Source organism: Bos mutus, chromosome 3, assembly GCF_027580195.1.
Source record: "Bos mutus isolate GX-2022 chromosome 3, NWIPB_WYAK_1.1, whole genome shotgun sequence".
Classification (NCBI taxonomy): Eukaryota; Metazoa; Chordata; class Mammalia; order Artiodactyla; family Bovidae; genus Bos; species Bos mutus.
In genome coordinates this window covers 91,401,610-91,545,788 of record NC_091619.1, presented here as the reverse complement: position 1 = coordinate 91,545,788, position 144,179 = coordinate 91,401,610, and the positions used below count along the sequence as shown (strand labels likewise).

The window sequence follows — 144,179 nt, the reverse complement described above, 5'->3', positions numbered from 1 at the left end:
AAGCACTCAGGTGAGGTTACCTGCCAGTATTATGATTATATTTTTAACAGTTTCATTGAGCTATGCTTTACGTATCAGGGTTACATTTTGACTATTAGAAAAGCCTTTCTCACACTGAGCTGAAATCCCCCTCAGATCAAGCTCCTTCTCTGTGGGTTCCTGTTGTACCTCCAGAACCTCCTTAGAGGCTGTCTTTCCCTTGCTGGGTTACCGCCTCTTAGAGATTTGCAGTCTCAGGTTAGACCTGTTATGGTAGGACTTGATCTGGCTTCTTTCCTGTCTGTTGGTGACTCAGTCATTGGCCCATGGGATTGACAAGCCTCTGACAAGTCCCAGAACCACCACAGGTCAGGCCTGGCTGCCTCCCACCCCAGAGCACAGCATCTACATAAACTACAAAGTGTGTAGCGTCCAGTGGAATGAAAATGAAAAGGCAGGACCCCTTGTGCAAAAATCATTAAGAATCTCAAGGCGGTGATGGCAGAGCATTAGACTGAGCGTGGGTCCCTGTGCAGTCACTCAGCTGGGATAGCCATGAAACTGGCATTGCACAGCACCCTGCGTCTTCAGCTGTTCATCACCTCACCCCATCCTCAGCCCATCCTACCGTGCGCCCACATGGAGGTAAGACCTGGGACACTCCTGCCACACCTGAGAAACAGGAAGCATTTGACATCAAGAGCATTAAAGCCCACTTGGGCTCTAGAGTCTATCAGTTAGCTTCAAGCCTACCTGAAACCTCAGTAGCTGTAAGATTCAGTCCTCTTCCCTATCTCCTTGGCTCCCTTTGTCAGAAACAGCCCTCTGGGTTTAGTGGATGTTGGTGCAAACACCAGACTAGGAGTTGGGAACTTAGCATTGCCTTGCTAGACAACTGGAGGCATTGCATGCCCTCTCTGGTGTCAGTTCCTTTACCTCTTAAATTAAATGGTTAAATTTAGTATCAAACAAAATGTTTTTTCACTGAGCACTGACCAGGCAGGTTCACATTATAGTAATCAGATCATTAAATGAACTACTTATTATTTGCCAGACGTCATTATGTTACCAGACATATCACACCACTGTATGTTCCCCCATTTAATCCCTGTAACAATCCTATGCGTTATTTTCCAGAACTCTAAAATAAAGACTTGACAGGGGTAGTGATTTTTGTCTGATTTTTTTCACTGCTAGAACAATGCCTGGCACACAGTAGGTGCTCAAAAAGCTATTTGTGGAACAGATAAATGAGGAAACAGGCTGAGAGAGGCTGCGATGTGATTTGTCCAAGGTCTTATCATTAGGAAATGCCAGGGTCAGGATTTTAATCCTGCCTAGCTCCAAAATCCATGCTTATGCTTATTCACCTGCCATGTGGGTGTGATTCACATTTTATACGTGAGGAAACAGGCTCAAGTGAATGGGGATCTCTGCTGGCTCTTAAATCCTATGTTTCTTAGCAGATGGTCTGCACTTTGCAGGAATAACATCACTTTGAAAGTTGATGTCATTTGTCTCCTCTGCCCAGGATGATTCTGGGGTCTCAAGAGGACTCTTCTCTTCTCACAGAAGCAGGGTCACTAGCAAAGGCACTCCAGGCTCAGATCCTGCTCTGCTACATACTCACTGTGACCTTGGACAAGTTCTTAGTATTTCTGAACCCCAATTTCTTCATCTGTAAAATGGATCCTATACTTCCTAGACCTCCCTCCAAGGACGTCCCCTCCTCCAGAAGGTGCCCTGCACACAGGGGACCCTTAATAAACCTTATTACTCCACCCCAGAGCAGCGTCAAGGTCAAAGATTGCTGCCGCTGAGGCCAGAGTCTGCTGGGGCCTCCTGGAACCTGATCGGAGGCCACCGGCCTGGGGAGAGCAGGGTCAGCTGCTATTCCTGGAGCTGATGGAACCCAGCCAGGTTTCAAGTTCCCTCAGGGAGCCCTGACCCAGGCAGCTTGGCTGGTCATGTGAGCAGTGAGCTCTGACCTCAGCATATTCTCCCGGGCCCTCCACATAGCCCAAGCTGGAAAGAACCCTGATGCACAGAGCGTGCTGCAGGGAGACCATGTCCTCCTGAAGCTGACCTCAGCCTTTTAACTATGTTCATTAGCATCAGCTTGGTGCCCAGAAGGGTGCTATTTGGGAAATCTCCCAGAGATTTCAAGGAATTTTTAACATCTGCATGACAGCCTTAGAGAAAGAGGGACTAAATTTTAACCCCAGATGCATACTTGCAGAATCTGTGAGTCTTTTTGCAAGTTATTTTGTCTACCTGGGCTTTAATTTGGCTGAAAAATGGTGAGAATAAAGCTTCCTTAGAGGACTTTTGAGAGGATGAGAGTATCTGGTACATAGTAGATGCTCAGTAAATGATCGTTATTTAGACTGTGAGCTCCTAAATGATAGTGAACTTGTCAGATTCAGCTATGTCTCCAGTGCCCAGCCTAGGGTCCAGCCAAGGAGACAATCTCAGTGTTGGTTGAATGAATAATGAGTTACGGAGGCACTGAAAAGAAATCCCTCATGGAGCTCCCATCTTTCACCACTCCAAACCCCATGTAGGTTCAGTCACCTCTTCATCAGCCCTGACAGGTGAGCATCCATCCTCGGCTTGCATGCTCCTGTGATAGAACGTTCACTTACTCCCATGTCTTTCCATTCTGTTGAGTACAACGTTCTTCCTTCTACTCAGACCTCTATGAACTGAAGTCTTCCTCCTTGCAGACTCCATCCATTGGGCCTGATTTCACTCTCCAGAGCTGTACAGAGTAAGCCTAGCTCCAGTTCCAGAAGAGAGTCCCTCAGTGACTTATTACACAATTTGGAATGTGTCAGGCATTAAGCTAAGCACCTCACTTACTTTATCTCATTTTACCCTTTAGCCCATATGTTAACCCTGAAAAGTAAATACTACTCCTAGATCAGAGATGAGGAAAATGAGGCTCAGAGAGGTAATGTAGCACATGTGAATGTGGCAGAGAAATGATTTAAATCCAGATTCTTCTCCAAAACACTACATTTTCAACATCCTATGGACCACTGGAAGATAAGATTTATTCCCAGAGTTCTTTCCCTTCCTTTTCCTTCAATAAAGATTTATTTAGTACCTTATTTGTGAGGTTCTGAGCTAGGCCCTGGGGATAGATGAGTCAGACATAATCCATGTGCTTAACACACTTACAGCCTGTTCTAAACCATGTGAAAAGAACTAGAGTGAGAAGCACAAGGACTGTCATACCACCACAGACCTGGGGGTCCAGAAGGGCTTCCTAGACACCTGAGCTGAGATTTGAAGGGCTGTTAGGAGTTGGCTGGGCTTGTGCCAACCAGGACAAGATGTTTTGATGGAACTATTATGCAAAGAGCTGAAGCAGTGGAGCTCAGACTGCATGGGGGTCTTGATGCCAAGGAACTCAAGACTATATACCATTTGAGTGGGTGCATAAGAATCTCCTGTGATTTGCTTATTTAAAAATCCTGATTTAGCAGAATTCCCTGATAGCCAAGTTGTTAGGGCTCTGCTTCCACTGTAGGAAGTGGGTCCAAGCCTTGATCAGGGAACTGAGATCCCGCAAGCCACGGGCATGGCCAAAAAAGAAAAAAATCCCAATTTTCTCTTAGTACATCTGGGTAGACCCAAGAATCTCTATTTTAAGTAGATGCCCCAAGAGACTGAGGAATAGAAGTCAACACCGCTATAACGGAAAAGAGGTCTTTGAAGGATTTCACAGAAGATAGAATTCTTGATCCCTGTCTTAAGAACCTCTTAGGTTAACTTGGAAACAAACAAGAAAAAAAGTAATTGTAATGAAGGGCAATGACCATTAATTCTTAGAAGTTCAAGAAAGATATTCTTAGTATTCTAAGAAAAAGGTGTGGCATATTTGTACTTGTGATTCTTTAGCCATGAGGATGTTAATATTGGTTTGTTGGCATTAAGTTATTGAGCATGTTATTTAAGGTATCAGGGTGGCCTGTATTGGGGCATTTTGTTTCAAAAACATTGTTTTTGTAAAAGTCACCTTTCTGACTAGAATTGAAGAAAGAGTACTGATCCATTCATGTGCTAGCTCCAGCTTAGACAGGAGCTTTTCTATTTCCTATTTATTTATTTTTGGCTGTGCTGGGTCTTCACTGCTGCATGGGCTTTTCTCTAGCTGGCCATGGACTGGCTTCTCATTGCAGTGGCTTCTTTTGTTGGGCAGCGCAGGCTCTAGAGCATGAGGGCTTCAGTAGCTGCAGTTCATGGGCTCAGCAGTTGTGGCTTCTGGGCTCTGGAGTACACTCTCAGTAGCTGTGGTGCACAGGCTTAGTTGCTGCTCAGCATGTGGGATCTTCCTGGACCAGGGATTGAACCTGCATCTCCTGTTTTAGCCAACAGAGGAGCCCCAGGAGCTTTTCTTGATGAGCAGTTAGTTTCAAAACCAGTACAGCCCTACAGCTAACACAGATTCTTGGATGTGCAGAGGAGCCTGGGCCTGATTTGTCTTGGGGTGGTTGGGAGGCTAAGATGCTACTCTGTGCTGTTCATCTCAATTAGGCCACTGATGACCTAATATGTGCCCAGGCTCAAGTCCTCGTGCGTGAGGAACTCAGAGTCTTATGGGATGTGGAGAAGATAAATACACAAATAACACAGTGTGATCAGCACTGGTAAGTGGATACTTGGGCCACTAGTGGGCAGAGAAAGCCTCTATCCTGACCTGGGGGATGAAGGAAATGCTACCAGAACCTTAAAAGATGAAGGGTATTCTACTTGAAAGGTAGAAGGGCATTACAGAAGAACCAGCAAAACAAAGAGCTCGGCTGAAAAAAAAAAGAAACAAAAAACCAGCCTGGGTGTTTTTTGTTATTTCTTATTTTGAGGGAGGATGGGTGGAGAAGGGGTGGGGAGTACAGAAACTACAGGCAGTTCCCTTTTGTAGAAGCCTGTTAGGAGCAAGATGGGGCTAAATACCGAGGCGGGACTGTGGGGGTAGGGAGACTTATATGTTGGGGAAGGAATTTTGGCCTTTCCCCTTTAGACAGTGGGGAGGCCTGATTTATAAACTGTAACACAATCACCATTCCTCAAGCCTGGGGAGGGGCACCAGCTGGGAATAGTTTCCACTCTGGGCCCCCAGCAGGTGCAAGTCTTCTCAGTGACTCTGTCTCCACTGGGGCAGAGAGGAGGGAGGAGGAAGGAGGCAAGCCCACCCCCACACCCACACCAGGCCTGCCTCCTGCAGCTGTTTTATGCCCTGTACACCCCTAGAGAGCTGAGGCCCATCAGCTCCCTGGATGGGAAAAGAATGGCAGCAGAGGCAGCCTGTTTTAAAAGCTAGACTACCTCACAAGCCCATGTTGCCACGTGGAGAGAAAACAATTCTCTAACTGTAAAATCAGGTCCCATAAACATCTTTTTAAAGAAAAAGTTATCATACTATAAGAGCTAACCTTCCTAACCACCTTAGTAGAAGGTATTGTTATCCCCGTGTGAGAGGTGACAAAATTGAGACCCAGAAGGTCAGGTAACTTGCCCAAGGTCACACAGACAATAAAAGGCAAAACCCATACTGAAACCCAGGTTAAGACCTTTAGACCTAAGAATTGGAAAGAGTCTGGTACCCCCAACCTTAATGCAGAATTCAAAATAAGAGATCTAAATTGCAAAATAAATGTCAGGAAGTCAAAGCAGTTTTGACCTTTTTTTCCCCAAAGCGATTCCTTGATGTTTTCTAAAAACATATATTATTTTTTAATTTGTATTTTCTCATTCTTTAACACGCACACTTAGTAATTCTTTAACTAAGTTAGAGTTTCTCACATCCGTAGGGGCTAAAGTCTAGAAATTGTCCCTCTGCCAAGCTGCCTTTCACAAAATTTTTCAAGCAGTTTCATAAAACTTTGACATACTAAAATGTAAAGCATTTTTAAATAAAAACAAACAAACCAGCAAACAGCTCAAAACTGTTTTTTGTCACCATTTCGATCTCATGAGTTCCAAATCAATATGAATGGCTCTTGGGTCCATCCATGTACCCAGGCTGGAAATTTTTTTTTTTTTAACCCCATGCTTAACTCCAGTCTCCTCCTACTCCCATGAGGCTCTTTAATCCATTTTCCACACCATAGTGATCTGGTTTCCAAATGTGCTTTCATTCTCCCGCTCAAAACTCATCGGTGACTCTGCATGACACACAAGATAAAATCTCAATCTTGAGGACCACCCCCCGCCCCCCAGCCTCCCCCTCCCCCTCCCTCTCTGGGACTCCTACTTCCCTTTCTTTCTCACAGCAATGAGCACTACACTGTGAGATTTTAGTGAGAGCACTAAATGAAAACACAAATCACCAATTATGAAACTTCTTCTCCATTAGACCACCTAGCCCAAACCTGGGATGGAAGGAAAATGTTGGAAATAGTAGCCTGCTGGCCAGAAGACGGAGTAATGATCTTGCTTGCTTAGACCAGAGCATGAAAACCCCTTTTCAAACCTTGCCTCAGAGGTTGCACAAAAGTGAGAAACCCAACAATGCTTTTATCACCCTATCGCTTACCATAGCAACGCGGGTATGCAATGGCCTTGGACCCTGCTGGACAATATGTTATGATTTGCATTCAATAACCATTGTGAAACATAGCATTTGGATACTGTTAATTCTACTCCATTGTTCCCGGCCCCATCTCAGTATCTGATCCAAAGAAGACTGGCATCATGGGTCCCATGCAGGAACTGGTCCATAAAAAATAACCCAGCATATCTGACACCAAAAATCAAGTTAACCCAATTTTTCAAGATTACAAAACACTATTCAATTGAAAAGATGTGATTCTTAAAAAATAGTTAAACAATAATGCTATTGGGCTGAAGGAAGTATGCTGGTAGGTGATAAAGGATAATGAGGGATAATTGTTTCTTCTACTCTGCTCCAAACTGCATTTCATGAGAACATAAAACTTCAAATCCCGCATTAAAAAAAAAATTAAATGTTTAGTTTTTAAAAAATTGTGGTTGTTTAGTCTCTAAGTTGTGTCCGACTCTTTTGCAACCCCATGGATCATAGCCTGCCAGGCTCCTCTGTCCTTGGGGTTTCCCAGGCAAGAATACTGGAGTGGGTTGCCATTTCCTCCTTCAGAGGAATCTTCCCAACCCAGGGATGGAACCTGTGTCTCCTGCATTGCAGGCAGATTCTTTACCACTGAGCCACCAAGGAAGCCCAAAATTGTGGTAAAATACACACTAACATAATTTAGCCACATTAAAATATACAGTTCCGTAGTGTTAAGTATATTCACATTTTTGCTCAGGTTTATATCCAGAACATTTCATCTTCAAAATCTAAACAGTATTACTCATTAAACAACTCCCTTCTTCCCCCACCTCCTAACAGGTGGCAACCACCCTTCTACTTTCAGTTTATGAGTTAAGGTATTTATAAGATTAAAATACCTCATCTAAGTGGAATCATACAATACTTCTTTTTGTGATGGGCTTATTTTACTTAGCATAATGTCAAAGTTCACCAGTCTTATAGCATGTCAGAATTCCCTTCAAGGCTGAATAACATTCCATTGCATGTATATTCATTTTGCCTATCTATTCACCCATTTATAAACGTTGGGTTGCTTCTGACTTCTGGCTTTTGTGAATGCTGCTATAAACATGGGTGTACAAGTATTTCTTGGAGACCCGGCTATCAATATTTCCAGATATATATGCAGAAGTGGAATTACTGGACCATATGGTAATTTTATGTTTAATTTTTTGAGAAACTGCCATATTGTTTTCAATATGCAGTAGTGGTTGCACTATTTTATATTCCCACTAACAAAGTATGAGGCTTTCCATTTCTCCACATATTCTCCAATACACGTTTTTTCTTTTTTTTTGGTAAGAGCCATCCTGACAGGTACGAGGTAATTATCTCATTGTGGTTTTGATTTGCATTTCCCAGACTTCAATAAAATTAGACATACCAAGGGAACATTTCATGCAAAGATGGGCTCGATAAAGGACAGAAATGGTATGGACCTAACAGAAGCAGAAGATATTAAGAAGAGATGGCAAGAATACACAGAAGAACTGTACAAAAAAGATCTTCACAACCCAGATAATCATGATGGTGTGATCACTGACCTAGAGACAGACATCCTGCAATGTGAAGTCAAGTGGGCCTTAGAAAGCATCACTACAAACAAAGCTAGTGGAGGTGATGGAATTCCAGTTGAGCTATTTCAAATCCTGAAAGATGATGCTGTGAAAGTGATGCACTCAATATGCCAGCACATTTGGAAAACTTAGCAGTTTTCCAAGCCACAGGACTGGAAAAGGTCAGTTTTCATTCCAATCCCAAAGGCTATGCCAAAGAATGCTCAAACTACCGCACAACTGCACTCATCTCACATGCTAGTAATGCTCAAAATTCTCCAAGCCAGGCTTCAGCAGTATGTGAACCATGAACTTCCAGATGTTCAAGCTGGTTTTAGAAAAGGCAGAGGAACCAGAGATCAAATTGCCAACATCTGCTGGATCATTGAAAAAGCAAGAGAGTTCCAGAAAAACATCTATTTCTGCTTTATTGACTATGCCAAAGCCTATGACTGTGTGGATCACAATAAACTAGAAAATTCTGAAAGAGATGGGAATACCAGATCACCTGACCTGCCTCTTGAGAAACCTATATGCAGGTCAGGAAGCAACAGTTAGAACTGGACATGGAACAGACTGGTTCCAAATAGGAAAAGGAGTACGTCAAGGCTGTATATCGTCACCCTGCCTATTTAACTTATATGCAGAGTACATCATGAGAAATGCTGGGCTGGAAGAAGCACAAGCTGGAATCAAGATTGCTGGGAGAAATATCAATAACCTCAGATATGCAGAGGACACCACCCTTATGGCACAAAGTGAAGAGGAGCTAAAGAGTCTCTTGATGAAAGTGAAAGAGGAGAGTGATAAGGTTGGCTTAAAGCTCAACATTCAGAAAATGAAGATCATGGCATCTGGTCCCATCACTTCATGGGAAATAGATGGGGAAACAGTGGAAACAGTGTCAGACTTTATTTTTGGGGGCTCCAAAATCACTGCAGCTGGTGATTGCAGCCATGAAATTAAAAGACGCTTACTCCTTGGAAAGAAAGTTATGACCAGCCTAGATAGCATATTCAAAAGCAGAGACATTACTTTGTCAACAAAGTTCTGTCTAGTCAAGGCTATGGTTTTTCCAGTGGTCATGTACGGATGTGAAAGTTGGACTGTGAAGAAAAGCTGAGCGCCGAAGAATTGATGCTTTTGAATTGTGGTGTTGGAGAAGACTCTTGAGAGTCCCCTGGACTGCAAAGAGATCCAAGCAGCCCATTCTAAAAGAGATCAGTCCTGGGTGTTCTTTGGAAGGACTGATGGTAAAGCTGAAACTCCAATACTTTGGCCACCTGATGCAAAGAGTTGACTCATTGGAAAAGACTCTGATGCTGGGAGGGATTGCGGGCAGGAGGAGAAGGGGACGACAGAGTTTGAGATGGCTGGATGGCATCACCGATTCGATGGACTTGAGTTTGAGTGAACTCTGGGAGTTGGTGATGGACAGGGAGGCCTGGCGTGCTGCAGTTCATGGGGTTGGAAAGAGTCGAACACGACTGAGTGACTGAACTGACTGAACTGAATGACCGTTGATGTTGAGAACTCTTTATATGCTTGTTCGTCTACACCATTTATCTTAACCACAACAAAAATTACTTTATATTTTAAAACTAAAGTCATTCTTTAAAGCTTCTCTGCTCTTGGGAAGTCTCTCTCTTATATCAACTTGAGAAGCAAGCAGGCTGTGCTTACAAGTACCTTCATATAGCCTGCCTTCCTTCTAAAACAGCTGCAAAACAGAAAGCCCTAAAACCTTGCTGCTGCTGCTAAGTCGCGTCAGTCATGTCTGACTCTGTGCGACCCCATAGACGGCAGCCCACCAGGCTCCTCCGTCCATGGGATTCTCCAGGCAAGAGTACTGGAGTGGGTTGCCATTGCCTTCTCCGCCTAAAACCTTAAGTGATGACAAAAATAAGGATCATGTCATCTGCAGAAAAATGACAAGCTCGCCCCCTAGTGTCAAGTAAGGAAGATAACAGAAAAAGCAAATATTCTTAAAAGGCACAACCACTGCAAAGAAAATCATTTCTACCCTACCAAGAATCTGGAGAGAATAGGACAAACTACTAATCAATCAGGGCTTACCACGTGGAGCTAGTGGTAAAGAGCCCAACTGCCAGTGCAGGAGACATAAGAGACTCAGGTTCAATCCCTGGGTCAGGAGGATGCCCCAGTAGGGCATGGCAACCCACTCCAGTATTCTTGCCCAGAGAATCGCTATGGACAGAGAAGCCTAGGGGGCTACAGCTCCTAGGGTAATAAAGAGTTGGACACGACTGAAGCGACTTAGCAGGCACACACTAACCAATCAAGATAGTTTATTCACAAGAACAGTGAAAAAGGTTCAGTTCTGAGAGACAAAACGTATCATAAATCCCTTGCTTACAGATTTCTGGGGTAAGTAAGTTACTTTACTAACAGTACCAAATGAGTGGCCTGAGGATGTTATTTTTAACATGTGAATGTCTCCACTAACGGAAGTTTTCTGTTATACCCTCTTGAGCAACTCAGAAGCATAATGACCTTTATCTTTACATCACACATAACTCCCAATCTCTGAATTTATTGAAAAATCTGACTCTAAAAACAAAAAAGCAGCCCACACCAATGACTGCATAAGTCAGCAGGTGGCAGTCCTGACTATTTAACTGTTCTTAGCTCCTTAAACCCGCTATTATGTAAATCAAGATACTTTGATTTTTTTAAGCTCTCCCAACTAAAAATAATGATGATGATGGTGATTCCTTCAGGCCTGTGGCTACTAATTTTTCCAGTTTCCTGCTCTCTCTTTCCCACCCCCACAATCTTTATGGCTCACTAGTCTGCTGTTTTTCACGGAAAAGGAAAAGAGTTTGAGAACCAAGATCTTATAAATGTGGATCACACCAGATAAACAAATATTGACCAAAATAAACATTTTAGACTACATCTGAGCAGGTGACACTGGGGAGCAATGGGTCTATGTAATCAGAGTTACTAATATTAAACACCAAGTCTTTCTTCTCTAGCAAGTCGACCTTCAAGGGCTGCATCAGAAATAGGAGGTGCCAGCATCAAGCTGTCTGTAGCATGGGAGGGTGGGCCACCCTAGCCAAACGTTAAAGGCTGGACACTTTTCTGCTGTTCTTTGTGCAGCTGCCGGGCCCGATTTTTTAGTTCCTCAGCCTTCGCTTCGTCCTTATCGACACCATCCCCAAGCTTGTACATGCGGCTGGCATTAGCACAGGCCCAGACATGGCCCAAGTCACAGGCTTTCATTGCGTATTTGCATGCCAGGCCCATGTCCTTGGGAAAGCTGGGGGCACCCTGCAGGAACATGGCACTGAGGTTGAAACAGCTAGCAGCATAGTTGCCATCACAGGCCCTTGTGTAGTAGTCTCTGGCCCTCTCCAGATTGGGCTGGCCATCCTCATTGACCTGTCCATCATGTGCCAGGAGACCAACATTGTGGCATGCTTCGGTGGACTTCTTTCCCGGCTTCTCACATGCCATCAGAAAGCAGTTGGAAGCAGCTTTCAGATCCTGGGATAGTCCACCTGGGAAGAAAGAAAAAAAGTCAATCCAAGCCAGGACAGAACCTGAATGTCTCAGGTCAAAGTCAGGAAGCAATTCCCAAATAAAGTTCATAAACTTTGAGCTAAAGCAGCATGAAAAGAAGATGGCCTGTCATAGTACACAGAACTTACAGCTTTTTCAGCCACGGAATCTTCTGCTCAAATGGTATCTTATAAGGAAGCCCAAACAGGTAAAAAGGGTGAAATGACTAGCTTCTCAGCCTTAGCTTCGTCCTTATTGGTAAATGATATTTACCTCTGGGATAACAGCAAGATCACGGCATCTTATAAGCACTTCGCCAAATGTTTGTTAATTTAAATATATACTGAATATATATTAATTGCCAATTACTATGCTAGGTTCTAAGGAATAAAAAGATAATGACCCTGCCCTTGTGGATTTTGTGGTCTAATAAAACAGACATTAAACACCACACAAGTAAATGTATGATTCTAAGTGTGACAAGCATATGGAGAAAGAGTACAGGATGCTATGAGAATGATCAAGGCTCTGAACTAAGAGGTGACGTAAAGGAAAATTTCTCCAAAGAAGTGACATTTGAGCTGTGAAATAATGGAAAAAAGAATGAAAAGAAAAATATGGAGTGGGGAAAAAAAAAAGGCAAAGAAAACTGTTCCCAGCAGCAGGAACAGAATACAGAGAGAAAAGGAGCCCATGTGCTAGAACTCAGAAATCACTAAGGAAGGGCGGTGAGGCAGGCAGGGGCTAGCTCACGCAGGGTCTGATGGGTCTTCTTAAGGACCCTGTACTTTAACCTCGGAGCAATGGAAAACTGCTAATGGATCATTTTAAGCAGAGGTGGTGACAGGGCCTGCTTTTTTCTTTAGTTTTTGTTTGTTTGTTTGTTTTAACAGAACATTTCAAATCCCCTATTCTCAAAATCCCTCATTCCTAAAAAAAAGAGAAACATATCTCAACATTAGTTTTTAAAGAAGTCATCCCAAATACACCACCTAGGAAAAAAACATCATTAAGAGAACACCATTCCAGTCATCTTTGTAGTATGTGTTTGAATTAAATGTTGGCTGGCTGAATGGATAGCTAGATAGAAGTACAGTTGACTCTTGAAAGCTGTGAGGGACACCCACTCTCCATGCAGCCAAAAATCTGAAAATCCGAGACTAGCTTAAGAGTCAGCCTTCCCTAAATGTGCTCCTGTGCACCCAGACTGAACCAACAGGGGATGGAAATCACGGAGCATTACTATTGTATTTATTGTTGAAAAAATCCCCATGGAAGTGAACCTGCATCATTCAAACCTGTGTTGTTTGAAGGTCAACTGCACTTTGGAAAACCAGATTACACATGCTACTTGTAAATAAAAAATTTAACTTTGATTTTACTTGCATTTATTAAGACAAACTGCTAACTTCAAATGAGTATTTCTTCAACAGAGATATTTCCTAAATGAGGCCCTGGAGTTATAAATTATTAAAAACATTTAAATGTTAAAGTTACCGGGTTTTTGGCCGGAGGCAAGGGGCTGGGGCCGGGGGGTGTTTCATGGTGGTGCAGCAGAAGCACAGAGTCCTAACCACTGGACTGCCAGGGGATTCCACTTTTATTTTGTTTTAACCAAATTTCAGACAGTATTGACTCACAACTATAAAAGGGGAATTCTCCTACTTCTCCCCACCTCTCTTCTCCTGCCTTCTACTTTTTGTTAGATACATTATTTCAACTCAGAGAGATACAGGAAACAAGGTTAATGAAGCCTGAGCTCTGCAGGCAGAAAACTGAGGCTCCAGTCCTGGCTCCATCATTTGGAAAATTTATACTATCATTTCTTCAAAAATTTTTTTTCTGTCCCAATCTATTTTCTTTCTGGGCTCCAACACACGCTGTGTTAGATTAAGGGACACTGAACCCTATGGGCTGAGACTCTGACGGTTGGGGAAGTTTTCTGCTTTTTTTGTCTCAGTGCTTCAGTTTAAGAGAAAATCTACAATCCTCTAAGTTCACTGATCTTTCAGATTCACTGTTTATTTGCTTTTGAAGTGTTCTATTTGTTGTTAAGCCTATCCAGTGAATTTTTCATTTCAAATATTATATTTTTCAATCACAGGAGTTCATTTGATTCTTAATAGTTTCAGTTTCTCTGATGCGATTGCCCATCTGTTCATTCATTGTGTCCATTTTTTGTTTAAATTCTTTAACATACTTATTTCCCTGTTTTAAAAGTATTTTGACAGTTAATTCCAACATTCCTGTCACATCTGGGTCTGTTTCTATTGACTGATTTTTTTTTTTTTTTAATGTTTAGTAATTCCTTATTCCTGCACATTGTAGATGATACTTTATTCAGTCTGGGTTTTGTTGTATTCCCTTACAAACTACTATACTCTGGTTTCTCTTCATATCACATAAATCTCTCACCTTTTACCAAAGACTGCTGAGTTTTGTTCTGGCAGGTAACTATTCATTCACTGGTGAATCAGCCTGATCCTTCTGAGGCTTGACCTTCTGAGGCCTGATCTTCCCTCAGTGGCCAGAAACTCTGACCTATGCCTCATCCATTCAGCAAGAGTATCACAATCTACTTGGCTTCTACCTTTCTTCCTAGTCTGAAAAGTACCTCCAGGCAGAAAGCCAAAGCGTGGGGCTCATCCTGTGTGTTCCCCTTTTCTCAGGGATCACACTACTGCACTGAGTTATCTCCCAATGTCTAAAAGCAGTTGCTTCATATATTTTGTGGAATCCATGGTTTATATCCTTAAAAGTTCATTTCAGTTGCTTAATGGAAAGATGATTAGAGACCCGAATTAATGATGCAGGAAAGAAAGGTGGCTTGAATAACTATAGTAGCAGGAAAAGAAGAGAGGATAGATTTGAAACATATTTTAAAGACAAACTGGTCATGAGCTACTCAGTAGGGAGAGACACCACTTGCTAAACTGAAAGACAACAGGGGCATAATAATTTGAGAGAAAACAATTAAGAATTTCATGGAAGAATAAGATGGTGGAAGAGTAGTGGACGTGGAGTACATCTCTCTCCACAGATACATCGGGAATACACTTTCAGACACAGAAATGCATACAGAACAGCAGCTGAGAGTGGACCGGAGTACCTGACCGGAGGAAAATAATATATAGAACCACGCAAAACTTGGTAGGAGAAGGAACTAGGGGGAAGAACAGGAGTGTCAGGAGGACTGGACCTGCCCTTGGCAGGTGGGGAAACTGAAGCAGGGGTCCAAGCCCCACGTCGGGTCACTTGTCTGAGCCAGAGGAGAAACATTTAAGGCTGAAAGTGAAACAGCTGATCTGTGGCAGCCTAAATGGAATGAGAATCAGATAGTCCTGCTGCAGCCATACATACTCCAGACAGGGATGCAGGTGCCCTGGAAGGGGCAGTGGCGGGGAGCTGGAGTTTAGGGATTGTGGAGCAACCCGAGGGCAAGGGCTGCTGTTGACTGCGGAGAGATGGATTGAGAGGATGTGAGGGAGGAGACTGTGGTGGGAAATGCCTGTAGAAGAAAGCTGGACAGCCATGGATGCATGGAATACTGCTGAGTCGTGCCTACGGGGTGGAGCCATCACCATAGCTTCTCTCCACAAGCCAGCATCGGCAGCTGAACAATACAGAGGCTGGCCCATCAAATGCCTGAATCACTACAGGGCAGGGCCCCACCCAGGGTGCCCCTTTAAGTGACTGATGCACCTGAACTACAGAGTAGGACCCCATCGAGGATGCCCCTTTAAGTGCCTGATGCATGGAATAACAGAGAAGGACCCCAGGCAAGGGAGCCCTCTAAGCACCTGAATGGGCAGAGCTACGGAGAAAGACTGGCCAAAGAGGGCTTCTGATTGCCAGCTACAAGAGGCTCACAAAAAAATTCTGATAAGGTGATAACTCCTGCAGCTGAGGCAGTCCATGTCCCTGCACACTTGGCGCCACCAGGGTACCCGCAAGCCAAGCACCACCTTCATGCTCAACTCTCATTGGGGCAGAGCTGCTACAGGCAAAAAAAGTCTTGCATCTATGCACGCAGAGTTGCTTCAGTTATGTCTGACTCTTTCAGACCCTATAAACTGTGGCCTGCCAGGCTTCTCTGTCAGGGAGGGGGGTTCTCCAGGCAAGAATTCTGGAGCGTATTGGCCAATACTGGTAGCCATATCCTTCTAAAGCACTGTATTTCCTGCTGCCCTAGCTGCCAACTCCCCTGAGTACCTGGTGCTGCCAGAACCCCTGAGACCCAAAAAGCTGCACCAACCTCCACACCTTGCCCTCAGAGGGACAAACCCAAATCCTCCAGGGCAGCCTCAGAAGCAAATCCCAGTGGACGACCCACATGCAGAGGTGGAAATAAAACCACAGTTGAAACCCAGGAGCAGTATGGATAAGGAAGAACACCCAAAACCCTCCCATCAGCTGTACAAGCTGCAGATTAAATCCACACGATCAACTAGGCAGATTCTGTGTCTATGGAATATATAAAAGGTCACTGAGAGCTCCCACAAAAGAAAACGTACTAGTTTTGATAGCTGTGGACATTGGAGGCAAGAACACACAGGAGTAGGACCAGATTAGAATCTGAGCTGCCCCACAGCACGTCCAGAGATCAGCACAGTGTTGGAGGGCATCCTAGCGAGGTGAGGTGGACTGTGACTCCCAGCGAGGGAAAGGACTCTGACAATAGTGACTCAAGAAAAACTATTATTCTTATGCTTTGACTTGTTCTGTAGATTCTTTGGATTTAAAATTTTTTTTTTTCTTTTTTCCTCCCTCTGTGGTCAGTTCAGTCAGTTAGTTCAGTAGCTCAGTTGTGTTCGACTCTTTGCGACCCCATGAATTGCAGCACGTCAGGCCTCCCTATCCATCACCAACTCCTGGAGTTTACTCAAACTCATATCCATCGAGTCGGTGACGCCATCCAGCCATCTCATCCTCTGTCGTCCCCTTCTCCTCCTGCCCCCAATCCCTCCCAGCATCAGAGTCTTTTCCAATGAGTCAACTCTGCAAGAGATGGCCAAAGTATTGGAGTTTCAGCTTTACCATCAGTCCTTCCAATGAACACTCAGGACTGATCTTCTTTAGAACAGACTAGTTGGATCTCCTTGCAGACCAAGGGACTCTCAAGAGTCTTCTCCAACACCACAGTTCAAAAGCATCAATTCTTCGGCACTCAGCTTTCTTCACAGTCCAACTCTCACATCCATACATGACCACTGGAAAAACCACACCCTTGACTAGACAGAACTTTGTTGGCAAAGTAATGTCTCTGCTTTTGAATATGCTATCTAGGCTGGTCGTAATTTTCCTTCCAAGGAGTAAGCGTCTCTTAATGTCATGGCTGCAATCACCAGCTGCAGTCATTTTGGAGCCCAAAAAAATAAAGTCTGACACTGTTTCCACTGTTTCCCCATCTGTTTCCCATGAAGTGATGGGACCAGATGCCATGATCTTCGTTTTCTGAATGTTGAGCTTTAAGCCAACTTTTTCACTCTCCTCTTTTACTTTCATCAAGAGACTCTTTAGCTCCTCCTCACTTTCTGCCATAAGGGTGGTGTCATCTGCATTTCTGAGGTTATTGGTATTTCTCCCGGCAGTCTTGATTCCAGCTTGTGCCTCTTCCAGCCCAGCGTTTCTCATGATGTACTCTGTATATAAGTTACATAAGCAGGGTGACAGTATACAGCCTTGACGTACTCCTTTTCCTATATGGAACCAGTCTGTTGTTCCATGTCCAGTTCTAACTGTTGCTTCCTGACCTGCATATAGGTTTCAAGAGGCAGGTCAGGTGGTCTGGTATTCCCATCTCTTTCAGAATTTTCCACAGTTTATTGTGATCTACACAGTCAAAGGCTTTGGCATAGTCAATAAAGCAGAAATAGATGTTTTTCTGGAACTCTCTTGCTTTTTCCATGATCCAGCAGATGTTGGTAATTTGATCTCTGGTTCCTCTGCCTTTTCTAAAACCAGCTTGAGCATCACGGAGTTCACGGTTCATGTATTGCTGAAGCCTGGCTTGGAGAATTTTGAGCATTACTTTACTAGCATGTGAGATGAGTGCAATTGTGTGGTAGTTTGAGCATTCTTCGGAGAAGGCAATGGCACCCCACTCCAGTACCCTTGCCTGAAAAATCCCATGGATGGAGGAGCCTGGTAGGCTGCAGTCCATGGGGTCGCTAAGAGTCGGACACGACTGTGTGACTTCACTTTCACTTTTCACTTTCATGGAGAATCCCAGGGACGGGGGAGCCTGGTGGGCTGCCATCTATGGGGTCGCACAGAGTTGGACACGACTGAAGTAACTTAGCAGTTGAGCATTCTTTGGCATTGCCTTTGGGATTGGAATGAAAACTGACCTTTTCCAGTCCTGTGGCCACTGCTGAGTTTTCCAAATTTGCTGGCATATTGAGTGCAGCACTTTCACAGCATCATCTTTCAGGATTTGAAATAGCTCAACTGGAATTCCATCACCTCCACCAGCTTTGTTCATAGTGATGCTTTCTAAGGCCCACCTGACTTCACATTCCAGGATGTCTGGCTCTAGATGAGTGATCACACCATCGTGATTATCTGGGTCGTGAAGATCACTTTTGTACAGTTTTGTGTGTTCTTGCCAGCTCTTCTTAATATCTTCTGCTTCTGTTAGGTCCATACCATTTCTGTCCTTTATTGAGCCCATCTTTGCATGAAATGTTCCCTTGGTATCTCTAATTCTCTTGAAGAGATCTCTAGTCTTTCCCATTCTATTGTTTTCCTCTATTTCTTTGCATTGATCGCTGAGGAAGGCTTTCTTATCTCTCCTTGCTTTTGGAACTCTGCATTTAGATGCTTATATCTTTCCTTTTCTCCTTTGGCACTATGAAATCTAATTAAGTTTTTGAGATTTTTCTCTGTCACATTTTTTATTGTTGTTATAAACCTCTGCCTCTACATTGAAAGTGAAAGTGAAGTTGCTCAGTCATGTCCGACTCTTTGCTACCCATGGACACCAGGCTTCTCTGTCCGTGGGATTTTCTAGGCAAGAGTACTGGAGTGAGTTGCCTTTTCCTTCTCCAGGGAACTTCCCGACCCAGGGATCGAACCCACGTCTCCCGCATTGTAGACAGACGGTTTACCGTCTGAACCACCAGGGAAGTCAGTTCTGTGTCTTCCTTTTTTTCTTTTCTTTTTTTAATTTTAATTTTTTAAACCTATTATTATTTTTTCTAAGTTTATCCCTTTGTTTGCTTTTCCTACTGTTCTTTTCCTCTTGCAGTTAATCTTTAATGTATATAAATCTTCTTTATCTACCTCTTTTTGACTTCGCATATGTATTCTTTCTTTCCTCTCAACATATTTGTTAGTTTTGTTTTCACTGCTTTATTCCCCACTTGGCACCTTGCTTTAGTTTTGTTTTCCAGTTTGTGCTTTAGTTAAATTTGTTCTTAACTGGTAAATATAATTTATTACTTCCTTTGTTCGCCAAGTCAATCAACTGTACTTTATTTCTGTTGGACTGTTTTGACTTTGCTCAGCGGTATATATGTGTACGTGTATATTCCATTATTTTAATTATTATTTGCCTGATTTTGTAATTGCCATTTGTTTGGTTTCTGATTACTGGATATCTGTTTTAATCTCACTTAATGCCATAACCATTTGTAGAATCTTCGTTCCTCACCGGAGATCAAGCTCTGAGCCTTTGGAGTGGGAGCACTGATTCCAAGACCCTAGACTACCAGAGAACTAACCCTGCTGCTACTGCTGCTAAGTCACTTCAGTCGTGTCCAACTCTGTGTGACCCCATAGACGGCAGCCCACCAGGCTCCCCCGTCCCTGGGATTCTCCAGGCAAGAACACTGGAGTGGGTTGCCATTTCCTTCTCCAATGCACGAAACTGAAAAGTAAAAGTGAAGTCGCTCAGTCATGTCCGACTCCTAGCGACCCCATGGACTGCAGCCTACCAGGCTCCTCCATCCATGGGATTTTCCAGGCAAGAGTACTGGAGTGGGGTGCCATCGCCTTCTCCCTAGGAGGCATCAAACGGTGAGAACTCACACAAAGGAAACCACTTGAATACAAGACCCGGCATCACCCAACCACCAGTAGCACCCTGTGCAGGACGCTTCATCTAAACAACAAAAGAAAAATACAAACCTAATCATCAGCAGACAGGACTACCACCTCACACAGCCTTGCCTATCAGAGAGGAAAAAAAAAACTCAGCATAAATCTCACCCTATATGAAGCTTACGCAAATCTCTGGACCAACCTGAGGAGGGAAGAAACCAAAAAGAAGAAAGAATTCAACCCTGAAGCCTGGGAAAAGGAGACCTCAAACAGTAAGTTTAAAAAAAAAAAGGAAAAGGCAGAGAAATACTACATAGATGAAGGAACAAACTAGAAACACAGAAGTCCAAATAAATGAAAGGAAACAGGCAAACTATCTGAAAAAGAATTCAGAATAATGACAGTCAAGATGATCAAAAACCTTGAAAACAAAATGGAGAAAATGCAAGAATCAATTAACAAAGATCTAGAAGAATTAAAGAATAAACATACAGAGACAAACAACACAATTACTGAAATTAAAAATACTCTAGAAGGAATCAATAGCAGAATATCTGAAGCAGAAGAACAAATCAGTGAGCTGGAAGATAAAATGGTGGAAATAACTTCTGAAGATCAGAATGAAAAAAAGTAAAGGAATGAAAAGAACTGAGGATAGTCTCAGAGACCTCTGGGACAATATCAAATGCACCAATAATTGAATTATAGAGGTCCCAGAAGAAGAAGAGAAAAAGAAAGGGTATGAGAAAAGTTTTGAATAGATTATAGTTGAAAATTTCCCCAACATGGAAAAGGAAATAGTCAATCAAGTCCAACAGGTGCAAAGAGTCCCATACAGGATAAACCCAAGGAGAAACGCTCCAAGACACATACTAATCAAAATAACAAAGACTAAACACAAAGAAAGAATATTAAAAGCAGCAAGGGAAAAGCAACAAGTAACATTCAAGGGAAACCCCATATGTTTAACAGCTGATCTTTCAATAGAAACTCTGCAGGCCAGAAGGCAATGGCAGGATATATTTAAAGTACTGAAAGGGAAAAATCTACAACCAAGATTACTGTACCCAGCAAGGATCTCATTCAAAATTGATGGAGAAATAAAAAGCTTTTCAGACAAGCAAAAGTTAAAAGAATTCAGTACCACCAAACCAGCTTTACAACAAATGTTAAAGGAACTTATATAGTCAAGAAATACAAGAGAAGAAAAAGATCTACAAACTCAACCCCAAACAATTAAGAAAATGGCAATAGGAACATATATATCAATAATTACTTTAAATGTAAATGGATTAAATGCTCCAACCAAAAGACACAGACTGGCTGAATGGATACAAAAACAAGACCCATATATACACTGTCTGCAAGAAACCCACTTCAGACCTAAAGACACATACAGACTGAAAGTGAGAGGATGGAAAAATATATTCTGAGGACGGCTTTGTTATCTCTCCTTGCTCTTCTTTGGAACTCTGCATTTAAATGGGTATCTCTTTCCTTTTCTCCTTTGCCTTTGGCTTCTCTGCTCAGCTATTTGTAAGGCCTCCTTAGACAATCATTTTGCTTTATGCAGAGTACATCATGCAAAATGCATGGGTGAAGCACAAGCATATGAAGATGAAGCATATGCAGGCAGGCAGATGAATCATATGTAGACGAAGTACAATCATGTGCAGAGTACATCATGTGAAATGCCAAACTGGATGAAGCACAAGCTGAAATCAAGACTGCTAGAAATATCAATAACCTCAGATATGCAGATGACACAACCCTATGACAGAAAGCAAAGAGGAACTAAAGAGCCTCTTTACGAAGGTAAAAGAGGAGTGTGAAAAAGCTGGCTTAAAACTCAACATACAAAAAACGAAGATCATGGCATCCAGTCCCATCACTTCACAGCAAACAGATGGGGAAGCAATGGAAACAGTGACAGACTTTATCTTCTTGGGCTCCAAAATCACTGCATATGGTGACTTCAGCCATGAAATTAAAAGATGCTTGCTCCTTAGAAGAGAAGCTATGACCAACCTAGACAACATATTAAAAAGCAGAGATATTACTTTGCCAACAAAGGTCCATCTAGTCAAAGCTATGGTTTTTCCAGTAGTCATGTCTGGAAGTGGGAGTTGGACCATAAAGAAGGCTGAACGCTGAAGAACTGAAGTTTTTGACTGTGGTGTTGGAGAAGACTCTTGAGAGTCCTTCGGACTGCAAGGAGATCAAACCTGTCAATCCTAAAGGATATCAATTCTGAATATTCATTGGAGGCTGACTGATGCTGATGCTGAAGCTCCAACACTTTGGCCACTTTTTGCGAAAAGCTGACTCACTGGAAAAGACCCTGATGCTGGGAAAGGTTGAAGGCAGGAGGAGAAAAGAGGACAAGATGGTTGGATGGCATCACCGACTCAATGGACATGAGTTCGAGCAAGCTCTGGGAGATAGTGAAAGACAGGGAAGCCTGGCATACTGCAGTCCATGGGGTCACAAAGAGTCAGAGATGACTGAGTGACTGAACAACAACAAAAGTCCTTATGAAAAATATAATAAAATATGATATAAAGATAAGACATATATTCAGAAACTAACATCTAGGAACATTTTTATTTTTCCATGCTATATTGTACAGCTGAGTTCACACATAATTTTCTGTTCAGCTTTCTTCATTGAATATTATATTATAAACTCTTCCTGACATCAACAAAAACTATTTAGAAACATTATTTTTTAATGGGTTAAATAACATTCTAGTTGATGGAAGTAACATTATTTAACTAAACTGCTACTATTGGCACACAGATTTTTAAAAAATAATAATGCAGCTATATATTACTTACAAACCATAAATTAATGAAAATGGGCTAAAGAAATGCCCCTCTGCTTAAGCAAGGGAACTTTATATTCCTGTTAATGCTAAACTTTCTTCAAATTTGAGACTACCACAGACCGTATGTTCCATGTGAAGGCAGAAATAGTCCACAGAGTTCCAGAGATTTAAAAAAGGCATCCTCTTCAGCAAACTTTTACTGATCGTCCTTCTAACCAGGCTTCACTGGGCACTAGGAACAAGCGATGAATGAATTATATCATCCTCAAAAAGCTTATGAACTAGTCAGCAAAAAAAAGAGCTGCCTGTCTTAGGTTATATTCCCAACTTGTGGTGGTTTTCAAACAAGCCCATAAATTCTTGATAGTCCTTCTTTCAAGAGGTAGAATTTTAGTTCTCTCTAATTAGTGCAGGCTAAACTTACTGACTCACTTCAAATAAGCAGAATGGGATAGTAATGAAAAGCATGTGACTTCCAAGAGTAGGTTATAAAAGACCCTGTGGATTCCATCTTGATCCTTCTTTTGGATCACTCACTCTGGAGGAAGCCAAATGCCATGTCACAAGGACATACAAGTAGCCCATGAAGAGATCCATGTCACAAGGAACCAAGGTCTCTTGACAACATCTGGCAAAGAATGGAAGCCTTCACAGCCAAGTGAGTGAGCCTGCTTAGGATTGAAGAATCTAGTTCCAGTCAAGCCTTCAAAAGACTACATACAGCCTGGCTCCCTGGCTAGTGTCTTGACTGCAGCCTAATTGAGAGACCCTGAGGCACACAGCTCACCACTCCCAAATTCCTGATCCAAAGAAACTATGTGAAATGATAGGTTTGTTGGGATAATTTATTATTTAGCAATAGGTAATTCCTAGGAGGCACAGAATAAAGAATCTGCCTGCCAATACAGGAGACACCAGAGATGTGAGTTCAATCCCTGGGTCAGGAAGATCCCTTAGATTAGGAAACAGCAACCCACTCCAATATTCTTGTCTCGAAAAATCGCATGGACAGGGGAGCCTGGTAGACTATAGTCCATGGGGCTATAAAGAGTCGGACATGATGAGCAGCACGCAACACAAGGCAACTTAAACACTACTCAATATCAACTGCAATTAAGGCATGAGGAGAAAAGACAGATGGAAAGGAACTGATTACTAGTCCCTTCTTCTGTGCCAGGCACATGCTGATACCTTTACCTACATTACCCTATTTAATCTTCACAAAGACCTATGAAGAAAGTATTGTTTTTTCTCCATTTTACAGGTGATATAACTGATACACAGAGTTAACATTCCCTAAGGTCTGCAACCCCACATCCAAGGAGCAGTGGCTGCGCTGGTGCAGGAAGGCCGAGAGGAGCTACTCCATGTTCAAGGTCAGGAGGGGCGGCGGTGAGGAGATACCCCTCGTCCAAGGTAAGGAGCAGCGGCTGCACTTTGCTGGAGCAGCCCTGAAGAGATACCCCACGTCCAAGGTAAGAGAAACCCAAGTAAGACGGTAGGTGTTGCGAGAGGCATCAGAGGGCAGACACACAAACCATAATCACAGAAAACTAGCCAATCTAATCACACGGACCACAGCCTTGTCTAACTCAATGAAACTAAGCCATGCCGTGTGGGGCCACCCAAGACAGGCGGGTCACGGTGGAGAGGTCTGACAGAATGTGGTCCACTGGAGAAGGGAATGGCAAACCACTTCAGTGTTCTTGCCTTGAGAACCCCATGAACAGTATGAAAAGGCAAAATGATAGGATACTGAAAGAGGAACTCCCCAGGTCAGTAGGTGCCCAATTTGCTACAGAAGATCAGTGGAGAAACAACTCCAGAAAGAATGAAGGGATGGAGCCAAAGCAAAAGCAATACCCAGTTGTGGATGTGACTGGTGATAGGAGCAAGGTCCGATGCTGTAAACAGCAATATTGCACAGGAACCTGGAATGTCAGGTCCATGAATCAAGGCAAACTGGAAGTGGTAAAACAGGAGATGGCAAGAGTGAACGTCGACATTCTAGGAATCAGTGAACTAAAATGGACTGGAATGGTGAATTTAACTCAAATGACCATTATATCTACTACTGCGGGCAGGAATCCCTTAGAATAAATGGAGTAGCCATCATGGTCAACAAGAGAGTCCAAAATGCAGTACTTGGATGCAATCTCAAAAACGATAGAATGATCTCTGTTCATTTCCAAGGCAAACCATTCAATATCACAGTAATCCAAGTCTATGCCCCAACCAGTAACACTGAAGAAGCTGAAGTTGAACAGTTCTATGAAGACCTACAAGACCTTTTAGAACACCCTAAAAAGATGTCCTTTTCATTATAGGGGATTGGAATGCAAAAGTAGGAAGTCAAGAAACACCTGGAGTAACAGGCAAATTTGGCCTTGGAATATGGAATGAAGCAGGGGAAAGGTTAATAGAGTTTTGTCAAGAGAACGCAATGGTCATAACAAACACCCTCTTCCAACAACACAAGAGAAGACTCTACACATGGACATCACCAGATGGTCAACACCAAAATCAGATTGATTATATTCTTTGCAGCCAAAGACGGAGAAGCTCTATACTTCATCAAAAACAAGACTGGGAGCTGACTGTGGCTCAGATCATGAACTCCTTATTGCCAAATTCAGACTTAAATTGAAGAAAGTAGGGAAAACCACTAGACCATTCAGGTGTGACCTAAATCAAATCTCTTATGATTATACAGTGGAAGTGAGAAATAGATTTAAGGGACTAGATCTGATGGATAGAGTGCCTGATGAACTATGGACAGAGGTTCATGACATGTACAGGACACAGGGATCAAGACCATCCCTATAGAAAAGAAATGCAAAAAAGCAAAATGGCTGTCTGAGGAGGCCTTACAAATAGCTCTGAAAAGAAGAGAAGCCAAAAGCAAAGGAGAAAAGGAAAGATACAAGCATCTGAATGCAGAGTTCCAAATAGCAAGGAGAGATAAGAAAGCCTTCCTCAGCGATCAATGCAAAGAAATAGAGGAAAACAATAGAATGGGAAAGACTAGAGATTTCTTCAAGAAAATTAGAGCTACCAAGGGGACATTTCATGCAAAGATGGGCTCAATAAAGGACAGAAATGGTATGGACCTAACAGAAGCAGAAGATATTAAGAAGAGGTGGCAAGAATACACAAAACTGTACAAAAAATGATCTTCACGACCCAGATAATCACGATGGTGTGATCACTCATCTAGAGCCAGACATCCTGGAATGTGAAGTCAAGTGGGCCTTAGAAAGCATCACTACGAACAAAGCTAGTGGAGGTAATGGAATTCCAGTTGAGCTATTCAAATCCTGAAAGATGATGCTGTGAAAATGCTGCACTCAATATGTCAGCACATTTGGAAAACTCAGCAGTGGCCACAGGACTGGAAAAGGTCAGTTTTCATTCCAATCCCAAAGAAAGGCAATGCCAAAGAATGCTCAAACTACCGCACAATTGCACTCATCTCACACGCTAGTAAAGTAATGCTCAAAATTCTCCAAGCCAGGCTTCAGCAATATGTGAACCGTGAACTTTCAGATGTTCAAGCTGGTTTTAGAAATGGCAGAGGAACCAGAGATCAAATTACCAACATCTGCTGGATCATGGAAAAAAGAAGAGAGTTCCAGAAAAACATCTATTTCTGCTTTATTGACTATGCCAAAGCCTTTGACTGTGTGGATCACAATAAACTGTGGAAAATTCTGAAAGAGATGGGAATACCAGACCACCTGACCTGCCTCTTGAGAAACCTATATGCAGGTCAGGAAGCAACAGTTAGAACTGGACATGGAACAACAGACTGGTTCCAAATAGGAAAAGGAGTACATCAAGGCTGTATATCGTCACCCTGCCTATTTAACTCATATGCAGAGTACATCATGAGAAACGCTAGGCTGGAAGAAGCACAAGCTGGAATCAAGATTGCTGGGAGAAATATCAATCACCTCAGATATGCAGATGACACCACCCTTATGGCAGAAAGTGAAGAGGCGCTAAAGAGTCTCTTGATGAAAGTGAAAGAAGAGAGTGAAAAGGTTGGCTTAAAGCTCAACATTCAGAAAACGAAGATCATGGCATCTGGTCCCATTACTTCATGGGAAGTAGATGGGGAAACAGTGGAAGCAGTGTCAAACTTTATTTTTTTGGGCTCCAAAATCACTGCAGATGGTGATTGCAGCCATGAAATTAAAAGACACTTACTCCTTGGAAGGAAAGTTATGACCAACCTACATAGCATATTCAAAAGCAGAGACATTAGTTTGCCAACAAAGGTCCGTCTAGTCAAGGCTATGGTTTTTCCAGTGGTCATGTATGGATGTGAGAGTTGCACTGTGAAGAAAGCTGAGGGCTGCAGAATTGATGCTTTTGAACTGCGGTGTTGGAGAAGACTCTTGAGAGTCCCTTGGACTGCAAGGAGATCCAACCAGTCCATTCTAAAGGAGATCAGTCCTGGGTGTTCATTGGAAGGACTGATGGTAAAGCTGAAACTCCAATAATTTGGCCACCTCATGCGAAGAGTTGATTCATTGGAAAAGACCCTGATGGGGATGACAGAGGATGAAATGGCTGGATGGCATCATCGACTCGATGGACATGAGCTTGGGTGAACTCCGGGAGTTGGTGATGGACAGGGAGGCCTGGTGTGTTGCAATTCATGGTGTTGCAAACAGTCGGACAGGACTGAGCGACTGAACTTAACTGAAGGTCTGCCTAAGGGATTCCGCAGGTGGTTCAGTGATAAAATAATCTGCCTGCCAATGCAGGAGATGTCAGTTTGATCCCTGGGTCAGGAAGATCCCCTGGAGAAGGATATGGCAACCTGCTCCAAAATTCTTGCCTGGGAAATCCCATGGGCAGAGGAGCCTGGCGGGCTACAGTCCATGGGGTCACAAAGTTGGACATGACTGAGCACACACAAGGTCTGCCTAACTTGAAAGGCTATGCTCTTCCCTCCAGCACTTTGCTGAACTCTTGACTCCAAATTTTCCTACAACATGCTTCCCCAATGCCTGTGAAGACCCATCTGTAAAGAGAACTCAGTATGAGCCTCACATGTGGCCTCACCACTACCATCGATGATAAGGACCAAAGAAAGCAGGCCCCTCCTTACCTTTCCCAGTCACATAATAGGCCCCCAGTTTGTAGCAGCTATCACTGTGTTTGTTCTCTTCACAGTTGAACTTCAACACCTTGGCAGCCTCATCAAAATTCTTCTGGATCCCTTCCAAATAGTCCACCAGCCGATAGCAACCTGTGAGGAAAGGGCAAAAATTGTCGTTCAAGTCTGGGGGAGTGGGGAGGGTCCAGGTGTGGCAGGCCGGATGTGCCTTTTATTAGGACAAGCCTCTGTCCTCCTGAGTTGTGGCAAGGTGACTTCACCACAAAAAATGCATGTTCAGCCACTCTTACAAATGGCACTGTCTGCCCTCAGCCTGGGACTGAGCAATGTATAAAGCAGGAAGACCTTGGCCCCTACAATGGCTCTACTACTCACCAGCCCTTCTATTCTCTGTCAACAAGGCCCAGAGATCCACTGGCTTCAATGATGAAACTTTGCTAGCTTTGGAACTTCTCAGAAGTTCAGCATTTAAACAGTGAGAACCAAAAGGGCCAATAGGTCAGTCTTCATGGCAGCAAGAAGCAGTTCTTTGATGACTACATCTTAATCCTTGGCCAGGCTGGGTACATGAAGAAAGAGTTGAAATTGCAGCTACCAAAGGAGTTAGAAATAAGACTCCCTCTCCTTGGTAGTCTCTTATTTCCAGCAAGCCTCTCCTTAACAACTCTCCCCTCTGTACCTTTTCTTCATCCACAATAACACCCACCTCTTGTTAACTTTCATTCAATGAATATTTGAGCATCTACCTGCAACAACATAGTAGACACTGCTTTAGTTGCTGGGAATATAGTCACCTGTCCTCCTAAAAGTTACAGTCTAGAGGAGGAAACACAATAAATAAATAGCTTAACAAGATGCATTCAAACCTTAAGAAACACCATCAGTGAAATAAAACAGGATGATATGACAGTTTGCTGGGCATTTGGGGGGAAATGGTTAACACAGACCGGGTAATCAGGTAGGGCCTCACTGAGGATTTCAATGTATGAGCTGAGATGTGAATAACAAGAATGAACTAGCTATTTAAAGACAATGAAATGGGAAGGAGACAGAAAGACTCAGGCACAAGGAACAGTACATAAAAAGACTTAAAAAAGAGAATAAGCTTGACACAAATAAGGTATAATGTAGCTGGATCCAGGAGGGGCAGGAAAAGAGAAAAAGGCAGGGACCAATCAGAGGGCCTTACATTAGATAGGAAGAAACGGATTTTATTCCAAGTCAATGGCAAACCACTGGAAGGATTTATGAAGGGAAGTGATATAATTCAACTTGCATTTTTAAAACGTCACTCTAATAAATATGTCTGTATGTATCTGGATGAATATGGAGGAAGTCATGTGTGAGGGGACCCACTCCAACACCAATAAGGACAAAAATGTGTTTCTTCTGTCATCTGAAAATCTAGTAAATAACATAATGAAATTAAAATTTAAGTATCAGTTTATGAGTAGAGAATAGATTTAAGGGAGTTAGGGTGCAAATGGAGAATCAAGTTAGAAAGTCACTTCAGTAATCTGGCTGAGAAATGATGATTCTGAAGAGTACTACAGAACTAGCTATAGAAACTGCCTCCTCTCAGACTCTCTCAAGAGCAGGATCCTGCACTTCTTATATGCCCACCCACCCTTCCTTCACTGCTTAGTGTATCTCCAGAGTACAAAAACACATGCATGGCTCTCCACTGCCTACACAATAACGGCTTTCAAATGCCTTACCCCAGCCTTCAAGATCTGACACACTGTGGCCCAAGGTCCATCCCTCCTCAATCTTATTTCTAACTACATTCTGACTTCAATTTTCTGAAAGAGCATTTTCTTCACTCCCTCCATTTAATCAGCATTACTAGCCTATTCTTCCTGACCTCTTCCAGGAGTCTTCCCCAACCATTCTGCACCTCATGGATTCTGTTAAGCCATCCTACTTCAGAGCAACTCTGTGTAGTTGGTCAGCTTGGAGCAAGGCTGCAAGCTATTAGAAGGCAGGGCCAATATCTTTTTTTTTTTTTCTTTAAAAGTATGGGTACTTCCCTGGTGGTCCAGTGGCTAAGACTCCCAATACAGGGGGGCCCAGGCTGGATCCTTGGTCAGGGAACTAGATTCCAGATGTGACAACTAAGAGTTTGCATGCCACAACTAAGACCAGGTGCAGCCATATAAATAAATAAAAGGGGAAAAAAAGCACTAAGAAAACCACCCAAAGGTACTGGCTGCTCTGGATGGCTCCTTCTGGACATCACCATCCACCCACAACTGAAGTCAACTCAATGTTCCCAGAACACACGGGGCACATTCATACCTCAGGGGCTTTTCACAAGCCCTTACCTCTGCCTGGCATGCACCTCTGCCTGGCATGCACCTCCCTTACTTTTTCAACACTTTGTTCAAATACTACCTTCTCAAAGATTCACCCTGACCACTCAATTTAAAGTTGCCCTCCTGAACGGCTGAGACCTCTCAGTCAGTTCTTTTTCCCACTGCACTTACTACCTTCTAAACATTTATTAGGTTTATTTTCCAATAACCCCCACGAGAATGTAAGCTCCACGAGGACAGAGCATTTTATCAGTTCCCTGATGTAGCCGTAGTCTCTCTGCTCCAAATGCCCTAGCGCTTCTCTTCCTTCTCGCCAGGCCTCCGGGCTCGGGGCGGCCAGAGCATGCTCCCGCTGCGTGCCCCGAAGCTCTGTGGAATCCAACCCGCCCCTTACTTACTTACTTACACACACACACAGCAGTCAGCGACCCCCCCACACACACACAGCAGTCAGCGACCCACAGACACCCGCGTCCCCTTCCAGATCCCCTCAGAGGTCGCTCGCGTGACCCATCAGTCCCCGTCCCCGAGGCCGGAGCCTCCACGTGTCCTTAAGGCCCTGCAGGCGGCGCTCACCGTCCGGGTCCTTCTCGCGGTAGCACTGGTAGTTGCACTCCACTTCCATGTTCTCCAGAAAGGACTTCACCTGTTCCTCGTCCTGAAAGTCCACCAAGCCCGCCATGGCTCTCGCTAGCCCAGTTAAAACCACCCCGCCGCTCCGACCCTGCCCGCGCCGCACGTCCTCCCGCCCCCACGGTCACGTGAGCCGGCGAAGGGGCGGAGCCTTGGAGGGGCGTGCCGCCAAGGTCCGCGTTCAGCCCTGCGCTGGGGAGGAGGAGCGTCCTGAGCTTTGGGCAGTCATTTGTCCTCAAGGTGTTGGGCTTTGGCGGTCCCAAGTTTTCCTCTGGTCAGCCCACACGTAAAGCCGGTAGCAGTCTTTCTGCTGCTGCTGCTGCTAAGTCGCTTCAGTCGTGTCCGACTCTGTGCGACCCCATAGACGGCAGCCCACCAGGCTCCTCCGTCCCTGGGATTCTCCAGGCAAGAACACTGGAGTGGGTTGCCATTTCCTTCTCCAATGCATGAAAGTGAAAAGTGAAAGTGAAGTCGCTCAGTCGTGTCCGACTCTTCGCGACCCCATGGACTGCAGCCTACCAGGCTCCTCCGTCCATAGGATTTTCCAGGCAAGAGTACTGGAGTGGGCTGCCATCGCTTTCCCCGCGTCTTTCTGCAGCACTTTATATTTGTGCCAGCCCTGTGGTGGTAATGTTTCTCTGCCTGCGGTCATTTATCACATTCGTTAATTCGGTATTCCCTAAGCGTGCGTCACCGAGTGCTTGGTTTTAGAATTACAACAGCTGAGGGAGTATGGTTACTGCCTTTAAAGAACTTGCGGGTTAGCAGGAAGACCTTTGTATTTTGAGCACCTACTATGTTCCAGGTGTAGCTGGACAAACTAGTATTCATAAGTCAATACAAGCACAATGAAAGGACTGATACATCTCTATTTTTCTCCCAGACCTACCCACTGCCTCCAACATGAATGACCGAATGACCTAAGGGATGGATGGCTATGGAAGGTGATAACTAGAACACTGTAGCTGTACTGGTTGTAGTAATAAGACTGTTATAATAAGGCTGTTGTAGTAGTTATAATAAGACTGTTAATGCTTAAACAGTGCTGAACTTTGTTCCAGATTCTATTCTAAGAGCTTGATAAATAATTCTCCTTTAATTCTCATGGCACTCACTGTGACCTTGTGGTCGCATTATTATCCTCATTTCGCCAATTAAGAAGAGGCATAGACAGGTTAAGCAACTTGTCCAAGGTCACACAGGAAGTGAGTGTTGCTGTGCCATAAATTTTTTTTAAATGAAAGAATGAGATACAAGAGGAACATGTCAAAGATATGGGAAAGAGGAGAGGAACTTCAGCTGGTTTTTTATTTTTCTCCTGCTCAGAATCATTGGTTTCATAAAGCCTAGACTGAAAGCTGTCCAAACATAGTTCCTATTCATCTTTGAGTCCCAGCCAGTCCCAGTCTAGAGCCTTCAGTGGAGCTCGATCTGAGGTTTCCCATCACCTATAGCTATTAATCTATCCCTAAAGTCATCAGAGAGTGGACTACTTCCGACTGCTTCCTTATTGAAGAGCAGATTACTGCACATAGGAAATGTCTTTGAAATCCCAATTTTGTTTTAAAAATTCATAGGAGATTTTTTTTTAAATTTGGCCACACCATGCAGAGTGTTGGAGAAGGCAATGGCAACCCACTCCAGTACTCTTGCCTGGAAAATCCCATGGACGGAGGAGCCTAGTAGGCTGCAGTCCATGAGGTCGCTAAGAGTCGGACACGACTGAGCGACTTCACTTTCACTTTTCACTTTCATGCATTGGAGAAGGAAATGGCAACCCACTCCAGTGTTCTTGCCTGGAGAATCCCAGGGATGGGGGAGCCTGGTGGGTTGCCGTCTATGGGGTCGCACAGAGTCAGACACGACTGAAGCGACTTAGCAGCAGCAGGCAGAGTGTGGACTCTTAGTTCCCCAACCAGAGATCGAACTTGTACCGCATGCACAAACAAGTTGGACTACCAAGGACGTCCCAATATGATTTTACATTCAATTCCATAATACATCATTCATAGCATAGCATATTCCAGTTGCTGTGCCACATTTACTAGTGGTTTCTTTTTTTTTTAATTTAATTTAATTTTATTTAACTTTACAATATTGTATTGGTTTTGCCATATATCAAAATGAATCTCTCAAACCCCTGATTACCTTCAAAGATCTCTCAGTATAGACATGTACTGACCTTTGACTATGAGTTCACCTTCCTTCACCTGTCCTCCAAGGTCCTGCATAATCTGACTACAGCCTCACTTCCTGCCTGCCTTCCCCTATACCACACCCAGCTTTCTGTTCTTTGAATCCATCCCAGGTTTGTGTCCTTGTTTACTGTTGCTCCTGATGCTTTGACTACCCTTCTCAAATCAGAGATCTTCTCCTTTGTAAAGTCTCTGATGCAACAACCATACATTCCCAAAGTAGATTTAGATGCTCCCACTTCAGTTTTCCATCCTACTTGGTTTATTCTGATATAATGTAATAGGAGATGACTGGTATTGAGGGCCAGACAGATCTCAGTCAGAATCTATGTCCTATGTATACAAAATTGTGTCCTTGAGCTGGTTATATTTGTGAGCCTGATTCCTCCTCTCTAAATGCAGATCCCCTGTATGGCTGTCAGTAGGACTAAAATTTCATGTATGCAGTATGCTTAGCACAGTGCTTACCTCAGAATCTTTCCTATTGTAGAAATGTTTGTTAAGTCCAAAAAGACATGAAAGTCTGTGTCCCCCCACGTGATGTGAGCTCTGTGTCCCTTGGGCTGGTCACAGGACCAAAAATAGAGCAGAGCTTGGTGAGGGTGATGTAGATAACCAAAGTCAGGGATTGGGTCACAAGTATGTAATGTGCTGTGCTGTGCTTAGTCGCTCAGTCATGTCCGCCTCTTTGCGACCCAGTGACCGTAGCACTCCAGGCTCGTCTGTCCATGGGATTCTCCAGGCAAGAATACTAGAGTGGTTTGCCATGCCCTCCTCCAGAAGAGCTTCCCAACCCAAGGATTGAACCCAGGTCTCCCACATTGCAGGTGGATTCTTTAATGTCTGAGCCACCAGGGAAGCCCAAACATGTAACACTTTTCCCTTAATCTTATTTGCGGAGTTGAACTGCATTGAAATGAGACAACCTGAGCAGCAGAGGGCGATAGACATTTGGGTAAAAGATGGAAGAGAGGCTGGGCCAAGTACGAAGTCATATTTTTAAGACTTTTAAGCTCATCAAAAGAGCAACCAGCTTCCTTTTTTCAGTGCTGTCCTTATGTATGTAGTTTTATTCCCCTCTAGTCTTATAAATGTTTGTATTTACTTTGAAAAATTATTTATTTTAATTATTCAAGTGATTCATGAATATGTGCTTACTGCAAGTTAATCTCATGTTTTCCACCTAAAAACCCTTTTTGATAAGCATAATATAGCTTGTAGATGGTTGCAGTGAAATTAAGTTGCTGAGAAGTTAAGTGATTTACCTTAAGACACACAGTGAGACCCTGTAGGAAAGAATTCAAGAGCATTATAGTGCTCACTTCCTGACTCTAAACTTAAATTCAAATATTAATTTTGAGTTTTCTTTTTATTATAATTAACATTTATGGCATGCTTATAATATCCCTAGTGGCTCAGACAGTAAAGAATCTGCCTGCAGTGTGGGAGACCTACGTTTGATTCCTGGGTCAGGAAGATCCCCTGGAGAAGGAAACGGCACCCCACTCCAGTATTCTTGCCTGGAGAATCCTATGGACAGAGGAGCTTGGCGGGCTACAGTCCATGGGGTCGCAGAGTCGGACATGACTGAGCGACTAACACAACATGTTAAGCACTTCACACATCCTATCTTATTTTTTTAATGTTCACAGATTCCTTTTTTTAAAGTTAGTTTTTATTGGAGTATAGTTGCTTTACAATGTTGTGTTAATTACTACTGTATAGCAAAGTGAATCAGCTCTACATATACATATATCCCCTCTTTTTTGGGTTTCCTTCCCATTTAGGTCACCACAGAGCACTGAGTTCCCTGTGCTATATGATAGGTTCCCATTAAGTACCAAAGAATTGATACTTTTGAACTGTGGTGTTGGAGAAGACTCTTGAGAGTCCCTTGGACTGCAAGGAGATCCAACCAGTCCATTCTAAAGGAGATCAGTCCTGGGTGTTCATTGGAAGGACTGATGGTAAAGCTGAAACTCCAATACTTTGGCCACTTCATGCGAAGAGTTGACTCATTGGAAAAGACTCTCATGCTGGGAGGGATTGGGGGCAGGAGGAGAAGGGGACGACAGAGGATGAGATGGCTGGGTGGCGTCACCGACTCAATGGACATGAGTTTGAGTGAACTCCAGGAGTTGGTGATGGACAGGGAGGCCTGGCGTGCTGTGATTCATGGGGTCGCAAAGAGTCGGACATGACTGAGCGACTGCACTGCACTGAACTGAACTATCTATTTTATACATAGTATCAATAGCATATATATATATCAATCCCAATTTCCCAGATTTCCCACCACCCTCCTTTTCCCGTTGATATCCATACATTTTTTCTCTACATCAGTGTCTCTACTTTTGCTTTACAAATAAGATCACCTATACCATTTTTATAGAATCCACATATTTGTGTTAATATATGGTATTTGTTTTTTCTCTTTCTGACTTATTTCACTCTGTATGACAGTCTCTAGGTCCATCTGCATCTCTGCTAATAATCCAATTTCCTTTCTTTTTATAGCTGAGTATCTAATTTATTCTTTACAAAATTACACATCATTTGTTCAACAAACATTCCCTGGATGTTTAATAATAACTAGGGCCTAAGGTGGAGAAGGCAATGGCAACCCACTCCAGTACTCTTGCCTGGAAAAATCCCATGGATGGAGGAGCCTGGTAGGCTTCAGTCCATGAGGTCGCTAGGAGTCAGACACAACTGAGCGACTTCACTTTCACTTTTAACTTTCATGCATTGGAGAAGGAAATGGCAACCCACTCCAGTGTTCTTGCCTGAAGAATCCCAGGGATGGGGGAGCCTGGTGGGCTGCCGTCTATGGGGTCGCACAGAGTCGGACACAACTGAAGCGACTTAGCAGCAGCAGCAGGGCCTAAGGGGTGCAGAATTGAAGAAAGCAAGATTTCAACAAAAGCATACAACTTTTAGAAGATGAAAAGCATTTGTTAATAATTATATGCTGAAATGCTCCTCCTAATGATTAATGGAAGGCAAAGTTAAAACAGTGGTATTTTTTAATCTTTAGATCAACAGAAATTGGCATCCTATATTTGTGAGGGTGCTGAGAAACCAGCATTCCCATACACTGCTGTTGGAAATAATAGATTGATACCTCCTCCTTAGATATTAGTTTGGTAATACCTATTAACATTTAAAGTGTGCTTCGATATTTTTGGACAGTGGGAGAAAATATTTGCAAACTGTCTAACAGCTGAGTGACTAAGCACACAGCACATCCCACAATAGATTTGTATCCAGAATATATAGAGAGCACTCACAGCTCAACAATAAAAAGATAATTATTAAGAAATGAGCAATAGAAACTTTCATGGTAGTTCAGTGGCTTAGAGTCCAGTTTCCCAATGCAGGGGGCCCAGTTTTAATCCCTGTTCAGGGAACTATTAGTAGATCCCACATGCTGAAACTAAGCATTCCCACGCCAAATCTGGAAGATACCACATGCTGCAACTAAGACCTAGGGCAGACAAATAAATAAATACATTTTTTTAAAGAAAGAAAATAGGCAATATATTTGAGTACATATTTCACCAAAGACATTGGATGGGTAATGAGCACACAAAATAACACCCAGCACAGGGAAATACAAATAAAATCTACAATGACGTAACGCTATAAAATTACTAGAATGGCTATAATCAACAAGACAAGTATACCAAGTGTTTATGAGGATATGAAAAAAGATTAGAACTCGTATACATTTCCGGTCAGAATGTAAAATGCTGCAGTCACTTTGTATTTTTGTTTATTTGAATCTTATCTTGTACTAAGGACACTTAAAATGAGATCTACCCTCTTAGCAAATTTTTGTATACAAATACATTATCATTGACTATAGGTACAATGTACAGTGTTGTACAGAAGATTTCCAAGAGCTTGTTAATCTTGTTTAAGTCAAACTTTGTCCCCTTGGTTAGGAGCTCCCAGTTTTCCCTTCTTCCTAGCCCCTGGCAACCGTCATTCTTCTGTTTGAGTCTATGGATTTGACAATTTTAGATACGTCATGTAAGTGGAAATATGCAGTATTTGTCTTTCTATAACTAGTTCATTTCACTTAGCATAATGTCCTGAAGTGTCATCCATGTCGTAGCATATTGCAGTATTTCCTTCTTTATTAAGGCTGAGTAGTATCCCATGTATATTTATTTGTTGTTGTTTGGTCACTAAGCTGTGTCCTGCTCTTTGTAACCCCATGGTCTGTAGCCTGCCAGGCTCCTCTGTCCATGGGGTTTCCCAGGCAAGGATCTTGGAGTGGGTTGCCAATTCCTTCTCCAGGGGATCATATATATATATCTATATATCCACTCACCTGTCAATGACATTTAGTTGTTTCCACATCTTAGTTAATTAATGTTCTGGAACCAAACTGAAATGAATCACTTATGTCAGGGAAAAAATGGAGATGGTTAATGCAAGCACATTAGGAAAATTTAACCTTATAGAAATTTACAGCTCTCAGAAGTCAGCAGAACATGCCACCCAATCTTCAAACACCAAGTCTGTTCACACTATTTCTAGATTTTTTCCCCCCCGACTCAGCTACCTTGGTCCAAATAAGGAAGACCACCAGACAACCAATTAGCTGAAAAAAACAAATAAGTTCCACATTTATTCCATAAAAATTCCTTCAGTTCAGTTCAGTTTAGTTGCTCAGTCGTGTCCGACTCTTTGCGACCCCATGAATCGCAGCACGCCAGGCCTCCCTGTCCATCACCATCCCCCGGAGTTCACTCAGACTCACGTCCATCGAGTCAGTGATGCCATCCAGCCATCTCATCCTCTGTCATCCCCTTCTCCTCCTGCCCCCAATCCCTCCCAGCATCAGAGTCTTTTCCAATGAGTCAACTCTTCGAATGAGGTGGCCAAAGTACTGGAGTTTCAGCTTTAGCATCATTCCTTCCAAAGAACACCCAGGGCTGATCTCCTTTAGAATGGACTGGTTGGATCTCCTTGCACTCCAAGGGACTCTCAAGAGTCTTCTCCAACACCACACTTCAAAAGCATCAATTCTTTGGCACTCAGCCTTCTTCACAGTCCAACTGTCATATCGACCACTGGAAAAACCATAGCCTTGACTAGACGGACCTTTGTTGGCAAAGTAATGTCTCTGCTTTTCAATATGCTATCTAGGTTGCTCATAACTTTTCTTCCGAGGAGTAAGTGTCTTTTAATTTCTTGCCTGCAATCACTATCTGCAGTGTTTTTGGAGCCCAGAAAAATAAAGCCAGCCACTGTTTCCAGTGTTTCCCCATCTGTTTGCCATGAAGTGTTGGGACCAGATGCCATGATCTTCGTTTTCTGAATATTGAGCTTTAAGCCAACTTTTTCACTCTTCTCTTTCACTTTCATCAAGAGGCTTTTGAGGTCCTCTTCACTTTCTGCCATAAGGGTGGTGTCATCTGCATATCTGAGGTGATTGATATTTCTCCCAGCAATCTTGATTCCAGCTTGTGCTTCTTCTAGCCCAGCGTTTCTCATGATGTACTCTTCATAGAAGTTAAGTAAGCACGGTGACAATATACAGCCTTGACGAACTCCTTTTCCTATTTGGAACCAGTCTGTTGTTCCATGTCCAGTTCTAACTGTTGCTTCCTGACCTGCATACAGATTTCTCAAGAGGCAGGTCAGGTGGTCTGGTATTCCCATCTCTTTCAGAATTTTCCACAGTTTATTGTGATCCACATAGTCAAAGGCTTTGGGATAGTCAATAACGCAGAAATAGATGTTTTTCTGAAACTCTTGCTTTTTCAATGATCCAGCAGATGTTGGTAATTTGATCCCTGGTTCCTCTGCCTTTTCTAAAACCAGCTTGAACATCTGGAAGTTCACAGTTCACATATTGCTGAAGCCTGGCTTGAAGAATTTTGAGCATTACTTTACTAGCATGTGAGATGAGTGCAATTGTGCAGTAGTTTGAGCATTCTTTGGCATTGCCTTTCTTTGGGATTGGAATGAAAACTGACCTTTTCCAGTCCTGTGGCCACTGCTGAGTATTCCAAATGTGCCAGTATATTGACTGCAGCCCTTTCACAGAGTCATCTTTTAAGATTTGGAATAGCTCAACTGGAATTCCATCCCCTCCTGTGAGCAACTCAGAACTCATTGCTCCTTGTAGCATGGAGTTTCCTGGCTTGCATGTTGAAAGCCTTGCAATTAACTCATCTTTCTGCTGATTTGTTTTCAGTATGTGGGGTTTGAATTTGTCAAAAACCAAATTCTGTGTATAGTGAAGCAATGAATATGGTGATGCTAATATTTCCTCAAGAGTCTGATTTCAGCTCTTTTGGATAAATGCCCAGGAGTGGGGACACTGGATTAAATGGTAATTTAATGTTTAAATTTTTGAGGAATCTCCATACTGTTTTCCATAGTAGCTGCACCATTTTGCATTCCCATCAACAGTGTGCAAGGAAAAAAGTGTGCGAGGATTCCAGTTTCTCCATATCTTTGATATTGCTTGCTGTCCTGACAGGTGTAAGGTAATATCTCATTGTGGTTCTTATTTGCATTTTCCTAATGATTAGACCTTTGAAACATCTTTTCATATGCCTGTCAACCATTTGCACATCTCATTTGGAGAAATGTCCATTCAAGTCCCTAGCTCATTTTTAGATCATGCTATTGCCATCATCTGTTAGATCATGGAAAAAGCAAGAGAGTTCCAGAAAAACATCTATTTCTGCTTTATTGACTATGTCAAAGCCTTTGACTGTGTGGATCACAATAAACTGTGGAAAATTCTGAAAGAGATGGGAATACCAGACCACCTGACCTGCCTCTTGAGAAATTTGTATGCAGGTCAGGAAGCAACAGTTACAACTGGACATGGAACAACAGACTGGTTCCAAATAGGAAAAGGAGTACGTCAAGGCTGTATATTGTCATCCTGCTTATTTAACTTCTATGCAGAGTACATCATGAGAAACGCTGGACTGGAAGAAACACAAGCTGGAATCAAGATTGCTGGGAGAAATATCACTCACCTCAGATAGGCAGATGACACCACCCTTATGGCAGAAAGTGAAGAGGACCTCAAAAGCCTCTTGATGAGAGTGAAAGTGGAGAGTGAAAAAGTTGGCTTAAAGCTCAACATTCAGGAAACGAAGATCATGGCATCCGGTCCCATCACTTCATGGGAAATAGATGGGGAAACAGTGGAAACAGTGTCAGACTTTATTTTTATGGGCTCCAAAATCACTGCAGATGGTGACTGCAGCCATCAAATTAAAAGACGCTTACTCCTTGGAAGGAAAGTTATGACCAACCTAAATAGCATATTGAAAAGCAGAGACATTACTTTGCCAACAGAGGTCCATCTAGTCAAGGCTATGGTTTTTCCAGTGGTCATGTATGGATGTGACAGTTGGACTGTGAAGAAGGCTGAGTGCCAAAGAATTGATGTTTTTGAACTGTGGTGTTGGAGAAGACTCTTGAGAGTCCCTTGGACTGCAAGGAGATCCAACCAGTCCATTCTGAAGGAGATCAGCCCTGGGATTTCTTTGGAAGGAATGATGCTAAAGCTGAAACTCTAGTACTTTGGCCACCTCATGCGAAGAGTTGACTCATTGGAAAAGACTCTGATGCTGGGAGGGATTGGGGGCAGGAGGAGAAGGGGAAGACAGAGGATGAGGTGGCTGGATGGCATCACTGACTCGATGGACGTGAGTTTGAGTGAACTCCGGGAGTTGGTGATAGACAGGGAGGCCTGGCGTGCTGCGATTCATGGGGTCGCAAAGAGTCGGACATGACTGAGTGACTGATCTGATCTGATCTGATTAGTTTTCTGCTATTGAGATATAGGAGTTCCCCACTTATCTGGAAGATTAGCCCTTTATCAGATATCTGGTCTGCAAACATTCCCTCCTATTCCATAGATTGCTTTTTCATTAAGCTGACTGTTTTCTTTGCTGTGCAGATGCTTTTTGTTTTGATGTAGTTCTACATGTTTATTTCTGGTTTTGTTGCCTGTGCTTTTGGTGTTATTAAAATGTGCTTACAGGGAATTACCTGGTGGTGCAGTACTTTGAACTCAGCGCTTTCTCTGCCAGGCCCAGGAACTAAGAGCCCCCAAGCCATGTGGCTGGAAAAAAAAATTGTTGTTATATTTTTAACCTGGAAATTTAACTTCCAAAAATGTATCCTACAGCAATTCTTATGTAAACAAAGAAATATTTACTGCAGTTTTTGTTTTTGCTGCTGCTGTTTTTTGTAACAGAAGCAACCCATATCCAAGAATAACAGCTTTAACTACAAGGTAGACATTTAAAAAAAAAATGAAAGAGGTCTTTTCACACCAACTTTGAAAATGTTCAAATATATTGTTAAGTGAGAAAGAAAGTTGTGTAAATGACTTAATTTTTGTTTAAAAAATAACCTTCTGTATATTCATAGGAAAAAAAAAAAACCTGAGAGAAAATACACTGAACTGTTAATAGTTAACTATGGGCTGGGAAGACGAGAGGGAGTAGTGCATTAGGAATGTCCAGTATTTATATTACATTTTAATTTTTTTAATAGTCCTATATTACTTTTGTAATCAGACAACAATACAAGAAAATTTTAAGGGGATGATGTCTTTACTAGAAATGTTCACTTTTATGGGTCATTTCAGAGGTTTCATACCCATTCTATAAACGAGGTTCTGAGAAATAAAGTGATTTCAAGGTCACAGAGCCTGCCAATTCTCCCCCAGAGGTCACTTGACAGTGAGCTGACAGGACCCACCCGAGCAGAGAGACGGGACCAATCACGTTTGCTGTGAGGTCACTTTGAAGGCCTGGGATTGGTGCTAGTGTCTTAAGCAGAGCCGGCGGTCAGCAACCCGGGCAGCTGTGCGTGGCAGAAAGCTCCTGAGGGTGGCGGGAGGCCTGGGGGTTGGTCTTGGGGCACCAGCACCGTGCCTCAGCATCGGATGGGCTAGCCGTAGAGACAGCCTGCCTTTCTGGCTCTGGCCAGTCAGTCCCCCAAGCCCGTGCCCGCAGAGTCTGCAGCCGTTCTCCCTGCATCTCTCCCACCGAGCACAGGGAAAGGCAGGTCTCAGCCCTGCTCAGACTCCTTTTCAGCAGCGGTTGATTACGCATCACAGTCTCCGTTTGACCTGCCTGATCTGAAGCCAGCACAAGCGATCAGAGACAGGTCTCACGCCATCTCTGCTTCCCTGCCTATCCTTGAACCTCCTGCGGCTATGCTGCTGAGCTGGAAAGACCCCTGCTTTATAGAGAAAAGGAGGGAGGGAGGTCCAGAGAGGAAGGGGTTTGGCTCAGAGCACACAGTGAGTTAATGACAGAAGCATGGACCTTTCCTTCAGGACAGCAAATTCGATGGTAACCTTTCCAACTTTACCTTCACCTCTTCCTAACAAACACCTTCATTCTTCTCTGTCTCTGACTTCCTCTGTGTCTCAAGCCCGTAAAACATCTGAAGCAGCAAGTTTTATCAAGAATGATAAAGACTTTAGAATCCCACACTTCTTGTAAGACCTTGGACTTATTGCCCTTATCTTCCTCTCTGCTGTGGGATATTGTTCTCTACTCTACCTTATGAGAGTAAATGAGAAATTGGGAGGCAGTTTGTTATAGAGCAGTGGTTTGTAAAGTATGATACCTGGACCATCACCACTGAAATCACCCAGGAATTTGATAGAAATGAATACTTTCCAACCCTACAACAAATCTCCTGAATCAGAAACTTCAGGGCCCAGCAATCTATGTCTTAACAAATTCTCCAAGTGATTCTGATGCATGCTAAAGTTTGAGAACCACTAGTATACAAAGGGTAAAACTACTGGGTTTGGAGTCAATTATGAGTTCTTCTAAAAGTGTCTTCATTCTGCCTAGTACTATTTGGGAGTCCTCAAGCAAAGCATGTCACCTACATGCTCTTTAGTTCACTTACCTGTGAAATGGAGGTAATGGTTCTATCTACATAACACTGTTGTTTATTCATTTGTTCAACATTTTTTTTTTGAGTGACTATTATATGACAAAGGACTTCCCTGGTGGCTTAGAGGGTAAAGCATCTGCCTGCAATGCAGGAGACCCTGGTTCGATCGCTGAGTTGGGAAGATCCCCTGGAGAAGGAAATTATATGACAATCACTCTTCTAGGTTCTACAGAAACAACAGTGAACAAAACAGACAAAAATCTCTGACCTCATGTAATGTACATTCTAATGAGACTTGAGGATTAATTGATATAATTATGATCATGTATAATGCTTAGTATAACATGCGGACGTATTAAGCATTCAGCAAGTGGAAGCTATTATAAATGATGGAAAAAGCACTTGGAAGGAGTGAAATGTTCTATTAGACTAAGTTGTGAACTAAGAAATGTATGATTCATGCCCATGTCATCAAAATCTTACACAGGACTTGGTGCTGAGTAGGGCTTGGTAAATATTTGATGAATATATGTACAAAAGTCAGGGATTAATGCTCTCTCTCTTGTCTGACTGGCTTTCCTTTATAATCCTTTAGAGTTGACAGCTCACCAATAAGTCACACCCTCCATAAACCTTCCTCTCTTCCTACATTTGTTTATTTCACTCGGTCCAGTGATTGAAAGATAATTTTCTCCACATTAACAGGTGTTTTGGGTCTGAAATGTAGTTGTATGATAAATCTATATAGAGTGAATGAATGGATGCCAGAGAAGCATAGAAATATACTGGAAATAGCACTGAAATAGGAATCAGAAGGCTTCAATTCTAATTCCTATTCTGCCTCTTCTATAGTGTTTGGTCTTAACTTAAATCTGTTTTCTTTTCAGATCCCCAGTCTCTTCATCTGTAACATGGAACTTACAATCCCAACTCCACCACAATGCTGAGAGGAGACAGACTAACCTTGATACCTAAGTTTTAAGAACGTCTCACACAACCGTGAATGTGTGGTCTCCTTATCTTACTCCTCAAGAAGAATTGCTAAAAGCAGTAAAGGAGATAATGTATATCTCTTTGCAAACCTTAAAACACTGTGAAAATTAGATACTATTTCAAATCAAATAGTCTATAACCTATAGAATTTATAGTTTGGAAATATCTCCTTATCCTTGCAACTGAAAGGGTGATCTGCAGCCTTGACACCACTTGAGATCTTCGTAGGAATGCAGACTCTTGAGCCCCACCCAAACCAACTAAACCAGAATCCTTCATTTTAACAACACTTGCCGCTGGGTTAGTGGTAAAGAATCTGCCTGCAATGCAGGAGACTGCGGTTTGATCGCTGGGTTGGGAGGATCCCTTGGAGGAGGAAATGGCAACCCACTCTAGTATTCTTGCTGGGATAGTCCCGTGGAGAGAGGAGCCTGGCAGGTTTCAAGAGTCAGACACAGTTTATCGACCAAACCACCACCACCACTGTGATCTGGTGATTCAAATGCACAGTGAAGCTGGAAGCACTGCTGTAAATCAGGGGCTTCCCGGGTGGCTCAGTGGTAAAGAATCTGCCTGCCAATGCAAGAAGCTCAAGAGATGCAGGTTAGATCCCTGGGTTGGGAAGATCCCCTGGAGGAGGAAATGGCACCCTAATTCAGTATTCTTGCCTGGAAAATCCTATGAACAGGGATTGTAGGGTTTGTTAGGGCTATAGTCCATGGTGTCACAAAGAGTCAGACATGACTGAGCGTGCACACATGCTGTCAATCAGACTTACAGGACATAAGCATGGAAAAGATTTGAAGATCATCTTCAACTCTCTCATTTTACAGATGAGTACACTGGAGCCCTGCAATGAAAGGGACTTGTCTTTCTAAAAGGCAGATCTGTGTCACCCACACCTCACGTTGCAAGCCAGTGGTTCCACATTGCCCATATCCTTAGCTCAGCATCATCTGGCTGCTGCTGACTACTCAGTTGATACCTCCCCATACAGACTAGACAAACCAATCACTCTGACCCCTACTCCTCTGCTCTAAACTCTTTGGGATATTTTCTCTATGTGGGCTCCCCTTTCCACTTCAGTCCAGGCTCTTGCCACCAGCTCAGACTATGACAGCCCCCAGCTTTCATTAGGACACTTATCTAACCTTTACGGTTGACAGTGGGCACGGTTAGCCAGCTGAGGTCTCCTCTGCCTCCTGAAGCACTGTGGTCATTATCTGTTCTTACATTACTTATTTTACCAGACTGTGAGCTCCTTAAGGATTGAAACCAGGGTTCAGGTCTCAACACAGAGTCAGGCACCTTGTAAGACCTCAATTTATCCCAATGTGACTAATGTTCTCTAGCATGTCTTCGAGGTCCAATTTTCTACATTTTTCAACGGTGAAACCCCAGAGATCAGGGACTTGATATTCCTTCTCTTTCCATCTCACTCATGAGGCCCCATGTATCTGAGTACATAGGCACTGACTCACCACCCAGGCTGACTCGTTCAGCTGTTGGTGACAGGTAGGCATTCCCCTGATGTGCCCCTCAGAGTGGTTCACTGCAGCGTGTTCAGGGATGTTCAAGTGACACAACATGTTGCAACACCAAGGGTAAGGAAGGGATTAGCCTTCAGAATAAGTCATTTCAACTCTGGGCTGAGATCTAGTGCCTTCTAAAAACGCTCACAAGAAAAGCGAACCCTCCGACTGTGGTGGGAATGTAAGTTGGTGCAGCCACTATGGAAAACAGAATAGAGTTTCCTTAGAAAACTAAAAATAAAGTTGCCAGATGATCCAGCAATTCCACTCCTAGGCATGTATCTGGTGAAAACTATAATTTAAAAAGATACATGCACCCAAACTTCATAGCAATTCTATGTACAATATCCAAGACAGGGAAGCAACCTAAATGTCCATCTACAGATAAATGGATTAAAAAGATGTAGTATATTTACCCAATGGAATATTACTCAGTCATAAAAAAGAATGAAATCTTGCCATTTGCAGCAACATGGATGCCCCTGGAGATTATCATACTAAGTGAAGTAAGTCAGAAAGAGAGACAAATACCATATGATATAACTTATATATGGAATCTAAAATACTACGTAAATGAACGTATTTTTGAAACAGAAACAGACTGACAGACATAGAAAAACTTACGTTTTCTAAAACGGACAGGGGATGATAAAAGGATAAATTGGGAGTTTGGGATTAGCAGATACAAGCTATTATATATAAAATAGATAAACAACAAGGTCCTATGGTTGGGCACAGGGAACTATATTCAATATCTTCTAATAAATCATAATGGAAAAAGATACAAAAAAGAATATGTACATGTATGTATAACGAATCATTTTTCTGTATACTAGATAGAAACTAACACCGGAGAAGGCGATGGCACCCCACTCCGGTACTCTTGCCTGGAAAATCCCATGGATGGAGGAGCCTGGTAGGCTGCAGTCCATGAGGTCGCTAAGAGTTGGACACGACTGGGTGACTTCACTTTCACTTTTCACTTTCATGCATTGGAGAAGGAAATGGCAGCCCACTCCAGTGATCTTGTCTGGAGAATCCCAGGGATGGGGGAGCCTGGTGGGCTGCTGTCTATGGGGTCGCACAGAGTCGGACACGACTGAAGCGACTTAGCAGCAGCAGCAGCAGAAACTAACACATTATAAATAAACTATACTTCAATTTAAAAACTAAAATAAAAATTTAAATGTACAGAATAAAATTATGTACTTTGCAAAATTTTTAAAAAGTGTTCACAAGATTTCAAGCTGTGTCCCAAAAGTCAGTTCCTGAGGCCTCCTATCTCCATACAAGAACTGATACAAGTAGGTGCTCAGTACATGTTGATGAAGGAATAAACGATTGAATGGGTAAAGAGTTCTGGATTTCTAAATGTAACCAAATGCTTTCAAAAAAAGCAGTTGTGGGAATTCCCTGGTGGTCCAGTGGTTAGGAGTCTGCACTTTCACTTCTGAGGGCTTGGTTCAATTTCTGGTAGGGGAACTAAGATACCACAAGCCACATGGCTCCACCAAAAAAAAAAAAAAGAGAGAGAGAAAGAAGCAGTTGTGCAGGGAGAGAGTTAAAACCAAATGTCACGTAGCATTAAAGCTAAAGTGTTTTAAGTTCTTTACCTTTGCCCACAAGCCCTGTGCAATCTGACCCAGCCTGCCTTGCCAGCTTTGTCTCTTCCCCTCCCATACATACAATTTTTGTCTCATCCCAAAAGATCTGTAGCCCCTAAACATGTCATCTGCTTTCATGGTCCAGTGCCTTCACACACATGTTTTCCTATATCTAGAGTCCTTTCTCTTCCCCTCTTAATTTAGGTAATTCTTATTTGTCTTTCAAAGACCTGGTTAAATCTGCTTAACCAGGGAAGCCTGGGAAAGCCTGCTCCTGGGAAGCCTGCTCTGACTGCACAACTGGGCTAGATGCCTCTTCCGTGCTCTGGTAGGTGCCTAGCTCCTTTTCATGAGTACTGATCATATTGTTTTGCTGTTGTCTACCTTTCCCCGCCCCCCACAAAGATTTGAGCACCTTGAGGACAGAGACTATGAGGACAGGTCTTATTTATTTCTGTGTCCTCAGTGTCCAGTATATGACATGACAGAAAGGAGAGACATTTATTGGGCACATTATCCAGTAGCAAGAATGGAGAGTGAAAGAGTTATCATTAGTCAGGACCTTTGTCACCTGTAGAATTCCACTCTTAAGAAGAGCTTTGCAGGGACTTCCCTCGTGGTCCAGTGGTTAAGAATCTGCCTTGCAGTGCAGAGGACACAGGTTTGATCCCTGATTGGGGAACTTAGATCCTATATGCCACAGGGCAACTACACCAGCATGCTGTGACTACTGAAGCCAGCATGATGCAGAACCCACGTGCCACAACTAGAGAGTCCACACACCACAGTGAAAGATCCTGCATGACACAACGAAGATCCTGCATGTGGCAAATACACCCAACTTCGCCAAATAAACAAATATTAAAAAAAAACAAGCAAACAAAAGACCCGAAGAGACCTCAACTTTAACTCCAAGTTTGTAAGTTAATTTAAGAGTACTTGTTTTAATGGTAATGTTTGGCAGAAACCAACAAAACACTGTAAAGCAACTATTTTTCAATTAAAAATAAATTAAATTTTAAAAATGAGTACTTATTTTAAAAAAAGAAGAGCTTTGCAAAGCCTCATTTAATATTTGTTGATGAATAAATTATTTACACACATATGAAAAGGGCTGGGGCAGTGAATAGTAAATGACAGGCAAGGACGCCTGGGGAAGCAGAATTTTACCACCGCCACTATCACCCAACCCTGCTGCAAGTCCACAGTAGATGAATGAGGAGGACATTGACAGATGACCCTCTACAGAAGGGCACACTGGGGACAAGACCCCAATAGTCTGATTGGAATGACTATTCCAAACTAGCTGCCACTTTTTCCTTTCTCCTACCCTACCCTGACAGAGAGTTTCAGAAGAGTTAATGACAAGAAAATATCATCTGGATCAGTTACCAGACCTGAGAATCAAGTCAGTTTTACAACCTAGGGAAATTCACTCCTCTAAGCTTCAGTTTCCTCATTGTAAGAAGAAATAGTAATATCTAGCTTGCGGAATTGGCAGGAGGATTTTATAATAATAGTTAATACTTATATAACATATATCATTGCAAGTCCTATTATAATACAAATATATTATTGCATATTATATATGTATATGTACATATATGAATAGTAACTCAATTAATCCTCACCAGAACTCTATAAGGTAAGCACAATTTTCATGTCAATTTTATAAATAAAGAAACTGAGACACAGAAATATGACAAAACTTCAGGATTTCCCTGGTGATCCAGTGGCCAAGACTTCACGTTCCCAACGTAGGAGGCCCAGATTTGACCTCTGGTCAGGGAATCAGATCCCACATGCCACAGTGAAGACTGAAGATCCCATATGCTGTGCAACTAAGACCTGGCACAGCCAAATAAATAAATATTTTTCTAAAAAAGAGAGAAATGTCACATAACTTTTCCAAGATCATACAGCTGGAAAGTGTGAAGCAGGGAGTGAAACCCAAGCATATTGGTTTGCTCTAGAGCCTTTAATCTTAGCCAGATCTTAACAAGTACTATACTCTGCCTCTTAAGATAATTATGTGAGAGTGAAGATGTCTGGCTCATAATAGTACATAAGAAACAATGACTGTAAGTAAAGTAACCCATGACCTGAGATGGCATAAAATGGATTAATATTAAAAGGTACAATATTACCTTATAACTCTTTAAAAATGTCTTATCTTTAAACTATTACATAGTGTTTATGTACAAGTCACATAGTTTATGTAATAGTCACATAGTCCTGTGATTGGAAGACTATTTTCTGCTTGAACAATCTGGGCTATTTTAAGATGCCCTAAAGGTAAGCTGGCTTTGCCTTCTCCTGAGGAACTGAAACAAGCTCTTAGCACTTCAGCCAGAGAACTTTTGAGGGGCTTGACGATCTCATGAAATTAATTCCTCCAGTCAGGCCCTGAAGACAGAGACAAATTGAATCCAGTCAGTGCTCTCAAGGAACTCACAACTAAATTGGGGAGACAAACAAAAAAGATCATCTCAATATAACACTGTTATATTGGAGGGAAGCTTGTAAAGGACATTTAAGTTAATTATGGACAGAGTGATCAGGGAAGACCTTTCAAGAGAAGGAGGCACATGGAGTCTAGTATCAAAGGGCAAGTGAGACATTTGAAGACATCAAGAAGGGTTTTCTTGGTAAAGGGAATTCTATGAACAAATGAATGGGGGCTTGAAATAGCACTGTATATTCCAAGAACTACAGTACTGTAGTTCACTATGGCTAGAACAGAGCAAGAGTCATGAAATGGTAGTGCCAGACAGAGGCAGAGGCCAGACGGGAAATGCCTCAGTTGTCAAATTAAGGGGTTTGGCCCTAATCTTACAGGTTATGCAGAGCCATTGACTGAAGTCCCAAACAAAAATATAATATGGTTTAAAAGATAATCTTGGTAGCAAAGGTGGGTTAAACTAGAGGTTTAAAACTATAGATATCTTTTAAGCACGTGAAAAGATACTCAATATCATTAGTCATTAGAGAAATGCAAATTAAAGCCATAATAGATATCATCACTGGGATGCCCATAATAAAAAAAGAGGAACAACAACAAGTGTTGGCAAGGATGTGGGGAATTTGGAACCCTCATACATTGCTGGTAGGATTTGAAAATTGTGCAGCTGCTTTGCAAAACAGTTTGGCATGTCATCAAAAGTTAAATATAGAGTTCCATATGACCCAGTAATTCTACTTCTAGTTATATACTCAAGAGAAATGAACATACATTGACATAAAAACATTTACATGCAGCTTTATAGCAGCATTATTCATAATAGCCAAAAATGGAAACAATCCAAATATTCATCAGCTGATGAATAAACAGAATATGGTACATCCATATGGAATACATAATTGAATATTATTCAGCCATGAAAGGGTATAAAGTCCTGATAGATGCTACAACATAGATAAGCCTTGAAAACATAATTCTAAGAGGGAAAAGTCAAACACAAAGGGCCACATAGCATATAATTCGATTTATATGAAATATTCAGAATAGCCAGGCTCATAGAGATATAGATCAGTGGTTGCCTGGGGCTGGGGGTAGGAAGGAATGAGGAGTGACTGCTATTGAGTACACTTGTATGTGTCGCTTCTGTTGTGTCTGACTCTTTGTGACCCTATGGACTTTAAAGCCTGCCAGTTCCTCTGTCCGTGGGGTTCTCCAGGCAACCATACTGGAGTGGGGTGCCATGCCCTCCTCCAGGGGATCTTCCCAACCCAGGGATCTAACCTGCATCTCTTACATCTCCTGAATTGGCAGGATTCTTTGTCAGTAGTGCCACCCTGGAAGCCCTCCTATTGAGTACAGGTCTCTGGAATTAGTGGTGATTGGTGGTACAAGATTTTGAATATACTAAAACCCACTGATTTGTGTTTAAAAAGTGTAAGTTTTATGACATGTGAATTATATATATAATAGAGACTGGTGGCAGAGTGACAAGTGAGGTTACTGAAATGGCCTAAGCAGCAGACTTCAAACAGGGGAATCCACATCCTTGGAAGTTCATGAAGAATTTCTGGGGGCAACACAGGCATAAATAAATTCCATATCTCTAACTTTTTTGTGTCCATTCCTTTCTAAAACTAATCTGCCTGATAATGTGTATTTTATTTCTCCTCTTTCACAGTAACTTTTCTCTTATCTTCAAAGGAAAGATATGCCACTGATGAATCTTGACTATCACTATGCAAGTATTGAAGTGAAGTGAAAGTCACTCAGTTATGTCTGACTCTTTGTGACCCCAAGGACTATACAGTCCAAGAAATTCTCCAGGCCAGAATATTGGAGTGGGTAGCCTTTCCCTTCTCCAGGAGATCTTCTCAACTCAGGAATCGAACCCAGGTCTCCCACATTGCAAGCAGATTCTTTACCAGCTGAGCCACAAGGGAAGCCTAAGAATATTGGAGTGGATAGCCTATCCCTTCTCCAGTGGATCTTCCTGACCCAGAAATTGAACCTGGGTCTCCTGCATTGCAGGTGGATTCTTTACCAACTGAGCTAACAGGGAAATCCCAATGAAAGTATAGCCCTGGGCTAAAAATGTCTGGACCATCACTGAAAGGATAATTTGAATGTTCTGGACTTCTGATGGACAGCAAAGCAAGAGTGTTCAGTAAGCAATGATTAAACTGATAATAAAAATGTAGATGTCAAATTAAAAATGTGTGAGGAGGGCCATAGTGTCTCAAAATTCTTCTAAAGGGTACCAAAAGATAAAGTCTAGAATTAGCTTTACCTTAGGATCACCAGGTTGCTTAATGTTCAAAACTCTAGTTTTGTGGTACCTTCAGATAATGGAACATTATTTAGCACTAAAAGAAATGAGTCAGTAAGTCACAAAAAGACATGGAGGAAATGTAATACTTAGCACTTTCATCATGTAAAAGAAACCAACCTAAACAGGCTACATATGCCATATGATTCTAACTATACAACATTCTGGAAAAGGCAAAACTGTGGAGACAGTAAAAAGATAAGTGGTTGTCAGGGTTAGGGAGAGAGATGGATAAATAGAACACAGAGGATTTTTAGGGCAGTGAAACTTCATACATCTAATTATATATTTGTCCAGATCTTTAAAAAATAAACTCATTTTTTGACATCTGCTCCTGCAATAGAGAACACAAAAAGGCAAATTAGTTTTTAGGAAAGATAGGGAGTTAATCTTTGAGCCTGAGGTTATGAGATATCAGTGGGATATCCAAGCAGAGTCTGCATTTGACATTAGATGTAGAGGCCTGGAGCTTGGGAGGAAAATTTAGAATAAAAATTTTGGACTCATCAGAATAGAGGGCTGGCCCCTCTCCTTGCCTGCATGAAGCCATTGGAGAGTTTGTCACCATTCAAGAAAAGCATAGAGAGTACAAAGATAAAGAGACTGTGATGCACGGATAGGATGTTTTTAGACTTCACACACGAAGGAATTTTCAGTTTGACAAGGTTCAGGGTGCAGCCATAGGGTGCAGGGTGTGGTCAGTCTAATGACTGATGTGGAAAGGGGAGTCATTAGAACTGAGGAAGTCAAGGAATAGAGAGGCCAGGGGGCAGGACGGGTCATTAAGGTGAATGTTGAAGTCACCCAAGTTACTGTAGGATTGTACCAGCCTAGTGGCTCTTTAACTTTAGTGTGGATCAGAATAAGTTGGAAGACTTAACAAAACATAGATTTCTGGGCCCCGTATCCAGAATTTCTGATTTAGTTTGTCTTGACGGCCCAAGAATTCGCATTTATAATAAGTTCCCAGATGAGGCTGATACTGGCGGTCTGGGGACCACACTTGGACAATTACTGCAATGGAATGAGGACTGAGGACTGAGTCAGGTGTTAAGGTTTTCTATGAATGTGTTTAGTTGGTGAGAGTAATGAAGAGGGAGCAATACCAGTCCTAAACAATGGATTTAGAAAGTGGCCCTGACAGTTGGACACTTCACCTGATGGTCAGTTCTTTGTTCATCTTAGGTACGTACTTTTCACTACCATCTATACCAGAAATTTAGGTCGCCTTCATCTTCCCTCTCTGGTTTAAACCTCTACCTCCCTGCACTTTGATTTCTTGTTGGAATAAAACAAAGGCATGGAATACATGTCACCTTGATGTTTGAATCAGAAATAGCTAGAAGCATCTTAACTCTGAAACCATCAACTGCAAGGGAAGAAAGAAGACTGAATTGTCAAACTGCTTTCTAACCCAGAGATTTCATTATGTGTTGGGAAGTTAAGAAAAGGAAAAGAAATCACTGCAGAGGCCATGTATAGATTAAGTGAGTAACAGCTGGCATATTTCTCAGACTTTCTCACAAAAAATGTTTTGTGCCTTTATGCAAGTCTCTGAAACATATATTATAAGTCTTAAAAGTTAATTTTATCTATTCACATTAAAGATCAGAAAAATACAGGATGGACTCAAAGCTTCTAATAAGAGAGAATGGTAGGGAATTCCCTGGTGGTCCAGTGGTTAGGACTCTACGCTTTCACTGCCCAGGCCAGAGTTCAATCCCTGGTTGGGGAACTAAAATCCCACAAACCTCGTGGAGAGGCTTAAAAAAAAATAGAGGGAGAGAGAGAAAATGTAATCTTACTGATTAGTCACATAAGAAAATTCACTTGAACTCATGTACCACGATATTTGTTGGAGCACTGTTTACAATAGCCAGGACCTGGAAGCAGCCTAAATGTCCATCAACAGATAAATGGATAAAGAATATGTGATATATATAAATAGATAATGAAATATTACTCAGCCATAAAAAGGAATGAAATTGGGTCATTTGTAGTGATGTGGATGGACCTAGAGTCTGTCATACCGAGCAAGTCAGAAAGAGAAAAGCAAATACTGTATACTAACCCATATATATGGAATCTGGAAAAATGGTACAGATGAACCTATCTGGAAGGCAGGAATAGAGACACAGATGTAGGGAATGGATTGTGGATACAGGGTGGGAAGGGGAGTGTGGGATGAATTGAGAGAGTAGTATTAACATATACACATCACCACGTGTGAAATAGCTAGCTAGTGGAAAGCTGCTGGACTGCAGAGGGAGCTCAGCTCTGTGCTCTGTGAGGGGTGGATTGGGGAGGGTGAGAGGGAGGCTCAAGAGGGAGAGGGTATATGTATACACATAGCTGATTCACTTTGTCATTCAGCAGAAACTAACACAACATTGTAACGCGATTATGCTCTAATTGAAAAAAAAATCTCACTTTACATTATTGTAGGTCTAGGTCCGAGGAATTTGTTTCCTTTCTGAACAAAACTCTCTGTTCATTGTTCCTTGTTAATTAAGACAAGACAAGAGGATACTTAACTGGTTTTTAATCCACATTTCTCTTCTCTGGAGATGTGTTTCTGATTCCACAGTCAGAAGTTCTCACCAATTTCCCCACAAGCGCTTAGAGCCACGATGTAAAGAGGATTTCTCATATATTAATACACTAATTTTTCAGAGTACCCTGGTCAATTAAATATCACCTACGCCTTGTCCACCCTGGAGGCATAGATATCTAGGGGAATCAAGTCTCTTGCTAGGTAAGTTCTGAACTACAATGTTAGAACTGGTAGAGAGGACTTGGGGGCCACCCTTCCAGGCCATTTAACCCTCAGGACATTTTATAAATGATTACACCGAGCCCCAGAGAGAGGAAAGATTTGCCCAAGGCTTCTGCATCTCAGGGTTCCAAGGTTCCTTAGAAGTATCAAATCCCACCTCCCCAGTGTCTGGAAAGCAGCCCTTCTGATTCCTGGTGTAGTGCTCCAGTCTCATCCTGAGGTATACTCGCGTCTCAGCAGTGCGGAAAGCTATAAAATCCTGCTGTTTTTCTACTCAAATCACTCTTATTTGCCTTCTAGCATCTTACAGAAGATACTAGGAAGGAGAGACTTCCCTGGTGGCTCAGCAGTAAAGAATCCACCTGCAATGCAGGAGACACAGCAGATGCACTTTTGATCCCTGGGTGGAGAAGATCCCCTGGAGGAGGAAATGGCAACCCACTCTAGTATTCTTGCCTGGAGAATCCCATGGACAGAGGAGCCTGGTGGGCTACAGTCCATAGGGTCCCAAAAAGTTGGACACTACTGAAGCGAGTTCATGTGCACAAACACATTATGAAGGAAGGATAGAGTGGGAGAGTGATTTTCCCAGCGCCTTCCTGGACTAGTATCATCAGCATCTCCTGGGAACATGCTAGTGGCACAAACTCTTGAGCCCTCACTCAGACCTAATGGATCAGAAATTCTGGGGGAGACACCTAGCAATCTGCTTTAACAGGTGCTCCAGTTGATTCTGATAGACACTAATATTTACAATGGATTATGGTCGAAAAACAATTTCACATTAGAAAGACCTCCTGTTCACCAGGTCCTTCCTATCCTAGAGAGAAATTCCAATTCTCTCCAAGGCAATGAGGTAGTGGGATTGATTGTGGGGTCAGCATTAGTTCTTACATGACTGACTTGAGCGGTTTCCTATCTCTGAGCCTGTGTTTTCTCATCTATCAAATGGAATAGTCACCTTTTTAACCAGCCCCAGGGGATTGTTGGGAGGCTTGAATGTGAAGCTTGCTGATAAACTGCTTTCTAAAACACTGCTGTGACTTTGTAAGAGATGGCTAGAGTTCATATTTGGATTGCTACTTTTAGCCTGAAAAAAAAAATCCCTTTGATACTGCCTAGCTCTACGCAGAGTAGCCAACCCAGTGACTAGGGTAGACCTCTGTTAATAGAGAGAATGCTTATCGGAAACTTCTGCTTGGGTTCTGATGAGTGGTTGGAATGGGGCTCAGCACCTCAAGCTCAAGAGAAACCAGCTGAAATTTCATCATACTAAGTTTGCTTTCTCTCATATTAAACTGATAAGGAGGATCTTGTGCTTATTTCTAACTGGAAGTCTTTTTCATTATCCAACAGAGTAGTACAAAAGACAGTAGACCTTTAGAATGGTTCCCTCCCTTAAAGCTTCAGGGTACTGAGTAGTGAAAAATATCACGAAATCCTGCTTTAGAAAAATAAGTGAGTTGTGTTGAAATTCTTATTCCTTTGCTTTTGTCTTTTCCCATTTAACTTTCTTGAACTGCTGACTTTCAGAATTAGGAGAAAATTGAATAATTATTAAATTTGTTCTAAAACTCATTATTAGAACTCCCATCTATTATATCCCCAACATTTTATCTATCAGCCCCTTTGGTGACCAAGAGTTTACTATGTCACAAATACACAGCCTATCCCATGTGAGATAGTTTTTGCTCTTAGAATGTTCTCTTATTTTTTGAGCTAAAAATGTACCTTGGAAAAGCTTCTTATTCTCTCTTTGCCTCCAGCTTTGCCTTCTAGGGCAAAGTGGAACAAATCGATATTCTCGTCATAATAATAATAATAATAACAGCTATTTAAGAAAAAAAGAATCTTCCACATTCTGTAAACAATTGATTTTCTAGAGAAATAAATTATCATTAACCTTGAATACCTTAGATTCAGCCTTGACTATAGTTAGAGACCAAAGGCCACAAGCTTCAATAGCAGGAATTTTTAAAGATACAAGTGTTTTTGAGAGGATGAAGCACTCACTGAATTAACCATTAACTTCTGTTTACATAGATAAGAGGAAAGAATAGTATATAATTATATGCCATGTGTCATTGAATTTAAGTTAAATTTAAGTTGAATTCAGTTACTCTGAATCTTTTCTCGTGAAGTTGAATTTCTGTGTTTATAAAAGGAGCAGACTTTCCCAATAATATCAAAAGGTTTATTTTCATAGTTCTAAAGACTCTATAAATTACTCTTTATCATCCTGAGATTATGAGTTACTATAGGAAACTATGTTTGTTGTAAAGTATTATATTTGTTCACTTTAAGTCATAAACTCTGTTTGCCAAAGGAGGTTGATTATATTCGCCAAACATGATGAGTAACTATTAACCTGCTGCTGCTAAGTCGATTCAGCTGTGTCCGAATCTGTGCGACCCCATGAACTGCAGCCTACTAGGCCCTTCAGTCCATGGGATTTTCCAGGCAAGAGTACTGGAGTGGGTTGCCATTGCCGTCTCCTAACTATTAATCTAGTTCTGATTAAATCAACCACAATAAAAAGTATACAGAATCTCTTATAATAGGGACATTATAAAGTCATTTCTCATGGTAAAAAAAATTGTTTTAATTGTAAAATGAATAAGCAGCTCCAAATCAGTTTTATTTATTTACTTTAAGAATTGGTAACACATCCTTATGATTAAAAAGTCAAAAGGCTAGTCTGTGAAGATCTTCTACCTGTCTCCTGCCATCTAGTTGTTTTCCCTTGCAGCAATCAGACAATCGATGATGTCTGTTTCTGTTAAATTCTTCCAGGGATATTTTCTGCAAATAAGCAATCATGAATACATATTACTACCCTCACTTCTTACAGTAACACTAGTATGCAATATACATTTTTAGCACCTTGCTTTTTCACTTAACAGTAGATCTTGAAAATTATTTGAAGAAATTTCTTGTTCTTTTTTATGGCTGCCAGGTAAGCTTTGTAGGAATATACTACTACTGTGTTTAACCAGTGTATTAATAAACAGTGTATTAATGTTTATGAATAAACATTTGTTTCCAGTCTTTTGCTATTACAAACAAAATTTGTACACATGCTTGAGTGTATGTGTAGATTAAATTTTTAAAAGTAGAGGGAATTCCCTGGCAGTCCACTAATTAGGGGACTTTCCCAGTGGCTCAGCAGTAAAGAATCTGCCTGCAATGCAGGAGATGTGGCTTTGATCCCTGGGTGGGGAAGGTCCCCTGGAGGAAGGCATGGCACTCCATATTTTTGCCTGGAGAATCCCATGGACAGAGCCTGGAGGGCTATGGTCCACTGGGTTGCAAAGAGGCGCACACTACTGTATCTACTGAGCACACACGCACGTTCCAGTAATTAGGACTCTGCACTTACACTGCAGGGGTCACAGGTTGGATCCCTGGTGGGGGAAGAAAGACCCTGTATGCCGTGTCACCAAAAATAAATAACTAAAAATTTTAAAAAACTGATAATAAAAAAAGCCCTTGTGACTTAAATATTCTGAACAATTTTTTTTAGAGGTAGAATTGCTGGGTCCAAGGGAACAGTAATTTAAAAATTTGATAAATACCGCCAACAAGGGCCTTCCCTGGTGGACCAGTGGCTAACACTCCGTGCTCCCAATGCAGGGGGCCCTGGTTCGATCCCTGGTTGAGGGAACTGGGTTCCACACACTGCCACTAAAGATTCTGCATCCGCAACTGAGACCTGGAGTCGCCAAACATATAAATAAATATTTTTTAAAAATACCACTACTGGACTTCCTGATAGTCCAGTGGTTAAGAATCTGCCTGCCAATGCAGAGGACTCTGGTTCAATCCCTGGTCCGGGAAGATCCCACATGCCATGGAGCAACTAAGCTGGTGTGCTATAAATACTGAGCTGGCACTCCAGAGCCTGTGAGCCATAACTAGAGAAAGCCTGTGCACAGCAATGAAGACCAAGTGTAGCCAAAAACAATTAATTAATTAATTAATCGAATAAAAAAAAATACCACTACTGAACTGTCCTCCATAAAAATTGTTTGAATTTACACTCCCACCAACAAAATATGAGAGTACCTGTTAAAACCACCACTACCACCACCACACAGTCTTAAGAGTCTTCTAGATCCTTGTCAATCTGAAAGGTGAAAAATAATATTTCAAAAACATTCTAATTTGCATTTCTCTTATCCTGGGCAAGAGTGAGCATTTAAGAGCCATTGCTATTAATATCTCTTTTTCTGTGACTATTGGTTCATGTCTTTGCACTTTTTCCTCTTGGATTTTGGTTCTTATAGATTTAATCTTTTTATATAAATATGACAATCACCCATTTTCTTATGATACAAACTGCAAATACATATATATATATTTATATATAGTCATTTTCATCTCACTCTTCTTATGGTGGTTTTTGCATTACAAATAATTTTTATTTCCACATAGCTGTATTTATCCATCTTTTATAGCATCTACATTTTGTTTTGTACTTTAAAAGATATTCCTCACTTTGAGAGATTATAAAAACTGCCATGGTCCCTTCAAAAATATTTTGATTTCTTTTTTTTCCTTTTTAAAGTCGTTGATATATTTTAAGTTTCTCTTGAATAGTGAGGTGTAGGTCCAAGTTAAATTTTTCTAAATGGCTGTCCATTTATTGTAACACCAAAAATACTGCCGCTTTTTTTTTTAAACTGACTTGAAATTTTACCTTTATCATACAAAATTATCAAGTATATTTGGATGTACTTTTGGACTTTCTGTTCTATTTCATTGAATAGAGGTCAATTGTGGCTCCATTCTTCATTGATGGCAGAGTCCTGATTTTTTTATGGTGATTTTCCACCACTACCATTGGTTTCTTTTCTTTCCTTTTTAAAAATCATTGATATATTTTAAATATATTTAAAATTGGGTCTTCAGGGAAGGTGATCTTCAGCTCGAACTCAGACAATAAATCATTATTGGTCTAAGCTAATACTAGTGGCCTTTTTTCTTTTTAAAAATATTTATTTATTTACTTGGCTGCTCTGTCTTAGTTTCAGCATGCGGGATCTAGTTCCCCGACCAGGTATCGAATCCAGGCCCCCTGCACTGGGAGCTCGGAGTCTTATCCACTGGACCACCACGGAAATCCCTCCCTTTTCTATTTCTTGGTTTATGCATGGCCAGTAGACTTGAGAAGAACCATACTGAATGGCTACTAGGAATAATAAAAATCTATTAGACATACAAAGGGGGATGTTCACAAGTCAGCAGTTGGATGTATAAGTCTGAAATTCAGAAAAGAGGTCTGGAAATGGAGGTGTCCTTTGGGGATTATCACTACTTAGACTGTATTTTTAAAAAATGTGATAGGATATGATTATCAAGAAGTGAGTATAAATGGAAAAGGTAAGAGGTCAAAGTATTGAGCCCTGGAACACTGCAGTATTTAGAAGTCAGAGAAACGTGGAGAGATGAAGAGAAGCCAGTAAGGCAGAAGAAGAACCAAGGGAATGGAGTGTCATGTGGGCAAGGAGGAGGAATTGATTAGCTAAGTCTACTGCTCTTGGCATGTAAAGTAACAATGACCATTGATTTTTGTGAGTAAATGGATGTCACTGGTGTCTCTTGACGAGCATTTCGGTGGAGTGGTGGAGGTGAAAGCTCAACTGTACAGGGTCCCATAGGAGATGGGAGAAGGGAAATGAAGACAGTATAGTACTGGCCACCTTTGTGAGACATTTTGCTGTGAAAAACAGCAGAGAAATGGGGTAATGGTTGGAGGGTCAAGCCCAGTCAAGAGGGTTTTTGTTTTAAGATGGAAGAAATAAATTTATTTTGGTAAGTCAATGGGAAAGAAAAACCATGATGAGGAGAACTGCTGGATAGATGACTTAAAGAAAGTGAAACAGCAGCACAGTAGCACTGTCCTACTCAAAGTGTGATCTGCACACTAGTGATGGCCCCCAAAAGTTTGTCACCAGTTTGTGACAGAAATTGAGAGTAAATATTTAGAAATTTTTATAACAATTTGACAGAAATTTTATGTCTATTGGATCTAATAACAGCAACAAAAAACTCTGACCTGGAGTGGCCAAATTTTTAGAGATAGAAAGTAACCTGGTGGTTGTTATGATCCGAGGTGAGGAGGAAATGAAGAGTTATTGTTTAAAGAGTACAGAGTTTCGGTTTTGCAGGATGACAAGAACTCTGGAGGTAGATGATGGTTATGGTAGCACAATAATGTGAGGTATTTAATGCCACTGAACTCTATATTTAATAATGGTTGGGAGGGTTAAAAAAACTTACCTGGGCTTGCATTTTTGTATGTCTATTTTTAAAATTTAATTTTTCTAGCAATTAATTTTTATCACATTTTATAAAAATATAGGTTTATGGCTAATTGTGGGGGGGGGACAAGTCTTTTTGCACAGATAGTGCGAGAATAATTGAGGAGGGTTTGACCTTAGCTAAAAGGTAAATGCTGCTGCTGCTGCTGCTAAGTCACTTCAGTTGTGTCTGACTCTGTGCGACCCCATAGACGGCAGCCCACCAGGCTCCCCTGTCCCTGGGATTCTCCAGACAAGAACACTGGAGTGGGTTGCCATTTCCTTCTCCAATGCAGGAAAGTGAAAAGTGAAAGTGAAGTCATTCAGTCGTGTCCGACTCCTAGCAACCCCATGGACTGCAGCCTTCCAGGCTCCTCTGTCCATGGGATTCTCCAGGCAAGAGTACTGGAGTGGGGTGCCATTAAGCAAAGGAAGGCAGAGTATAACAGCACAGTCAGGAGCATAAGCAAAGGTATAAATAGGTTGGAGGTCATGGCACTGGTGGGAACCTAGAGATATTTTCTTTTGCTTGCTTCATTTTCACAGTAAATTGGAAATGAAATCATCAGGCAAGTGAGAAGCCTTGGAAGTTTCAAGAGAGATCTTTGACATAGTCACCCAGTGGGGAGGGGGAGTGATGGAACTGGATAAATGTAGTAGGAGAGCCAAGCATTAAGGGCTTATTTGACAATAATGATATAGAATTGTACGTGGAGGTCAGTCAGTATGATTTCAGATTTTTCTCCACTCTACCCCATTTTGCTGCAGGTTTAGGATTAAAGTTTCCTCAGGTGAGTACAAGGGACAGAAAGAATTAGAGAAATGAAGGTGAATACCTAGGAAATATTTTCATAATGGACATAGAAGCTAAGCTGTTCATGAAGGGAAATGAGGATATAGGATAGTGTAAAGAACAGTGAAAAATGTATTAGGACAGTGGATTCTGAGTCTTGGTGGACGTGATCAATTTTGGAGCTGGTATTAGAAGTGAGCTAGAAAGGAAGGAGGTTGAGGTGGGAGAGTTGGTGATTAAAACTGAGATTATATTAATAGATTTCAGCACAAGCTGGAATCAAGATTGCAGGGAGAAATATCAATAACCTCAGATATGCAGATGACACCACCCTTATTGCAGAACGAAAAGAAGAACTAAAGAGCCTTTTGGTGAAAGTGAAAGAGGAGAGTGAAAAAGTTGGCTTAAAACTCAACATTCAGAAAACGAAGAGCATGGCATCTGGTTCCATCACTTCATGGCAAATAGATGGGGAAGCAATGGAAACAGTGACAGACTTTATTTTCTTGGGCTCCAAAATCACTGCAGATGGTGACTGCAGCCATGAAATTAAAAGACACTTGCTCTTTGGAAGAAAAGTTATGACCAACCTAGACAGCATACTAAAAAGCAGAGACATTAATTTGCTATCAAAGGTCCGTCTAGTCAAAGCTATGGTTTTTCCAATAGTCATGTATGGATATGAGAGCTGGACTATTAAGAAAGCTGAGCACTTAAGAACTTAAGATGCTTTTGAACTGTGGTGTTGGACAAGACTCTTGAATGTCCCTTGGACTACAAGGAGATCCAACCAGTCCATCCTAAAGGAAATCAGTCCTGAATAGTCATTGGAAAGACTGATGCTGAAGCTGAAACTCCAATACTTTGGCCACCTGAAGCGAAGAGCTGACTCATTTGAAAAGACCCTGATGCTGGGAAAGATTGAAGGCGGGAGGATGAGATGGTTGGATGCGATCGTGGACTCAACGGACATGAGTTTGAGTAAACTCCTGGAGGCCTAGCGTGCTGCAGTTCACGGGGTCGCCAAGAGTGGGACAGGACTGAGCGACAGAACTGAACTGAGCTACAGTTATTGGAAATAAGAACAAAAGTATGAGCAGGGAAATGAAAAGCTGAGGCAAGGGTGGACCCTAGTGGAGAGAACCATGAGAAGTTAGGGCATTGGAGGTATAATCTAAAGTAACTGAAATGATCAAGAATTATGATAATGGTAATTAATGACAATGAACCAGAAGCACAGCGATCTGTAGGTTACCGAAACGAGTGACTGCTCTAGTCTCCTAACAGGAGTTTTATTTTTAAAGCTCTGGTTATTTGAGCAAGTACAGCTCCCTTAAAAGCCTGGGAGAACGAAAAGCCACAGAACCAAAGCTGTGCAGGAGCTTTTGTCGGGTCTCCTCCGCCGAGACTGCGCAGTGAGAGCGGAGGCGGGGCCAATCGTGGGCTCGCGGGCGAGGGCGGGGCCTTGGGGGCGGAGTCTGAGCTCCGGGTTGGGCTGCGGCTGCGGCTGCTGCACTTCCAGCTTCTGAGGCCAGGAGGCCGAGGCCTGGGCCCAGCCCGGAGCCGCCGCTCGTCGGAGCCTCCTGGAGCCCCCGCGCAGGCTCAGCCTGGGGGCGGGCTTAGGCCCGGCCCGCCGCGGAACCCAGGACAGAGGCTGCATGCCCGAGGACCAGGCCGGCGCAGCCATGGTGAGAGAGCGAGGCCTGCCTGACCCGCGGCCGCCCGCCACCCTGGCCCCCGCGGGCCTGCCCTCCCCAACTCTGATGCCCCGTCTGCTCCTGCCTTTACCTCCCTTTCTTGTTACCTACCCCTGACTGATCCGCTCCTTCTTTCCCTTGTGCCCCGGCCACCTGCTGGGGTAACACCCCCCCCCCCAACCCCCCCTGCATCTCTCTCCACTCGGTGCCATTCCCCCTTTTTTTAAATCACCCCCCAGTGACAGCCTCTTTAGCGTTCCCCTTTGCCTCCCCCTCCTCGTCCTTTAATCCGACCTTCCTTTTCTCCTCTATGGTTTTGCCTTGTTCTCTCTTTTGGGATCTCTACACCTTCCTTCGGTTTCCTCCCTCTTTTTTGCTCCTGCTCCTTTTTTTCGCTACTTGCCCCTTTCATCATTTTATCTCCTCTCCGTATCCTTTCTCCCCTTCGTCCTCCACCATCCACATTTCCTTTCCCCCTTATTGGATGTCCTCTCTTCCGCGCTCTCACAGCTGTCCCCATTTCCTTCTACGGGATTCAAGGGTCTAAGCAGGAACAATTTGAGGGCGGTTGCTTCCCAGGAGCTGTTGGGCGGGCAGATAGGGAGCCGGAGGCTTTCTTCTTCCTTTTCTTCTTTGTCGAGGGAAGGGAGTAGATTGGAGAGAGCTTGCAAGCCTGATTACCTAATGTCTTTGCAAAAACTGAGTGATAATGTGTTTGGAGCGGCGGAGTGAGACGTGGGATGCGGGCCGACATGCATACTATGGCCTTATGAGATATCTAGCTTTTTGATAGAAGTAACTTAAAATGTTTTAAATCGAGTATTTATTTTGAGCATCTTTTAATGTGGAAGTATAGTTTGGGAAAATAAAAAATATTTATTTACAGGCTTTTTTGTTACTCAGAACAAATGGTTTGTTTTTGTTTGGAGACTGAGACCAGGGCATCTGGAGATGGAAAATCAGCTTGGCAGTCAGTTTGTGACAGTCTCCTTAGTACCTCTATTATCTTCATTTATTTTACCCTCTCTGCTTTTAGTTGGGAGAGCCTTACATTTGCAGATTTTCTCTCTCCTTCCTGTTTGAAGCTTCAGTGGGTCTTTCATTGAGTTGGGTTACACATGGTTTGCAGTTCATTTGATTAATCCGTTGCTCCAGCATATACAGCAATCTAAATTTTGGTCTCTGGGAGGAATAAGACATTCTAATAAAAACAAAGTCCTGGTAATTATGTTCTCCTAGGAGGATAGTCAGTTTCTGTTTTTTTCCCTGTTTTTTGAAGAGTGGTTCAAAGTTACTTAATTTGTGAACTTTCTCTAACTCACTGACTCTGCATTTTTAGGTGGTCATTCTCCAGTGTCTGCCTGCACAACAACCCTTCACATTCACAACCCATCACACAGCTATTGTATGTTAATCTGTTTCTTCCCCTGAAATGTGAGTTCTACACAGTTACTCTGCCTTACTCCTGTTATTCCCAGTGCCCAGGCCAAGTAGGTGCTTGAAATGATTTCACTTTATGGTCTCATTTTTCCTATCTGACAAATGTGATCTTGAACTGAAATTTGAGAAAACTAGTGGACTACTCAGAAAGAGTGAGTTTGAGATTCTTATTTTTGGTGCAGAAAGGAAATTTATTAAGATGGGACCTTTTCAGAATAAAGAGCTGGTCCCAACAAATACACCAAGTGGCTAGATTTTTGAAAATGTTAGCTTTCCCACAGAGAGTGAATGTATGAGTACAGAGAGAGAAGTGATAAACTCCTTTTTGGGGGTTTAGGATCCAAGTGTTCCATTTGAGCTGGGCTTGAAAAGTGAATAGGGTTCATATAGATCATTTTGGGTAGGGGAAGAATGTTGTGAATGTGAATAGGATTCACATAATGAGGATGTATTGTAGGTAGTAGGATTACTTTTATGTGGCATGAAGAATGCAGGAATGAGACTAGAATTAGATATATTAGACATGGTTATGGTTTAAACTTTGTCTCCAACTAACTGGATTTTTCCTTATTAAAATACATACACACAGTGTAAAAGTATTTATGTATGGGAGAGTAGAAGAGAAGGCAAAAGTTTAGCTTGTTTTGAGCTAAAAATTATTTGTAGAGGCTATTTAAAAAAAATTTCCTTGTGTAATAGGTGTAACAGGCACTCAATAAATAGAATCAAATATTATTATAAAGCTTTGTGTTTGACATTTTTCAAAATGTTCATTGTTAGGTTGTGTTTTGAATAGTTGATGTGTCTAAGATGGGTTCTCAAAATTTATCATGAATCAGAATTACCTGGAGGGCTTGTGGTCTGCCACTTCTAGAGTTTGATTTATTAGGTCTGGAGTAGGACCTGAGAGTTTGCATTTCTAACAAGTACCATGTCATGCTGGTGTTCCTGATCTATAAGCTATATTTTTGAGAACCACTGGTTTAAGATGTAGTCCTTTTTATTCATTTAACAGTTTTTGGACTGCCATTGACTGGTGACATTGAGGATATTGCAAGTAATAAAATGGATGTGGTCTGCTTTTTTGTTTGTTTTGTCTGTGGACAGTATAGCATCAAGCAAAAAGCGTAATTATAAATGTGAAGAGTGCTAAAAAAGGAAAAGTGGCAGGATCATGATATGGGAAAGTTAGGGATGGCTTCCCAGAGGGTCTTACTTTTAGGAGAAACCTAAGGGACTGAATGACAGGAGTTGAGTTGTGTTGCAGAAAACCTGTTTAGAAGGAATAGCATATGTAAATGACCTAGTACTGTCTCTTGCCTGCTTAACTGCATATCCTGGAGTTCTCAGCTCAAGAAAGTCAGGGAAACCCCAACTCCCCTGCCTACTCATCAAAACAAAACAAAAACACTGTGAAGTCACACACTTGAGTTATGTAAGTCTCTTTGATAGAATACACATCATTTGTAATTTTATATTTCTTGCTATGATTTTTCAGTTAATATCTGTCTCTGCCTTCAGACTATAAAAATCATTGATACAGAAGTGACTTGACTAGCTTCTAAGGGCCAGGTGATGTTCTAGGCATTGTGGTTAAAGTGGTTTAAAAAAAAAAGACAATAAACAAATATATTATGAGAATAGTTGTAAATGCTAAGAAGAAATAAATCAGAGTAAGGTATAAAATTAAATATATTTGTGTGTGGAACTATTTCAAATGATATGGTTAGGCAGCAGCATTAATAGCTGCTATTTACTGAACATGACTGTGTATAAGACCTATTTTGTGTCTCATATTGTGTCTTTAACACCTAAATAGCTCCTGATGTATAACATGTGCTTAATAAATGTTTGTTGAATGGATGGCTGACTTTGGGAAGGATCAGAAAGTCAGGTAGACCTTGGTGAGAAAGACCATTTCAGTTGGAGTTTTACCTTTTGAGGGTTTATTGGATAAGAGTTTGAGAAGGAAAGCTTCTTGGCAAAGGGACTGACTTGAGCACAGAAGCTGAAACGAAGGAGGCATGTTGTATGTGGGGAAATGCCTGCCGACGGGTTCATTCCCTGGTCCTGGAAGATCCCACATGCCGCAGAGCAGCTAAGCCCGTGCACCACAACTGTTACGGCTGTGCTCCAAAGCCGGGAAGCTGGAACACCGAAGCCCACAGGCCCTAGAGCCTGTGCTCTGCGCAAGAGAAGCCACGGCAATGAGACGCCTACGCACTGGCAACTAGAGAGTAGCCCCTGCTTGCTGCAACTAGAGAAAAATAAAAGCCCTTGCAGCAACAAAGACCCACATAATCAAAAATAAAAATTAATTAATTTTAAAAAATACATAAGAACTGACTTTTAACCTTAAATTAGGAATTCTTGCTTTTTTGTACTTTAACAATCAGTAGGTCTTTTTTTAAAAATTAATTTTTATTTGACTATAGTTGATTTACAATATTGTTAGTTTCTGCTGTACAGCAAAGTTATACATACACATATATCCACTCTTCTTTAGATTCCTTTCCTATATAGTTCCCTGTGTTATACAGTAGGTCCTTATTAGTTAACTTTTTTTTATAGTAGTGTGCATATGTCATTGGAGAAGGAAATGGCAACCCACTCCAGTGTTCTTGCCTGGAAAATCCCAGGGACGGGGGAGCCTGGTGGGCTGCCGTCTGTGGGGTCGCACAGAGTCAGACACGACTGAAGCGATTTAGCAGCAGCAGTGCATATGTCAATCCTAATCTCCTAATTTACTCCTCTCCCTTTCCCTGATGGCAACCATCAGATTGTTCTCAGTATCTGTGACTCTATTTCTGTTTTATAAAGAAGTTCATGTATACCATTTTTTAAGATTACTTGAGCGCTATCATATGAAATTTGTCCTTCTCTGTCTGGCTTATTTCACTCAGTATGACAATCTCTAGGTCCAGCCAGGTTGCTGCAAATGGCATTATTTAGTTATTTTTTTATGGTTGAGTAATATTGCTTTGTATATGTATAATACATATTGTATGTGTATTGTACATATAAAGATATAAAAATATCTTCTTTATTCATCTGTCCATGGACACTTAGGTTGCTTCCATGTTCTGGCTATTGTAAACAGCGCTGCAGTGAACATTGTGGTGCGTGTACCTTTTTGAATTATAGTTTTCTCCAGATATATGCCAAAGAGTGAGATTGTTGGGTTATATGGCAACACTATTTTTAGTTTTTTAAGGAACCTCCAGTCTGTTTTCTATGACTGTACCAATTTACATTCCCACCAACAGTGTAGGAGGGTTTTTCTTTTCTCCACACCCTTTCCACCGTTTACTGTTTGTAGATTTTTTGATGATGGCTCTTCTGATTGGTGTGAGATGATACCTCATCGTGGTTTTGATTTCCATTTCTCTAATAATTAGCGATGTTGAACATCTTTTCATGTGCTTTTTGGCCATCTGTGTGTCTTGTTTGGAGACGTGTATGTTTAGATCTTCCATCTGTTTTTTGATTAGATTGTTTGATTTTTTTTTTTTAATATTGAGCTGCATGAGCTCTTTGTATATTTTGGAGGTTAATCCTTTGTCAGTTATTTTGTTTTGCTTTTGGTTTCCTTGGTTGTGCAAAAGCTTTTAAGTTTAATTAGGTCCTATTTGCTTATTTTTGTTTTGATTTTCATTACTCTGAGCGGTGGATAAGTAAAAATTAGTAGGTTTTTCTAATTTTTCTATTTTTTTTCTAAATGACAAAATAAAAAGAATGCTTCCAGGCTGCTGCTTACAAGCTTGTCTCCACAAATAAAACATTGGAAGTATGGATATTGCAGTAATGCTAGTCACTTAGTTGTGTCCGACTCTTTGCAACCCCATGGACTGTAGCTCTCCAGGCTCCTCTATCCATGAGATTCTCCCGGCAAGAATACTGGGATAGATTGCCATTTCCTTCTCCAGGGGATCTGCCTGACCCAGGGATCGAACCTGGGTCTTCCACATTGTAGACGGATTCTTTACCATCTGAGCCATCAGGAAGTATGGTTAGTTTACTTCTAATATTGAAAATCCAAATTGGATAGAATTATCATCACATTTCTTTTTTTAATACTTAAAAATACTGAAATATCTTGATGTACCATTTAAGAGTCCTGATAAGATAAATGCACTCATTTACTCCTATTTTGTCATCACAACTTAGGTTTCCTGTCTTTCTTTTACCAACAATTCATTATAAGAATAAAAATAATTTAAAATTCCTGTGTTGTTCAGTGTGTAACAATTGAGTGTCTGTAATATGATGAGCCAGTTTCCTAATTTCCACTAATTCACACATGTTCAGTAGATCAATTTTTGGATACTTTCAAACTATTCTATTTTCAAAGGAGAATATTTTAAGTAATTTTTTTATGATATGGTAAAAAAAATACACAAATCAGTGTCTATTTGTGTATAACTGAGTCACCTTGCTGTACGGCAGAGATTGGTACACCACTGTAAATCAACTATACTTCAATTAAATAAAACTTAAAAAAATGCAAAGCAAAATATCAATGTTGAATTTAATGATTGAGTCATCCTTGAATTAGGAAATTTTGGCTGGAACACTACTTTTTTCATAGATTCTAAAGCTAACCCTTAAAAACACACAATGAATAAATAGCAGAAATAGTCATTATTTGAGGTGGAATAAAAGATATTTTTAATGCTAGTAATTAATAGAGGAAAATGTTAAGACAAAGTTCTTGAATGCTGGGACATTTATTTAGAGAGCATGATCTCACACATTTAGTGAGCACACAGTATCAGATGATGTACTAATTAATCTTCACAATTCCATGCGGTTGTGATGTTTTCTCATGGCACAGTTAAGAAAACTGAGACTTAGAGAAATCAGGCAATTATGGTCATATACCAAATAAGTGACTGAACAGGATTCAAGCACAGGTTTGTCTGACCCCTAAGTCTGTGCTATTTCAAACACCTTCCCTGGACTCAGATTTTCAGAATCTAAACTGAATTCATGCATTTAAAATATTTGTACTATTGTTTCCATTTTAAGAGTAATTTAATATTGAGAGAAAATCGGTCAAAGAGTGTGTATAATCTTATGGTTCTTGATCTGTCTTGCCAAATCACTTTCTGCAGAGCATTTGTAGAGTGTCAGATGTTGGTGGCATTCTGTCTTTAGCATTTAGATACCTTTTTCATGTTGAAAAGCTTGAGACACATGACAGGAATATACTTTTAGAACACAGTAATTAGGGGGAAAAGCCCCAGAGGCTGGTGGGAATCATTATTCTAGTAGCATCTGTTGGGCATTGAAAGTGTACATTTCAAGATATTATTGTGTACAGAGCATCCTTGGTATGCATGTGAATTTGTGGATTCTTCATTCCACATAAGAAACTAGAGTTTAGGGCCCACTGGTTTACAGTGGTCTTACAGGGCTGCTGCGGCCACTCAGATTGTACTGCACAACACAGGTAGCAACTGTACCTGTGGCCAGCAGTGGGTCTACAAATATCTGTATCCTGTGTACTTGGCAGCGTAAATCACATAGTGGGAGTCCAGCAAATAGTTCTGCGCCGTATACGAGGATTCTTAAGGTCTAATTCTTTAATGCACTAATCATTTCATGAGAAAAAGTCCTTGCATTTTATGTTCAGGCATACTGAGCACACATACTGTTTATCATGCCTTTAGTTTTGCTTAGACTCTTCCTTTAGCCTGGAACGCTGTCTGCTTGACTAACTTTCAGGTTCCCTTTAAGCCCTCCTCTGTGAAGCCTTCATTTGCCCTCAGGTAGCCTTGGGCTCTCCTCTTCCTATGCCTTCCTTGTACATTATATGTGCTTTGGGTATGGAAATTACTGTATGGTGTTAGTATTTTTAGTGAGGCTGGCTGTCTCTCCAGATTATGAGCGTTCTGTGGGTAAGTACAGTATTGTGTTTTTTTCAGCTTCATGTCTTAAACAGTTGGCATAATTCCTGAGACTGAAAGAATGTGAGTACTCTGTAGAGAATTGCATAAGGTGAATGTTTACTGAGATGTGAGTCATGAAAAAGGGGGAAATAGATGAACACTTTGTACAGGTCCTCTGAGGAGGGAAAAAGAGTTTTGATGGGTAAGAAATTTTGGATCAGATAGTTTCTCTTACTAGCATAAGTAGTAGTTTTCACCCAGGATAAACATTTCTTTTGAGAGTTCATCAGGAAGAGCTGGGGAAGAAGCCAGATGATTTTGAGATGAATTGCAAAGCACTATCCCTTTGTATAAACATTTGCAAATTATTTGTCTATAATTTGTGGAGGTACCCTTTCAAAAGAATAGAATATTTAAATACAGATAGTAAAGAATCAGTTACTTGTAAATGTAGAGAGGTGGTTAAATTAAATATTTTGTTAACTCTATATAAAGATTTTTTTTCTTTTTTCCGATCTCCAGTTCTCCCTTGTGTGAACACTTTGCTTAGCTCTCAAAAGCATCTTAATGCATGTTCAATGTCATAGTCTCCTTTTCTAAGGGCATTTTAAAAAAAGTTTCAGTGCTCTTGGTTATGTAATATCAGTTATTTTCTTTCCATAGGCCTTGTAACCTTTGGCAAGTCATTTCATCTTGATGTGCCTCCAATTTTAAATCTCTAAGGTGAAAAGGTTGTATTAAATCCTCTCTCTCTGACCTTTTACACCTGTTAAAAACTGTAGTAAGATTCTAGCATGTTAAAGGTAAATATTTTAGTAAAGTAGGTACATTCTATTACCTGTAGTGGCAGACTGCTTTAATAGGTTTTAATTTCGGGTGAACCTGAGCTCTTACCTCCATTAATATACTATATAACTTTTCACAGCGGAAACCCTTCTTTCAATTATGTTAATATTTCCATAGTATGTTAGTATTTTAAAGGCATTTTCATACACATCCCATTTATTCCTCAGTGCCATTTTGTGAGGTAGTCAAGATAGAGGTTTAGCAGACAAGAAAACTGAGAAGTTAATTTTTTTACCTAAGGTCACACAGCTACTAAATAGCAGAGCTGGGACTGACTGCAAGCCCAGTGCTCTTTCCATTATTAACCCAGCTTCTCTGTTTACCATATTATATTTCAAAACTAATGCTAGTAGTTAAGAGGAAAATAATGCTAAAGTATCTCTTTGAGTTAGTGATTGCTATGATCTGCTCGTCTGCTAAGTGACTGCTGATCTGAATTTTTGTATTGTTTCATGGAATAGCTTTATTACATGAGCTAAGACGGAAGAGAAGGGGATTTATTTACCTTTGCAAGCCTTGATCTTTTGTAGATAGAAATCTAGCTTCTTGCCCTTTAACACAGAGCCCTTTGCCACACTGGCCAAGCCTTGAAGTGATACATGCAAGAAGGTTGCCTTTAGTTCATTTCAGCTCAGTCGCTCAGTCGTGTCTGACTCTTTGCGACCCAATGAACCGCAGCACGCCAGGCCTCCCTGTCCATCATCAACTCCTGGAGTTTACCCAAACTCATGTCCATTGAATCGGTGATGCCATCCAACCATCCCATCCCCTGTCGTCCCCTTCCCCTCCTGTCCTCAATCTTTCCCAGCATCAGGGTCTTTTCAAATGAGTTAGCTCTTCGCATCAGGTGGCCAAAGTATTGGAGTTTCAGCTTCAACATCAGTCCTTCTGATGACTATTCAGGACTGATTTCCTTTAGGATGGACTGGTTGGATCTCCTTGCAGTCCAAGGGACTCTCAAGAGTCTTCTCCAACACCACAGTTCAAAAGCATCCATTCTTCGGTGCTCAGCTTTGTTTATAGTCCAACTCTCACATCCATACATGACCACTGGAAAAATCATAGCCTTGACTAGACGGACCTTTGTTGACAAAGTAATGTCTCTGCTTTTTAATATGCTGTCTAGGTTGGTCATACCTGCAACTTTATTTGGTGTCTAGGGATCTCTGAAGAGTAGTTGGTCATTTTTGCTTGTTTTTTTTCTGGCCATACTGCACGGTGTGTGACCAGGGATCCAACCCATGTCCCTTGCAGTGGAAGCATGGAGTCCTAACCACTGGACTGCCAGGGAATTCCCTAGTTGGTATTTTTTAAAAAAGAAAATAACTCCCCTCAGTCCATGCCAAATAATTGAAAATATCTGTACCCTTGAGTATAATATACCTGTACCTTTACTACTACCGCAAGGAGGGGAAAACTCCATAAACTAAAAAGAGATATCCCATGGAGTACTACTAAAACAAGGAGTCAAAGATTGTTTCAGTATCTTGAAGTGTCTTATATCCATGAAGTCCAATGACACTGTCTGCTTTTCAATCCCATTGTTTAATTTTATTGCTAGACTTGGGACTTAATATTTCTCTCTGAACATATGGTCTCTTTCTCTAGGGGCAAATAAATACTTTAAACACACCTAACAATAAATTTGTGTTGACTGTTCATTTACTCATTCAATAAACATTTAGTGCCTATCTGTTAGACATTCTTGTTGGCTCTGGGAATATAGTAGTGAACAAAAATAGTGTTCGTTTTATGGAGTTTACATTGTATAGTAATAGCTAACAATTATTGAGCATTTATGGCTCCCTTGGTGGCTCAGATGGTAAAGAATCTGCCTGCAGTGTGGGAGACCCAGGTTCAATCCCTGGGTCGAGAAGATCCCCTGGAGAAGGAAATGGCAGCCCACCAGTATTCTTGCCTGGAGCATTTCATGGACATAGGATCCTGGCAGGCTACATGGGATCACATAGAATTGGACACGACTGATTGACTAACACACACACACACTGAGCATTTAATATATGCCAGAACTTGATGCTTTTGAACTGTAGTGTTGGAGAAGACTCTTGAAAAGTTCCTTGGACTGCAAGGAGATCCATCCAGTCCATCCTAAAGGAGATCAGTCCTGGGTGTTCATTGGAAGGACTGATACTAAAGCTGAAACTCCAATACTTTGGCCACCTCATGCGGAAAGCTGACTCATTTGAAAAGACCCTGATGCTGGGAGGGATTGAGGGCAGGAGGAGAAGGGGACGACAGGATGAGATGGCTGGATGGCATCACCGACACAATGGTCATGGGTTTGGGTGGACTCTGGGAGTTGGTGATGGACAGGGAGGCCTGGCGTGCTGTGGTTCATGGGGTCGCAGAGAATCTGACACAACTGAGCAACTAAACTGAACTGAGTCACTGTTCTAAGTGTCTTACACCTAAAATTTATTTATGGCAACAATCCTGTGATGTAGGTACTGTTATTGTGTGCTTTTATAGATCAGGAAACTGAGGTACAGGGAGATTAAGTACTCATGCCTAAAGTTACATCGTTTTGTAAGTGGTAGAGCTGGCATTTTAATCCAGGCAGGCTGACTTCCAAACCCACACTTTTCACCACAGTATTTGTTACATAGTCCCTCAGAGAGACGTCAGTAAAACATTTATTTCTAATACTGAAATTGTCAAGTTTGTGATCTTTGTAGTCACCTGGTTATTGGTCCAATCTTTAGGAAAAAATCATCCGGGGATGCGGAAAAAAACAGTATCAGAGCCTTTGCCTTCTATTGGAGGATCTATTAGTCCTAGGAACTTTTCAGGTAGGAGGTAAGATCTTGAATCTGATTCATGAATCATAACCAAGACAACTGCATAAAGCCAGGACCCTAACACCTAACATCACGCCATTGGTGAAAACGTAGACTAAAAAATATCTGCCTCATGGTGTAGGGAAACAAAGGAGCTTACTTGTCTTGACATGGTCTCTGGATGGGAATAGTCTCTGTCGAGAATTTACAGTCATGAACTTTCTGCCTTATGTGCCTGAAACTTGAACTTATATAACTTATGCAAGATCATGGTATTAAGTAGGAAGGGAACATTTACTGAGTAATTACTCTGCCAGACATTGTGCTGGGGGCTTTAAAAACAGTTTCTCACTTCATCCTGACAATAGCACCATGAGATAAGTACTAATATTATCCCCATTCTGCAAAGGATAGGACAGAGGATCAGAAAAGCTAAATAATTTGCAGTAACACCACTGAATTCAAATCAAGGTCAAGTATTCTTCCTGTTAAGCACAGGGTCTCTGGAAACATCATTTCATTTTTGTGCCTCAGCTTCCTTAACTGTGAAATGAAATTTCTAATATTTTTCCTTTTACTTCATAAGGTTATTATAGATATCAAATGATAATAAAGGATATGAATTTTTTTTTTTTGTTAGATACTGTTCCTGGTATCATCCATAAAGTATATTTTTCCTTTTAATTAATTAATCAAAAGAGAGACCTCATTATTTAATAGTTTTGAAACCCACAAGGTCTGTCTTGAGGAATTAAGGCAGTCTTACTATTTTTTTGTATCAGATGTTTCCTGAAGTAGTTTCTTGAGAAACATTAATTCTGAGATGTCATCTAGTAACTTACTAATTCATTCAACAAATAAGTTATCTGATGCATTTTTTGGAACTTTAGGCCCTAAGTGTAAAGGATGCCTGATCGATGAGGACTTCATTTTTTATCACTCCAGCAACAGTGGAAGCCCCAGTCTCCTCCAGCAGTAGACTACAGTTGCGATATGTAGTCAATCCCCAGTGTCCCCCACCTCCCCACTTGCTAGAAATGCTCAGAAAGCTTTCTGACCACTGCTCAGAAAGCTGAAATGCTTCTTTGCCCTGACCCTGGTGACATAGTAACAGAGTGAAGCTTTTACGTATAGAAAACAAACCAACCAACAAATTATGTAACTAAGTCATGGGAAAGTGACTGAGTATGCCTCTAGCTGAATATTGCATAGATGACTAAATATGTCAAGAATGGAGAATATAAGGAAGAAAATTTTTAAAAATTAGGAAGATTAAAAGAAAGCCATGAGAAGATTAGGAAGAGCTAATGAGTATCAGCATGTGATTTCCTCAAAGACTCCTTAGGAAGAAGTCTGTTCTTCTGTATGATACTTAGAAGTGTTGCAAATCTCCTACTACATATGTACAAATGTAGCTTATTGTAATTCCCGTAATTTGGAAAGGAGATTTGTACTCAGTGCTTCAGCATTGTTGTATTGAGATGATGGTATTTTTTTTTATTGTTACTAGTTTTGTATCTTAATTGTAAATTATCATTGACTTAATCTAGTGTGTGGTTATATATATATTTGTACTAAAAGAACTTTTGACATAAAAGTTTCCAGATTTAGACTTTGACTGTGTTTTGTAACTTGAATAGGAAACATCCATTTTTCTTGGTGAAGCAAATGTCGGTAAAATTCCCTTGTAGTGATATTGTTAATATGGTTTTGCGTTGGAACTTGGGAACCAGGAGGGATGGATAGGCTATGAGGTTTTTTTGCCCCACTTATGTGGATCTTAGACAAAAAGCATTTGAGAACTACTAACTTTCCTTGAATTTGTAGTCTTGAGAGGGAGACGGCCATCTAAACAAGTAAAAATTATACAGTGGATGATTGTAATAGAACTGTATAGAGAATGTCATGTGATTGTATCAGTTGTATTTTGGGATATGAGGAACAGCTTCAGGGAGCAGTGGACATGTGTCCTGGCTCTTGTAGTGTTGGTAGGAATTTGATAGATGAGAGGAAGAGAAGGGTATTCTCAGGAGAGAGGACAGCATGTATTGAGAAAGGTAGGCATGACTGACTACCACTGGTGACATTTCTTCTCTGAACCTCAGCTTCTTCAACAAAGATAATCTCTTTCTCCTTACTTTATAGAATCATAATAATGATTGTTTTCAAAAGACTTAATATTTATTTAAAATTATTTTTGATTGCACTGGGTCTTCGTTGTTGCACACAGGCTTTGTCTAGTCTTGGTGAGCAGGGGTCACTCTCTGGTTGCAGCATGCGGGCTTTTCTTTGCAGTGGCTTCTCTTGTTGCAGAGCACGGGCTCTAGGTGCTCAGGGGCTCAGTAATTGCGGCTCATGGGCTCTAGAGCGCAAGCTTGGTAGTTGTGGCACATGGATTTGGTTGCCCTGCAGCATGTGGGATCGTCCCAGAATAGGGATTGACTGGTGTCCTGTGCGTTGCAAGGTAGATTGTTAACCACTGGACTACTGAAAAGACGTTATAAATCGAAGAGTTAGACAGCTGTTTAATGATGAAGGTGTGGACCTACATCTTGGCTCTTGTAGCATGAGCTGTTAGTGTCATTATTACTTTTTTTTCCTTTTCCTCATTTGAAAGCCTTCTGTGTCTCCAGGGAGGCCTGGCGTGCTGCGGCTCATGGGGTCGCAAAGAGTCAGACATGACTGAGCGACTGAACTGTGTCTCCCTGAGGTATCATCTCAAGACCTCTCTTAACCTCCTTTCAGTCCAGTTGTTCTTTATTTTTGTTGTTCTTTTCTTTTGTTGTTCCTTCAAGATTCTACTTTGTGGCATCTAAAGACAGGAGCAGAAGAGAAGATACATGTTTGTCTAACTAGCTTTAATAGCAGGAAAAATTCTTTAATTGTTTATGTATAACTAAGCTATGATCCATGTTGTTTAGCCTCAGAGCAGTGTCATAATCTATGGAATATAATCCTTCAGCCAAAAAGTCATTTAGTAATAACTCAAGAGTCTTTATTTGCAAAATGTTTGGACAGCTGAAATAGAACAGAGTTCACAGATATATTTCTTAAAATTTCTTTTTTATTTCCTATTTACTTCCCTTTATATACATCATAACCGTCCCCCTGCCTTTCCCCTGAAACCCTTCTCAAGATGCCCTTTTCAACCCAGTCCATCACTGTTAGATGGTAAAACCTCAGAAATGTAAGACTGCATAGGGAAAGGGTGTAGGAGCAGTGGTGAGAAGTTACATTATGACCAATTTAGGAAAAATAAAAATGTGTGTGTGTACATGTATATGGGTTTCCCTGGTAGCTCAGCTGGTAAAGAATCTGCCTGCAATGCAGGAGGCCCCGGTTTGATTCCAGGGTCCAGAAGATCCCCTGGAGAAGGGATAGGTTACCTACTCCAGTATTCGTGGGCTTCCCTGGTGGCTCAGTTGGTAAAGAAACCACCTGCAATTCAGGAGACCTGGATTTGATCTGGGTTGGGAAGATCCCCTGGAGGAGGCCATGGCAACCTGCTCTAGTATTCTTGCCTGGAGAATCCCCTATGGACAGAGGAGCCTGGTGGGCTGCAGTCCATGAGGTCTCAAAGAGTCGAACATGACTGAGCGACTAAGCACAGCACAGCATGTATATTTTTATTCATAATTAATATAATTTTAATTATATGTATAATTAAATGTAAAAGGTCTATTATAAAGTCTAATATAAAAGGTCTGTTCTTACTAGTTTGAATACATATATTGAAAAGTATGACTATATTGATAAAATATACACTGATTTTTGGTTATTTTGAAGTATTTGAAAAGCACAAATGTGAACACAGTTCTTTTTTTTCAACATTTTCACAAGTTTTTGCTTTTTTTTCTCTTATTTTTAATAACGGATACTTTTAGGGACTTCCCTCATGGTCCAGTGACTAAGACTCTGTGCTCCCAGAGCAGGGGACCAGGTTTGATCCCTGGTCAGGGAACTAGATCCCACATGCTGCAACTAAAACCCAGTCCAGTCAAATAAATAAATAAAAATGAATCTTATTTTTTAAAAAATGATAATTTGATACATTTAGAAGACCATAGAAAACATTTATGTAAGCCATGAAACATAGTAAACAAACGTCTAAAAACCAGCATCGAACGTAAGAAATAGAGAATAACCACTGCCAGTTTTTCCTCTGCGTGCCCCACTCTTCTATGCTACTTCCACCCACCCCCACCGTCCTTTTTAATTTTAAATCTTTCCCTTGCTCTTCTCTATAGGTTTACTATAACATATTGTTTAGTTTAGAAGTAGCTATATAATCTTCTGAAATTTGCTCAGTCGTGTCCGACTCTTTGTGACCCATGGACATTACAGTCCATGGAATTCTCCAGGTCAGAATACTGGAGTGGCTAGCCGTTCCCTTCTCCAGGGGATCTTCGCAACCCAGGGATCAAACCCAGGTCTCCTGCATTGCAGGCTGATTCTTTACCAGCCGAGCCACAAGGGAATCCTAATCCTATGCCTGTATAGATGTTTAGTTGAGCTCTTGCTGCATATACAGTTTTTGTTTAGCTTAGATTAACTTTATTCTTAGCATTTTACTGTCTTTAACCAACAAGGATCTACTGTGTAGCACATGAAACTCTGTGTTATGTGCCAGCCTGGATGGGAAGGGGGTTGGGGGAAGAATGGATACATGTATATGTATGTCCCTTAGCTCTTTAATTGGCTATATCCAAATAGAAAGTAAAAAGTTTGAAGTTTGAAAAAAAAAAAAACAGAAAAACTTAGCCCAAGCAAACTCAAAGGTATTTGATTATAGCTCAAGAAAACTTGAATTCTGAACAAAAATTATTACTCTACTACTGGAGAAATTCATTTAAGAATTCACATAACACATATCTAAGTAAACTTTTTTTCCAGAAATGAAGTGTAGAGACAAAAAATAAAAATAGTTTTGACATTGTATCCTTCTCACACATATACATAACTGAAATTGAATAACTTTTCTTTGTTTCATCATTTCAGAATAAAATGTGAAAAAGATACTTTAAAGACTGGGTTCTAAAAAAGAGTTATTCATAAACATATTATTATGAAATTATCTATATAGTTGATATACCATAATTTGCTTGCCATTTCCCCCCTATTTTAGAATTTGTATATGTATTTTAGCGGGGAGGTTAGAAAAACTGTGAATAAGTCTCTTTGTGTAAATTCCTTTGTTAATATCTCTGGTTATCCCTCCCCACCTTTTTTTTTAATTTTTTTCTTTTTTGTTCCTGGTAAATTCTTAGATGAGGTCCTGGATCCAGGGACTGGGTGTTTTTGAGATTGCAATTAAGTCTTTTATATCCAGAGAAATTGTGACAATTTATACTTTGAGCAGCAGTATTTGAGAGGACCAATCTGGATATACTTGATTTGAATGATTCACAATGTCAGGATTTTATCCAGTTCCAGAAAACACCATGTTAACAAAAAAAATTAAAGAGCTGTGCTGTTCTTTCAGACTGGTGTTATTTTTCCTGTTTTCCATAGGGTGTTTTTTCAGCCAGTGTTGAGGGACCACGTCATTCTGCCTGCTGTACATGTGATAGTTAATTACAGGGCTTAGTTATCCTGTCTGATCACTCCTCTGAGAATTTATCTCTTCTGTGACTCAGCTGTCACCAGTAGGGGGTGATATTTAAATCTGTATATTCAGCTCAGTTCTTTCACAGAAGCATTTTTAGTTCCTTTTCTGTACTTGCCTAAGCAGACAGACTTTTCACAGCCGTAACAAATTCCCTTGAAGAAATAAGTCTTTGCCTTGTCTTCTTTTCAGTCTTGTTAGTGAGATCATGGGAATATTAATTCCTATTTCATTTTTTATTTTCTAACTTTTTGAGGACAATTTCAGACTTACAGAAAGTTGCAGAAATAACATGAATTCTCGTATAGACATTCACCCAAATCCTCCAAATGTTAGCATTTTATCTTGTGTGCTTATCTGTGCTATTTCTACGCACACACAGACACACACACACATTTGGTTAATGACTACTTTAAATCTTGGAGTTTGTTTTATTTTAAAACCTCAGCTTCTCTGTCTTCCACCCTTTTCCCTCCTTCATCTGACAGCACTCTATGGAATAGGAAAAATTAGAACTAAATATGTTGTTGGAGAAGGAAATGGCAACCCACTCCAGTGTTCTTGCCTGGAGAATCCCAGGGACAGAGGAGCCTGGTGGGTTGCTGTCTATGGGGTCGCACAGAGTCGGACACGACTGAAGCGACTTAGCAGCAGCAGCAGCAGCAGATCCTTGTTTACCTTTTTAGTTATTACCAAAGCTGTGGGCCTGTGGAGTTGATTTCCACTCTTAGTTATTGATGATGCTAAAATTTGTAACTTTTTTTTTTCAAATAAATGGTCAATTTTTATAAATCATCAAAAAAAAAAAGAATTAAATATGTTGGTTCAAGGCCTAATTCTGCTACATTTTTAATTCGATGAACTTGGGTGCATTGTTCTTTCTGATCTCCAGTATCCTCATATACAAAGTAGCGTCTATTACACCAGCTCCACAAGTCTGCTGTGAGGGCCAAATATATGTCAAAAGGATTCTGTAGGAATGCTGGTCAATCCAGAGAACACTCAGGTATCTAGGAGAGTGCCAGGCATTATGCTGCTGCTGCTGCTAAGTCGCTTCAGTCGTGTCCGACTCTGCGACCCCAAAGATGACAGCCCACCAGGCTCTGCTGTCCCTGGGATTCTCCAGGCAAGAACACTGGAGTGGGTTGCAATTTCCTTCTCCAATGCATGAAAATGAAAAGTGAAAGTGAAGTCGCTCAGTTGTGTCCGACTCTGTGCGACCCCATGGACTGCAGCCCACCAGGCTCCTCTGTTCATGGGATTTTCCAGGCATTATGCTAGGTACTGGGAATTCAGAAATCAGCACCTGTTTGCTGTTTGGTCACTTACTGCATCTTGTCAATTCTTCAAATTGTTTTTCACTTTGGATTTTTTCCCCCCATTTTTTTTTGCTTCTGCCGTAATCCACAGCATTATCACCACTTGTGTGAGTCACTGTAAAAACCAGCTGGTCCCCAAGTTGTTTTTTGGCATTTATGTCAGTGCCAAACTAATAATTGTTCTGAGGTATGGTACAGTATGGGCTTCCCAGGTGGCTCAGTGGTAAAGAAACCACCTGCCAATGCTGGGGCTGCGGGAGACTCAGGTTTGATCACTGAGTGGGGAAGATCCCTGGAGGAGGAAATGGCTACCCACTCCAGTATTCTTGCGGGATAATCCCATGAACAAAAGAGCCTGGTAGGCTACCATCCATGGGGTCTCAAAGAGTTGGACAGACTGTAGCAACTGAGCACGTGGTGTGCGTGGGTGCGTGTGTGGTGTCACTTCAGTGGTGTCAGACTCTTTGCCACCCTATGGATGGTAGATCACCAGGCTCCTCTGTCTGTTGGATTCTCCAGGCAAGAATACTAGAGAAGATTGTCATTTCCTTCTCCAGGGGATCTTCCTGACCCAGAGATTGAACCCATGTCTCTCACATATTATAGTGGAAAAGGTTTAGACTTCATAATAAGAAGATCTAGGGTTACATTTTTGCCCCACTTCTTACAAATAGTGTGACTCTGGGCAAATCTCTTTACCACTATTCGAATTTAAACTCTTTCTCTTTTAACAGGTAAATATCAGGGAGTGTTCTAGGTGCTAAGGATATACAAAAAGGGTTAATATGTTCCTTGAACTTGAAGAGCATCATGATCTAGTAGGGTAGACAGATACTGTCATAAATAACTATGGAGTAACAGAAATTATAAAAGAAACTGGCTTTGGAGTCATATATAAAGAGCAGCTTGCTGCTGCTAAGTCACTTCAGTTGTGTCCGACTCTGTGTGACCCCATAGACGGCAGCCACCAGGATCCCCCGTCCCTGGGATTCTCCAGGCAAGAACACTGGAGTGGGTTGCCATTTCCTTCTCCAATGCATGAAAGTGAAAAGTGAAAGTGAAGTCGCTCAGTCTTGTCTGAAATTTAGTCTTTGAACTGTGTGGGTTACCTTATGATCCAAACGAAATCAGACTTGACCTCCTCTCCCTCCTGCTTTTTTTCTAGTAGGAGCTTTGTTTTTGCCTTGCCTGGAGTGTGCCTAATTGGTGAAGGGAAAAATCTCCCTGAGCAGGAATTTTCAAGAGATGAATTGTTTAGACACCGAATTTCAGCTTCTGCTTTATCCTTTCTTTGTTGTCCTGTGCTGCTGTTGTCTGTTTTAAAATAAAGGGAATTCCCTGGAAATCCTAGTGATTAGAAGGTGCTTTCACTTTTCACCATAGCCGAGGTTCAATCCCTGGTTGGGGAACTCATGCCTTGATGCAGCCAAAAATAATAATAATAAAATTAAAATTACTGATCTCTCAATACTTCTGTGTTAGCTAAAAATCCTGGAATTTGGGGAATCACAGATGGCAGTATAGTTTTTGGAGGAGATCTCAGATCACCTGAGTACAGTTGTAGTTTTGTCACTGGCTTGATATATATAACCTCTCTGTTGTTTTTCTTTAAATGGAGATGATTTTCCTTGTTCCCATCACATAACTGCTTTCAGTATCAGGCGAGATAACATATTTAGAATTTGTATATAAAGCTGAAAGATAGTATATTATGCTGGATAAGGGCATAGGCTCTTGGAGCTACATTTCCTGGGTCTGAATCCTGACTCTGACCCTTGCAAGCTGTGTTTCCAGGCATACTGCCATTATTCTGAGTTCTTTTGATCCTATTTATCTCATTTGAATCCTCACAACAACTTTATGAAGTAGGCATTATTATTACCTGCATTATAAGATGAGAAAACTGAGGAGCAGAAAGTTTAGATAGCTTGTGTAATGTCACACAGTTAGCAAATGAAAAGTTGGGATTTGCACTCTAGTTCCAAAGCCCAGGTAATTAACTATTAGGCACATGTACTTCCCAATAGAAGAGCAGCTGACTAGAACAGTCTTTTTATGCTTGCTAATAGGAATTATAGAGATCAGGTGAAGTTTTCTCTGAAAAGGAAAAATTTGTGGGGGTGAAAAAATGTTTTTGTTTGTGAACATATTTTATCAATTGGAAAAAAATTTTTAGAATGATTAATTCAGTATTCTAAATGTTCATATATTACTTCCTTAGGTTTGTTCTGTTAAAATGACTTCTAAAAATTATGTGCTCAAAAAAAAAAAAATTATGTGCTCAGAGAGTTCATGTCTCGTCTCTGACAGTTACCCAACTTTCATTCATTTTCTTTTGTAAAATAAATAGATTATTTTGAAACTTACCAACTGAGGTCAAAGGGTAGCTTGTTTCATCTGGGTGATGAATTATAGACACTTAGAAAGATGGTACAGTGAAGAGTAGAAAAAGCAGGAAGAATTCATACTTACAACACAGGAAGTAAGACAGAAAATGCAAAATTCTATGAGGCAGAAGTTGAATTTGAAGAATTACTTCCTCTAAACTTTTCTTATGTGTTCTAGCTACCTCTGGCTGCAGACAGAGGTATATGACCTTTGCTACAGATGGTCCTATGCCCAGGTAAAAATAAAAGGTTTATTAACATGGAAGAAAAGAAGAACAAATTTCATGGTTGGTAGCTCACAGCCTCTGTTACATTGGGCCAACCATTTAACTTTTGTGAAGTCTGTTTTCTCATCTTATAAATAATATCTTTGTTGTCCACTTTACTCAGTTATTACAATATCAAATGTGTCCATGTGAAAGCACTTTGTAAACTGTAAAATATGTAATTTTAAATAACTTTTAATTCTAGAAATCACATGGTATATAGAAAATTAGATTTATTCATATAAGATCAGTTTAGTTCAGTTCAGTTGCTCAGTCATGTCCGACTCTTTGCGACCCCATGGACTGCAGCATGCCAGGCCTCCCTGTCTATCACCAACTCCCAGAGTTTACTCAAACTCATGTCCATTGAGTCGGTGATGCCATCCAACCATCTTATCCTCTGTCATCCCCTTATAACCCCGCCTTCAATCTTTCCCAGCATCAGGGTCTTTTCCAATGAGTCAGTTCTTCGCATCAGGTGGCCAAAGTATTGGAATTTTATCTTCAACATCAGTCCTTCCAATGAATATTCAGGACTGATTTCCTTTAGAATGGACTGGTTGGATCTCCTTGCAGTCTAAGGGACGCTCAAGAGTCTTCTCCAACACCACAGTTCAAAAGCATCAATTCTTCAGCGCTCAGCTTTCTTTATAGTCCAACTCTCACATCCATACATGACCACTGGAAAAACCATAGCTTTGACTAGATGGACCTTTGTTGCAAAGTAATGTCTCTGCTTTTTAATATGCTGTCTAGGTTGGTCATAACTTTCCTTCCAATGAGCAAGTGTCTTTTAATTTCATGGCTGCAGTCACCATCTGCACTGATTTTGGAGCCCCCAAAAATAAAGTCTGTCACTGTTTCCGTTGTTTCCCCATCTATTTCCCATGAAGTGATGGGACCGGATGCCATAATCTTAGTTTTCTGAATGTTGAATTTTAAGCCAACTTTTTCACTCTCCTCTTTCACTTCCATCAAGAGGCTCTTTAGTCCTTCTTTACTTTCTGCCATAAGGGTGGTGTCATCTGCATATCTGAGGTTATTGATATTTCTCCCGGCAATCTTGATTCCAGCTTGTGCTTCATCCAGCCCAGCGTTTCTCATGATGTACTTAGCATATAAGTTAAATAAGCAGGGTGATAATATACAGCCTTGACATATTCCTTTTCCTATTTGGAACCAGTCCACTGTTCCATGTCCAGTTCTAACTGTTGCTTCCTGACCTGCATACAGATTTCTCAAGAGGCAGGTCATACCATATAAAATAACCAATAGCAATTTACCCAGAGTTAACGACTGTTAATATTTTGATGTATTTATTTCAGTTTTATATTTATAGTTTTGTAAACTAATTTTTGTGATAACTTTATTGATATATAATTCACATACGATTCAGTTCACCCATTTGAAGTGTACCCAATTCAGTGGTTTTTAAGTTACTAATAGTTGTGCAAATACATAATCAATTTCAGAATATTTTCAAATATTTCAACATTTCAGTTTCAAAAACAAGCTATGTACCCATTAGCATTTTCTTCTCATTTTCCTACAACTCTTCCTCTCCATTAGCTCTAGGCATCCACTAATCTTTCTGTCTGTATAGATTTGCCTATTTTGGACATTCCACATAAATGGAATTCTGCTTTATATGGTCTTTTGTGACCGGCTTCTTTCATTTAGTATAATGTTTTTGAGATCCATCTGTGATTCCATAATACAATGGAATAGTATTCCATTGTGTAAATATACCATATTTTGTTTATCCAGTCATAAATTGATGATATTAGGCCATTTCCACTTTTCATCTATTATGAATAAAGCTTTTATAAACATTTATGTTCAAGTTTTGTGTAACATACGTTTTCATTTCTCTTAAGTATATACTTAGTGGAATTGCAAGGTTATATGGCAATTGATAGATTTTTAAAGAAGTTTAATTTATTCTTGGCTGTGCTGGGTCTTTATTGCTGTGTGGGCTTTTCTCTCGTTGTGGAGAGCACAGTTGCGGAGCCTGGGCTTCTCATTATGGTGGCTTCTCCTGTTGCAGGCTCTACAGGGCACGGGCTTCAGTAGCTGTGATATGTGCATCTCCTGGGCTCTAGAGGGCAGGCTGCATAGTTGTGGTGCATGGGCTTAGTTGCTCTGCAGCAAGTGGGATCTTCCCAGATCAGGGATTGAACCCATGTCTCCTGCACTGGCAGGAGTCTTCACCACTGAGCCACCAGGGAAGCTCCTGCTAGATTGTTTTCCAAAGTGGCCGTACCACTTTACATTTCCACTTGCAGGGTACGAGAGTTCCAGTTTCTTCACATCTTCACCAACACTTGTTTTTATCTGTCTTTTGGTTATAGCCTTAATAGTGTGAGATATTACTTCATTGTAATTTTGATTTGCATTTTTCTGGTAACTAATGATGTTGCATGTCTTTCATGTGACTCTTGGTCATTTGTATTTCTTTGGAGAAATGTCCATTTAGACCTTTGCCTGTCTTTGAGTTGTCTTTTTATAATTGAGTTGTAAGAATTATTTGTATAATCTAGATACAAATCCCTTAACAGATACATGATTTGCAAATATTTTCTCCCATTTTTTGGGGTTTTCTTTTCACTTTCTTGATGATGACCTTTGATACAAAAGTTTTTTTGTTTTTATGAAGTCTAGTTTATCTGCTTTTTTCTTTGGTTGTTTGTGCTTTTGATGTCATATCTAAGAAGTCATTCACCAATTCAAAGTCAGGAAGGATTATACCAATGTTTTCTTCTAAGAACCTAACAGTTTTAACTTTTACCTTTGGGCCTTTGATCTATTTTGAGTTAATTTTTATATGTGCTTTGAGGAAGGGCCCCATGTTCATCCTTTTGCATGTAGACGTCCAGTTATCCCAGCACTGTTTGTTGAAAAGCCTGGTTTTTTTTTCCCATTGAATTGTCTTGACAGCCTTGTTTAAGTCAACTGACCATAAATATGAGAGTTTATTTCTGATATTTCAGTTCTATCTCATTGATTTATGTGTCTGTTTTTATGCCAGTACCATACTGCTTTGTTTACTGTAGCTTTATAGTAAGCTTTAAAACTGACAAGTGTGTCTTCCAACTTTGTTGTTCTTTTCAGAGATTGTTTCAGTTATTCTAGGTCCATTGTATTTCCATATGACTTTTAGGTCAGTTTGTTAATTTCTGCAAAAAAAGAATCTGGAATTTTGGTAGGGATTGTACTGAATCTGTAGATCAATTTAAAAATATTATCTTCTGATCCATGAATATGAATGGATGACTTTTATCAGGTTGAGGATGTTCTATAAACTATGTATTTTAAAAAACTTACCTTGTATTATGAATATTTTCATATTTGAGTAATATATCTTTGAACTATAATTTTTAATGGCTGCATATTATTCAGCCATTAAAATGTCACATGTGTAGTATCAATTTAATATGGTTAAGAGTTATGTTCCTCAGTCATATTTTTTTTAAGATATTTTTATTTATTTATTTGGCTGCATCAGGTCTTCATTGTGGCAGGGATTGAACCTGGGTCGCCTGCATTGGGAGCTTGGAGTCTTATCCACTGGCCCACCAGAGAAGTCCCCCTAAGTCAGTTTTTAATTTGAAGTTACACTTTGTCAGTTACTATGTGTAGAATACTTAGATGTTACTTTTCTGAGCCAGTTTTCAGTTAGGCAAAAATGAAAATAATGCTTCACTACTTAGTAAAGTAGGGGTGAGGAATGACTGAAATAATGGATCAGATCAGATCAGTCGCTCAGTCGTGTCCGACTCTTTGCGACCCCATGAATTGCAGCATGCCAGGCCTCCCTGTCCCTCAGCAACTCCCGGAGTTCACTCAGACTCACATCCATCGAGTCAGTGATGCCATCCAGCCATCTCATCCCTTGTCGTCCCCTTCCCCTCCTGCCCCCAATCCCTCCCAGCATCAGAGTCTTTTCCAATGAGTCAACTCTTTGAATGAGGTGGCCAAAGTACTGGAGTTTCAGCTTTAGGATCATTCCCTCCACAGAACTCCCCTTCAGAATGGACTGGTTGGATCTCCTTGCAGTCCAAAGGACTCTCAAGAGTCTTCTCCAACACCACAGTTCAAAAGCATCAATTATTCGGCGCTCAGCGTTAAACTCTCAGCAGAGTCATACAGAAAGCACCTAATGGATGGTAGCTGCTATAATTATATTTTAGTTATATTACTGTTATTAGGGACCTTAAAGAGTGTTTATTTCTGTAATCAAAACCCTTATACTTAAATCTTTGTGCTTATTTGATTAGTTCTGTATTCCTCAGATTGGAATAAACTGGGTTAACCTTTTTCTTTTTTGAGGGTAACACATATAGCACATTCTTTCCTCCAAATGAACTGATCATATTTGAACTGTTAGGTTGGGATGGGAATTTTGTGGGAGGTCAAGTTGGAAAGTAAACTGAGGCTAGATTTTGGAAGGACTCGGGCATCATCAGTCTAACAATATAAGATTTTTTTCTTTTGTGTTCAGGCCCATGCATCCCACTGATGTTTTGAGCAGTAGAGTGTCCTGGGATGGTAATTTGGGAAGATTAATCCGTTGTGCCATCTTCCCTAACCATCCTTGACTGATTAGGATACCTTGCTGTATGTTTACATGACTACCCAATATATCCTATACTATAGTATATAATAGACTTTTAGTAAAAATGTGTTTAAATGTTTCTCTTCTCCTGCTTCTTGAGAACATGGATCATATAGTGTATTCCCACTGCCTAACATGGTATCTTGCACATGGTAGACACTTGAGTAAAAGTACTTGTTGAGCAAGTAAATGAATCTTTTGTTTTCTACTTTTCTGGAAACTAACTTGTTGGCTTTGGTTTTCCCTTTGTTTCTTCCTGGGATCCAAGGAGGAGGCATCTCCTTATTCCTTACTTGATATCTGCTTGAATTTCCTGACTACTCACCTTGAGAAGTTCTGCTCAGCAAGACAAGATGGAACATTGTGTCTGCAGGAACCTGGAGTATTCCCACAGGAGGTGGCTGATCGGCTACTTCAGACCATGGCTTTTCATGGTAATAAATAAACAGAGGAAACAAAAATTATGCCCTTTAAATTAGCATTGGATTTTGAAGTGCTGCTGTGGCCATTTAATTATTTTCATAGAAATAACAGAAAAGCCTAATTGAGGAAAAGGAATTCATTTATTTTTGCCTACCTTGCTACTTATGGCATAATTTAAGTAAGCATTTTCTTTTCTAACCTGGCAAGCCCTTTTTTTTGTTTGTTTCTTCTATTTTGTTGTTATGAGAAGCTGTTCCCATGGCAAAAATAACTTCTCTCCCAAAATAGCAGTTTGGAAGTCTGCTGGTCTAAAATACCTTACAGGGTTATTTGGCAGCAAGAAAATCAATAAATGTTATAATGGAAAAGCTAGTTTATGCTTTTGATCTTTGAAACGGGAAATCATAGCTAATGTATTACTTCTGTCTTCAAAAACAAATTCTGAAAATAAATTGTGAAAGATTTATCTGTGAAATTCTGATTATGCACAATATATTGAGAATTTTGTTACCTACGTGTAAGTTCTAAGTTGAAAGAGATTCCATCCCTTTATATATTTAGGGTGTGTAAACTCTTACAAGTAAGAAATACAATTTTTTCCACAACTATCAAATAGAATAAATATGGCAATAGTGATAATTATCATTTATGAATTGCCTCTTCCATGTAATATTAATGCCAGGCATTTTATACTTTTCTTGAATTTTCTCAAAAACTTAAAAGGTAGCTACTTTTGTCCTATTCATATACAGATAAGGAAACTGAGGTTCAGAGAAGTAACTTGTTAAGAGTTACACTGCTAGTAAATGATAGAGTCCTGGTTCAAATGCAGATCTGTTTTATTCTAAATCAGTTTTCTTTTCACTGCCACACAACCTTCCTACTCCTACATTAGAGGTGTTGTTGCTCCCCTGGATAGCCGATAATGGTATATACACTTTTGCTGTGACTTTAAATATATATACCCACACATATATTCAAATATGTTTATAGTTGTTATATTTTATTAAATATAGGGACTATAAGGGACTTCCCAGGTGGCTCAGTGGTAAAGAATCCACCTGCCAGTGCAGGAGGTGCAGGAAACTCGGTTCAGTCCCTGGGTTGGGAAGATCCTCTGGAGGAAGAAATGGCACCCACTCCAGTATTCTTGCCTGTAAAATTCCATGGACTGGGAAGCCTGGTGGGCTACAGTCCATGCCAGTTGCAAAAGAGCCAGACACGACTGAGCAAGTGAACACACATACACAAATACATGAATTTATTATATATACTTAAAGTCACAGCAAAAGTATATCCCATTATCTGATATGTGTGTGTGTGTGTGTGTGTGTGTCTCTAGACAGAGCACACACAAATGCAGATAGTGCATTCGAAGGAAGGGTGGGAGGAAGAAGATGTCTGCATTCCTTGGTTTTCACTAAAGTTGCTCAAGTCTGTAGTCTCTTTGGATTCTTCCAACTGCTGAAGGAATGAGGGTAAATTTCAATAGGTATTATCCACATTTAAGTTAAAGATCCCTTACAAATGAGATTTAAAAGGTTGTGGTAGTGCTAGCATTTCTTTCTGGTCTCAGTTTAATGATTACACTTAGCAAGTTCAGTTTAAATATTTGTACATATAACTAGTCTTATAAATCAAAAGAATAAATGTTAACTGAAGTTTTAACTTTTCCATATTCCTTTGGAAATATAACTATTGTTAATTAATAATAGCAGCTAACATTTGTTGAATGCTTATTATATACCAGGCACTGGTGAATGCTTTGTATGAATAAAATAATGAAAGTAGTTTTTAAGTACATATAACTTAATAATTGTCTTTCAGAGTATGTCTTTGAGAAGCTATATGCTTGATCAGAATGTGTTTTCTATCAGTTTTCTTCAAATTGAGTTCAAATGAGGAAAGTGAGGATCAAGAGAAACAGTGTGCTGCCCCATTTGTGTTTCCCCCATGTGATTACCTGTCTTATTCATTACATGCACAGATTATTTAATCTCTTTGTAAAAATCATATCCACCTTCAAACAGTCAAGAGTGGATACTGCTAATAGTACTGCAAAAGAAAAATCTCTGGACTGCTAGGGAATTCCTTATGAATGCTTTCAAAATTGCTAGTATAAGTCTTCTAATAGTGCAATGATTTTAGAAAATAATTCATTTAAAAAAATTTACTTATTTACTCAATTCAAGGGATTAATGATATTGGTAGCAGTCCTTATTAAAATAAGCCTGATACTAAAGAGTTTTACTTACTTGATTCTATAATTCTCTTGTTATACTCTTTGCTCACTGTATCTGTGGTCTCAATGCTAAAAGTTTTCCAGGAAATGTGTGCATAAGATCTAGAAATCAGAATAAGAATTTTACCATCTAAAAACATAATGCCATTTCAGTTCAGTTCAGTCACTCAGTCGTGTCTGACTCTGCGACCCCATGAATCGCAGCACGCCAGGTCTCCCTGTCCATCACCAACTCCTGGAGTTCACTCAGACTCACGTCCATCAAGTCAGTAACGCCATCGAGCCATCTCATCCTCTGTTGTCCCCTTCTCCTCCTGCCCCCAATCCCTCCCAGCATCAGAGTCTTTTCCAATGAGTCAACTCTTCGTATGAGGTGGCCAAAGTACTGGAGTTTCAGCTTCAGCATCATTCCCTCCAAAGAAATCCCAGGGCTGATCTCCTTCAGAATGGACTGGTTGGATCTCCTTGCAGTCCAAGGGACTCTCAAGAGTCTTCTCCAACACCACAGTTCAAAAGTATCAATTTTTCGGCACTCAGCCTTCTTCACAGTCCAACTGTCACATCCATACATGACCACAGGAAAAAGCATAGCCTTGACTAGACGGACCTTTGTTGGCAAAGTAATGTCTCTGCTTTTCAATATGCTATCTAGGTTGAACTTAACTTTCCTTCCAAGGAGTAAGCGTCTTTTAATTTGATGGCTGCAGTCACCATCTGCAGTGATTTTGGAGCCCCCCAAAATAAAGTCTGACACTGTTTCCACTGTTTCCCCATCTATTTCCCATGAAGTGATGGGACCGGATGCCATGATCTTCGTTTTCTGAATGTTGAGCTTTAAGCCAACTTTTTCACTCTCCTCTTTCACTTTCATCAAGAGGCTTTTGAGGTCCTCTTCACTTTCTGCCATAAGGGTGGTGTCATCTGCATATCTGAGGTGATTGATATTTCTCCCAGCAATCTTGATTCCAGCTTGTGTTTCTTCCAGTCCAGCGTTTCTCATGATGTACTCTGCATAGAAATTAAATAAGCAGGGTGACAATATACAGCCTTGACGTACTCCTTTTCCTATTTGGAGCCAGTCTGTTGTTCCATGTCCAGTTCTAACTGTTGCTTCCTGACCTGCATACAGATTTCTCAAGAGGCAGGTCTGGTGGTCTGATATTCCCATCTCTTTCAGAATTTTCCACAGTTTATTGTGATCCACACAGTCAAAGGCTTTGACATAGTCAATAAAGCAGAAATAGATGTTTTTCTGGAACTCTCTTGCTTTTTCCATGATCCAGCCGATGTTGGCAATTTGATCTCTGGTTCCTCTGCATTTTCTAAAACCAGCTTGAACATCAGGGAGTTCACGGTTCATGTATTGCTGAAGCCTGGCTTGGAGAATTTTGAGCATTACTTTACTAGCGTGTGAGATGAGTGCAATTGTGCAGTAGTTTGAGCATTCTTTGGCAGTGCCTTTCTTTGGGCTTGAAATGAAAACTGACCTTTTCCAGTCCTGTGGCCACTGCTGAGTTTTCCAAATTTGCTGGCATATTGAGTGCAGCACTTTCACAACATCATCTTTCAGGATTTGAAATAGCTCAACTGGAATTCCATCACCTCCACTAGCTTTGTTCGTAGTGATGCTTTCTAAGGCCCACTTGACTTCACATTCCAGGATGTCTGGCTCTAGGTCAGTGATCACACCATCCTGATTATCTGGGACATGAAGATCTTCTATGTATTCTTGCCACCTCTTCTTGGTATCTTCTGCTTCTGTTAGGTCCATACCATTTCTGTCCTTTATTGAGCCCATCTTTGCATGAAATGTCCCCTTGGTATCTCTAATTTTCTTGAAGAGATCTCTAGCCTTTCCCATTCTGTTGTTTTCCTCTATTTCTTTGCATTGATTGCTGAAGAAGGTTTTCTTATCTCTTCTTGCTATTCTTTGGAACTCTGCATTCAGATGCTGATATCTTTCCTTTTCTCCTTTGCTTTTCGCTTCTCTTCTTTTCACAGCTATTTGTAAGGCCTCCCCAGACAGCCATTTTGCTTTTTTGCATTTCTTGTCCATGGGGATGGTCTTGATCCCTGTCTCCTGTACAATGTCATGAACCTCCGTCCATAGTTCATCAGGCACTCTATCTATCAGATCGAGGCCCTTAAATCTATTTCTCACTTCCAGTGTATAATCATAAGGGATTTGATTTAGGTCATACCTGAATGGTCTTATTAATATAATATCTAACTATTAACTATTAAGAATGTAATGTCGAATATGAATATTGTAGTGGTATAGTCATCCATGGACAGGTCTTATGTGAACATAAGTTTTCATTTCTTTGGGATACATGCCCAGGAGTGCTACTGTTGGGTCCTATTGTAGTTGCATGTTTAGCCACACTGTTTACAGAATGGCTATGCCATTTTACACTCTTAACAATGTAAGACTGACTCAGTTTCTCTGCATACTTGCCAGCATTTGGTGTTATTACTGTTTTTTTATTTGAGCCATTTTAATAGGTGTGTAATGATTTCTTCAAATACTTTTTCAACCCTGCCCTATTCCTCCACTCTTTCTGGACAAATTAGCTGTGTTCAAATATGTTTTAAGTCTGTTTTTTTTACCTGTTCTTTAGATTTGGGTAATTTCTTTTTTTTTTTCACTCTTTTAGTTCACTAATTCTTTCCTTTTTTCCTTTTATTCTGTTGTTGAATGCAGCCATTATTGTATTTTTCAATTCTAAAATTTTCCTTTGGTTCTTCTTTATAACTTCTGCTTCTTTTCTGAGGTTTTCTGTTTTCCATTTGTTTCAAGCTTGTTTGTATTTGCACACTTAAGCATTTTTATGATGGCTCCTTTAAGACCTTCATCAAATAATTTTAACATTTCTCATTTTTTTAGTGTTGACATCTATAGTCTTCTTTTCACGTTGAGATCTTACTGGTCCTTTGTATGATGAGTGAGTTTTTATTGGAATCTGGACATTTTGGATATTGTGTTATGTGGGACTGCTGTTTTTGTTTGTGTCTCTGCCACCACTCTAGCAGTGGAAGGTGAAGGCACTGCCTTGTTATTGCCAGACTGGGGTAAATGTTCTTATTCCCCACTTGACTTCTGTTGACACCTGAGACTTAGTGCTTCTCATTACTCATTACTGCTCTGCAGGGGATTGGCGTGCTGCTTCCCCACTAGTTCGCTACTGGTACCCTCCCTAGCTGAGAGCCGTGTGAGTACTTCATTTCTCTTCTTCATTTGGCCTCCACTGACAGCATGTTGTAGGGAGGTGACCTCATTACTTACTGTTGGGCAGTGATGAAGTCTCAACTCTCCACTAGGCTTCCTTTGATACCACCCCAGCTCAGAAAGGGAGAAGCACCTCATTACTGCCAGATGGACATGGAAGTCCTGCCTCCATACTCGGCCTTCTCCTAACACTTCTCTGTGGGAGATTGTGGCAACTAGTTATAGCAGGAGTGAAAGTCTAGGTTCCCCGCTTGGCATCTGCTGGTGTGGATGAGGGTGAGGTTTTGTTCATGTCTCTGACACCCTCATCCACATCAGGAAATGTGGTGAGATAAAGTAATCACTTTATTTCAGTCAAACACCAGAGACCTAATGAGGAACCAGAACACCAGTCTCCCGCATAGCCATAATGAGGAGCACTAAGTCTCGGGTGTCAACAGAAGTCAAGTGAGGGACAAAAACATTTACCCTTGCTAGGCTGCCCTTTTCCTGGTACTTTGGCTAGAGTGAGCAGATTTTGTGGCCCTGGCAGGGGAGGGGCTGTTTTTGTGTGTGCTTGTTGGTATTTCCCAATTGCCAGCTTAAGTCTGGAATATATGGTACAGGGGAAAAAACCAGGAACTCCACCATATTGTTCTTTGTGTCCCAAGATCTCTAGCTAGCCTGCTTTCTTCTCTTGACCTTTCAGTGATCTAGCCTTATTCCTTGTCTCTTCCCACTTCCATACGTAATCTTCAGAAATCGACCATGTTCTCACTCATATCTAGGTTTTCCCCTGTATTCTTCTTAAATTCCCCTCACCTTCCTTCTCCATCTTTGCATTTTTCCTTCATCTTTGAAAGACCTTCTCAAGGATCACCTCTTCCATGGAGCCTTTTTCAGATCTCCAGGGATGGTAAATTACTTCCTTTTCTTTGCTTTCATGATCCTTTTGTACTTGGATCTGGTATACCTTTGGCTAGAACTGGGCATGTAGCCCCATCTAAATCCAAGGGTAGGTTGGAAAACACAACTGTGCATGTGTCCAGTAATGGGAGGAGAACCAGATATTAGTGAATATCAGTAATGCCTAACACAGTCCTGATTCTGCCACGTGCTATTTCTGTGCTGTTGGAAGACCACTTTTTTGAACCCCAGTTTACTCAGCTATAAATTGTAGATAATCACATTCTTACCTTAATGAATTGTTGTGTCTATTAAATGAAATACTGTTACATGGTAGTGCTTTGAAAGTGTAAAGTATACTGGAAGTTTTAGCTATCCTTTAACCATTTTTTGAAGTTAAAGTACTGCTTATTTTTTCCTAGGTCTCCTGAATGATGCAACTGTAGGTATTTTTAGGGGCAACCAGATGCGCTTAAAACGAGCTTGCATTCGCAAAGCCAAGATCTCTGCTGTTGCTTTCCGGAAAGCCTTCTGCCACCACAAGTTAGTGGAACTTGATGCCACAGGTGTGAATGCTGACATCACGATTACAGACATCATCAGTGGGCTTGGCAGTAATAAATGGATCCAGCAAAATCTCCAGTGCCTCGTGCTGAACTCATTAACTCTGTCCCTCGAAGATCCTTATGAGCGGTGCTTTAGCCGACTTTCTGGCCTTCGAGCATTAAGCATCACCAATGTTCTCTTTTACAATGAAGACCTGGCTGAAGTTGCCTCATTGCCAAGATTAGAGAGCCTGGATATTTCTAACACCTCGATCACAGACATCACGGCTCTGCTGGCTTGCAAAGACCGACTCAAGTCTCTAACCATGCATCACTTGAAATGTTTAAAAATGACAACTACCCAGATACTGGATGTTGTTCGAGAACTAAGACATCTGAATCATCTTGATATTTCGGATGATAAACAGTTTACATCAGACATAGCTCTTCGATTACTAGAACAAAAGGACATCCTGCCCAACCTCGTCTCCCTGGATGTTTCTGGGAGGAAGCATGTGACAGACAAAGCTGTTGAAGCTTTTATTCAGCAACGGCCCAGCATGCAGTTTGTAGGTTTGCTGGCCACTGATGCTGGCTATTCTGAATTCCTCACAGGCGAAGGACATTTGAAGGTCAGATTTTAAAAATATATTCCTTTGTCAGGCTGACCATTGTTTAGTTTACATAAGACTCCATTAAGGTGAATGTCTAATAATATATAGATCATATTCATGAAATATGACATAGAGTGAAAAGGCCTTGCTTTTGAGTCTGAATTAATATTCCAGATTATTTGCTTTATGGCCCAGAGCAAACTATGATGTAACTTTTCAATTTACATTTATTTATAAAATAGATATGATTCTTACCTGCAAAATTATTCTGAAGATAAATAATTATATATGTAAAGTGCAAGTCATGTTGTAGGCCCTGGATAAATGATAGTTCTCATGAAGAGAATGTTTAGATATTTTGAACCACTTAAACATATAATATCTAAAGGATCACGTCAAAGAAACTAGAGATGCTCCTTTGTAGAAAAGAGTAATGGGAGGTAAGTTGTCCAAGAAGATCTCTATTGTAAAAATGGTAAAATCCTTCTCTTCTTAGGTTTCTCATGCGTAATGGCTTAAATTCCATTTGGGAAACATCTACTGAACTTGGCTCAACTTGAGATTGAAAGATAAAAAAGATACAGGATTTGCTTCCAAGGAGCTTGATAGTAGTAGTAATGTTATGATCACAAACAACTCTAAAGCCAAGGATCAGTATAGTTGCTGTAGGAGAGTAGGAGAAACTTTTTCTCACTGGAGAATTTTCATCTTGATGGAAGATGGTATCTGAATCAGACCTTGAAGGATAGAACTGTAACAGGTTTAAGGACAACTAGTATTTTTCTTGGAGAAGGAAATGGCAGCCCACTCCAGTGTTCTTGCCTGGAGAATCCCAGGGACGGGGGAGCCTGTTGGGCTGCCGTCGCAGGGGTCGCACAGAGTCGGACACGACTGAAGCGACTTAGCAGCAGCAGTATTTTTCTAACATACATTGTATCCTATAAGTGCTTTATATTGTATATGGTAATATCTGTAGGTTGATATTAACTCCACTTTATAGATGAAAAACATAGAAATTATGATTTACTGTTAGTTAGAACCAGTGTTTGGATCTACATCTATCAAATTTCAGAGCCCCATTTTTTTTTTCCTCTACGACTTACATCAAACCACTTAAGTTGAAGCATCATTTGATTCTACCTGGTGCAAATGGCAATACTGCATCCTTTTTTATGGCTGAGTAGTGTTCATGTGTGTGTGTGTATACCACGCCACTTCTTTATCCATTGTCTATCAATGGACACTTAGATTGCATCCATGTCTTGGCTATTGTAAATAGCGCTGCTGTAAATTTGGGGATGCATGTATCTGTTTGAATTATAATTTTCTCCAGATGTATGTCCAGGAATGGGATTCTGAATCATATGGTAACTCTATTTTTAGTTTTGTAAGGAACCTCCATACTATTTTCCATAGTGACTGTACCAGTTTACTTTCCTGCCAGCAGTGCAGGAGTATTCTTTTTTAGCAATCAATATCGATCTCAAAAAAGGAGAAGGAAAGGTTAGCTATAGAACATTTTAAAACATGTCAGTTCTTATATTATTTGTAAATTTAGACTTTAAAAAGTAGAATGTAGGCAATTATTTTGAGTCACTTTTTTATTCATTCATTCAGTAAATATTTTATTAAGTACCTCTGCATATTATGTACTGTGCTAGACATGGAGATTTGATGGTAGAGTGAAATGGCGTGATCTTGCCCTCATGGAGCTTATAATTTAGTGAGGGATTCAGACAGTGAAGTATCATACATATGTTATGGGTGTATGATTTCAATATATGTATTTATATATCATATACATAATGTGCACATATATATATGTGCATAAACTGCATAGTGTGAAGAATCTAAAAGCTACATAATACTGTATTTGAGTATGTTGAACAGAGAGGCTTGACTTAGTTTAAGGCTTCTCTGAGGACTTGATGAATGAGTGAAGACCTTATGGATGAGTAACTTGGTAGAGAAGATTCCAGGCAGCAAGAATAATACAGCAAAAGATGTGTGGTAGGAAGGGAACATGGTACATCCAAGGAACTTCAAGAAAGCCACTGTGGCTAGAGTTCTAGAGTAGGAAGTTGCAGAGCGATGAGATGAGGCTGGAAAAAGTAGGTGCTAGGGCCAGAAAGGGCAAAGTCACATGAGCCAGGTGCAGGGCAGCAAGTGTGAGGAACTACATAACAGCTTGTTATTGAACAAGGTAAGTTTCTAGCACAGGGCTTGTGGGTAAAGGCAGCATAAAAATGTAGATTACTAAGTTAGTGTTACTTGTCTGCCTAAGAAATGGATCAGTAAAGAATTATAAAAATCAAAGGGGAAGAAATCTCTGTGTACTGGGAGTTTAGGAAGGATTTCCCAGAGGAGGTGAGCTTGATCTGTGTCCTCAACGATGAGAGAAATGTGTCCCTAGCACACTGCACTAAGTAATCTTCTCAAGGCAAAGATCCTCCAGTAGCTATGATTCCCGAGCAGTGTGATTTTTGCTGATTGTTCTTACCACCAACAGACCCTAGAGTGAATTAGCCCAAGATTTTCAGTTGAGGCTAGTAGAACATACACATTGTACAATGCCTTTGTGAAACAGGTTTGATTTTACAAATGGAACATCATTGCTTTGAAATTTTGACTCTAGAAAACACCTACTTTGCTGTCATCTAGTTTCCACTTCTGTAAACACAGTGATTCTTAACCTTGGCTATAATTAAAATTACCTGGAGTGTAATTATTTGAGATGATGGATATGTTAAGTAACTGTATCATGATAATCATTTTGCAGTATTTACATGTATAACATCATCGTTTTACACATTACACTTACAGAATGTATTTGTCATTATGTATCTATAATATATATCTTTTAAAGCTGGAAAAAATTTTTAATTAAAAAAATCATCTAAGTAACTTGAGTAATTAAATCAGAAGCACTGTAGGGAGGTGGGACTGAGGCATCAGTTTTTTTTAAAGCTCCTTGGGTGATTTTAATATGTATCCAAAATGGAGAATCATTGTTTTAAAATAATTTTTTTAAAAAATTGAGATCATTGGAACTTTGCCCCTTATTCAACTATACATAAAAATAGATGTTTGTTTTAAATTATTTATTTGACTACTAATTTGAGAGTTGAAAAATAATAGGTCATGTTAAGAGAAGAGAGCTGAGATTGCTCTGTCTCCTTTTTTAAAATTTTCCAGGTTAGCAAAGTTGAAAAATGGGTCTGAAATGATTATTTTAATGTTATGATGCTTTAAATTAATTTAGTTTGACAGTTTTGGTTTTACATGCCTCAGTAGAGACAGTGTCACTCCCCAGTATTCCTTATGAGGCATTATCTGGTACTTTTAGTGGGTGGTTCAAAGAACAAAAGATTTGTTTTTCCACTTGCATGTATATTATGTATTTTGATCTCTTGGCTCTGTGAGGGAGGTATTTTCCTCAGTGAGAGGGAGTGATTTTCTTAAGGATCACAGCTAGCTGATGAGCCTGGAATGTATTCCTTTACTGCATCTCTGCCTATATTTGAGAACCTTAGTTCTTTCTCTTACTCATCTAGTCCCAACACAAAGGGTTTTCTGACGTAGAATTACCAACCCTGTCACCTTGGTTTCCCTACCTTATCTGCTCGTTTGTCACCATCAGTTTCCTCAACCTTCCGCTATCCCACCATTAAGATTCCTGTGTTTTTTGGCTGCCTCACTCCTGAGAAGCACTGGTTATATGTTAAACCCAGTATTCTCAGTCTTCATCTCATTTGGTCTAAGTGCCTTTTGACATAGTTGATCTTTCTTCCTTCTTGAAATACCTTTTTTTTTTTTTTTTAACTCAGTTTCTAGAATATCAGATTGACCTTGTTTTTTCCGTACTTTTTGGACTTTCTCTCGGTTTCTTTTATTGATTCTTCCTAAATCTCTCAGGCCCCAAACCTATATGCCTATGTAAATTTAGGAATCATCCTAAATTTATATCTCTAACCTAGACTTCTCCCTTGAACTAAGACTTAATATGTACTTTTTAAAGACGTCTGAGCTAGTGCTTCTGCTCTTGAGGAATTCTGATCCAGTGGAGAACAGACAGACAGTTTAAAAATAGCTTTAATCAGTTGTGAGAAATGCTGTAATAGAGTTATGTGCTGAGTGCTACAAGAAAGTCTTTCCTTAGAATATACATTTAGTTTTATCCATATTTTAAATATCAATAAGGTTTAACTTAGTGGTAAAGGACATTTTTTCTGTTTTAAATAGATTGCAGAAACTAGTATATACAGATGATTGTTTGTTTTGTTGTTGTTGGTTTTTTTTTTTTTATCTAGCATATGAAATTGATTGAATTGAAGATGCATATAGTTTGAAGAACCAGATTGCTTGATTTGAGTAGGGTAGGGGCTCAAGAAGTGTTAACCACTGAATAAATATACAGGCAATGAAATTTGGTTCAGATTATTTACATTCCAGTAACAAAAGTTCTGTAATTTTACATTTAAAGATAACTTGAGGTTATATTTTATATAAGATTGTAAAGCTGTTTGAATCAACCAACATGGATAAATGAAGTCTGATGAAGATGACTGTTCATGTGTTTTCCCTCTTACAGTCTTTTTTAGCTCTCCTAATAGTTCAGTGTCTTTCCAAATCTAAAATCTAAGAAAAAGTTCAGGGTGATTCAAAAACAGTTGAACATTAGGAAAATTTTTATTGTTCAATAACTGCTTATATGTGTGAATACATAGTCAAAATCAATGTTTATGTATGTGTATTATACATTCTTATTGTTGTTTAGTCACTAAGTCGTGTCTGACTCTTTTATGACGCCACAAACTGAAGCCTGTCAGACTCCTCTGTTCATGGGATTTCCCAGGCAAGAATACTTGAGTGGATTGCCATTTCCTTCTCCAAGGGTTCTTCCCCACCCAGGGATCAAACACACATCTCTTGTGTCTCCTGCATTGGCAGGCGGATTCTTTACCACTGAGCCTCCAAAGAAGCCTATATTATACATCAATAGTATAAAAAACATTTTGTAAAGAAACTTCCATTGTTATTCCCGCAGTCTTACAGTCTTACAAATGCTCAGTATATGCCTTTTTGTCACTTGATACACACATCTGTACTATAGTCTAATTTTATTAGACCTTTGTAGCATATCCCATCGGTGGTTAAAATGTTAGCTGTGATACAGCCCTTCATTTTCTTAAAGCTGCATATTCCTTACCCATATGAACATAGTTATTACTAAGTAATATATTTTAAACATTTATTTTTGTGTTACCTTTTATAATGGTGCTGCCAAAAAAAGATAGGGTTTGGGGGTTTTTTGTATTTTTTTTTTTTTTACCATTTTGAAATTGTCACTCAGGTTGATAAATAGAACTTGTCAGCCACCCTGAAGCTCTTTCACATGCCCCATCCTGATCACAACTTCCTCCTTCCCCACAAAAGTAATCTCTGCCCTGACTCTAATAATAATCATGTCCTTGCTCTTTTAAATAATTTTACAGCCCAACCATTTACCTCTAGGCACTTAGTTAATCTTGTTCACTTTTCTTGCCCACTTTTGCCCACTTTTCAAAATCATACGTCTTTTCAGTATCTTTTATAAAATTCCCTCTCCATCCGTTTCTTTTCCTTATACTTTGTGTATTAAAGAATCTGACCCTTTGGTCTGTAGACTTTCCCTCAGTCTAGATTTTCTTGATTGTATGTTTGTGGTGCATATTGACTGTATTTTCTGCAGATTGGTAGCTGGATGTGAGGACTTGGTCAAACTCACGTTTAATCCCTTTGGCAGGACGCTTAGGTTTTACGTTCTTTCATTAAGGAAGTACATAATGTCTGGTTGTTTTTCTTTCTGTGATTTATTAGCAGTTGTTGACATTCAACACCTAGTTCCATTAATTCATTGAGGATCATGGTGATACTGTAATAATTTCTTTTTTTACTTATTACTGGCTTACTTTTCCCAAAAGCCACTTCTTGTTACATACATTTGGCTACCCAGTGGTATATGAACCACAGTTGGTCTTCCCTTGTGCCGCAGCTGGTAGAGAATCTGCCTGCAATGTGGGAGACCTGGGTTCCATCCCTGGGTTGGGAAGATCCCCTGGAGAAGGGAAAGGCTACCCACTCCAGTATTCTGGTCTGGAGAATTCCATGGACTGTATAGTCCATGGGGTTGCAAAGAGTCGGACACGACTGAGCGACTTTCACTTCACTTCACTTAAGATAACTATATTAACCTGTATAAATGGGAAATTCCAGGATAAACCTACTTTTGAACAGAATTTTTTTAATGCTGAATGGGAGCTTGATAAATCTGGGAGAATCAATTAATATATTTATTTGATATTTATTGAGTGCTTGTTCTGAGCCACACACAGTGCTGCCTGTAGGGGTACAGTGAATAGATCAGTCTACTAAGGGGATTATGGTAATGGCTATGAGGGTGATGTTTCAGGAAGACCTGACCTAGATTGGTGGGCCAGAGAAGGCCTCTCTAAAGAAGTGTTATTTAACTTGAAATGAGAAGGATGAATAGAAATTAGGTAAAGAAAGAGAAGGAAATTTCAGTCAGAGAGGACATTATACTTAGTAGCTTTTTCCTGGGAAAGAGCTTGGCTTATTGAAAGATCAGAAAGGTCAGTGTAGGGTGTTGTGGGGAGAGGGATAGATTGAGAGTTTGGGATTGGCATGTACACATTGCTATAAAAATAAAAAAAGGCCACTGTCATTACTAAATTGTGAGTTAGGGCGAGAGGGTTACCTTAAGAGGCAGTAGAAGCCTAATCATGTGTAGTAAGACCTTATAAATCAGAGTTAAATATCTTGAGATTTATTTTAGGTACAGTATAGAAAATTTTACCCATAGACTTATTCTAGGGTCTGAGCCTATCTAATATATATCTGTTTAGCATATGTATACCTTCACAGGGTGACTTTTCTGGATGGGTTGGAAAATAATCATAGCCATTTGTTTGAAGCTTTACATAACTATCCAGGATGCCGTCCACACAAATGATGTTTGGATAGAGACACTTGGAGGGTTGAAAAGAATCCTAAAAGCTCGTCTTCTGGCTGTGTTCAAAGGTGTCTGGAGAAGCCAATGAAACTCAGATTGCAGAAGCACTGAAGAGGTACAGTGAACGGGCCTTCTTTGTCCGAGAAGCTCTATTTCACCTTTTTAGCCTGACTCATGTGATGGAAAAAACAAAGCCAGAAATTTTAAAGGTAAGAACAAGAAACTGGATGTGAGAAGTGTGAAATTATCTTCCTAGATAGATGATGGTTTTGTGAAGAAAATTGGTGAAAATCTGCATTTAGTCTTTTTTTTTTTATAAGATTGATAATATATAATTCAGTTTTTAGCCATAAATGAGAATGAGAGGAGATAACTGAATAGTGTTACTGAAGTTTTATAGTAATCTCATTTAAACAATATAAATGCCTTCAAGTTCATATTTAACTATCTAAAACCAGTAATCATTGTGATATCTTTTTACCAGCTGTAGTAGAAAATAGAGTATATAACTTGAATCAGGACACTACTTGGTATATTAGCCATGTATTGCTTCTGTATATGGTTTTTAAAGAAATACAATATTGGGATTTTATAAAGCACTTTTCCATGCTATTTATGAACCTTCTTGTGCTTTTGTAACTAATCTGTGTTATTCCCCAATTAAGATATTTTACCCAAGACAGTTTTTGGAGGAAAAAAAAGGAGGATTCTTAATTTTGTTGATTGGGTGGGACATTTTTTTGTCAGAATGTGGTTCTTTAGCCACCTGAAGTCTGGGATATTGCTTATTTTAAAAAGCATTTGTGAACCTCATTCCAAGAAAATTTAGATTCAGTAGGGCTGGATAAGATACAGGAATCTACATTGTAATAATCCCTCAGGATAATCCTTATACACATTTAATTTAGTACTATATCATATTTGGTCCCTCTTTTAGTGGGCACAACAATCCCGAGAGAAGTTTTATCTTCTGTTTCACGGATTATGTACTTGAGGGTCTGTGAAGTTAAGTAACAATAAATTAGTGGCAGAGCCAGAAATGACTTAACTTCCCAGTTTCTTAAATTTTTTGAGAATGGGGTGTTTGGATAAGAAGCAGGAACATCTGAGTCCCCGGATGTTGACTGCAACATCCGCCACCTCCCGTGTACATACCAGAGGATATTGGTGCTTGGCATATGCATTATCATTTTTTGGTTTTGGTTACTGTGCACTTGAGTAACAGAGGACCAGACCCGTCGTCCTGATATGAAATATTTACTCATTCATTCATTCAGAGAATGGTGCAGAGAGAAATGTGATCCTTGTAAGGAGTTTTTGCTGCAAAAGAAAGCAAAAGCAAAAGGTGGTAGTTGGCTGAGGATGTTTGTGGGTTTTGTTTTGTTTTGTTTTAGATGAGAGAAGAAAATACCTTGTATGCTGTGTGAATGACCGACTACAGAATAAAAATCTGGTATAGGAGTTGGAAGGGGAGATCAGCTGAAGCAGTGTCCTTGAGTAGACAAGAAGGGAAGAATCAAGCATTTAAGTGGAGGGATTATTTTTAGAGAGGAGCCCCTAGAGGTCATTTATGGTCACAGGCAGGCAGACAGCAATTCCTCGTGTGTATGCTGGCAAGGAGGTACGTGTAAAAGCCAGAATCTGAAGTTCTTTTATGATTACTTCAGTTTTCTTGGGGTAACTGGAAGTAAGATCTTCAGTCAGTAATGAGGAATGGGGAGGATTTGTTGGGGATTTGAGGAGAGAGGAAAAGGGGAGAAGTAGTTATCTAGGCCAGAGGGAAGTAAATGGATTTTATTTTATTTTAATTTTAGCAGTATTCTTAAGGAACTGAATGTTGGGATTTGAAAGTGAAGTTTGCTGCTGGTTTACCCTATTCAAGTCAGTAAGAATTTGTTTAGTGTTTGGCATAAAACAGGCCAGACTGAACTATGTCTAGGAAATACTAAGATGTTTTCTCTGAATAGAAAAGATTCATTAACATTACAGAAAAATTTCCGGACATGAACAACTTGACACCTCCCTTGACCAGGTAGGTGAATAACTATTATGTCCTAGGCTCTGCACATAAGGATAAAAAATATACTTAAGATATCTTAGAAATTATTACAGATCAACAGAGTAATGTTGCTATATTCTGCTGCTGCTACTGCTAAGTTGCTTCAGTCGTGTCCGACTCTGTGTGACCCCATAGATGGCAGCTGACTAGGCTCCTGTCCCTGGTTTCTCCAGGCAAGAATAGTGGAGTGAGTTACCATTTCCTTCTCCAATGCATGAAAGTGAAAAGTGAAAGTGAAGTAGCTCAGTCATGTCCGACTCTTTGAGACCCTATGGACTGTAGCCTACCAGGCTCCTCCGTCCATGGGATTTTCCAGGCAAGAGAATTGGAGTGGGTCCTTCTCCATTGCTATATGAAGAGGGTTTATATGTCTTTTATAAGTTGGATTAAGAGAACTCATTTCTTTTTCAGCTTGTGGTTACTGGGATGAGAAACCACCCTATGAATTTGCCAGTGCAGCTTGCTGCAAGCGCCTGTGTGTTTAATTTAACCAAGCAGGATCTTGCTGCAGGAATGCCTGTCCGACTCCTGGCCGATGTGACCCATTTGCTGCTCAAAGCCATGGAACATTTTCCCAACCACCAGCAGGCAAGCATATGGGAATTCACATTCAAATGGTCTTTTTAGTGTCTGCTACCCATCTCCTACCTCCATACAGTTCATTTTACTAGACCAAAGCTGGAAATTCCTTTGGAGGCTGTGAAGTAATAAGTTTTGTGGTGTGACTGAGTGCAGGGCGATAGAGAAGTAGAATACTAAAGAATGCATTCCTTACCTAAAACTATTTCAGTCCAAACATTGTGGGAAATAATGCAAGCCATGTAAAACTTCTTGCACTTAGACCTTGAGTTAGTAATAATTTCAGCATACAGGATTAGGCGTAGAGCTTCTGCTCTGAGCCAGGCATTGGTTAGGTACTCAAGTACTGGAATAGAGAAATAAATAAAACATGGATTTTCTGTTTCTAGCAGTATAGGTAGTCTACAAAACCTGTCCTGTTCTTTGGATAAAAACTAAAAATGCTGCTTGAATTATATTTTTAACTCTTAAAATTTAACAATGAGTTGGCAAGTTAGTAGAAAATACTCAGAGACCCAAAATCAAGTAAAATTGGCAACCTAAATTGGGGAGTGGATCATTAAAGCCAGCTTCCCTCATTGAGAACAGCTGCCAAACTAGATGAGTTTTAGCCTTTGGTTTTCATGGACTCTGGAAGCCAGGTGAACAGAAGACAAACTAGAACCCATCCAAGGGCCACCAGAAGGGAGGGAGATTAGCTGGAATTATCCAATTTATCACCCTATTTCTCATCTAATAAAAAAGATTTTAAAAATGTGCAAGTAAACTTATGTGGGTCCAGTGGAAGTCTTTGAACCGTAGGTGAGCAGAATAAATGTTCTAAGACATGTTATGCTTTATAAATGTCTTTTTTTTTTTTTAATAGAATCTAACAAAACAGTATTTTATTCAGGGGTTTGTTTTTTTTTTTCTGTCTTTGGTTCTTAGTTACAGAAGAACTGCCTCCTTTCACTTTGCAGTGACCGAATTCTTCAAGACGTTCCATTCAACAGGCAAGTGGTAGCACCAGAACTATGGGACAAAATAGAATTATAGAAATCTGTCTCGGGTCATTTCTTACCAGTTAGGATATTCCTAGTGTACAGTTAATCAGGTGGGTGGGCTTGTGTATCACTTTGTAGAATGCTGAATCTACTTTCTGTAATTTAATGCTTTGATATTCATGAGAGCAGATTCTATTTTCATACCTCTTTGCATAAGAATTTGTACTGATTATAGTTTTTAGAATGTATGCACAGTGTTGTAGGCTGAAGAAATGGAAGTATTTAGAAATTCAGTATCTTGCCTACGGTTTTGTGACTGGTAACTGCAAGGCTAGAAAGGATCAAGTCTAGTTTTAGCTCCAGCATTCTTTTCTCTGTATCATGCCTCTTATTATTATAGTTACTTGATATTGAATTATAGGAGAAACCTTTTAAGCAGAGGTTAAGGGAGACCATATAGCTGGATTCCAGTAAGTAAAAAGGGTTTCCTTATTTTGTAAGATGTGATTTAGGAGCTTTTTTTTTTTTTTTTTTCATTTTACTATTTTAAAATATAATTTTTAGTGATGGTATTTTCAAAAATAAATTTATACTTTATGATTTAATGAGAAGTGTTTTTCTCAAGCAGCAGTTTTATAGTGATTTACTTTTATTTGGGTAATAGTACACTGTTATCTGACATGCTGATGGAATGAAGTATTCCATTTACTATTTGAAATAAATAATTGGTTCAGACGGTAAAGAATCTGCCTGCAATGCAGGAGACCTAAGTTTAGTCCCTGGGTCACAGGGATCCCCTGAAGAAGGAAATGGCAACCCACTCCAGTATTCTTGCCTGGAGAATTCCATGGACAGAGGAACCTGGTGGACTACAATCCCTGGAGTCACAAAGAGCTGGACACAACTGAACGACCAACACACTTTCACATGTATCTCATGTAGATTACTGAATTTTATTTTATAAATATATTAAGCATCAGCATTGATCACATGAAGTCACAGGTTGAAAAGACATAATCTCCTAAAGAAAATTATAAACCACCCCAGAGGCTGACAGACTGTTCCTTAAATGGCTAGATATTAAATGTTCCCAGTTTATGAGCCATAGGGTCTCTGTTGGACGTACTTAATCCTCCCATTGTACCTCCAAAGCAGCCATAGATAGACACTTTAACAAAAAAAAAAAATGGGGATAACCGTTCCAGTAAAACTTCAGAAGACAGACAGCTAGGCCCACAGCTATAACATCACTTGAGGTGGGCTATTGTTTGCCCTTGATGTAGCCAGTGAGTACAGTCTGCTAGAATTGAGCTTCTTTGTGCTAAGAGACAGAGGTTGGTTAATCTTTGCCTCTCGTGCTTAGTACTTCAGTGGCTGATGGATGGATGGATGGATGAATTAGGAGTATAACAGAAGACAGTCTTTCATAGAAGAGGGTGACAGAATGTACTGGCCCCCCAAGCAAGGACAGAAAGATTTCATTGGCTTGGTGATCATTGAAGATTTCATTTTAGTGATGGCATTAAGATAATAAAACTAATAACTAATGTATGAAGCACTTGCCGGACACTGTGCTAGGTGTTTTCGATATGCTTATTCAGTCCTTGCAACAGTCCTGTGAAATTGTTACTCTTGTAATCTTCATTTTACAGATGAGGAAACAGAGGCACAGAGAAGTTTAGTAGCTTGCTCAAGGTGATAAGATAGTAAGTAGCAGAATTTAGATTTAAATCCAGACTGACTTCCAGAGCTTCTACTTTTTATATCCATGTCATATTGCCTTGAAACCGAAAATTGACTGAGTTGAATGTTTTGTGGGAACTGCATAAGTAAAGGCACAGAGGAAATCAGTACTAGTAAAAATTAACTTTTATCAAAAGTTTGATATGTGCCAAGGTCTGTACTAAGTCTTAAGCGTTATGTGTGATATGATATAATCCTCACAACAGTTCTGTGGAATAGACTGTATTATTTTACAGACAAGAAAATTGAAGTTCAGAGAGATGAAGAAAGTTACCCAGGGTCCCAAAGTTAGTACATGGTGAAGGTGATATTTGAATCCAGGCTGATTCCAAAGTGTATGATGTTCTTAATGACGTCACTATATTGCCTCACAGGATAAAACAATGTGTTTTATTGTTATCAACAGTAGGTAGAGCTAGAATTCCAACCCCCAAATTCAAAGAACTTCAGAATCCGCTTTTAACTTTTAATACTAGGTTATATTATTTGATATATATGGACATGTTTTGAGACTAATAAAGTTTCTATGTATCATATCCTCTCTTTTCCTGTTTTATTTATTTTTTCTCTAGCATATGTCAGTACCCAAACATGCCATATACTTTACTTACTTATTTATTACCTGTCTTCCCCACTAGAGTGTAATCTCTGTGAGAGTAGAGATATTTCTCTGTTTTGTTTGCTAATCTGTCTCTAGCATCTGAAACAATATCTGGCACAAAGGAGAAGCTGAATAAATGTTTTTGAGTAAAAGAATGAGTGTTCCCATTGTGCTAAGTACTGAGGGGGAACCAGAAAATGCTTAAAATTATTATTATCACTACAGAATAGAAATATGTTATACCTCTAGAAGATGAATGTCAGATATTTTTGGCCATTTTTTCCAAACTCTCTGTTTCTTTTACAGTGTTGTCAGAATTAATAATACCATCTCCAAAACACTAAGTGTACTTGTTATTCTCTATCAGTTAGGAGGAACTTTCCTTTTCTTTCTCACCTACCTAAATTGTAGCATCAGTTCCCAGCTGGAGCTCTGAAACTACTCCTGGGGCCTCCAGGGTTAATTCATTAAACTCCTTGTGTGTTTTCAGGTTTGAAGCAGCCAAGCTTGTCATGCAGTGGCTCTGCAACCATGAGGATCAAAACATGCAGAGGATGGCAGTTGCTATCATTTCCATTCTGGCTGCCAAGGTACCTGAATTCATGTTTATAATTTTCTGTAGGAAACTGTTTCCCCTGACAGTTCAGTAAACCAGGTTAACTTATTCAAGCTGCATTCAGTATTGCAGAATTCCAGGGTGATCAGAGATTCTGGTCTGACCTTCGGAGTCTGCTACAATGAATGATATTAAACTCACACCAGTAGATCCTTGGACATTTACCTTGTCTTCTGCTTGCTTGCAGCTTTCTACAGAACAGACAGCCCAGCTTGGTGCTGAGCTCTTCATCGTCAGGGTGAGTCTATGCAGACCCCTAAACAGTTTTCATTTTCATTATTCTCAGGCAGTGTTTGCTTATCTTCAGTGTTTGCCAGTACTTCATCAAGTACTGGTGCCCCCCAGTACTTGCCTATCTTCTGAGATTTTATATTTCAAAAGTTTGTTTTTGTTACTTCTAAGTGAATGTGTTAATTTCTCTTCATTGGGGCAGCTTTACTCTTTAACAGGAGGTGGAAAGAGTCCTAAACTAGGAATCAGATGACCCAGGGTCTAACTTGTAAACTCACTGTGTGAATTTAGATAAATTACCTGGACCACTGGGGCCTAAATAAACCTTAAATCCTATCTAGTTCACATAGTTCTGTGATTTTGTTATTTATTAAAAAAATGTGGCATCTCTATTACAGTCATAAGACTTTGCTAGATGGTTTAGGGGAAAAGATAATGTTAATAGCTGATTTATGATTTTGGGTTGCTTCAGTTGAGGAATTAGTATGGTGAACAGTGAAAACTTAAAAGGTTTAAAGAGACTAAGTTAAAATCATGCCTTATTCCCAGTTCTATCACTCAGCAGCTGTGTGATTTCAGGCAAGTCACCTAAATTTTCTTTGAAGTCATAAAAAAATGCTTTATACAGTTGTTAAGAAGATTGAAAAGGAAAAAAAGATTGAAGGAATATACTAAGTTCGTAGCACAAAATACAACACATATGTTAGATGAGTAGAAAAGGCTGCTGATTTTATTTATTTTTACTCTTTTCAGGGATGACATTTTAGTTTTAAATATGACTTTTTATTGCTGTGAATGAGTTTCAGTAATTTTGGCTAGAGGTGTATTCCAAGACTATAAAGAAGTAGTCCATTTATGTGCTTTGGGAGGAAATTAAGTTTGAGTAGCAATTAGCAGGAATTAATAGTAGTAGTAATGGTGATGCTAGCTAATTTTTTTTAAGCCCTTAATTAAGTTCAGATAGCCCAATTCTAGTGCCACACTCTTGGCCACTATGCTATTAAGTTACATAATTGCAACTGGATGATTGTGTTTCTTAAAAATTTTTTCCTTCATTGTGGAAGTGAAAGTGAAGTCGCTCAGTCATGTCTGACTCTTTACGATCCCGTGGACTGTAGTCTAGCAGGCTCCTCTGTCCATGGGATTTTCCAGGCAAGAGTACTGGAGTGGGTTGCCATTTTGTATATAACTTTAAATAATAGTGCTCATTAATGTTACTTGTATCTCTTTTAGCAGAGCTCCTTTTACCCCCAAAAGTGTAAACTAAAAATGGAATTATAAATGGCCCATGTAGGTCTTAAAATATTTATTTTTCAAGCTTAACATTTCTTAGGTTTAAAGCTATGATTGAAATAATTTACAAATGGAATTTCAAAGCTATTATCTTATTTAAACCCAATTTAGACTTTAATTCTCTTACTATTGTATATAGTTCATCCTTTCTTTTTTTCTTAAGGAAAACATGGGGTAGGAGAGAATTAGGTCTTCCAATTCTTACTTTCTCTTACTAAGTTGGCTGTGATAAAATTACTTAATATTACTCGGACTCAATTTCCTCTTCTGAAAAATGAAGACGACAGTATTACAATATAGGATATAATTTGCTGATATGTAGTAAGTAGTAGATTCATTCCCTCCACCTTTTTTATCCCAGGATCTGAAGTGAGTATATATTGTGACCTCTTGGGTAACATAGTAGATCCTAAGTTTTAATCATTTTGCTTTTCATTTTATTTACAGGTGATTAGATTATAGGTATGATCAGAATATTATAGAAGCATTTGTGAAAATCCTTTTTTTCTTGTAGAAGGGATCAGAATAGTATAGAAGTATTTATGAAAATCCTCTGTTTTTTTCTTGTGAAAGGAAAAGTCTAATCCAACAGGCTGTTTGTTGCACTTGTAAAAACCTTCATAGGAAATGTTTGAACCCATGGAACTAATCCTCAGGGACTTGTTAGTCCATGTTATTACCACTAATTATAATAACAGTTCAGTAATTAGAAATTCTATTTTCCTCTTTCAGCAACTTCTTCAAATAGTGAAGCAGAAAACCAATCAAAATTCAGTGGACACTACTTTGAAGTTTACTTTGAGTGCACTTTGGAACCTCACAGATGAATCTCCAACCACTTGCAGACACTTTATTGAAAATCAAGGGTTAGAACTCTTCATGAGGGTTCTAGAGGTTAGAATGGGAATTTAGCCTACAGCTTTGGACATTCATTTATTGATTGTTTTCAGCATTTGTTTATTATATTTGGTTCTTTAGTTATAGATGTCTCTTTCTTTTTATAGTCATTCCCAACTGAGTCATCCATTCAACAGAAAGTCCTAGGACTTTTGGTAAGATACAAGCATTTCCTGCTAAATTCAAGCTGTAATTATTTTCCATCTGAGGTATTACATAGAAAAATGCTACTCTGTTTGTAAACACATACTGATGTTAAAAATATATATCAATATAATTAAGTGGAAAAAGCAGGCTACAAAGTTACATATTTAGATTTTCACCATACTGAAAGGAAGAATATAAATTACATACTTTTTAATATTTTGTGGTATAATACAAAGCTTCACTTGTATTATAATACAAGCATGTATTATAATACAAGCATGTTTTACTTGTATAATCAGGAAAAAAAAAGATCTCATGAAAAATGTCACTAACCTACAAATATTCTTAGATTCTATGTCTGGTAATTGATGATTACTACTTAAACAACTGTTTAACAAATCAGATATTCCACAAGTATACTGAATATATGTTAAAGTGAGCCCTCTAGGATTTTGAGACACAGAGGAGGATCAGATATTTTATCACTTTTAATCACTGAAAGAGAAGAAGTGCCTGTACAGTAAAGGCTGTTTTAGAGTAGACCTCTGCTCTTGAGGAATTAGATCACAGGAGGCATAGGTTAGTAAATTGTAAAAGAAAAGTAGATTAATGTTTATTTTCTAGATGCAGAAGTATGAGAGATGGATTTTTGCCAAAGCTGAGGGCTGGCATTTAAAGAGGACTATCTAGGGACTTCCCTGGTGGTCCAGTAGTCAGGACTTCGTGCTGCCAGTGCAGGGGCACAGGTGTGATCCCTGGTCTGGGAACTGAGATCCCACATGCAGTGGGTTGCGGCCAAAAGACAGAAACAAAACCTAAAAACACTATAGTATCTATTTACTATAGTTTTAGTTATATAAAGCAGAAAATGTAAAACTATCTAAATGCCCAGTAATAGGGAAATGTTAAGTAAATTACAGTATTTGATTGTTTTATTCATGGTTCATAGGATTATTAGATACAGAATTTGGCTCAAGTCATAAGAAAAAAAGGGGAACTTATTTTAAATATTCAGAAAGATCACATAGGGCTTTAAAATTGCTTTTTTAAAAAATTTCTTAAAGAATACATGCTTACTGTTCCTAGTGAAACAGTGCAAAAATGTATTTAAAAAGTATAAGGTTTTGTCCCCAACCTTCCTTTATTTTCATTTCTGTGAATTAATGTTAATACATCCTGATGTGCTTCCTTCCGTTACCTTTTTCCTTTACTTTGTGATTGAATTTTTTCAATAGTTTATTTTGAGGTATTAATTCTAGTTTAATTCTTCATGATCAGAGAAACTACTTTGAGTCCTTTTGAATTTATTGAGACATGTGTGGCCTGGGATATGGTCTTTCCTGGTCAATGTTCCATGTGCTCTTTAGAAGAATGAATATTCTTCTTTTGTTAGAGTGTTCTATATATGTCTCTTGGTTGATATTGAAGTCTACCATAGACTTACTGATTTTCTGCCTACTTGTTCTGCTAGATAGCATTTATCATGTTCTATCAGTTTTTGCTTCCTGTACTTTGAAGCTCTTTTATTAGGTTCAAAAACCAAATTGCTATGCCCTCTTAATTGATCCCTTTATCATTATGAAATGACATTCTTTATCCCTGGTAATATTCTTTACTTTGAAATCTCCTTTGTCTCCTTAATATAGCCAGCCCAGCTTTCTTTTAACTAAGGTTGACATGGTTTTATCTTTTTCCCTCCTGTTACTTTTAACCTGTATTTTTCTTTATATTTAAAGTTGTTTCTTATGGACAGCGTATACTTTGCACCCTGTTTTTTATCCAGTATGAGAATCTCTTCTTTTTGTTTGGACTGTTTGGATTGTTTACATTTAATGTTATTATTGGTATGGTTATATTTGAGTTCATCAGCTTGGTATTTGTTTTATGTTTGTCCCATCTGTTCTTTTTCTGCCTTGTTTTGGTTTGAGTTTAATAATATTGTTTGATCTCCTTTCTTGGTTTATTAGCTATTACTCTGATTTGCTAAGTTAATGATTATTGTGAGTTTATAGTATACATTTTTAATCACAGTCTACCTTTAAGTGATTTTATATGATTTCATATATATTATAAAAACCTTTAAAATAGTAGATTTCCATTTCTGCTCTTCTTTCCTTTATGTCATCATTGTCATGTATTTTACTTTTATATATGTAATAAACCAATAAACATTGTTTTTTATTATCAGTTATCTTTTAAGGGGATTTAAATACTTTTTAAAAATTTACATGTTTTCCCAAATACTTACTATTTGTGACGCTCATGTTTCCTTTGTGTAGATCCAGATGTCTATGATTTTCCTTCTGCCAAAAAAGCATTCTTTAACATATTTCATAGTGTGGGTCTGTCTGCTACTGATGAATTCTTCAGCTTTTGTATGTCTGCAAACATCTTTATTTAGTCATCATTTTTGAGTTTCTTTTTTTGTCAGCTGTAGAACTCTAGATTGATAGTACTCTAAAGATGTTGATTACCTTTTTTTCTGACTTGCCATCTTTCCAATGAGAGATCTGATGTCATCATTATCTTTATTCCTCTGTATGTATATGATTTTGTTCCTCTGGCTACTTTTAAGATTTAGGATTAGCAAAAACAAGTCTGTGTAATTTGATTACGATGTGTTTTAATGTAATTTACTTCATGATTCCTGTATTTGGGATTCATTGAACTTCTTGGTTTACAGTCTTCAAGTTTGAAAAGCGTTTGGCCATTATTTCTTGAAAGAAAAAATGTTTTACACCCCCTTACCCCCAACCCACTGGAGTCCTTTGGAGACTTCAATCTCATATTTTAAGCTGCTTGAAATTCACAACTCATTGGTGCTTTTTAAATTTTCTTCTGTTTTCTGTGTATGTTTCAGTTTGAATTGTTTCCATTGTTATGCCTTCTAATTTAGTAATTGTTTCTTCTTCAGTGTCTAATCTGTTATTAATCTCAGCTAGTATATAGTTTTTATTGTTAGACGTCATTTTCTTCTCTAAAACTTCAATTTGGCTCTCTTTTATATCTTGCATATTTTTACATAACTTTTTGAACATATGAAATGTATTCATAATAACTGTCCTTCTCTGCTAATTTTAGCATCTGTATTAGTTCTGGGTAAATTTCAAATGATTGATTATTCCCCTTAGTTTGAGTTTTGTTTTCCTGTCACCTTGCATGCCTGGTAGTTTTTGACTGGATGCAGACATTTTGGATTTTACCTTGTTGGGTGCGGGATAGTTTTATTTTCCTATAACATATTCTTGAATTTTGTTCCAGGATTAACTGCCTTACTTTTAAACAGTCTGATCCTATTTGATCTTGCTTTTGTGACGTACTAGGAGGATCCAGAGCGTGCCGAGGCTAGGGCTAATTATTCTGTACTACTGAAAAAAGACCTTCCTGAGTACTCGGTGCCCTGTGAAAGAGTTTTCTCAGACTGGATGGTGAGAACAGGCACTGCTCCTGGCCCTTTGTGAGTGCCAAGAACTTCAATCTTTTTGATAGCTCATTTTCTACCTTCAAATAGTTTCCTCACAGTCGTGCTCTGATCAGTTCTCTGCTGAATAGGGTGCTGTGCCCTGCAGCTCTCTGGATTCTCTTCACGTACAGTTCTCTTCTCTCTGGTTCTCTGTCCTATGACTTGCCTTGATCTCCCTGGATTCCCAACTCCATCTCTTCAACTCCATGAGTCCACTGGGCTCTACTTCAATTGTATATCACTGTGCCACAGCCTGGAAACTCTCAAAGCAGCGTCTCGTCTTGTTTGTCATCCACCTCTGAAGGCCACTGTTCTTTGTTACCTAACGTCTAGGATCTTGAAAACGATTGTTCCCTGTTGTGTTTTTCAGTTTGTTTAGAATGGAGAGTAAGTCTGGCCCCTTTTATTTCATCTTGGTCAGAAGGAGGAGTCCTCATCAGTTTTTCACTGTACAGATTTAGGAATGAGAAATTTGTCTTTTATACTTACCAAAGATCCTGACGCTAGGAAAGATTGAAGGCAAAAGGAAAAGAGGGTGGCAGAGAATGAGATAGATAGATAATATCACCAACTCAACAGACATGAGTTTGAGCAAATTCTGGGAGACAGTGGAGGACAGAAAAGCCTGATGTGTTACAGTCCGTGGAATTGCAAAGATTTGGACGTGACTTAGCGACTGAACAACAGCAATGTATTTCTTATACTATTTTTTTAAAAACTTGCTCTTAGTGTAGGTATGTTGGCAATGAATTTTCATTTAGGTTTTGTCTGTGTGAGAATGTCTTTATTTCATTTTCAAAAGATAAATTTTTTGGTCACTATTGAAGTCCAAGTGGACATTTTTTCTGTTGGGTTTTTTGGTTATAATTTTCATAAATTGAAATAATTTTTGCCATTATTTCTTCAAATATGTTTTTCTGTACCCTTTCTTATATCCTTTCTTTTTGAGACCCTGATTACAAGTATGTTAGATGGCCTGAAATTATCACACGGGTCATGTGACAGAAGTGCTCTCCTGGCTTTTTGGCAGTTTTTTTTTCTTTCCATGTTTTGGCTTGAACATTTTCTACTACTGTTTTTTCATTTTTCGTTGTATATATAGATATATAATTATAATTATATACATATAGTATAATAATATATATATTCTTTCTGGAAGTTACATTTAGGTCATTTTTATATCATCATTTTTTTTCTCCTCAGGCTTATATTTTTCTTTCGTTCTGTAATATATTTATAACATTCATAATAGCTGTTTTAAATCCTTATCTATTGGTTCTATTATCCCTGTCATTTCTGGATCTATTTTTATTGATTGACTTTTCTTCTGGTTAAGGATTGTATTTTCCTGACTCTTTATATGTCTGGTAATAGCCATTGTGAAATTTAATTCACTTTGTTGATTACTAGATTTTATTGTTTTCCTTTAAAGAGTCTTGGACTTTGTCCTGGTATTCAGCTAAGCTACTCACAGATCAGGTTGTTGCATTCAAAGCTTACTTATAGGCATACCTCATTTTATTCACTTCACAAATACTGTGTTATTTTCCAAATCGAAGATTTGTGGCAAGTCTGTTGGCACCATTTTTCTAACATTATTAGCTCACTTTGTGTTTCTGTGTCACATTTTGATTATTCTTATAACATTTCAAATTTTTTCATTATTATATTTGATATGGTGATCTCTGATCAGTGATATTTGATGTTACTACTATAACTAGTTCAAGGGCTCAGATGATGGTTAGAGTCTTTTAGCAATAAAGTATTTAATAATCAAGGTATGTACAGTGTGTGTGTTTTTTTTTAATGTAATGCTGCTGCATACTTATTAGACTACAATATATATAATATAAACGTAACTTGTGTGTGTACTGAAAACTAAGAAGTTTTGTGTGGGTCCCTTGATTGCAGTATTCATTTTTTTGTGATTGTCAGAAACCAAACCCACAATCTCCAAGGTATGCCTATATTTGCTTTGTTAGAGTAGCTTCAGATCAGCCTTTCCCCTATTGCTTAACCCTAGTTACCCCACTATACTCAAATGCTTTGTTTAGATGAGATCCCTTCACTCTGGCTGGTAAGAATGTAAACTGTTCCTAAACCTGTTGACTTTGGGATTTGTTCATGTATTCCTTTCTGGTGGTTCTTTCCCTAGCTTCATGGGGTTTCATTTCATATCACTAATCAGCCAGAGATTTTAGGGGATCCCCCTGCAGATGTCTTTTTCTTTGGAAATTTTTCCTTTTTATTACTCTGTTCTATAGATTTCTGCTGCCTTAGCCACCCTACACACGGATTCTTCTCTCTTCAACTCAGCAAAACTGTCCGATTCTCTTTAGATTCCCCTTATATGCACAGCAATCTAGAAACTGCCCTATTTGAATATCTTCTCTTGTATCTATACAGGGATCAGATTCCCTGTATTCCATTGTCTCATAGCTATTGTCCATTCTCTCATATATTTGGCTGGTTTCCCAGTAACTTGTTTATTGCAACAAAGAATGGCCCATGATTCTTTTGATGCTTTGTTCCAGATCTTTCTTGTTGGTTTTTGTTTTAATGATGCTGTCTTTGCATTTTTGTGTGTGTGTGTGTGTGTGTGTGTGTGTGTGTTTTAAACTTCTTAAATCAGGTACTATCTTGCAGTTGTATTGCATGAGATTCTTGCGGGAGTCTAATTCGCTACTGTGTATGTGATGATTCTCACTCATTATGGATTATTGTCATTGTGAATCGTAATTTAGCATTTTCTGTGAGGCTTTGAGTTCAAGATGTGTCCTTCTCAGAGGGTCTTTGTATTTCTTTCTACCAAGCTTGGAGGAGATGGAGGACTACCTTTGTTTGTTTGTTTAATTTATTTATTTTGAGCACACCACACAGCTTGTGGGATTTTAGTTCCCCAGCCAGGGATTGAACCCAGGCCCTTTGGAATGAAAGCACAGAGTCCTAACCACTGGACTGCCAGGGAATTCCCTTATTTGTTTATTTTAAAAGGTATATATTTCTTTCCTTTTTTTGTCTCTCTAAAATGATACATGCTGTGTAAAAAATATGAATATGGAAGAATATAAAAAATAAATGTGAGATGCCTTTTCTTATTTGAATATGTGAGATTAGAGAGGGGCATAGGAGACTTTGATTAATCATTTATGGTGATGGAAAAATACAGGATTATGTACATTCAGGTAGCGGGTAAAGTTATACCTGTCTCTTCTGTCTTCCTTCTTTTTGGTGGTTGGAAAAGAGAACTTATCTTTTCAGAGGATGCATTTGGACATGATGCCTTTTATTTTCACTTGTCATAGAATGACTTAAGCTAGGGAGTGAATAGTTTCTTAACAATAAAAATGCCAGGGTTTTTGGTTCCTAAGAATTGGAATCAGTGTGTTAGGAAAAGAATTATGATTTCATAGTAGATCAGATGAAGTTTTGAGAAAGAGGATTAATCTTCAGAATAGTGAGGTAAGTTGGGTCTTATGTTGTTTTGGAGAAAGTCAAGCACAGCCTAGATTGTAAACCCCTCGATTGTTTCCCATGTGAATAGAGGTCTTCCTTATGTACTACCTAGGCAAGCCATCATATCCCAACTCCAGATAAAGCACCTACCTTCCACAGGCCAGCAGGCAAATTTTGACATTCAGTGGAGGTCCTAGGCCATGAAGTTTTTAAGACAGAGGATCACTATATTGCTCACATAAATGAATGCTTTCCTGTCTTCATCTTACTTAGGCTCTCTACATTACTTAGAACTACTAATCCTTTCACCCTTTAAAAAAAAATTTACTTATTTTTGGCTACACTGGGTCTCCATTGTTGCGTGGACTTTTCTGTAGTTGTGGTGAGCAGGGGCTACTCTCTAGCTGCAGTGCACCGGCTTCTCTTTGCAGTGGCTTCTCCTGTTGCAGAGCATGTACTCTAGAGAGGGGGGGCTTCAGTAGTTGCACCACACAGGTTCAGTAATTGTGGCTCACGTGCTCTAGAGTGCAGGGCTCAGTAGTTGTGGTGCATGGGCTTAGTTGCCCCGTGGCACGTGGAATCTTCCTGGACCAGGGATTGAACCCATGTTCCCTGCATTGGCAGGCGGATTCTTAACCCCTGGGCCACCAGGGAAGTACCCCTTTCATCCTTTTGATGTACTCACCTATCTCTGCTTTCTAGATACCAAACTTTCCCCTTACCTCTCCTACTGTTTTCCTCCTACCTGTCTTATGGTTGCTCTCAGGTTGGAGTTTCTCCAGACCACACAGATGGTGTAAATTTGAACTACAGTCTTGCTTGAGTATTGCCTGTTTATAAATTACAAGGGAAGACTTTTCCTTTTAGGCCAGAGCCCAGATCACAATAGGCTTCTTTCTTTTGTCGCTATGTCAGGCCACCCTTTTATTGAGGTGTAATGCTTTGAAAATTCTTGCATTGTATGCAAAGTCTTAGTATCTCTGGTCCTTACTTCTGACCTAGCATGGCTGTTAAACCCAGTTTTCTTGCACCCTGCCCGCCCCCCACTGCTGCGAGCCAGAGATAGCCTGTTAGGTTCTAGTTTGATTTCCTGTTTACATTTTATCCCAGACAAAAAAGTTACATATTTAAAGTTTGCTTGCTGTTTTTCACCCAGCACAACTAGATATTGTACAGCAGGAAATTTTTAGGTTATCTAGTTCACTAAATCACTTGAAAAGAAACTACTATTTCTTTATTTTATTGTTTGGGGTGGAGAGGAATAAAATCACCTACAATCCCACAGTGCTAACATAGCAACAGTCTTCACCTTTTGTCCATACATGTTTAAATCATTGCAGTGTCATTTAGCCATTTACTATACATAATTACTTTTTCTGTTTTTTCCCCCAGAACAATATAGCTGAAGTACAAGAACTGCATTCTGAATTAATGTGGAAGGATTTTATAGACCACATCAGTAGTCTTCTACATAGTGTTGAAGTGGAAGTTAGTTACTTTGCGGCTGGAATTATTGCCCACTTAATATCTAGAGGTGAACAAGCTTGGACATTGAGTCGCAGCCAGAGGAATTCTCTCCTGGATGATCTGGTAGGGTAACTTGCTGTTTTCTGGAAGAATACAAACAACATTCATAATGATTAAACTATCAAAGCCTCATCATGCAATACTAAATAAATATTATAATCCCTTCTTGTGTGTCTTATGTCTTTCAGCATTCAGCTATTTTGAAATGGCCAACTCCAGAGTGTGAGATGGTAGCATACAGGTAATTAGCAAGATAATTAATATTAAGCCAACCTAGTCATGTTGCTTGCCTAGAGCTCATTGCTATTAGATGTATGATCGTTTTCCCTTAGGCATCTATGTTTTTATTTTGCTACTTATCATTCATCAGTCCTCCTTTCATGTTCATTGAAGACAGGTGCCAAAGTCTTGTTCTATCCCCTTGAAATTCAAAGATGAATAAGATATGGTGCCTCCAAACAAGGACTTTACAGCCTAGTGAGGGAAACCAAATGTAAATCAGATATAATTCATTCTTATGCTAATTTCATAGAATGCTCTAAAATCAAAGATGAAAATGCTTTTTAAAAAAAGATGAAAGTACTTAAATCTGCACTGGAAAATAATGAAAAACTTCCAGAGAAAGTAGATTGTGAACTGAGTTTTAAGTAGGGACAGAAGATTTTAGGAAGAGTATTAATGCAAGGAGGTGTAAAACAAGAGAACACATTTAACGAACTAGAAGCAGCACCTGATTTGTTTAGGGAAGCAGTTTATAATTATTAAAGTACATACTGGATTCTGACTTTATTTATGACAAGTGATTTGATAGATAAGTTACTAATATACCTAAAGTATTCCTATTCCAGATTGCTACATAAATATTATCATTACAGTTTATTTTGTTGTCTATTTTATAAATGCTGATGCTGCCAGTACTTTTTATTCTAATATGTTTTACCCATTTTGGGGCAGTAGACTAGAAGAAATAGGCTAAATTCTGGACCTCCTTCATGATGTTCTATTGGTTGGTTATCAACTAACTTCGCATCTAGGTTTCCAAACCAAGGTCTACTGTTCTTCAGAATGTGTATCTTCAAGACTGAAAGGTGCTTTTGAGAAAAAGTACATTGTTCTGATCACGTTCTATCTTCTGCATCAAGACTTCTGTTTGAATACAATCCTTTATCAGATGGCTAAGACAAAGGAATGATGTTCTACAGAGGGTCATTTATATTAGTTTACAAATAGAAGGATGAAATTTCTGGAGTGAAAAGCTCAGGAATCATTGCTTTAGAAAATGATGCAAAGTATAGGATGTAACTTTTATTTTCTTTTCAACTTTTAGGTCCTTTAATCCATTTTTCCCATTACTTGGCTGTTTCACAACACCTGGAGTCCAGCTATGGGCAGTTTGGGCCATGCAACATGTCTGCAGCAAGAATCGTATGTACCGAAAGAGAACTGTGTTTGAATGTAATTCTTGTCCTTCAGCTAGAAAATTAAAATGATATGTATATTCAGTGTTTAGGACCTTGCTGCCGGCATCCATAGTGTGTGGAAAAGTAAACTATTTAAATCAGGTTTCATATCATTTTTTTCCCATTATTCTTTTTTGAAGGCTGTGATGTGATATAACTCTCTGTCAGTATTTATTAATATAAACTCATTCCATAGGTGATTTGAAATATTAAAAAGAAGCACATAAATATACCTTAATAGTAAAGTATAAATTAAATTTTCTTAAATTAAAAATCAGATCCAAGGAAAAATAATTTGAAAAAAATTAAAAGATAGAAGGAAGGTAGTAGAATTTAGATATGTAGGCCATTCATAGTAATTGATATACTCTCTGTGACTGGACTGGAAGTAAGCAGCTACATGGTTCTCTTTCTGTATATAAGAGGGAAGAACATTATATATCCTCAAAGGGGTATAAAGCTTTTCTGCACAATTAAGTACAAGTTAAGTTTCTTTTATAGAGTCTTAATAGGGGCTGTGTTATAAATGGCCTTATATAAGAATGTGAGAGTCATTTTTTTAACAACAGTTTTTTAGCAAGTAGCAGTACTGTTTTGTTATATTCTTTCTTGTTGCATTCTTTGATGAACACGTATCACAAAAAGAGAACTCAATAAAAGTTCTTCTTTGTCAGGTGGATAGAGGGAGATGGTTTAGGGAATGGGAAGCGACAGAGAAAACCACCTTGTACCCACCTAAACCTCCACCTGGAAGCTTTTCTGCCTCCTCCTACTAAATTCCTGGAGCAGAGTTGTTCATTCATAAACATAAGATTGCCTCATTAGCCACACTAAACTGCCTCTGCTATAAATTTTTTTTCCTTTCTCTGTACCTTTAGGTTCTGAGAACTCTCAGTATATATATTTTTTAAACAGTCTGTCCGATTTTATACCCAGCCTCTAATCTCCAGGCTTCTTTCCTCATTACTTTTCACAGACTCATAGGAGACAATAAAACATAATAAGTAAGTAATAGTGCATTTTCATTTAACTGGTACCATTTTTGTGACTACTCTTAGGTGTTGGTGTTTTTTTCACGTTTACTCTGTGAAATGAGTACCCTGAAGAATTTATTCTATAATGCACTGTAATTTGGAGATTGTTAGATTATTTTATCTCCAGCTCAGGTAGTTCAGGTTCCTACTTTCTTGCTTCCCTGTTTATACTTAAATGGAATTTACTTCTCAGTTTGCACTAAGAAGTTTTAATGCACTAAAAAGCGTATACCTTTTAAAAATTAAGAGTTAGTGTAGCATAGTGATTAAGACACAAGACTATTAATACCTGGATTCAAATCATGTTCCACTGCTTACCATGTATGCCATCTTGAGCAAATTATTAAATGTAGGACTTCAGTTTCCTCATTTGTTAAATGGAAATAATAATAGTACCTGTTTCACACATTATAATGAGCATGTTCCCATATTTTGGGAAATTTTTGGCAACATGATTTACAATAATCACTTAATCTTTATTTTATGGTATATTAGTTTCCTAAGGCAAGTGTAACAAAGTACCAAAAATGGGTGGCTTAAAGTAACAGGAACATTTTGTCACTCTGTTCTGGAGGCTTAGAAGTCTAAGGTGTGAGTAGGGCCATGCTTTCTCTGACAGCTCCAGGGGAGGACCCTTCCTTGCCTCTTCCAGCTTCTGGTGTTTTCCATTCCGTGTGTCTTCATATCATCGTCTTCTGTGTGTGTGTGTCTGTTTCTGTGTCCAGATCTCCCCTTTTCATAAGAACATCAGTAATATTGGATTAGGGCCAACGTGCCCGCCCTTGTTTCCACATGAGGTTTCATTCTGAAGTACTGGGCCTTAGCCGGTGTTAGGACTTTAACTTATCTTTTGAGGGAGATACAATTTAACCCATAACATATGGCTATAAATTTATTAAACTTACCTAGCTACATCCCTATTGATGAACATTTAGGTAGTCTACCTTTTAATTTAAAAATTATACTCAAATGCTTGTTTTTACAGAGATATTCATTGCATCATTATTTATAGTAGGAAGTAACTCTAAGTAGCCTAGAGGTCCAGCAATAGGGGAATGTAAAATAATGTTGAAACATCCAGACAGTGGAATTATAAGTGAAGAAGACATGATAGAAAAGTATATGAGCACAGACTTATATTCTGGGTCACAACAGAGTAACTGGTACCAGAGTATAAGCAATAGAAAAATGTGGGGAAAATTTGAAACAGTTTGTTCTAGTCTTAGACAAAAGATTGCAAGGATTCTGATCCTTGAAAGGAGAGAACAAATGAGAGGGCTTTGTCACCTGGTTCTTCTTGGCCATGCCTCCTCCAGGGGCTTGAGGAACATGGTGGAGACTGGAACAAAGGGATGGAGAACAGCCACAGCCTGGCGGGGGCAGGGGAAGCATTCCTAGTGGCCCAAGGAAGGAAGGAAGCTGGCTTGCTGTAAGAATCACAGATCCATGAGAGGAAGCCAGCCTTTTCTAGTCAACACAGCTTTGCCCAAAGCCCAAAGAAAGCCCGTTTCTTTGCCCAAAGAAACGTCTCCCCTGGCCACAGAGCAGAGCAGCCAGCCTTCTACCTCCTGGAGGAGATGGACACAGGGCAGGCAGGGAGGGCTGTTGCAGGAGAGGATGAAAGTAGTTGTTTCTTGAATGAATAAGAGTGTGTCCAGGGAGGTGGTGTTGAAGATGGCCACAGTGGCCAGTATGGGGAGTCTGGGAGGCCAGGACCCCTCATTACCTCTGCCATAGGGCCAGTCTCCACTTGGCCCTGTGAGCATGGGCAGGGCTGCCCTAAATGTCATGCCAGGCACAGACACCCTTAGGGAAGATTTCAGTGGGTCCAGGGATGAGGGTTGGTACATCGATTAGGAGAGGGCAGCCTGAGGGAGTGGTGGCAGAGACCTCTCAGAATTGTAATCAGGGTCCCCAAGGTGAAGAGATGCTGGACCATCCCAAACTGGGAGAGGCCTCTGTTTTGGCAACCCTGAGTCCACCCTTGGTGGGCAGCTCACCCCTCATATACACAGACATGTGAATGGGCCTGCATACATACACAGGGATGTATGCTCAAGTAGATAACCACACACTGATGTGGCCTGCCCCAGCCCACACGCAGCACCACCCTCAGACTCTGGAGTTCCCCTCTCAAAGACCTGCCTCCAGTGTGCCTACATCTGAGGGTCTCCCCAGCAGGGCACAGGCAGGGTGACTGGACTGCTATGGGCCCTTGAGGGGTGGAAGGGGGTCAGGGAGGCTTGGGGAGGTGGGTGGGGAGGCAGGCTCTGCTGCAGTTCCTGCTGTTTGCCATCAGATCACACTGTGTGCTGAGAGTCAGGCATAGAACAAACTCTACAGACTCCCTTTCTTCCTGGAGGCATTTACTGGAGTAGCATAGGGGAATCAAGTACAGCTCAGCAATTTCATTGGATGGAGGAGACAAAAATCAGAGTGCAGCTAGACTGAGGTGCCTGGAATTTGGGGGCAGAACAATGCAGTTACATCTAGAAAGAACTCCAGAAATCTTCATAGGAGTTTCTTGAGTCTTAGGCTGAATACTAAGCTGTGCATGCCTAGGATGAGACTCCCTGAGGCCAAATACCAAAGAGACTGCTAACTGAACAACATGAGCTTACACAGGGTTGGAAAATATTTAAATTCCAAACAGTGGAAAGAACATAATACCTAGGGCTTTCACTGCAGATGCCAGAAGAGCCAGAAGAGATTAGCCCTAAATTAAAGGCTTCTCTAAGGCAACCCTACAAAGCTTACAAAACAAGTCTTGAAATGATCAAGCTGCTCTGTAGAAACTGCCAGAGAAAAACTAAGCACTCTTATAAAAAAGACAACAAAGTCTACACTCAACAATATGTTTAGTTATATGATGGATTGCTAGATGAGAGAAGAAGCAGAAAAATATGATCTGTAACCAAGAGAAAAATCAGACAGTTGAAACAAACCCAGAAATGATAGTGATGATGGAATTAGCAGGGGAAAATTAAAAACATTTTTTATAGATATGATTCAAGATTTTTTAAGAAAATATGAATACCAAAAGGAGGAAAAGTGAAGTATAAAAAGTAAATTAAAATTTAACATGAAAAATATCTTAGCTTAAGTGTAGATAAGAAAAGAAGAAAAAAGTTCAGTGAAATTGAACACAAAGCAATAGAGAATATCCAAACTCAAAGAAAGCTGGTTAAAAAAAAAAAAAAAAGGAACACCAGAGGTATCCTGATATAAATACCAGGCAAAGACATAAGAAAAGAAAATTACTGAACAGTGTATCTCATGAGCATAGATGAGGATATTCTTTTTAAAAAATGTTAACAAACAGAACCTAACAGTGTATAAAAGGGAGGTTACTCCAAGAATGCAAAGTTGCTTTAAGATTGAAAATCAATATGCTTCTTCCTATTACCAGACCAGGAAAGAAAAGCAATCTAATCATCTCTATTGATGCAGAAAGGCAGACCATTGGCCACTGCCCATGAAAGCAGGGATTTTTACTACTATTCAATTTTTCTACCCTTGCTGGGAAAACAGTTTGCAGTTCCTTCTACAGAGGTGTTTTGGATTTTACCTTTTTTAGTCAGAGGGATGACCTTCCAAACAGGATGTCGTCTATTTACCTTGAAGTTGCTTTCCCCAAACCGGGCAGCTCTTTGTTGGTTAGTGGAGAGCTGTTTATGTGCCACTGTCCAAGTGACAATAGAATCTGGCAGCTCCTTGTGCAGTTCCAAAGTCAGTACTAGTGAGAAAGATGCTCCCTTCTCATGAGTGTCCCCTCCTTACATTCTACAGGTAGGATGACCCTGTGTAAGCGGATTCCATTATATCATTTAACTCTTCTGGGCATTGTCATCCCCATTAGAGTGTTTCTCTGACGTCACTCAAAAACACTGTGGCTCTTTCAGGTTTGAAGATCGTTGTTTGTCCTTCAGTCATAAGGGTAGCTTCAATTAATGTCAAATAGCAAGGCAGAAAATGCCCTTAAATGGAAATTCTTAGTCCAGAGTCCCAGTAGTCATCTCTGGTAGGCTCACAGGCTTTTGCCGTAACCCCCAGTCTGCCCTTCACATAGGACTATCACACAGAGAATTTGTCCCTACTAGTCCTCCAGCTTCTGTTCCACACTGCATTGGCTAGGGCAGCCTTCCTCCCCATTTAGCATATCTAATTAACATTGCTTGAAAGAAGGATTTATAGGCTTTCTGTTTTATGATGTTAGGTAGGGAAAACATTGCCCAGTCAGTAAAATGTCCATCCTCATAATACAGTCAGATAAAAGAAATTCACATACTAATTCTCCTATAAACTTTTACCTTAATTCTGTTAATCCTTATATTCCTAACTGTAGCCTCCATTAGGACTTCATCCACAGATTTTAATCTTACAATACTGAGTAGGAGAGTGTTCCCCAGCCAGACATAATCCTTATTTCCATAAAATATTCAGGTAGAAGAGGCACAACTTCTTTCTAGAAAGTCTGTTTAAACATTCCAACTTTCATAATCCTATCAATCCTTACATTTTTATTTTCTCTCAGTCTAATTGTAGCCCACATCAGGGCTTCGCCAGTGGGTTTTGGTAACTTCTCTACTTCTTGACTAAATTACCCACTCTTGTGCAAAATTCAAGTCCTCAGAAAGGCGTCAAGCCAAGCAGTCCTGGCCTTTTGTCAGTGTTTGTCTTGAGTAGATGAAACAAATGCCAGTCAGGTTTGGATCCATCTCTAAATGCCATTGGTAACTTTAACCTTTAGTAACCATAGCTCTGACTATACAGACCTTTGTCGGCATGGTGATATCTCTGCTTTTTAATATGCTGTCTAGGTTTGTCATAGCTTCTCTTACAAGGAGCAAGTGTCTTTTAATTTCATGGCTGCAGACACGGCCTGCAGTGATTTTGGAACCCACAAAAAGAAAATCTGTCAGTTTCTACTTTTTCCCCATCTGTTTGCCATGAAGTGATAGGACCAGATGCCATGATCTTTGTTTTTTGAATGTTGAGTTTTAAGCCAGCTTTTTCACTCTCTTCTTTCACCTTCATCCAGAGGCTCTTTAGTTCCCCTTTGCTTTCTGCCATTAGAGTGATATCATCTGTATATCTGAAGTTGTTGATACTTCTCTTGACAGTCTTTATTCCAGCTTGTCATTCATCCAGCCCAGCATTTCACATGATGTACTCTGCATATAAGTTAAATAGCAGGGTAGTAATATTCAACCTTGATGTACTCCTTGCCCCATTTTGAACCAGTCTGTTGTTCCATGTCCAGTTCTTACTGTTGCTTCTTCACCAGCATACAGGTTTCTCAGGACGCAAGTATGATCCACATAGTCTGGCTTTAGCGTAGTCAGTGAAGTAGAAGTAGATGTTTTTCGGAAAATCCCTTGCTTTTTCTGTGATTCAAAGGATGTTGGCAATTTGATCTCTGGTTCTTCTGCCTTTTCTAAATAAATCCAGCTTGTACATCTGAAAGTTCTCTATTCACATACTAATGAAGCCTAGCTTGAAGGATTTTGAGCATTACCTTGCTATCATGTGAAATGAGTGCAGTTGTACAGTAGTTTGAGCATTCTTTGGCATTGCCTTTCTTTGGGACTGGAATGAAAACTGACCTTTTCCAATCCTATGGCTACTGCTGAGTTTTTCAAATTTGCTGATGTATTGAGTGCAGCACTTTTAACAGCATCATCTTTTAGTATTTGAAATAGCTCAGCTGGAATTCCATCACCTCCACTAGCTTTGTTCGTAGTAATACTTCCTAAGGCCCACTCGACTTCACGTTCCAGGATGTCTGGCTCTAGGTGAGTGACCATACCATCATGTTTATTTGGGTCATTAAGACCTTTTATGTATATTTCTTCTTGTATTCTTGCCACCTCTTCTTAATCTCTTGTGCTTCTCTTAGGTCCTTGCTGTTTTTGTCCTTTATTTTGCCCATCTTTGCATGAAATATTCCTTATTATTTCCAATATTCTTGAAGAGATCTCTAGTCTTTCCCATTCTGTTGTTTTCCTCTTACTTCTTTGCATTATTCATTTGCAGAAGACTCTCTTATTTCTCCTTGCTGTTCTGTGGAACTCTGCATTCAGTTGGGTTTATCTTTCCCTTACTCCTTTGCCTCTCACTTCTTTTCTTTTCTTAGCTATCTGTGAGGCCTCCTCAGACAACCACTTTGCCTTCTTGCATTTCTCTTTCTTTGGGATGGTTTTGGTCACCACCTCCTGTACAGTGTTATGAATCTCCGTCTACAGTTCTTCAGGCACTCTGTCTAGCAGATCTAATGCCTTGAATATATTCTTCTCCTCTGCTGTATAATCATAAGTGATTTGATTTAGGTCATACCTGAATGGCCTAGTAGTTTTCCCTACTTTCTTCAATTTAAGCCTGAAATCTACAATAAGAATCTGATGATCTGAGCCATGGTCAGCTCCAGGTCTTGTTTTTGCTGACTGCATAGAGCTTCTCCATCTTCAGCTACAAAGAATATAATAAATCTGATTTCAGTATTGACTGTCTGGTGATGTCCATGTGTAGAGTTGTCTCTTGTGTTGTTGGAAGAGGGTGTTTGATATGACAATACTCTGTTAGCCTAATCCCTTGAATTTATTTGTCACCTCCACTGTATTGGGTCAAAATGTTTTCAAGTCATATGTCTGATAAAGTGCTTGTGTTCAAAATATATCATGTACTCTGAAAACTTATGATAAAAAACAAAATGAGTAAAAAAAAGAAAACAAAAGAATGGACAAAAGAGTTGAATAGTCTCTTCAAAGATTTACAGATGACAGGGGGACTTCCCTGGTGTCCTATGGTTAAGAATCTGCCTTGCAATGCAGAGGATGCAGGTTCGATCCCTGGTTGGGAAAGGAAGAGCCTCCATGCCACAGAGCAACTAGCCTGTGTGCTGGAACTGCTAAAGCCTGCATGGCGCAACTAGAGATCCGTGCATCGCAACAAAAGATCCCGCGGGACACAACGACCTGACACAGCCTAATAAATAATAAATAAATAAATAAATACAAGATTTACGGATGGCAAGTATACACACATGAAAAGATGCCCAACATCATTAGGATATATGTATAGATCAATGCAATGGAATTGAGAGTTCAAAACTAAACCCATTCATCTATGGCCAAATGATTCTTGACAAGGGTGCCAAGACAATTCAGTGGGAAAAGAACGTGTTTTTCAGCCAATCGTGCTGAGAAAACTGAGTAGGAGAAGGCAATGGCACCCTACTCCAGTACTCTTGCCTGGAGAATCCCATGGACGGAGGAGCCTGGTGGGCCTCAGTCCATGGGGTCGCAAAGAGTCGGACACGACTGAGCGACTTCACTTTCACTTTTCACTTTCACTTTTCACTTTCCTGCATTGGAGAAGGAAATGGCAACCCACTCCAGGGTTCTTGCCTGGAGAATCCCTGGGACGGGGGAGCCTGGTGGGCTGCCGTCTATGGGGTCACACAGAGTCAGACACGACTGAAGCAACTTAGCAGCAGCAGGCAAAAATCTACATCGCAGAAATTAGAACAGTGGTTGCTTGGGATGAGAGGTGCAGGGGAGATTGACTGCAAAGGTGCACAAGGAAACTTATTTTGTTGTTGAAAATATTCTATATCCTGATTGTGTTGGTGGTTACACCAGTGTATCTGTTGTTCTTGTTCAGTATCTCCTGGAGTTTGCTCAAATTCATGTCCAATGAGTCGGTGACATTATCCGACCATCTCATCCTCTGCCTCATATAACTGTAGATTAAATTGGGTGTATTTATGGCATGTAAATTAGACTTTAATAAATATGACTAAAACTAAAAAAATTTAAAAGACATATGTACAGTAAATTCCCTGGTGTTCCAGTGGTTAGGACTCTGTACTTTAACTACTGAGGTTCCTGTTTCAATCCCTGATTGGGGAACTAAAATCCCACAAGCCAAATAGCACAGCCCTCTCCCTACCCCTACCCCCTCAAAAAAGCATGTGTGCAAAAAAAAAATTTTTTTAAGTTTTAAAAATGTTTTATTTATTTAGGCTGCATTGGGTCTTCTGTTGCGCGCGAGCTTTTTCTGGTTAAAGCAAGCAGGGCTACTCTTTAGCTGCTGTGCTCAGGCTTTCCATTGCCGTGGTTTCTATTGTTGTAGAGCATGGGCTCTAGGGTGCAAGGGCTAAGTTGCCTCAGGGCATGTGGAATCTTCCCAGACCAAGGATCAGAACCTGTGTCCCCTGTATTGGCAGGCAGATTATCAACCATTGGACCACCAGGGAAGTCCAAAAAAAATTTTTTTTAAATAATGAACATTGGCATATACAATATGACTGCCATTAAAATTATTTTTTAAACGTTGGAAATGAATTAAAGTACCTATCTTACCCACGTTTTGGGGTCAAAGATTTTCTGGACTGCCTGTCTTATGATTTATATATATATATTATAATATATATATAATGTTATGAATGTTGTCTATGGCCTATATGTGAGTCCTGTAGTGTTGTGTAACATCATCGCAGAGACATTTATCAAGCTCTAACTTATGTTAATGGGCAATAATAAAACAGCTTAAATTTAAGCGAATAAATAAAAATTATTCCACAAAAAAGGCAGTAAAGTGTTTTAAGGAAAGCTCTTTCTCCTGTTTTCTTTCAGCCTCAAGGTACTGCAGCATGCTGATTGAGGAAGGAGGGTTGCAGCATTTATACAACATCAAAGAACACGAACAGACTGATCCCCACGTCCAGCAGATTGCTGTGGCCATTCTGGACAGCTTAGAAAAACACATTGTACGCCATGGGAGGCCACCTCCCTGTAAAAAGCAGTCCCAGGCCAGACTAAATTGATAGCCATAGGTAATTGGATAATGGAGTCACAGAAATTCTTTTTGTGATAAGTTCACTTGGAATAGCTTACCCTCTGTGATGTTTTAGGGGTTTCTATGATAAGAGTCATAAGATGAGTATGGGATTGACAATGTATAGTACTGCCCATGTGAACAGTCTCTGATTTGTCTTGTGATTTTTAACTTATTAGGCAAGAAGGGTCTCTTCCTTCATCATTGCCTTTTAGGAAGATTTCCACATCTTTCAGTGTTTGAACTTAACTGTGCTTAAAATTCTACAGTTTTATGATGAAGTTTGCACGAACCCTTAGGCCAGACTTTTCTGATTTTAAAGTCCCTTCCAATCAATTTGCAGCTTCAGATAAGCTGTTAACTTGATTGCTGGCACTGCTTCAGTTGTAAATTTTATACTGCTTCTGTATAAAATGCTTTTATTCTCTGTTTGTGTATCTTTTATAAGATGTCCTTCTTAGTGTGAAAGAATGGAAATCTGAGTCCTACCCTTGTGAAAGCTACTTACTGGCTAGTGCCAGGATGGCTGGCAGAAAATACATTAAAAACTACTAAGGGAGAATAGAGGTTAGGAACTGGGAAAAGGCCTGCTCTTGAGGTATTTTTAAACTGGGACTGGCTAATCTTCTGGAACCCACCTCTCCTAAGACATTGAGCAGTAGCTTGTTCTTCATATTAATTCTTGGAGATGTGGACTGCTGCTTCCTATACAGATTGCAGGTTACTCTCTAGAAATATTTCCCCAAGCTACCATGGTGTAAAATATTACAGCATTCTGTGTTAGAGATTAATTAACTGTCTGAATCTCTTTATGTCATATTGTTGTGAAAAAAATGGTCTCTTGCTAAAACTGACTGTTCTTTTCTATTTCAAAGTCTTTTTGTTCGGTGGAATAGAGACCATATATGGTGTTAACCTGCTCACTTAAAATAATAATTAACAATAGTAAATTTTGCCACAAGAAGTTAATTTTCTTTTGTTTCAAAATATATGTATCTTAATGTTTTCATGTTAGGGAAAGATATCCACGTCTCACTGCCAAAAATAAATAAGAATTAGATGATTGTTAAATGTAATGATTCTAGTTGCAGTGCAGAAAAGGAAGTATTTTGTGATAGATTGTTTTTTAGACAGTTTTCTTTTCTTTAGGAGAGTTGTTATAGTATAGTAAAGAATCAGTTATCAATAATGGCAGTTGGGAGGCAGCAAGTCACCAAGAGAGTTATTTTCCATTTTAAATTTCAGTTTGTGAATAAGGTTAACCTGCAGTCTTAGATAACTGCATTTTTTTCATAGATGGCCAGAATGTTTTCAATAGAGATTTTAAATGGTACATTTAAATCATTGTGATCATTCAGAAGCATTTTTATTTAGAAAGGAGCTGGCTTATTAGTATGCTGTTAATATTTTGACATACATGTTTCATACCACTATCACAATAATCATACTTGAATTATTTGGTACTCCTTTACAGAAATAAAAACTAAAAGAAAATAGGTATTTAGAATCACTAAAAACCATTTTAAATTGTGGGTTAATTCTGATTCAAGGAATTTTTATAGCTGTAAGATAAATTTTCACAAGTTAAATATTTCAGAGGAAATGGAAAATTCTTTTTAAAATGTCCCCTTTTCCTGGGTTTTAAATACCTAAGGCAAAATGTCAAAAATAGGATGTCCTACAATAGCTTAGAAGTTGCTAGCTCTGTGGACCATTTCCAGGTCTTCTGGCTTGCGTAGTTAAGGAACAGCCTGTTTGAGAAGTTTGGCTTCAAGTTTCTGTTGTATCCTACTTAAAACAAAAGTACATGCTCCTTGTAGGCAAATTCTAGGTTTTTGTCTTTATAAGTTGTTTTCAAATATGGCTAAAAATGTTGGACATGACTAAGCAACTTTCACTCATTCATATATAAATTATGAGGTGTAACTGGCCTGTCTTTTAAGGTAGAATCTGTTCGGCCTCCTGTTTGCATTTGTACACTAGAATGTAATGGAACTTGGTGCCTTCAAGGGTTACCTCTTCAGTGGGTTAGAGGTGCTGTTTCAAGCACAATTTAGACTAGGGTTGAACCACTCATTGTTCAAATCATTGGTGCACTCAGATATTGCAAATTATCACTACGTCAGTCCACAAACAGTAAGGTTTAAACCTACTAAAGGAAATGGAATTAGACTTTTTAGACTATAATGATGCATGTTGTTATCAATGAGTAAAACAAGAGCAGTCTAAAAGCAAAAATAATTTAGGTATATCATTCTTCCCATCAAGTAAGTTTTGCTGTTCTCTTTATACTCTAAAAAATCATTTTGTCCTTTTGTAGTTGAAAAGAAACATAAATCAAGTAGTAATAAGTTACTTTACTCTCTGGTCAAATACTCAGTGGCTACTGATCTTAGTTGAGAATTAAAAAAATCATATCAGACTCACAGACCCAGGAATTGACCTTAAGTGTTGCTGCTTCTCACTCCTGGACAGAAATGCTATTTAGTGGCACTAGTCAATTTAAGTGAATGACCCAGGTGGAGATGAATCCCACAAGGCAACTGTAGAAATTTAATTTCATATCTTTGGTTTGCAAGCTTCCAAAGAATCAAGGATTCATGTTTTAAAACATTGGTCCTGAATATCCAGCCTAGGGAGTTAATCTTGCTGGTGGGACCTTTTGAGTTGGCCCTTTTTCTCCCCAGTCAGTCATTTGGCTGTATTTTAAATTATGCATTGCTCAGGATAGTATTGGGCCATCTTCTAGATCTTTGGGACACATTTTGATGAAAACATATTTTGTTTCACTGTGTGCTGAATTAGGGTAGAATCAATTAATAAACCTTGGTTTTGGCTTAGTGCTTTAGAATGTCTGACATTCTTCCTCCCCCTGCGCTCCACCCCTTAGGAAACACTGTGCAGCAGTACCCAAGGTTGAAAAAGAGGTCCTGAGTAGCCAGGAAATAAACTTGCTGTATTGTATATGTTGAAACCTACCCTTCTCCTGCCCTCTAATAGTATGTTTACATTATTTGGTTATTGTGCAACTTTTATCTTGAGATAAACAGTATTAAACTGAAGGTGTAAGTTAAAGGCAGTGTCATACTGTCAGCTGATGTGGGCAGTTTTATCTGCATGTTACTTTTTTGGGGACTTTATATGGCTAGGGTTTCCAAGTAGTGTTCTGAGACAACTTACAGAGAGGTTTGCAAACTTATGGTTTCCCTCTGAAATCCACTGTAGCATTGGATATTGAGTATTTAAACGTTACCATCCGCTTTGTATTGACACATTTTTCATTTTTTTGTGTTAACTCATGAACTGTTTATTTAAGTAATAATGCAAATCCAAGCTTCATCCAATGATGAAAATAGCAGTATGATAGAAGATTTTGCTGAGTGTGCTTAAAATGCATAATGGCTTTATCTTCTTTAGTATTTCATAGATTTTGCATGACATGTACACTCCTAATTATGCATTCTGTGGTTTCCAAATCTTAACTGAAGACATTCAATGTTAACCTAAGAAAGAGCTTTCTCTGCCTGTTTTTACCCTCCCCCAGTGTTTTTAATAAATTATGGGAAAATCAATGCTATTTCTCATTTTCTGGATGAAGCAAAGCTCTGCTGGAGAGCACAACCTGACTGTATAGCTAGACAGAATGGCTGTTAAGAATATTTAGAAAATCCAAATATATCAAATTATGAGAAATAATAAATAATTCATTAATAATATGTGCTTAATTTTTGAAGTTACTTTGGAAAATTGTTCAAATTGGGTTCTTTTAAGCTTATTTTAATCAGCTTAGAAGCAAGAAGCTACTTAGCTAATGAAAGCTGTGACATACTTCATAAAAGCAGGAAATTCTTGAGAGCATTTAATAATGGGAGGATGTTATGTCAAGATTTATACTCTCAGATAACCTGTAAGAATAAAATTTTAAATCCCTGACTTTTGTAGCATTCCCACTGTCAAATTCTCACTGACTTGTGAGTGTGGAAAAAGGTATCTTTTGCTTGAATTCTGGTAGAAGAGTTCAACTCTTTTCAAAAGATATGAAAAATTCATTGGAAAATACGTATACATTTCAAAGTCTCTCAGTTATCTGGACTGAAGGCACTGTTCTCACTGTGGCCAGATGAATGGGAGGGTCCTGTACCTGAATCATGCTATATATTAAATCAGGACATCGTTAGGTATTAATGTTGTGTGTACAGATTTTTGTTTGGGGTTGTTATTTTTTTTTTTTTTTGCTTAAATAAATGTTACAAATTTTATGTAAAGTGCGTCTTGTCTATATTTATTCTAGACATTTGCTTTCAAATTTAAAACTAAGGCAGATTCCTTGGTCATCCACTTATAACAATTGCTTTCTCAATTGGCTTTCTCAAAGGCCAGTGATTTTACTGCAAAAATTTCCAGTGTTTTTTTTTTTTTTTTTTTTTTTCAGGACCTGGAACTCCATTCATTCATTTCATTAAATTCCCACGCTAGGTGCTGTTTGGGCTTTCCTGGTGGCTCAGACAATAAAGAATCTGCCTGCAATGCAGGAGACTTGGGTTTGACCCCTGGGTCAGGAAGATCCCTTGGAGAAGGGAATGGCTACCCATTCCAGTATTCTTGCGTGGAGAATTCCATCGACAGAGGAGCCTGGCGGGCTACAGTCCACGAGGTCACAAAGAGTAGGACATGACTGAGCAACTAACACAAACACAGGTACTGTTCATGTGTTGGAACTTACATAAGTCCTTCAGAGAATTTATAGTTTTGTCGAGAAGAGGAAGTAGTAAACAGATAAATATTACATAACACAGACCACTCCACAGTATTTGTTGTAGAGCCACAGAAACTATACCTAATCAAGACTGGGTTCCCATCAGACAGCCCAAGAACACTTCTAAAGAGCATATCTGAGTTGATAGTCATTCACACAACTGTTGAGATAATTAACTGGCATTATTGTTTAAGTCCATTTAGTGAGGGAGGCTACCAAAAAACAAAGTATTATTAGGAACTGCCCACCCTGGCCAGGCACCATAGTAACCATTTGCATGAGTGATTTATGACAGGAGGTCCTAGTAAGGAACATGGAACTAATAAGCCACCACAACCAGAAGAGTTTGGGAAAAGTCAAAAGGGGATACCATGTATCAGACCACCTCCCAGAATCCTCATTGGCATCCATCGTGGCTGAGCAATGTGTGCGCCACCAGGAAGGAATCAGAGTGACTGGCCAAAGACAACCCGGAAACTAATTCCATCACCAAAAACCCGAGACTCTGAGCTACGTGGCAGAACAGTTCTCCCAGATTCCTTTACCCTACTGTTCTTCACCCGGGTGCCCTTTTAATAAAATCTGCTTTGTCAGCACGTGTGTCTCCTCGGACAATTCTTTTCCGTGTGTTAGACAAGAGCCCACTCTAGGGCCCTGGAAGAGGTTCTCCTTCCTGCAACAATATAAGAAGCCCATGACCAGGAAGAGTCCTTAATAACTTTAGTTTCAGAAACCTCATTTTATAATTGAAGAAACTAAGTCTTAGGGAAAATCGTTGTTTTTCAGTTGCTAATTCATGTCTGATTTTCTGTGACCCCATGGACTGCAGCACACCAGGCTTTCCTGTCCTTCACTATCTCCTGTAGTTTGCTCAATAATTTAAGAACTCATCATCATTCAGTGATGCTATCCAACCATCTCATTCTGTTGTCCCCTTCTCTTTCTGCCCTCAGTCTTTCCCAGCATCAGGGTCTTAATGCTGTTGCCCAGATCACACAGCAAGTCAGTGACAAACTTTGCACGTCTGTTCTTACTTCCAAATTTACAATCCAATGGTTCCTCTCTCCCCCATTAGTGCAATAATAGCATGAGATTGCTTAGCTCTTAGACAATTGTGATTAAGCATCAAATGAATGGTACAGAAAAGAATGCACCAAATGGTCGTAAGTGGACATTGACTGTCCTTACTGATGGTGTAGGGCAGCATTAGTGTTTAGATGCCATAGAATTGTTGAATGGTCACTAGAAATACTACTGCTTCACTGATACACAAACGTGAGATTAGATGTATTAGAGTGATAGGGTTTTTTAAAATATTTTATTTATTTTTATTTACTTGGCTGTGCTGGGTCTTAGTTCCAGCTCTTGGGATCTTCGATCTTTGTTGGGGCATGCAAGTTCTTTAGTGGCTGCATGGGGACTCTCAGTTATAGCATGTGAGATCTAGTTCCCTGACCAGGGGTGGAACCCAGGCCCCCTGCACTGGGAGTGTGGAATCTTAGACACTGAACCACCAGGAAAGCCACCTTTAAAAGTAGTTTTTAAAATAATTTTTATAATAAGTATTAGCTTTTCTTAACCCCTCATTGTCTCTTCAATAATTCATTCAATACTAACATGGTATCACTATGAGCCACACATACTGAGGAAGATAAATACCTTTGGACAATATTTAACCAAACAAGTTGTTAAGCTGTGTTGTCTATAGCCAACCTTCAAAAAGAAAAAAAGCAAGACTTTCTCCATTCTCCCCTCTCCCTTACCCTTTCTAGCAGTTTTTATTATGTAGATTGGCCCAGTCTCTTGCTAAATTTAAATTCTTTTCTCCTGAGTTGTCTTTCTACTTCCTGTTCCCTATTCTTAATCTGCATTGTAAGAATCCAATGAACACCTCCAAGTAACTGCATAACTTCAAATTGAGAGGAGTGGGTGAATATCAGAAACCATGAGCACTCACATTAATCATTTTTTGTCTTTTTATAATTTAAGATTCTAATGCAGTCTGAAAATTCAGCCTATAAAAGCAAGTCACAGGGTGGGAGTATCGACACGCAGCTCTTGACTTCTAGAAGCAGCCTTTGGAGCAGGTTTGTGGAAATGATACCAGATTTTGCAGATGAGTGGCTTGTTCCTGTGCATTCAGTAAGACAGCTGTTTAAAATCATCATGCAGTGACTCAAAAACTGTCAATAAAGGACTGTCTCTCCTAGACTGTGATGTGACTATAAGAGTAAAGAACAACAACAAAAAACCTCAGCTCTCCTATCACTTTACATCAATACACATTATAAAAGGAACCATTTTCAATGACAAAGCTAGAATGTGATTGTCATATTTCAATATAGGAGTTATCAAACACATGTTCTACCTAATTCTTGGTTTCATCAATTCAGTCTAAAATAAAGCCCTTCAAAACTGGAAATAGTATGAATAATGAGACAAGTACTGTATTTAACCCTCAAACATGTTGTAAGGGAAGAGAATTACTCCTTACTTTATAAATAAGGGGAAGCCTAATGATATGACTTGTCTCATATCACATATATAGAAAGTAATTTGTAAATTAAACCTAGATACTGTTTTAATACCAGCTTCCCCACTCTTTGAAGAATCTTTGCTGCTTTGTACAGTCTCAGTAGCGATACCTTTGAATTAAAAAGACAAATGTGGGATTTCCCTGGTGATCCAGTAAGTAGCTAAGAGTCCAGGCTCCCAATGCAGGGGGCCCAAGTTTGATTCTTGGTCAGGAAACTAGATCTCGCTTGCCACAACAGATCCCACAGGCCTCAAGCCTCAATGAAGATCAAAGATCCTGTGTAATGCAACTAAGACCTGGCACAACCAAATGAATAAAAGTTTTTTTTTAAGACATGTATAATCAAAAAAGTCCTCTGAAACTGGTTCATGAAATAAACCACATTATTGTTTGTGGATACTAGCAATGGATTTAAAGAATCTTCTATTTTAAAGACCTATGGGAACAGATCAACTATGTGATTTGGAGTCAATCAATTACCACTGTGCCAAATTCTATTGTAAGAAGGGTATGATTTCAAATAACACTAGTTTTCAGTACATTCTGATGATTGACTTAGAATTCCATATATCCAGAAAATACATACCGGAAATACATATGCTAAGCATTTTTTGATGTATACTTTTCCAGCTGAGCCTTGCAACAGCCTTGTAAAGAAGATAATTATGACATTCATGGGTAAGGAAATTGTGAGGTATGAAATAACTTTGCCAGGTTCATAGGTTATGAAGTTTCAGAGTCACACATAAGATTTAAGTCTATCAAACTCTGAAATCTATGCTCTTAAACACTGTGCTATAAAGGGGAAAATCAATTTAACCATTCAGGACAATCTCAAATCTCATTTAAACATTAAGGCCATTCCCACTCACACTTTGGCCTCTCTCAAAGGATGGAACCCATTGACAGTTTTCCAAGTTTATGATTTGCAACCTCACTGGCCCTTAGCGTCATTATTGTAGTGTCTCCTACAATAAAACATAAGCCTTTTACAACTTAGGGAGAAAATTTCCTCCCCAAAGTAATAGGGCTAAAGAGACCAAGAAACCACCACACTGATACAGATAGAGATTACTTAAATGTGAAAATATCTGAACATGCCTTATCTAACTAGTATGGAGCTTTAGAAGAGTCACCTGCCACAGACCTCATTTGTATGGAGGTCTCCAATCAAAGGGGCACTGACCTTGAGCACTGCTGCTGCTGCTAACTCACTTCAGTTGTATCCAACTCTGTGCAACCCCATAAACGGCAGCCCACCAGGCTCCCCCGTCCCTGGGATTCTCCAGGCAAGAATACTGGAGTGGGTTGCCATTTCCTTCTCCAATGCATGAAAGTGAAAGTGAAGTCACTCAGTCATGTCTGACTCCTAGTGACCCCATGGGCTGCAGCCTACCAGGCTCCTCTGTCCATGGGATTTTCCAGGCAAGAGTACTGGAGTGGGTTGCCATTGACTTCTCCGTTGAGCACTGAGACATTTCCAAATAATTGTATAAACAACTCTCATCAGAACCTCCCATCCTTTGAAGCTCTAAACCAACTCCCCTGTCGTATTAAGCCAGTATGTAAACCTTTCCCCACAGCTGTTCCAGGAGTTAGTTTCTATGTAGGTTATTCCCATGTGTGTAATAAAATTTCCCCTTGTTTACCCTCTGTCAGTCAATTTATAGGTCTCCTTCCACCTCCAACAATCAGACCTAAGTTGGTAGAGGAGTTTTTCCTCTCATAAGCCTTCACAATAAGTTCATTAAAAAAAAAATGTTAAAACTAATAAACACGGAGAGAAAATGTTGGAATAAAGGACAGTACTTTAAATGGATGCATGTAGTTTTATATGTATCACTTGCCCTTATTTTACTCATTTTCTGCCCACCTGTGATAACTTAGAGACAAAAAGAGTCTTTTTGGATGGGCCTTAGAGAATAATTTCCTTAATTTCGTTTCCCTGGAGTGGTTTGTCTTTCTTCAAGTTCACTACTTCAGTGTGTTACCTTTTACTAATCAAATTAGCAAAGAGGGAGACTGGGGCTTCCCAGAGGGCTCAGTGGTAGACTTCCTGCCAATACCTGAAGAGATGTGGGTTTGATCCCAGGGTGGAGAAGACCCCCTGGAGGAGAACGTGGCAACCCCGCTGCAGTATTCTGCCTGAAAAATCCCATGGACAGAGGAACCTGGCGTGCTACAGTCCAGAACTCACAGAGTCGGACAAGACTGAGTGACTGAGCACAGAGGGAGACTAGTCAAGAGGGAGATCTCAGAACTCCAGGCTGCCCCTCCCTAAATACAGGAAGCCTTTTCTTTAGGGCCATTGATACTTTGTACTGCTCTGTGATTCCAGTTCCTTTATTTTCTAAGCAGGCTCTTCCTATAGTAATACAGGTTTTACTGCTGATCACTACAATAAGAAAAATAAACCAAAGCTACAGACATGGATAAGACAAAGACTTAATAGCTAGTCTTTGTGTTTTTGATGCCCAGAAAGCGACAGTTGCTAAAAGTCTCAGAGCTTCAAATGACCCTTTTCCTTAGAAATTATCCTGTCTACTAGAAAGCACAAAACTGACACAGGCGGTGTTGATCTCTTAGTTTTTGAAATTCGGTAAGTTTGGTATTCCAGAAGAGGAAGTGAAGCTCACAGGGTACTACCCAAAGGTAAGGTGGAGATGGACTCTGAATTCAGGCTTTTTTGACATCAGAGCTCATGATCTTTCCCCTGTATTTCATGCCAGTTGTTGTTGAGCAGCTCAGTCGTGTCCAACTCTTTATGACCCCATTGACTACAGCATGCCAGGCTTCCCTGTCCTTCACCATCTCCCGGAGCTTGCTCAAACTCATGTCCATTGAGTCAGTGATGCCATCCAACCATTTTGTCCTCTGTCGTCCCCTTCTCCTGCCTTCAATCTTTACCATGCCAACATAGCTAAAGAAAATTTACAAAGTTCTTAAAGAAATCCAACCATGATCTAAAGAATCTTGACTATAGTTTTCTCATTTCATTGCAGAAGTTTAATTTCTTAAGACTTTCCAATTTATCTGTTCCTGCACTATCCTTTGCCCATTCTTCAGAGTTGTCAGGAAAAGGGAGGGGAATGTCAGGGAAGGGCTCTCTAAAGGAAGTGAGGTCTCAGTGAAATCTGAAGGATTAATACAAATTACTTAGAAGGGGGAGGTAGCATGGACAACAATGAATGTGCCAAAGTACAAGTCTAGAACTGAAACAATTTCGCTATATGATGTTAAAATGAGAATGCAAAGTGAAATGAAAGTGTTCGTCACTTGTATCTGACTCTTCGCGACCCCATGAACTATAGCCCACCAGGCTCCTCTGTCTATGGAATTCTCCAGGAAAGAATACTGGAGTGGATTGCCATTCCCTTCTCCAGGGAATCTTCCCAACCCAGGGATCAAACCCAGGTTTCCTGTATTGCAGGCAATGTCTTTACTATCTGAGCCAGAATACTAATAATTTAAACTAGAGATACAACCAGGAGCCAGATCATGAGGATGATCTAAGCCATCCTAAGAAGTTTGGGTTTTATTCTGAGGACAATGGGGAGACATGGAAGTGTTTTAAACTGGGGAAAAACATCATCAGATTTGTGTTTAGGTAGAGTACTCATTTTAGGTGCGTAAAAGATTGGTTGGGATGGGTCTGGTAATGGATCAGTTAGGAGCATAAATCATCAGAAATTATTGAAGTGGAAAACTGGAGACTAGGTAGGGGATGGATATCGGAGAAGGCGATGGCACCCCACTCCAGTACTCTTGCCTTGAAAATCCCATGGACGGAGGGGCCTGGTGGGCTGCAGTCCATGGGTCGCTAGGAGTCAGACACGACTGAGCGACTTCACTTTATTTTTTCACTTTCATGCATTGGAGAAGGAAATGGCAACCCACTCCAGTGTTCTTGCCTGGAGAATCCCAGGGACGGGGGAGGCTGGTGGGCTGCTGTCTATGGGGTCTCACGGAGTTGGACACGACTGAAGCGACTTAGCAGCAGAGGCAGCAGGGGAGGAAGGGCAGGAAGCACAGTTTATGACACAAATTTGTTCTTCCCTAAGTAGCTGCAACCTTGCCTCTGATTTTGGAGACAAACTTCCTTTTACAACTACAATTGATTTTTTCCAGGTAGCCATTACACTTTTTTTTTTTCCCCAACAAATAATACTGGCTACCTTCTGTAAGTTAGGCACTATTATTTTTAGTCACTAAGTTGTCTGACCCTTTTGCAATCCCATGGACTGTAGCCCACCAGGCTCCTCTTTCCAAGGGATTTCCCAGGCAAGAACACTAGTTCAGTTCAGTTGCTCAGCTGTGTCTGACTCTTTGCAACCCCATGGACCACAGTATACCAGGCTTCCCTGTCCATCAGCAACTCCCAGAGCTTGCTCAGACTCATGTTCCATCGAGCAGGTGATGCCATCCAACCATCTCATCCTCTGTCGTCCCCTTCTCTTCCTGCCCTCAATCTTTCCCAGCATCAGGGTTCCTTCCAATGAGTCAGTTCTTCGCATCAGGTGGCCAAAGTACTGGAGTTTCAACTTCAGCATCAGTCCTTCCAATGAATATTCAGGACTGATTTCCTTTAGGATGGACTGGTTGGATCTCCTTGCAGTCCAAGGGACTCTTAAGAGTCTTCTACAACACCACAGTTCATAAGCATCAA

At 39.9% G+C, this 144,179-nt stretch overlaps 2 protein-coding genes across 5 annotated transcripts; one reads left to right on the top strand and one right to left on the bottom strand.

Moving 5' to 3' along the window:
• Positions 1-6,233: 6,233 nt before the first annotated feature.
• On the bottom strand, positions 6,234-30,717 carry COA7 (cytochrome c oxidase assembly factor 7). The gene is made up of 3 exons (XM_070368046.1): positions 30,530-30,717; positions 27,630-27,770; positions 6,234-11,639 (listed from the first exon to the last, which is right to left on the bottom strand). Exons 1-3 carry the CDS (start codon positions 30,633-30,635, stop codon positions 11,191-11,193), a joined length of 696 nt encoding a protein of 231 aa, XP_070224147.1. The 5' UTR covers positions 30,636-30,717; the 3' UTR covers positions 6,234-11,190.
• Positions 30,718-62,961: 32,244 nt separating this feature from the next.
• ZYG11B (zyg-11 family member B, cell cycle regulator) lies at positions 62,962-137,584 on the top strand. Of its 4 annotated transcripts, XM_070368044.1 has the most exons (16): positions 62,964-63,168; positions 64,517-64,611; positions 88,613-88,778; positions 95,546-96,300; positions 103,363-103,503; positions 105,765-105,941; positions 106,860-106,924; positions 109,750-109,849; positions 110,063-110,113; positions 112,132-112,293; positions 112,404-112,451; positions 120,755-120,952; positions 121,078-121,130; positions 122,217-122,314; positions 132,020-132,219; positions 136,654-137,583. In XM_070368044.1, exons 3-15 carry the CDS (start codon positions 88,766-88,768, stop codon positions 132,208-132,210), a joined length of 2,052 nt encoding a protein of 683 aa, XP_070224145.1. In that variant the 5' UTR covers positions 62,964-63,168; positions 64,517-64,611; positions 88,613-88,765; the 3' UTR covers positions 132,211-132,219; positions 136,654-137,583. The 4 variants fall into 4 exon arrangements, with proteins under 4 accessions (XP_070224146.1, XP_070224145.1, XP_070224143.1 ...); XM_070368042.1 differs by lacking the exon at positions 64,517-64,611; XM_070368045.1 differs by lacking the exons at positions 64,517-64,611; positions 88,613-88,778 and having other exon boundaries at positions 62,962-63,168; positions 136,654-137,584.
• The last annotated feature ends 6,595 nt before the right edge of the window (positions 137,585-144,179 follow it).

Coding starts and splice junctions, on each gene's coding strand:
- COA7 (XM_070368046.1), bottom strand. CDS start 30,635: ATGGCGGGCTTGGTGGACTTTCAGGACGAGGAACAGGTGAAGTCCTTT. Junction 27,771..30,529: donor CCGCGAGAAGGACCCGGACG/GTGAGCGCCGCC, acceptor CTTTCCTCACAG/GTTGCTATCGGCTGGTGGAC. Junction 11,640..27,629: donor CTATTATGTGACTGGGAAAG/GTAAGGAGGGGC, acceptor CTTTCTTCCCAG/GTGGACTATCCCAGGATCTG.
- ZYG11B (XM_070368042.1), top strand. CDS start 63,139: ATGCCCGAGGACCAGGCCGGCGCAGCCATG. Junction 88,779..95,545: donor TCAGACCATGGCTTTTCATG/GTAATAAATAAA, acceptor ATTTTTTCCTAG/GTCTCCTGAATGATGCAACT. Junction 110,114..112,131: donor CTGAGCTCTTCATCGTCAGG/GTGAGTCTATGC, acceptor TTCCTCTTTCAG/CAACTTCTTCAAATAGTGAA.